Source organism: Cryptomeria japonica, chromosome 5 (genome assembly GCF_030272615.1).
Source record: "Cryptomeria japonica chromosome 5, Sugi_1.0, whole genome shotgun sequence".
Taxonomy (NCBI): Eukaryota; Viridiplantae; Streptophyta; class Pinopsida; order Cupressales; family Cupressaceae; genus Cryptomeria; species Cryptomeria japonica.
Window position 1 is genome coordinate 482,927,033 of NC_081409.1, and position 144,179 is coordinate 483,071,211.

The window sequence follows — 144,179 nt, forward strand, 5'->3', positions numbered from 1 at the left end:
TTATGCCTCAAAAGCCCAAGATTCAGAGCATCAAAATATGATTTTGGCGCACATCGTGCTCATAAAACCTCATTCGAAGCTTGTGCCTCAAAAGCCCAAGATTCAGAGCATCAAAATCAATGTTTTGAGCCTGTAGTGTCAAAACGTGATTTTGATGCACATCGTGCTCTTAGAAACTCATTTCAGAGCATGTGGCTCGAAAGCACCAGCTTCAAAACACCCAAATCAATGTTTAAAGGCACAACAAGGTTTCAAGAAACAAGTCCCAATTCTAATGCTGACAGCATCAAAACAAGATTTTGACAAACGTGGTGTTCTTAGAACCTCATTTCAGAGGTTGTGACTCAAAAGCCTCATTTTTGGAACATAAAAATTAGTGTTTGGAGTCACAACAAGGTTTCAAGACACAAGTCCCAATTCCAGAGTGAGGAGAGTCAAAATGCAATTTTGATGTACATCATGCTCTCAAAACCTCATTTCGGAGATTGTTCCTTGAAAGCCCTGATTTTGGCACATCCAAATGAATGTTTTAAGGCACAACAAGGTTTCAAGAAACAAGTCCCTATTTCAGAGCCAATTGCATCAAAATTCCATTTTGATGCACACCATTCTTTGAGAAGCTCATTTTAGAGCTTGTGCCTTGAAAGACTCAGTTTTGGAGCATCAAAATCAATGTTTGGAGGCACAACAAGGTTTCAAGATGCAAGTCCTGAATCTAGAGCCAGTAGCATCGAAATTCAAGTTTGATGCACATTGTGCCTTTGGAACCCTGTTTTAGAAATTGTGCCTCAAAAGCCCCAGTTTTGGAGCATGAAAATCAATTTTTGGAGTCACAACAAAGTTTCAAGATGCAAGTACCGATTATAGAGTCAATAGTGTCAAAATCTGATTTTGGCACACACCGTGCTTTCAAAACCTCATTCGAAGCTTGTTTCTCAAAAGCCCCAGATTCACAGCATCATAATCAATGTTTTGAGGCACAACAAGGTTTCAAGATGCAAGCACCGATACTAGAGCCAGTAGCATCAAAATTTAATTTTGATGCACATTGTGCTCTTAGAACCCTGTTTTAGAAATTGTGCCTCAAAAGCCCTAGTTTTGGAGCATCAAAATCGATGTTTGGAGGCACAACAAGGTTTCAAAATGCAAGTCTTGATTCTGGACCTGGTAGCATCAAAATTTGATTTTGACTTACATCATGCTCTTAGAACCTTGTTTTGGAACTTATGCGACAAAATCATCAGTTTCGAAGCATCAAAATTGGTGTTTGGAGGCACAACAAGCTTCCGAGACGCAAGTCCCTATTCTAGAGCCTGTAGTGTCAAAACGTGATTTTGATGCACATCGTGCTCTTAGAAACTTGTTTCGGAGCATGTGGCTCGAACGCACCAATTTCAAAACACCCAAATCAATGTTTAATGGCACAACAAGGTTTCAAGACACAAGTCCCAATTCTCAAGCTGATAGCATCAAAACACAATTTTGACAAACGTGGTGTTCTTAGAACCTTATTTAGAAGGTTGTGACTCAAAAGCTTCATTTTTTGAACATAAAAATTAGTGTTTGGAGTCACAACATGGTTTCAATACACAAGTCCCAATTCCAAAGTGTGTAGAGTTAAAATCTAATTTTGATGTACATCATGCTCTTCGAACCTCATTTTGGAGATTGTGCCTTGAATGCAAGTCCTGATTCTAGAGTCAATAGCATCAAAATCTGATATTGGTGCACATTGTGCTCTTAGAACCTTATTTCGAAGCTTGTGCTTCAAAAGCCTTTGTTTCGGATCATCAAAATCAGTGTTTTGAGGCACAACAAGGTTTCAGTAGCATCAAAATTCAAGTTTGATGAACATTGTGCCCTTAGAACCCTATTTTAGAATTTCTGCCTCAAAAGCCTCAATTTTGGAGCATCAAAATCGATATTTGGAGTCACAACAAAGTTTCAAGATGCAAGTCCTGATTATAGAGTCAATAGCGTCGAAATCTGATTTTGGCGCACATCGTGCTCTTAAAACCTCATTCGAATCTTGTGCCTCAAAAGCCCCAGATTCAAAGCATCAAAATCAATGTTTTGAGGCACAACAAGGTTTCAAGATGCAACCCCCGATTCCAGAGCCAGTAGCATCAAAATTTAATTTTGATGCACATTGTGCTCTTAGAACCTTGTTTTAGAAATTGTGCCTCAAAAGCCCCAATTTTGGAGCATCATAATCGATGTTTGGAGGCACAACAAGATTTCAATATGCAAGTCCTGATTGTGGAGCCGGTAGTATCAAAATTTGATTTTGACGCACATCATGCTCTTAGAACCTCATTTCGGACGTTGCGACTCAAAAGCCTCATTTTTGGAACATAAAATTTAGTTTGGAGCTTATGCCTCAAAATCATCGGTTTCGAAGCATCAAAATTTGTGTTTGGATGCACAACAAGCTTTCGAGACGCAAGTCCCTATTCCGGAGCCTATAGCGTCAAAACGTGATTTTGATGCACATCATGCTCTTAGAAACTCATTTCGAAACATGTGGCTAGAAAGTACCAATTTCAAAACACCCAAATCAATATTTAAACGCACAATAAGGTTACAAGACACATGACCCAATTCTCAAGCTGATATCATCAAAACATGATTTTGACAAACGTGGTGTTCTTAGAACATCATTTCGGAGGTTGTGACTCAAAAGCGTCATTTTTGGAATATAAAAATTAGTGTTTGGAGTCACAACAAGGTTTCAAGACACAAGTCCCAATTCTAGAGTGGGTAGAGTCAAAATGCAATTTTGATGTACATCATGCTCTTAGAATCTCATTTTGGAGATTGTGCATTGAAAGCCCTGATTTTGGCATATCAAAATCAATGTTTGGAGGCACAACAAGGCTTCAAGATGCAAGTCCTGATTCTAGAGTCAACAGCATCAAAATCTGATTTTGGTGCACATCGTGCTCTTAGAACCTCATTTCGAAGCTTGTGCCTCAAAAGCATAAGTTTCAGATCATCAAAATCGGTGTTTTGAGGCACAACAAGGTTTCAAGATGCAAGCCCCTATTCTAGAGCCAGTAGCATCAAAATTCAAGTTTTGGAGCATCAAAATCGATTTTTGGAGTCACAACAAAGTTTCAAGATGCAAGTCCCGAATATACAGTCAATAGCGTCAAAATCTGATTTTGGCGCACATCGTGCTCTTAAAACCTCATTCAAAGCTTGTGCCTCAAAAGCCCCAAATTCAGAGCATCAAAATTAATGTTTTGAGGCACAAGAAGGTTTCGACATGCAAGCCCGGATTCTAGAGCTCGTAGCATTAAAATTTAATTTTGATACACATTGTGGTCTTAGAACCCTGTTTTAGAAATTGTGCCTCAAAAGCCCTAATTTTGGAGCATCAAAATCGATGTTTGGAGGCACAACAAGGTTTCAAGATGCAAGTCCTGATTCTGGAGCTGGTAGCGTCAAAATTTGATTTGAGCTTATGTCTCAAAATCATCGGTTTCGAAGCGTCAAAATTGGTGTTTGGAGGCACAAAAAGCTTTCGAGATGCAAGTCCCTATTCCGGAGCTTGTAGTGTCAAAACATGATTTTGATGCACATCGTGCTCTTAGAAACTCATTTCGGAGCATGTGGCTCGAAAGTACCAGTTTCAAAACACCCAAATCAATGTTTAAGGCACAACAAGGTTTCAAGACACAAGTGCCAATTCTCAAGTTGATAGCATCAAAACACGATTTTGACAAACCTGGTGTTCTTAGAACCTTATTTTGGAGGTTGTCACTCAAAAGCCTCATTTTTGGAACATAAAAATAAGTGTTTGGAGTCACAACAAGGTTTCAAGACACAAGTCCCAATTCCAGAGTGGGTAGAGTCAAAATGCAATTTTGATGTACATCATGCTCTTAGAACCTCATTTCAGAGATTGTGCCTTCAAAGCCTTGATTTTGGAACATCAAAATCAATGTTTTGAGGCACAACAAGGTTTCAAGAAAAAGGTCCCTATTCGAAGCTCAAAAGCCTCATTTTTAGAACATAAAAAATTAGTGTTTGGAGTCACAACAAGTTTTCAAGACACAAGTCCCAATTCCAGAGTTGGTAGAGTCAAAATGCAATTTTGATGTACATGCTCTTCGAACCTCATTTCGTAGATTGTGCTTTCAAAGCCTTGATTTTGGCACATCAAAATCATTGTTTTGAGGCACCACAAGGTTTCAAGAAACAAGTCCCTATTCTGGAGCCAGTAGCGTCAAAATTCTATTTTGACGCACATCATTCTTTAAGAAGCTCATTTCAGAGCTTGTGCCTTGAAAGAATCAGTTTTGGAGCATCAAAATCAGTGTTTGGAGGCCCAACAAGGTTTCAAGATGCAAGTCCTGATTCTAGATTCAATACCATAAAAATCTGATTTTGGTGCACATCTTCCTCTTAGAACCTCATTTCGAAGCTTTTGCCTCAAAAGCCCTGGTTTTGGATCATCAAAATCAGTGTTTTGAGGCACAATAAGGTTTCAAGATGCAAGCCCCTATTCTAGAGCCAGTATCATCAAAATTCAAGTTTGATGCACAACAAGGTTTCAAGATGCAAGTCTTGCTTCTCGAGCCGGTAGCGTCAAAATTTGATTTTGACGCACATCGTGCTCTTAGAACCTTGTTTTGGATCTTATGCCTGAAAATCATCAGTTTCGAAGCATCAAAATTGGTGTTTGGAGGCAAAACGAGCTTTCGAGACGGAAGTCTCTATTTAAGAGCCTGTAGTGTCAAATTATGATTTTGATGCACATCGTGCTCTTAGAAACTTGTTTCGGAGCATGTGGCTCGAACGCACCAATTTCAAAACACCCAAATCAATGTTTAACGGCACAACAAGGTTTCAAGACACAAGTCCCAATTCTCAAGTCGATAGCATCAAAACACAATTTTGAAAAACGTGGTGTTCTTAGAACCTTATTTCAGAGGTTGTGACTCAAAAGCTTCATTTTTAGAACATAAAAATTAGTGTTTGGAGTCACAATATGGTTTCAATACACAAGTCCCAATTCCAGAGTGGGTAGAGTTAAAATCTAATTTTGATGTACATCATGCTCTTGTAACCTCATTTTGGAGATTGTGCCTTGAATGCCCCAATTTTCGCACATCAAAATCAATGTTTTGAGGCACAACAAGGTTTCAAGAAACAAGTTCCTTTTCCGGAGCCAGTAGCGTCAAAATTCCATTTTGACGCACAACATTCTTTTAGAAGCTCATTTCAGAGCTTTTTCTTTGAAAGACTCAGGTTTGGAGCATCAAAATCAATGTTTGGAGGCACAACAAGGTTTCAACATGCAAGTCCTGATTCTAGAGTCAATAGCATAAAAATCTAATTTTGGTACACATCGTCCTCTTAGAACGTCATTTCAAAGCTTGTGCCTCAAAAGCCCTAGTTTCGGATAATCAAAATCAGTGTTTTGAGGCACAACAAGGTTTCAATAGCTTCAAAATTCAAGTTTGATGCACATTGTGCCCTTTGAACCCTGTTTTAGAAATTGTGCCTCAAAAGCACCAGTTTTGGAGCATCAAAATAAATTTTCAGATTCACAACAAAGTCTCAAAATGCAAGTCCCGATTATAGAGTCAATAGCGTCAAAATTTGATTTTGGCGCACATCGTGCTCTTAAAACCTCATTCGAAGCTCAAAAGCCCCAGATTCAGAGCATCAAAATCAATGTTTTGAGGCACAACAAGGTTTCCAGATGCAAGCCCGGATTCTAGAGCCAGTAGCATCAAAATTTAATTTTGATGCACATTGTGCTCTTAGAACCCTGTTTCAGAAATTGTGCCTCAAAAGCCCCAATTTTTGAGCATCAAAATCGATGTTTGGAGGCACAACAAGGTTTCAAGATGCAAGTTCTGATTCTGGAGCCAGTAGCGTCAAAATTTGATTTTGAAGCACATCGTGCTCTTAGAACCTTGTTTTGGAGCTTATGCCTCAAAATCATTGGTTTCGAAGCATCAAAATTGGTTTTTGGAGGCACAACAAGCTTTTGAGACGCAAGTCCCTATTCTGAAGCCTGTAGTGTCAAAACGTGATTTTGATGCACATCATGTTCTTAGAAACTCATTTCGGAGCATGTGGCTCGAAAGCACCAGTTTCAAAAAAACCAAATCAATGTTTAAAGGCACAACAAGGTTTCAAGACACAAGTCTCAATTCTCGAGCTGATAGCGTCAAAACACGATTTTGACAAACGTGGTGTTCTTAGAACTTCATTTCATAGGTTGTGACTGAAAAGCCTCATTTTTGGAACATAAAAATTAGCGTTTGGAGTCACAACAAAGTTTCAAGATGCAAGTCCCGATGATTTTGAGGCATAAGCTCCAAACTAATTTTTATGTTCAAAAAATGAGGATTTTGAGTCACAACCTCCGAAATGAGGTTCTAAGAGCATGTCGCACGTCAAAATCAAATTTTGATGCTACCGGCTCAAGAATCAAGACTTGCATCTAGAAACCTTGTTGTGCCTCCAAACATCGATTTTGATGCTCCAAACTTGAGTCTTTCGAAGCACAAGCTCTGAAATGAGTTTCTCAAAGAATGATGTGCGAAAATCAGGGCTTTCAAGGCACAATCTCCGAAATGAGGGTCTAAGAGCATGATGTACATCAAAATTGGATTTTAACTCTACCCACTCTGGAATTGGGACTTGTGTCCTGAAACCATGTTGTGACTCCAAACACTAATTTTTATGTTCCAACGAGTTTCTAAGAGCACGATGTGCATCAAAATCACATTTTGACACTACAGGCTCTGGAATAGGGACTTGCGGCTCGAAAGCTTGTTGTCCGAAACTCTAATTTTGATGGTTTCAAACCGATGATTTTGAGGCATAAGCTCCAAACTAATTTTTATGTTAGAAAAATGAGGCTTTTGAGTCACAACCCTCCAAAATGAGGTTCTAAGAGCACGATGTGCGTCAAAATCAAATTTTGATACTACCGGCTCCAGAGTCAGGACTTGCATCTTGAAACCTTGTTGTGCCTCCAAACATCGATTTTGATGCTCAAAAATTGAGGCTTTTGAGGCACAATTATGCTTTTAGAACCCTGTTTCAGAAATTGTGCCTCAAAAGCCCCAATTTTGGATTATCAAAATCGATGTTTGGAGGCACAACAAGGTTTCAAGATGCAAGTCCTGATTCTAGAGCCGGTAGCATCAAAATTTGATTTTGACACACATCGTGTTCTTAGAACCTTGGTTTGGAGCTTATGCATCAAAATCATCGGTTTCGAAGCATGAAGCCTCAAAAGCCTTGGTTTCGGATCATGAAAATCAGTGTTTTGAGGCACAACAACGTTTCACTAGCATCAAAATTCAAGTCGAACCTCATTTTGGAGATTGTGCCTTGAATGCCCCGATTTTTGCACGTCAAAATCAATGTTTTGAGGCACAACAAGGTTTCAAGAAACAAGTCCCTATTCCAGAGCCAGTAGCGTCAAAATTCCATTTTGACGCACATCATTCTTTGAGAAGCTCATTTCAGAGGTTGTGCTTCGAAAGACTCAGGTTTGGAGCATCAAAATCAATGTTTGGAGGCACAACAAGGTTTCAAGATGCAAGTCCTGATTCTAGAGTCAATAGCATCAAAATCTAATTTTGGTGCACATCGTCCTCTTAGAACCTCATTTCGAAGCTTGTGCCTCAAAAGCCCTAGTTTCGGAGAAACAAAATAAGTGTTTTGAGGCACAACAAGAATTCAGTAGCATCAAAGTTCAAGTTTCATGCACATTATGCCCTTAGAACCCTGTTTTAGAAATTGTGCCTCAAAATCCCCAGTTTTGGAGCATCAAAATCAATTTTTGGAGTCACAACAAAGTTTCAAGATGCCAGTCCCGATTATAGAGTCAATAGCGTCAAAATCTGATTTTGGCGCACATCGTGCTCTTAAAACCTCATTCGAACCTTGTGCCTCAAAAGCCCCAGATTCAGAGCATCAAAATCAATGTTTTGAGGCACAACAAGGTTTCCAGATGCAAGCCCAGATTCTCGAGCCAGTAGCATCAAAATTTAATTTTGATACAAATTGTGCTCTTAGAACCCTGTTTCAGAAATTGTGCCTCAAAAGCCCCAATTTTGGAGCAACAAAATCAATGTTTGGAGGCACAACAAGGTTTCAAGATGCAAGTCCTGATTTTGGAGACGGTAGCGTCAAAATTTGATTTTGAAGCACACCGTGCTCTTAGAACCTTGTTTTGGAGCTTATGCCTCAAAATCATCGGTTTCGAATCATCAAAATCGGTGTTTGGAGGCACAACAAGCTTTCGAGATGCAAGTCCCTATTCCGAACCCTGTAGTGTCAAAACGTGATTTTGATGCACATCATGCTCTTAGAAACTCATTTTGAAACTTGTGCGTCAAAAACCCTGGTTTTGGATCATCAAAATCAGTGTTTTAAAAACTGTGCCTCAAAAGCCCCAGTTTTGGAGCATCAAAATCGATTTTTGAAGTCACAACAAAGTTTCAGGATGCAAGTCTTGATTATAGAGTCAATACTGTCAAAATATGATTTTGGCGCACATCATGCTCTTAAAAGCTCATTCGAAACTTGTGCCTCAAAAGCCCCAGATTCAAAGCATCAAAATCAATGTTTTGAGGCACAACAAGGATTCAAGATGCAAGCCCTGATTCTAGAGCCAGTAGCATAAAAATTTAATTTTGATGCCGATTGTGCTCTTAGAACCCTATTTCAGAAAATGTGCCTCAAAAGCCCCAATTTTGGAGCATCAAAATTGATGTTTGGAGGGACAACAAGGTTTCAAGATGCAAGTCCTGATTCTGGAGCCGGTAGCGTCTAAATTTGATTTTGATGCTCACTGTGCTCTTAGAACCTTGTTTTGGAGCTTATGCCTCAAAATCATCAGTTTCGAAGCATCAAAATTGGTGTTTGGAGGCACAACAAGCTTTAGAGACGCAAGCCCTTATTTTGGATCGTGTAGTGTCAAAACGTGATTTTGAAGCACATCGTGCTCCTAGAAACTCATTTCGGAGCATGTGGCTCGAAAGCACTAGTTTGAAAATACCCAAATCAATGTTTAAAGGCACAACAAGGTTTCAAGACAAAAGTCCCAATTCTCAAGCTGCTAGCATCAAAACACAATTTTGACAAACGTGGTGTTCTTAGAACCTCATTTCGGAGGTTGTGACTCAAAAGCCTCATTTTTGGACCATAAAAATTAGTGTTTGGAGTCACAACAAGGTTTCAAGACACAAGTCCCAATTTCAGAGTGCGTAGAGTCAAAATGCAATTTTGATGTACATCATGCTCTTAGAACCTCATTTCGGAGATTGTGCCTTGAAAGCCCTGATTTTGGCACATCAAAATCAATGTTTCGAGGCACAATAAGGTTTCAAGAAACAAGTCCCTATTCCAGAGCCAGTAGCGTCAAAATTCCATTTTGACGCACATCATTCTTAGAGAAGCTCATTTCAGAGCTTGTGCCTCGAAAGACTCAGGTTTGGAGCATCAAAATCAATGTTTGGAGGCACAACAAGGTTTTAAGATGCAAGTCTTGATTCTAGAGTCAATAGCATCAAAATCTTATTTTGGTGCATATTGTGCTCTTAAAACCTCATTTCGAGACGCAAGCCCCTATTTTGTATCCTATAGTGTCAAAACGTGATTTTGAAGCACATCGTGCTCTTAGAAACTCATTTCGGAGCATGTGGCTCGAAAGCACCAGTTTTAAAATACCCAAATCAATGTTTAAAGGCACAACAAGGTTTCAAGAAACAAGTCCCAATTCTCAAGCTACTAGCACCAAAACACATCATGCTCTTAGAACCTCATTTCGAAGATTGTACCTTGGAAGCCCTGATTTTGGCACATCAAAATCAATGTTTTGAGGCACGACAAGGTTTCAAGAAACAAGTCCCTATTCTGGAGCTAGTAGTGTCGAAATTCCATCATTTTTGAGAAGCTTATTTCAAAGCTTGTGCCTCAAAAGACTCGGTTTTGGAGAATCAAAATCAATATTTGGAGGCACAACAAGGTTTCAAGATGCAAGCCCTGATTCTAGAGTCAATAGCACCAAAATTTGATTTTGCTGCACATCGTGCTCTTAGAACCTCATTTCAAAGTTTGTGCCTCAAAAGCCCTGGTTTCGGATCATCAAAATCAGTGTTTTGAGGCACAACAAGGTTTCAAGATGCAAGCCCCTATTCTAGAGCCAGTAGCATCGAAATTCAAGTTTGATGCACATTGTGCCCTTAGAACGCTATTTTAGAAATTATGCCTGAAAAGCCCCAGTTTTGGAGCATGAAAATCAATTTTTGGAGTCAAAACAAAGTTTCAAGATGCAAGTCTCGATTATAGAGTCAATAGCGTCAAAATCTGATTTTGGCACACACCGTGCTCTCAAAACCTCATTCGAAGCTTGTGTCTCAAAAGCCCCAGATTCACAGCATCAGAATCAATGTTTTGAGGCACAACAAGGTTTCAAGATGCAAGCCCCGATTCTAGAGCCAGTAGCATCAAATATTAATTTTGATGCACATTGTGCTCTTAGAACCCTGTTTTAGAAATTGTGCCTCAAAAGCCCTAGTTTTGGAGCATCAAAATCAATGTTTGGAGGCACAACAAGGTTTCAAGATGCAAGTCTTGATTATGGAGCCGGTAGCATCAAAATTTGATTTTGACTTCCATCATGCTCTTAGAACCTTGTTTTGGAGCTTATGCATCAAAATTGGTGTTTGGAGGCACAACAAGCTTTCGAGACGCAAGTCCCTATTCCAGAGCCTGTAATGTCAAAACATGATTTTGATGCACATCGTGCTCTTAGAAACTCATTTCAGAGCATGTGCCTTGAAACCTCCAGTTTCAAAACACCCAAATCAATGTTTAAACTCTATAATCGGGACTTGCATCTTGAAACTTTGTTGTGACTCCAAAAATTGATTTTGATACTCCAAATCTGGGGCTTTTGAGGCACAATTTCTAAAACAGGGTTCTAAGGGCACAATGTGCATCAAACTTGAATTTTGATGCTATTGGCTCTAGAATAGGGGCTTGTATCTTGAAACCTTATTGTGCCTCAAAACACTGATTTTGATGATCCGAAACTAGGGCTTTTGAGGCACAAGCTTCGAAATGCGGTTCAAAACCGATGATTTTGAGGCATAAGCACCAAAACAAGGTTCTAAGAGAATGATGTGCATCAAAATTAAATTTTAATGCCACTGACTCTAGAGTCGGGGCTTGCATCTTGAAACATTGATTTTGATGCTCTGAATCTGGGGCTTTTGAGGCACAATTTCTAAAATAGGGTTCTAAGAGCACGATGTGCACCAAAATCAGATTTTGATGCTATTGAATCTAGAATCTTTGAAATGAACTTCTCAAAAAATAATGTGCTTCAAAATGAAATTTTGACGCTTCTAGCTTCGAAATAGGGACTTGTTTCTTGAAACCTTGTTGTGCCTCAAAACATTGATTTTGATGTACCAAAATCAGGGCTTTCAAGGCACAATATCAGAAATGAGGTTCTAAGAGCATGATGTACATCAAAATTGCATTTTGACTCTACCCATTCTAGAATTGTGACTTGTGTCTTGAAACCTTGTTGTGACTCCAAACACTAATTTTTATGTTCCAAAAATGATGCTTTTGAGTCACAACCTCCAAAATGAGGTTCTAAGAACACTATGTTTGTTAAAACCATGTATTGATGCTATCAGCTTGAGAATTGGGACATGTATCTTGAAACCTTGTCGTAACTTTAAACATTGATTTGGGTGTTTTGAAACTGGTACTTTCGAGCCACATGCTCCTAAATGAGTTTCTAAGAGCATGATGTACATCAAAATCACGTTTTGACACTACAGGCTCCGGAATACGGACATGCGTCTCGAAAGCTTGTTGTGCCTCCAAACACCAATTTTGATGCTTCGAAGCTGATGATTTTGAGGGATAAGCTCTAAACTAATTTTTATGTTCCAAAAATGAGGCTTTTGAGTCACAACCTCCGAAATGAGGTTCTAAGAGCATGATGTGCGTCAAAATCAAATTTTGATGCTACTTGTTCCAGAATCACGACTGGCATCTTGAAACCTTGCTGTGCCTCTAAACATCGATTTTGATGCTCCAAAATTGGAGCTTTTGAGGCACAATTTCTAAAACAGGGTTCTAAGAGCACAATGTGCATCAAAATTAAATTTTGATGCTACTGGCTCTAGAATCGGGGGTTGCATCTTGAAACCTTGTTGTGCCTCAAAAAATTGATTTTGATGCTCTGAATCTGGGGCTTTTGAGGCACAAGCTTCGAATAAGGTTTTAAGAGCACGATGTGTGCCAAAATCAGATTTGGATGCTATTGACTCTATAATTGGGACTTGTATCTTGAAACTTTGTTGTGATTACAAAAATCGATTTTGATGCTCCAAAACTTGGGCTTTTGAGGCACAATTTTTAAAATAGGGTTCTAAGGGCACAATGTGCATCAAACTTGAATTTTGATGCCACTAAAACCTTGTTGTGCCTCAAAACACTGATTTTGATGATCCAAAACCAGGGCTTTTGAGGCACAAGCTTCGAAATGAGGTTCTAAGAGAACGATGTGAACCAAAATCAGATTTTGATGCTATTGACTCTCGAATCACGACTTGCATCTTGAAACCTTGTTGTGCCTCCAAACATTGATTTTGATGCTCCAAAACTTAGTCTTTCGAGGCACAAGCTCTGAAATGAGCTTCTGAAAGAACTATGTGCATCAAAATGGCTCAAAACTTTGATTTTGATGTGCCAAAATCAGGGCTTTCAAAACGTAATCTCCGAAATGAGGTTCTAAGAGCAGGATGTACATCAAAATTGCATTTTGACTCTACCCACTCTGGAATTGGGACTTGTGTCTTGAAACCTTGTTGTGACTCCAAACACTTAATTTTATGTTCCAAAAATGAGGCTTTTGAGTGACAACCTCCGAAATGAGGTTCTAAGAACACCACGTTTGTCAAAATCATGTTTTGATGCTCAGCTTGAGAATTGGGAGTTGTGTCTTGAAACCGTGTTGTGCCTTTAAACATTGATTTGGGTGCTTTAAAACTGGTGCCTTCGAGCCACATGCTCCAAAACGAGTTTCTAAGAGCACGATGTACATCAAAATCATGTTTTGACACTACAGGCTCCGGAATAGGGACTTGCATCTCGAAAGCTTGTTGTGCCTCCAAACACCAATTTTGATGCTTTGAAACTGATGATTTTGAGGCATAAGCTCCAAAACAAGGTTCTAAGAGCATGATGTGTATCAAAATCAAATTTTGATGCTACCGGCTCTAGAATAAGGACTTGCATCTTGAAACCTTGTTGTGCCTCCAAACATCGATTTTGATGCTCAAAAATTGGGGCTTTTGAGGCACAATTTTTGAAACAGGGTTCTATGAGCACAATGTACATCAAAATTGCATTTTGACTCTACCCACTCTGGAATTGGGACTTGTGTCTAGAAACCTTGTTTTGACTCCAAAAACTTATTTTTATGTTCTGAAAATGAGGCTTTTGAGTCACAACCTCCGAAATAAGGTTCTCAGAACACCACGTTTGTCAAAGTCCTATTTTGATGCTATCAGCTTGAGAATTGGGACTTGTGTCTTGAAAACTTGGTGTGCCTTTAAACATTGATTTGGGTGTTTTGAAACTGGTACTTTCGAGCCACATGCTCCAAAATGAGTTTCTAAGAGCACGATGTGCATCAAAATCACGTTTTGACACTACAAGCTTTGGAATAGGGACATGTGTCTCGAAAGCTCGTTGTGCCTCCAAACACCAGAATTAGGACTTGCATCTTGAAACCTTGTTGTACCTCCAAACATCAATTTTGATGCTCCCAAATTGGGGCTTTTGAGGCACAATTTCTGAAACAGGGTTTTCTAAGAGCACAATGTACATCAAAATAAAATTTGATGCTATTGGCTCTAGAATTGGGGCTTGCATCTTGAAACCTTGTTTTGCCTCAAAACATTGATTTTGATACTCTGAATCTAGGGCTTTTGAGGCACAAGCTTTGAATGAGGTTTTAAGAGCACGATGTGCACCAAAATCAGATTTTGACACTATTGACTCCATAATCGGGACTTGCATCTTGAAACTTTTTTGTGACTCCAAAAATCGATTTTCATGGTCCAAAACTAAGGCTTTTGAGGCACAATTTCTAAAACAAGGTCCTAAGGGCACAATGTGTATCAAACTTGAATTTTGATGCTACTGAAACCTTGTTATGCCTCAAAACACTAATTTTGATAATCCGAAACCAAGGTTTTTGAGGCACATGCTTCGAAATGAGGTTCTAAGTAGACGATGTGCACCAAAATCAGATCTGGATGCTATTGACTCTAGAATCGGGACTTGCATCTTGAAACATTGTTGTGCCTGCAAACATTGATTTTGATGCTCCAAAACTGAGTCTTTCGAGGCACAACCTCTAAAATGACTTTCTCAAAGAATGATGTGCGTCAAAATAGAATTTTGACGCTATTGGCTCCAGAATAGGGACTTGTTTTTTGAAACCTTGTTGTGCTTGAAAATGTTGATTTTGACGTGCCAAAATCAGGGCTTTCAAGTCACAACCTCCTAAATGAGGTTCTAAGAACACCAGGTTTGTCAAAATTGTGTTTTGATGCTATCAGCTTGAGAATTGGGACTTGTGTCTTGAAACCTTGTTGTTCTTTTAAACATTGATTTGGGTGTTTTGAAAATGGTACTTTTAACCACATGCTCCGAAATGAGTTTCTAAGAGCATGATGTGCATCAAAATCATGCTTTGACATTACAGGCTCCGGAATAGGGACTTGCGTCTCGAAAGCTTGTTGTGCCTCCAAACACCAATTTTGACGCTACGAAACCGATGATTTTGAGGCATAAGCTCCAAACTAATTTTTATGTTCCAAAAATGAGGCTTTTGAGTCACAACCTGTGAAATGAAGTTCTAAGAGCAAGTCATGCGTCAAAATCAAATTTTGACGCTACCAGCTCCAGAATCAGGACTTGCAACTTGAAACCTTGTTGTGCTCCAAACATCGATTTTGATGCTCCAAAATTGGGGCTTTTGAGGCACAATTTCTTAAATAGGGTTCTAAGAGCACAACATGCATTAAAATTAAATTTTCATGCTACTGGCTCTAGAATCGGGGCTTGCATCTTGAAAATTTGTTGTGCCTCAAAATATTGATTTTTATTCTCTGAATCTGGGGCTTTTGAGGCACAATCTTCGAATGGGGTTTTAAGAGCACGATGTGCGCCAAAATCAGATTTTGACACTATTGACGATATAATCGGGACTTGCATCTTGAAACTTTGTTGTGACTCCAAAAATCGATTTTGATGCTCCAAAACTGGGGCTTTTGAGGAACAATGTGCATCAAACTTGAATTTTGATGCTACTGGCTCTAGAATAGGGGCTTGCATCTTGAAACCTTGTTGTGCCTCAAAACACTAATTTTGATGATCTAAAACCAGCGCTTTTGAGGCACAAGTTTTGAAATGAGGTTCTAAGAGCACGATGTGCACCAAAGTCAAATTTTGATGATATTGACTATAGAATCAGGACTTGCATCTTGAAACCTTGTTGTGCCTCCAAACATGGATTTTGATGCTCCAAAACTAAGTCTTTCGAGGCACAATCTTTGAAATTAGCTTCTCAAAGCATTATGTGTGTCTAAATGGAATTTTGATGCTACTGGCTCAAGAATAGGGACTTGTTTCTTAAAACCTTGTTGTGCAAAAATTAGGGCTTTCAAGGCACAATCTCTGAAATGAGATTCTAAGAGCATGATGTACATCAAAATTGCATTTTGACTCTACCCAATTTGGAATTGGGACTTGTGTCTTGAAACCTTGTTGTGACACCGAACACTAATTTTTATGTTCCAAAAATGAGGCTTTTGAGTCACAACCTCCGAAATGAAGTTTTAAGAACACCACGTTTGTCAAAATCATGTTTTGATGCTATCAGCTTGAGAATTGGGACTTGTGTCTTGAAAACTTGTTGTGCCTTTAAACATTGATTTGGGTGTTTCAAAACTGGTGCTTTCGAGCCACATGCTCTGAAACGAGTTTCTAAGAGCACGATGTGCATCAAAATCACATTTTGGCACTACAGGCTACGTAATAGGGACTTGCATCTCGAAAGCTTGTTGTGACTCCAAACACGAATTTTGATGCTTCGAAATCAATGATTTTGAGGCATAAGCTCCAAAACAAGGATCTAAGAGTACGATGTGCCTCAAAATCAAATTTTTACGCTACCGACTCTAGAATCAGGACTTGCATCTTGAAACCTTTTTGTGCCTTCCAAGATGCAAGTCCCGATTATAGAGTCAATAGCGTCAAAATCTGATTTTGGCACACACCATGCTCTCAAAACCTCATTCGAAGCTTGTGTCTCAAAAGCCCTAGATTCACAGCATCAGAATCAATGTTTTGAGGCACAACAAGGTTTCAAGATGCAAGCCCCGATTTTAGAGCCAGTAGCATCAAAATTTAATTTTTATGCACATTGTGCTCTTAAAACCCTGTTTTAGAAATTGTGCCTCAAAAGCCCCGATTCTGGAGCCAGTAGCGTCAAAATTTAATTTTGATGCACATTGTTCTCTTAGAACCCTTTTTTAGAAATTGTGCCTCAAAAGCCCTAATTTTGGACCATCAAAATCGATGTTTGGAGGCACAACAAGGTTTCAAGATGCAAGTCATGATTCTGGAGCTGGTAGCGTCAAAATTTGATTTGAGCTGATGTCTCAAAATCATCAGTTTTGAAGCGTCAAAATTGGTGTTTGGAGGCACTAAAAGCTTTCGAGACACAAGTCCCTATTCTGGAGCATGTAGTGTCAAAATGTGATTTTGATCCACATCGTGCTCTTAGAAACTCATTTCGGAGCATGTGGCTTGAAAGTACCAGTTTCAAAACACCTAAATCAATGTTGAAAGGCACAACAAGGTTTCAAGACAAGTCCCAATTCTCAAGTTGATAGCATCAAAACACGATTTTCACAAGCCTGGTGTTCTTAGAACCTCATTTTGGATGTTGTCACTCAAAAGCCTCATTTTTGGAACATAAAAATAAGTGTTTGGAGTCACAACAAGGTTTCAAGACACAAGTCCCAATTCCAGAGTGGGTAGAGTCAAAATGCAATTTTGATGTACATCATGCTCTTAGAACCTCATTTCAGAGATTGTGCCTTGAAAGCCTTGATTTTGGCACACCAAAATCAATGTTTTGAGGCACAACAAGGTTTCAAGAAAAAAGTCCCTATTTGAAGCTCAAAAGCCTCATTTTTAGAACATTAAAAATTAATGTTTTGAGTCACAACAAGGTTTCAAGACACAAGTCCCAATTCCAGAGTGGGTAGAGTCAAAATGCAACTTTGATGTACATCATGCTCTTCGAACCTCATTTCGCAGATTGTGCTTTCAAAGCCTTCATTTTGGCACATCAAAATCAATGTTTTTAGGCACCACAAGGTTTCAAGAAACAATTCACTATTCTGGAGCCAGTAGCGTCAAAATTCTATTTTGACGGACATCATTCTTTGAGAAGCTCATTTCAAAGCTTGTGCCTTGAAAGACTCAGTTTTGGAGCATCAAAATCAATGGTTGGAGGCACAACAAGGTTTCAAGATGCAAGTCCTGATTCTAGAGTCAATAGCATCAAAATCTTATTTTGGTGCACATCGTGCTCTTAGAACCTCATTTCGAAGCTTGTGCCTCAAAAGCCCTAGTATTGGATCATTAAAATCAGTGTTTTGAGGCACAATAAGGTTTCAAGATGCAAGGCCCTATTCTAGAGCCAGTATCATCAAAATTCAAGTTTGATGCACAACAAGGTTTCAAGATGCAAGTTTTGATTCTGGAGCCGGTAGCGTCAAAATTTGATTTTGAAGCACATCGTGCTCTTAGAACCTTGTTTTGGAGCTTATGCCTCAAAATCATCAGTTTCCAAGCATCAAAATTGGTGTTTGGAGGCACAACAAGCTTTTGAGACGCAAGTCCCTATTCCGAAGCCTGTAGTGTCAAAACATGATTTTGATGCACATCATGCTCTTAAAAACTCATTTCAGAGCATGTGGCTTGAAAGCACCAGTTTCAAAACACCCAAATCAATGTTTAAAGGCACAGCAAGGTTTCAAGACACAAGTCTCAATTCTCGAGCTGATAGCATCAAAACACGATTTTGACAAACGTGGTGTTCTTAGAACTTCATTTCGTAGGTTGTGACTGAAAAGCCTCATTTTTGGAACATAAAAATTAGCGTTTGGAGTCACAACAAGGTTTCAAGACACAAGTCCCAATTCCAAAATGGTAGAGTCAAAATGCAATTTTTATGTACATCATGCTTTAAGAACCTCATTTTGGAGATTGTGCCTTGAAAGCACTGATTTTGGCACATCAAGATCAATGTTTTGAGGCACAACAAGGTTTCAAGAAACAAGTCCCTATTCTGGAGCCAGTAGCGTCAAAATTCTATTTTCACGCATATCATTCTTTGAGAAGCTCATTTCAGAGCTTGTACCTCGAAAGACTCAGTTTTGGAGCATCAAAATCAATGTTTGGAGGCACAACAAGATTTCAAGATGCAAGTCCTGACTCTAGATTCAATAGCATCAAAATCTGATTTTGGTGCACATCGTGCTCTTAGAACCTCATTTTGAAGTTTGTGCCTCAAAAACCCTGGTTTTGGATCATCAAAATCAGTGTTTTGAGGCACAGCAAGGTTTCAAGATGCAAGCCCCTTTTCTAGTGCCAGTAGCATCAAAATTCAAGTTTGATGCACATTGTGCCCTTAGAGCCCTGTTTTAGAAACTGTGCCTCAAAAGCCCCAGTTTTGGAGCATCAAAATCGATTTTTGAAGTAACAACAAAGTTTCAGGATGCAAGTCCCAATTATAGAGTCAATAGCGTCAAAATATGATTTTGGCGCACATCATGCTCTTAAAACCTCATTCGCAACTTGTGCCTCAAAAGCCCCATATTCAAAGCATCAAAATCAATGTTTTGAGGCGCAACAAGGATTCAAGATGCAAGCTCCGATTCTAGAGCCAGTAGCATAAAAATTTAATTTTGATGCCGATTGTGCTCTTAGAACCCTATTTCAGAAATTGTGCCTCAAAAGCGTCAATTTTTGAGCATCAAAATCGATGTTTGGAGGCACAACAAGGTTTCAAGATGCAAGTCCTGATTCTGGAGCTGGTACCGTCAAAATTTGATTTTGATGCTCACCGTGCTCTTAGAAACTTGTTTTGGAGCTTATGCCTCAAAATCATGAGTTTCGAAGCATCAAAATTGGTGTTTGGAGGCACAACAAGATTTCGAGATGCAAGTCCCTACTCCAGAGAGCCTGTATTATAAAAATGTGATTTTGATGCACATCATGCTCTTAGAAACTTGTTTCAGAGCATGTGGCTCGAAAGCGCCAGTTTGAAAACACCCAAATCAATGTTTAAAGGTACAACAAGGTTTCAAGAAACAAGTCCCTTTTTCGGAGACAGTAGCGTGAAAATTCAATTTTGACGCACATCATTCTTTGAGAAGCTCATTTAAGAGCTTGTGCCTTGAAAGACTCAGTTTTGGAGCATCAAATACAATTTTTGAAGGCACAACAAGGTTTCAAGATGTAAGTCCTGATTCTAGAGTCAATAGCATCAAAATCTGATTTTGGTGCACATCATGCTCTTAGAACCTCATTTCAAAGCTTGTGCCTCAAAAGCCCTAGTTTCGGATCATCAAAATTAGTGTTTTGAGGCACAATAGGGTTTCAAGATGCAAGCCCCTATTCTAGAGCCAGTAGCATCAAAGTTCAAGTTTGATGCACATTGTGCCCTTAGAACTCTGTTTTAGAAACTGTGCCTCAAAAGCCCCAGTTTCGGAGCATCAAAATTGATTTTTGGAGTCACAAAAAAGTTTCAAGATGCAAGTCCCGATTATAGCATCAATAGCGTCAAAATCTGATTTTGGCGCACATCGTGCTCTCAAAACCTCATTCAAAGCTTGTGCCTCAAAAGCCCCAGATTCAAAGCATCAAAATCAATGTTTTGAGGCACAACAAGGTTTCAAGATGCAAGCCCCGATTCTAGAGCCAGTAGCATCAAAATTTAATTTTGATACACATTGTGCTCTTAGAACCCTGTTTTAGAAATTGTGACTCAAAAGCCCCATCTTTGGAGCATCAAAATCAATGTTTGGAGGCACAACAAGGTTTCAAGATGCAAGTCCTAATTTTGGAGCCGATAGCATCAAAATTTTATTTTGATGCACATCGTGCTCTTTTAACCTTGTTTTGGAGCTTATGTCTCAAAATCATCTGTTTCAAAGCATCAAAATTGGTGTTTTGAGGCACAACAAGCTTTCGAGACGCAAGTCCCTATTCTGGAACCTGTAGTGTTAAAACATGATTTTGAAGCACATCGTGCTCTTAGAAACTCATTTCGGAGCATGTGGCTCGAAAGCACCAGTTTGAAAATACCCAAATCAATGTTTAAAGGCACAACAAGGTTTCAAGACACAAGTCCCAATTCTCAAGCTGCTAGCATCAAAACACAATTTTGAACCTCATTTCGGAGGTTGTGACTCAAAAGCCTCATTTTTGGAACATAAAAATTCATGTTTGGAGTCACAACAAGGTTTCAAGACACAAGTCCCAATTTCAGAGTGCGTAGAGTCAAAATGCAATTTTGATGTACATCATGCTCTTAGAACCTCATTTCAGAGATTGTGCCTTGAAAGCCCTGATTTTGGCACATCATAATGAATACTTTGAGGCACAATAAGGTTTCAAGAAACAAGTCCCTATTCCAGAGCCAGTAGCGTCAAAATTTCATTTTGACGCACATCATTCTTTGAGAAGCTCATTTACGAGCTTGTGCCTCGAAAGACTCAGGTTTGGAGCATCAAAATCAATGTTTGGAGGCACAACAAGGTTTCAAGGTTTCAAGATGCAAGTCTTGATTCTAGAGTCAATAGCATCGAAATCTTATTTTGGTGCATATTGTGCTCTTAGAACCTCATTTCGAGACGCAAGCCCCTATTTTGGATCCTGTATTGTCAAAACGTGATTTTGAAGTACATCGTGGTCTTAGAAACTCATTTCGAGGCACCAGTTTCAAAATACCCAAATCAATGTTTAAAGGCACAACAAGGTTTCAAGACACAAGTCCCAATTCTCAAGCTGCTAGCACAAAAACACAATTTTGACAAACGTGGTGTTCTTAGAACCTCATTTTGGAGGTTGTGACTCAAAAGCCTCATTTTTGGAACATGAAAATTAGTGTTTGGAGTCACGACAAGGTTTCAAGACACAAGTCCCAATTCTAGAAGTGGGTAGAGTCAAAATGCAATTTTGATGTACATCTTGCTCTTAGAACCTCATTTCGAAGATTGTACCTTGGAAGCCCTGATTTTGGCACATCAAAATCAATGTTTTGAGGCACAACAAGGTTTCACGAAACAAGTCTTGATTCTAGAGTCAATAGCACCAAAATTTGATTTTGGTGCACATCGTGCTCTTAGAACCTCATTTCAAAGTTTGTGCCTCAAAAGCCCTGGTTTTGGATCATCAAAATCAGTGTTTTGAGGCACAACAAGGTTTCAAGATGCAAGCCCCTATTCTAGAGCCAGTAGCATCGAAATTCAAGTTTGATGCTCCAAAACTGAGTCTTTCGAGGTACAATTGAGTCTTTCTAGGCACAACCTCTGAAATGAGCTTCTCAAAGAATGATGTGCATCAAATGGAATTTTGACGCTACTGGCTTCTTAATAGGCACTTGTGGCTTCTTAATAGGGACTTGTGTCTTGACACTACAGGCTCCGGAATAGGGACTTGCGTCTCGAAAGCTTGCTGTGCCTCCAAACACCAATTTTGATGCTTCGAAATCTTGTTGTGCCTCAAAACATCGATTTTGATTCTCCAAAATTGGGGCTTTTGAGGCACAATTTCTAAAATGGGGTTCTAAGAGCAGAATGTGCATCAAAATTAAATTTTGATGCTATCGGCTCTAGAATCGGGGCTTGCATCTTTAAACCTTGTTCTGCCTCAAAAGATTTATTTTGATGCTCTGAATCTGGGGCTTTTGAGGCACAAGCTTCGAATGAGGTTTTAAGAGCACGATGTGCGCCAAAATTATATATACACGATATTGACTCTATAATCGAGACTTGCATCTTGAAACTTTCTTGTGACTTCAAAAATTAATTTTGATGCTCCAAAATTGAGGCTTTTGAGGCACAATTTCTAAAACAGGGTTCTAAGGGCACAATGTGCATCAAACTTGAATTTTGATGCTACTGGCTCTAGAATAGTGGCTTGCATCTTGAAACCTTATTGCACCTCAAAACACTGATTTTGATGTACCAAAATCAGGGCTTTCTAAGAACACTACATTTGTCAAAATTGTGTTCTGATGCTATCAGCTTTAGAATTGGGACTTGTGTCTTGAAACCTTGTTTGTACCTTTAAAAATTGATTTAGGTGTTTTCAAACTGGTGCTTTCGAGCCACATGCTCCGAAATGAGTTTTAAGAGCACGATGTGCATCAAAATCACGTTTTGACACTACAGGCTCCGGAATATGGACTTGCATCTTGAAAGCTTGTTGTCCCTCCAAACACCAATTTTGATGCTTCAAAACCTATGATTTTGAGGCATAAGCTCCAAAACAAGGTTCTAAGAGCACAGTTTGCATCAAAATCAAATTTTGACGCTACCCGGCTCCATAATCAAGACTTGCATCTTGAAACCTTGTTGTGCCTCCAAACATCAATTTTGATGCTCCAAAATTGGGGCTTTTGAGGCACAATTTCTGAAATAGGGTTCTAAGAGCACAATGTGCATCAAAATTAAATTTCTATGCTACTGGCTCTAGAATCGGGGCTTGCATCTTGAAACCTTGTTGTGCGTCAAAACATTGATTTTGATGTACCAAAATCAGGGCTTTCAAGGCACAATCTCCGAAATGAGGTTCTAAGAGCATGATGTACATCAAAATTGCATTTTGACTCTACCCACTTTGGAATTGGGAATTGTGTCTTGAAACCTTGTTGTGACTCCAAACACTAATTTGTATGTTCCAAAAATGAGGGTTCTGAGTCACAACCTCCTAAATGAGGTTCTAAGAGCATGATGTGCATCAAAATCATGTTTTGACATTACAGGCTCCAGAATAGGGACTTGCATCTCGAAAGCTTGTTGTGCCTCCGAACACCAATTTTGACACTTCAAAACCGATGATTTTGAGGCATAAGCTCCTAACTAATTTTTATGTTCAAAAAATGAGGATTTTGAGTCACAACCTCTGAAATGAAGTTCTAAGAGCATGTCGCGCGTCAAAATCAAATTTTGACGCTACCGGCTCCAAAATTAGGACTTGCATCTGGAAACCTTGTTGTGCCTCCAAAGATCAATTTTGATGCTCCAAAATTGGGGCTTCTGAGGCACAATTTCTGAAATAGGGTTCTAAGAGCACAATGTACAACAAAATTAAATTTTGATGCTACTGGCTCTAGAATAGGGGCTTGCATCTTCAGAATTTGTTGTGTCTCAAAATATTGATTTTGATGCTCTGAATCTTGTCCTTTTGAGGCACAAGCTTTGAATGAGGTTTTAAGAGTACGATGTGTGCCAAAATCATATTTTGATGATATTGACTCTATAATCATGACTTGCATCTTGAAACTTTGTTGTGACCCCAAAAATCAATTTTGACGCTTCAAAACTGGGGCTTTTGAGGCACAATTTATAAAACAAGGTTCTAAGGGCACAATGTGCATCAAACTTGAATTTTGATGCTACTGAAACCTTGTTGTGCCTCAAAACACTGATTTTGATGATCCCAAACCAAGGCTTTTGAGGCACAAGCTTCGAAATAAGGTTCTAAGAGCACGATGTGCACCAAAATCAGATTTTAATGTTATTAACTCTAGAATAAGGACTTGCATCTTGAAACCTTGTTATGCCTCCAAACATTGATTTTGATGCTCCAAAACTGAGTCTTTCAAGGCACAAGCTCTAAAATGAGCTTCTCAAAGAATGATGTGCATCAAAATTGAATTTTAACGCTACGGGTTTCGGAATAGGGACTTGTTTCTTGAAACCTTGTTGTGCGAAAATCAGGGCTTTCAAGGCACAATCTCCGAAATGAGGTTCTAAGAGCATGATGTACATCAAAATTGGATTTTAACTCGACCCACTCTGGAATTGGGACTTGTTGTGTGAAACTCTAATTTTGATGCTTTGAAACCGATGATTTTGAGGCATAAGCTCCAAACTAATTTTTATGTCCCAAAAATGAGGCTTTTGAGTCACAACCCTCCAAAATGAGGTTCTAAGACCACGATGTGCGTCAAAATCAAATTTTGATACTACTGGCTCCAGAGTCAGGACTTGCATCTTGAAACCTTGTTGTGCCTCCAAACATCGATTTTGATGCTCCAAAATTGGGGATTTTGAGGCACGATTTCTTAAACAGGGTTCTAAGAGCACAATGTGCATCAAAATTAAATTTTGATGCTACTGGCTCTAGAATCGGGGCTTGCATCTTGAAAATTTGTTGTGCCTCAAAATATTGATTTTGATGTTTTGAATCTGGGGCTTTTGAGGCACAAGCTTTGAATGAGGTTTTAAGAGCACGATGTGGGCCAAAATAAGATTTTGACGCTATTGACTCTATAATTGGGACTTGCATCTTGAAACTTTTTTGTGACTCCAAAAATCTATTTTGATGCTCCAAAACTGGGGCTTTTGAGGCACAATTTGATGCTTCGAAACCCTATTTTAAAAATTTTGCCTCAAAAGTCCCAATTCCAGAGATGATTTTGAGTAGCATTAAAATTCGAGTTTGATGCACATTGTTTCCTTAGAACCCTGTTTTAGAAATTGTGCCTCAAAAGCCATAGTTTTGGAGCATCAAAATCGATTTCTGGAGTCACAACAAAGTTTCAAGATGCAAGCCCGATTATAGAGTCAATAGCTTTAAAATCTGATTTTGGTGCACATCGTGCTCTTAAAATCTCTTTCGAAACTTGTGCCTTAAGAGCCCCAGATTCAGAGCATGAAAATCACTGTTTTGAGGTACAACAAGGTTTCAAGATCCAAGCCCCGATTCTAGAGCACGTAGTATCAAAATTTAATTTTGATGCACATTGTGCTTTTAGAACCCTGTTTCAGAAATTTTGCCGCAAAAGTCCCAATTTTGGAGCATCAAAATCGATGTTTGGAGACACAACAAGGTTTCAAGATGCAAGTCTTGATTCTAGAGCCAGTAGCGTCAAAATTTGATTTTGAAGCACGACGTGCTCTTAGAACCGCATTTCGAAGGTTGTGACTCAAAAGCCTCATTTTTGGAACATAAAAATTAGATTGGAGCTTATGCCTCAAAATCATCGGTTTCGAAGCGTCAAAATTGGTGTTTGGAGGCACAACAAGCTTTCGAGACACAAGTCCCTATTCTGGAGCCTGTAGTGTCGAAATTCAATTTTGACGCACCTCATTCTTTGAGAAGCACATTTCAGAGCTTGTGCCTCAAAAGACTCAGTTTTGGAGCATAAAAACCAATGTTTGAATGCACAAGGTTTCAAGATGCAAGTCCTAATTCTAGAGACAATAGCATCAAAATCTTATTTTGGTGCACATCGCACTCTTAGAACCTCATTTCGAAGCTTGTGCCTCAAAATCCCTGATTTCGGATCATCAAACTCAGTGTTTTGAGGCACAACAAGGTTTCAAGATGCAAGCCCATATTCTAGAGCCAGTAGCATCAAAATTCAAGTTTGATGCACATTGTGCCCTTAGAACCCTATTTTAGAAATTGTGCCTCAAAAGCCCCAATTTTGGAGCATCAAAATCGATGTTTGGAGGCACAACAAGGTTTCAAGATTCAAGTCCTGATTCTGGAGCCGGTAGCGTCAAAATTTTATTTTTACTTACATCATGCTCTTAGAACCTTGTTTTGGAGCTTATGCCTCAAAATCATCGGTTTCAAAGCATGAAAATTGGTGTTTGGAGGCACAATAAGCTTTCGAGACGCAAGTCCCTCTTCCGGAGCCTATAGTGTCAAAACGTGATTTTGATGCACATCGTGCTCTTAGAAACTCGCTTCGGAGCATGTGACTCGAAAGCACCAGTTTCAAAACACCCAAATCAATGTTTAAAGGCACAACAAGGTTTCAAGACACAAGTCCCAATTCTCGAGCTGATAGCATCAAAACATGATTTTGACAAACGTGGTGTTCTTAGAACCTCATTTCAGAGGTTGTGACTCAAAACCCTCATTTTTGGAACATAAAAATTAGTGTTTGGAGTCACAACAAGGTTTCAAGACACAAGTCCCAATTCCAGAGTGGGTAGAGACAAAATGAAATTTTGATGTACATCATGCTCTCAGAACCTCATTTCGGAGATTGTGTCTTCAAAGCCCTGTTTTGGCCAATGTTTTGAGGCACAAAAAGGTTTCAAGAAACAAGTCCCTATTTTGGAGCCAGTAGCATCAAAATTACATTTCGACGCACATCATTCTTTGAGAAGCTCATTTCAGAGCTTGTGCCTCAAAAGACTCAGTTTTGGAGCATCAAAATCATTTTTTGGAGGCACAACAAGGTTTCAAGATGCAAGTCCTGATTCTAGAGTCAATAGCATCAAAATCTGTTTTTGGTGCACATCATACTCTTAGAACCTTATTTCGAAGCTTATGCCTCTAAAGCCTTGGTTTCGGATCATCAAAATCAATGTTTTCAGGCACAACAAGGTTTCAAGATGCAAGCCCCTATTCTAGAGCCAGTAGCATCAAAATTTAAGTTTGATGCACATTGTGCCCTTAGAACCCTGTTTTAGAAATTGTGCCTCAAAAGCCCCAGTTTTGGAGAATCAAAATCGATTTTTGGAGTCACAACAAAGTTTCATGCTCTTAGAACCTTGTTTTGGAGCTTATGCCTCAAAATCATCGGTTTCAAAGCATCAAAATTGGTGTTTGGAGGCACAACAAGCTTTCGAGATGCAACTCCCTATTCCGGAGCCGGTAGTGTCAAAACGTGATTTTGATGCACATCGTGCTCTTAGAAACTCACTTCAAAGCATGTGACTTGAAAGCACAAGTTTTAAAACACCCAAATCAATGTTTAAAGGAACAACAAGGTTTCAAGACACAAGTCCCAATTGTCGAGCTGATAGCATCAAAACATGATTTTGACAAACGTGGTGTTCTTAGAATCTCATTTCGGATGTTGTGACTCAAAAGCCTCATTTTTGGAACATAAAAATTAGTGTTTGGAATCACAACAAGGTCTCAAGACACAAGTCCCAATTCCTGAGTGGGTAGAGACAAAATGGAATTTTGATGTACATCATACTCTCAGAACCTCATTTCGAACATTGTGTCTTGAACGCCCTGATTTTGGCACATCAAAATCAATGTTTTGAGGCACAACAAGGTTTCAAGAAACAAGTCCCTATTCCCAAGCCAGTAGCATCCAACTTACATTTTGACACACATCATTCTTTGAGAAGCTCATTTCAGAGCTTGTATCTCGAAAGACTCAGTTTTGGAGCATCAAAATCATTTTTTGGAGGCACAACAAGGTTTCAAGACGCAAGTCCTGATTCTAGAGTCAATAGCATCAAAATACTGTTTTTGGTGCACATTGTGCTCTTAGAACCTCATTTCGAAGCTTATGCCTCTAAAGCCCTCGTTTCGGATCATCAAAATTAATGTTTTGAGGCACAATAAGGTTTCAAGATGCAAGCCCCTATTCTAGAGCCAGTAGCATCAAAATTCAAGTTTGATGCACATTGTGCCCTTAGAACCCTGTTTTAGAAATTGTGCCTCAAAAGCGCTAGTTTTGGAGAATCAAAATCGATTTTTGGAGTCACAACAAAGTTTCAAGATGCAACTACCGATTATAGAGTCAAGCATGAAAATATGATTTTGGCGCACATCATGCTCTTAAAACCTTATTCAAAGCTTATGCCTCAAAAGCCCCAGATTTAGAGCATCAAAATCAATGTTTTGAGGCATAACAAGTTTTGAAGATTAAAGCCCCGATTCTAGAGCCGGTAGCATCAAAATTTAATTTTGATGCACATTGTGCTCTTAGAACCCTATTTCAGAAATTATGCCTCAAAAGCCCCAATTTTGGAGCATCAAAATCAATGTTTGGAGGCAAAACAAGGTTTCAAGATGAAAGTCCTGATTCTGGAGCCGGTAGCTTCAAAAATTGATTTTGACGTACATCGTGCTCTTAGAATCCTGTTTTGGAGCTTATGCCTCAAAATCATCGGTTTCAAAGCATCAAAATCTTTGTTTGGAGGCATAATAAGATTTCAAGATGCAAGTCCCTATTCTGGAGCTTGTAGTGTCAAAACGTGATTTTGATGCCCATCGTGCCCTTAGAAACTCGTTTCGGAGCATGTGGCTCGAAAGCACCAATTTGAAAACACCCAAATCAATGTTTAAAGGCACAACAAGGTTTCAAGACACAAGTCCCAATTGTCAAGCTGATAGCATCAAAATACCATTTTTAAAAACTTGGTGTTCTTAGAACCTCGTTTCGGAGATTATGACTCGAAAGCCTCATTTTTGGAACATAAAAATTAGTGTTTGGAGTCACAACAAGGTTTCAAAACATAAGTCCCAATTCCAGAGTGGGTAAAGTCAAAATGCAATTTTGATGTACATCATGCTGTTAGAACTTCATCTCGGAGATTGTGCATTGAAAGCCTTGATTTTGGCACATCAAAATCAATGTTTTGAGGCACAACAAGGTTTCAAGAAACATTTCCCTATTCCGGAGCCAGTAGTGTAGAAATTCTATTTTGATGCACATCATTCTTTGAGAAGCTCATTTCAGAGCTTGTGCCTCGAAAGACTCAGTTTTGGAGCATCAAAATCAATGTTTGGATGCACAACAAGGTTTCAAGATGCAAGTGCTAATTCTAGAGTCAATAGCATCAAAATCTGATTTTGGTGCACATCGTGCTCTTAGAACCTCATTTCAAAGCTTGTGCCTCAAAAGCCCTGGTTTCGAATCATCAAAATCAGTGTTTTGAGGCACAATAAGGTTTCAAGATTGAAGCCCCTATTCTAGAGCCAGTAGAATCAAAATTCAAATTTGATGCACATTTTGCCCTTAGATCCCTGTTTTAGAAATTTTACCTCAAAAGCCTCAATTTTGGAGCATCAAAATCGATTTTTGGAGAGTCACAACAAAGTTTCAAGATGCAAGCACTAATTATAGAGTCAATAGCATCAAAATTTGATTTTGGCAGACATCGTGCTCTTAAAACCTCATTCAAAGCTTGTGCCTCAAAAGCACCAGATTCAAAGCATCAAAATCAATGTTTTGAGGCACAACAAGGTTTCAAGATGCAAGCCCCGATTCTAGAACCCTATTTTAGAAATTGTGCCTCAAAAGCCCCAATTTTGGAGCATCAAAATCAATGTTTGGAGGCAAAACAAGGTTTCAAGATGAAAGTCCTGATTCTGGAGCCGGTAGCATCAAAATTTGATTTTGACGCACATCGTGCTCTTAGAACCCTATTTTGGAGCTTATGCCTCAAAATGATCGGTTTCAAATAATCAAAATTATTGTTTGGAGGGATAACAAGATTTCAAGACGTAAGTCGCTATTCTGGAGCTTGTAGTGTTAAATCGTGATTTTGATGCCCATCGTGCTCTTAGAAACTCATTTCGGAGCATGTGGCTCGAAAGCACCAGTTTGAAAACACCCAAATCAATGTTTAAAGGCACAACAAGGTTTCAAGACACAAGTCCCAATTCTCAAGCTGATAGCATCAAAACACCATTTCTAAAAACCTGGTGTTCTTAGAACACTTATTTCAGAGATTGTGACTCGAAAGCCTCATTTTTGGAACATAAAAATTAGTGTTTGGAGTCACAACAAGGTTTCAAAACATAAGTCCCAATTCCATAGTGGGTAAAGTCAAAATGCAATTTTGATGTACATCATGCTCTTAGAACTTCATCTCGGAGATTGTGCCTTGAAAGCCTTGATTTTGGCACATCAAAATCAATGTTTTGAGGCAAAACAAGGTTTCAAGAAATAATTCCCTATTCCAGAGCTAGTAGCGTAGAAATTCTATTTTGACGCACATCATTCTTTGAGAAGCTCATTTCAGAGCTTGTGCCTCGAAAGACTCAGTTTTGGAGCATCAAAATCTGATTTTGGTGCACATCGTGCTCTTAGAACCTCATTTCAAAGCTTGTGCCTCAAAAGCCCTGGTTTCGGATCATCAAAATGAGTGTTTTGAGGCACAATAAGGTTTCAAGATTGAAGCCCCTATTCTAGAGCCAGTAGAATCAAAATTCAAGTTTGATGCACATTGTGCCCTTAGATCCCTGTTTTAGAAATTTTACCTCAAAAGCCTTTGTTTTGGAGCATCAAAATCGATTTTTGGAGAGTCACAACAAAGTTTCAAGATGCAAGTCCTAATTATAGAGTCAATAGCATCAAAATCTGATTTTGGCAGACATCGTGCTCTTAAAACCTCATTCAAAGCTTGTGCCTCAAAAGCACCAGATTCAAAGCATCAAAATCAATGTTTTGAGGCACAACAGGGTTTCAAGATGCAAGCCTTGACTCTAGAACCCTGTTTCAGAAATTGTGTCTCAAAAGCCCCAATTTTGGAGCATCAAAATCAATGTTTGGAGGCAAAACAAGGTTTCAAGATGAAAGTCCTGATTCTGGAGCCGGTAGCATCAAAATTTGATTTTTACACACATCGTGCTCTTAGAACCCTGTTTTGGAGCTTATGCCTCAAAATCATCGGTTTCAAAGCATCAAAATTATTGTTTGGAGGCATAACAAGATTTCAAGATGCAAGTCCCTATTCTGGAGCTTGTAGTGTCAAAACCTGATTTTGATGCCCATCATGCTCTTAGAAACTCGTTTCGGAGCATGTGGCTCGAAAGCACCAGTTTGAAAACACCCAAATCAATGTTTAAAGGCACAACAAGGTTTCAAGACACAAGTCCCAATTCTCAAGCTGATAGCATCAAAACACCATTTTTAAAAACCTAGTGTTCTTAGAACCTCATTTCGGAGGTTGTGACTCGAAAGCCTCATTTTTGGAACATAAAAATTAGTGTTTGGAGTCACAACAAGGTTTCAAAACATAAGTCCCAATTCCATAGTGGGTAAAGACAAAATGCAATTTTGATGTACATCATACTCTTAGAACTTCATCTCGGAGATTGTGCCTTGAAAGCCTTGATTTTGGCACATCAAAATCAATGTTTTGAGGCACAACAAGGTTTCAAGAAACAATTCCCTATTCTGGAGCCAGTAGCGTAGAAATTCTATTTTGACGCACATCATTCTTTGAGAAGCTCATTTCAGAGCTTGTGCCTCGAAAGACTCAGTTTTGGAGCATCAAAATCAATGTTTGGATGCACAACAAGGTTTCAAGATGCAAGTCCTAATTCTAGAGTCAATAGCATCAAAATCTGATTTTGGTGCACATCGTGCTCTTAGAACCTCATTTCAAAGCTTGTGCCTCAAAAGCCTTGGTTTCGAATCATCAAAATCAGTGTTTTGAGGCACAATAAGGTTTAAAGATTGAAGCCCTTATACTAGAGCCAGTAGAATCAAGATTCAAGTTTGATGCACATTATGCCCTTTGATCCCTGTTTTAGAAATTTTGCCTAAAAAGCCTAAGTTTTGGAGCATCAAAATCGATTTTCGAAGAGTCACAACAAAGTTTCAAGATGCAAGTCCTGATTCTATTGCCGGTAGCGTCAAAATTTGATTTTGATGCACATCGTGCTCTTAGAACCTTGTTTCGAAGCTTATGCCTCAAAATCATCAGTTTCGAAGCATCAAAATTGGTGTTTGGAGGCACAACAAGCTTTCAAGACGCAAGTCTGTATTTCGGAGCCTGTAGTGTCAAAACGTGATTTTGATGCACACTGTGCTCTTAGAAACTTGTTTTGGAGCATGTGGCTCGAAAGCACCAGTTTCAAAACACCCAAATCAATGTTTAAAGGCACAACAAGGTTTCAAGACACAAGTGCCAATTCTCAAGTTGATAGCATCAAAACATGATTTACAACCTCATTACGAAGCTTGTGCCTCAAAAGTCCTGGTTTTGGATCATCAAAATCAGTGTTTTGAGGCACAACAAGGTTTCAAGATGCAAGCCCCTATTCTAGAGCCAGTAGCATCAAAATTCAAGTTTGATGCACATTGTGCCCTTAGAACCCTGTTTTAGAAATTGTACCTCAAAAGCCCTAGTTTTGGAGCATCCAAATCGATTTTTGGAATCACAAAAAAGTTTCAAGATGTTAGTCCCCATTATAGAGTCAATAGCGTCAAAATCTAATTTTGGTGCATATCGTGGTCTTAAAACCTCATTCGAAGCTTGTGCCTCAAAAGCCCTAGATTCAGAGCATCAAAATCAATGTTTTGAGGCACAACATGGTTTCAAGATGCAAGCCCCAATTCTAGAGCCAGTAGCATCAAAATTTAATTTTGATGTGTGCTCTTAGAACCCTGTTTCAGAAATTGTGCCTCAAAAGCCCAATTTTGGAGCATCAAAATCGATGTTTGGAGGCACAACAAGATTTCAAGATGCAAGTGCTGATTCTGGTGCCGGTAGCGTCAAAATTTGATTTTCACGCACATCTTTCCTTTAGAACCTTGTTTTGGAGTCTATGCATCAAAATCAGCGGTTTTGAAGCATCAAAATTGGTGTTTGGAGGCACCACAAGCTTTTGAGACGCAAGTCCCTATTCCAGAACCTGTAGTGTCAAAACATGATTTTGATGCACATCGTGCTCTTAGAAACTCGTTTCGGAGCATGTGGCTTGAAATCTCCCTTTTCAAAACACCCAAATCAATGTTTAAAGACACAACAAGGTTTGAAGACACAAGTCCCAACTCTCAAGGTGATAGCATCAAAACATGATTTTGACAAACATTGTGTTCCTAAAACCTCATTTCGGAGATTGTGACTCAAAAACCTTATTTTTCGAACATGAAAATTAGTGTTTGGACTCAGAACAAGGTTTCGAGACACAAGTCCGAATTGTAGAGTGGTCTTATTTCAGAGCTTGTGCCTCGAAAGACTCGGTTTTGGAAATTGTGCCTCAAAAGCCCCAATTTTTTAGCATCAAAATTTATTTTAGGAGTCACAACAAAGTTTCAAAATGCAAGTCCCGATTATAGAGTCAATAGTATCAAAATCTTATTTTGGCGCACATCATGCTCTTAAAACCTTATTCGAAGCTTGGGCCTCAAAACCACCAGATTCAGAGCATCAGAATGAATATTTTGAGGCACAACAAGGTTTCAAGATACAAGCCCCGATTCTAGAGCCAGTGGCATCAAAATTTAATTTTGATGCACATTGTGCTCTTAGAACCCTATTTTACAAATTGTGCCTCAAAAGCCCCAGTTTTGGAGCATCAAAATCGATGTTTGGAGGCACAACAAGGTTTCAAGATGCAAGGCCTGATTTTGGAGCTGGTAGCGTCAAAATTTGATTTTGACGCACATCATGCTCTTAGAACCTTGTTTTGGAGCTTATGCCTGAAAATCATCAGTTTCCGAGCATCAAAATCAAATTTTGACTCTACTGGCTCCAGAATTAGGACTTGCAGCTTGAAACCTTGTTGTGTCTCCAAACATCGATTTTAATGCTCACAAATTGGGGCTTTTGAGGCACAATTTCTGAAACAGGGTTCTAACAGCACAATGTGCATCAAAATTAAATTTTGATGCTACTGGCTCTAGAATCGGGGCTTGCATCTTGAAACCTTGTTGTGCCTCAAAACACTGATTTTGATGCTCTGAATCTGGGGCTTTTGAGGCACAATTTCTAAAATAGGGTTCTAAGGGCACAATGTGCATCGAACTTGAATGAGGTTTTAAGAGCACGATGCACGTCAAAATTAGATTTTGACGCTATTGACTCTATAATCAGGACTTGCATCTTGAAACTTTGTTGTGACTCCAAAAATAGATTTTGATTCTCCAAAACTTGGGCTTTTGAGGCACAATTTCTAAAACCGGGTTATAAGGGCACAATGTGCATCAAACTTGAATTTTAATGGTATTCACTCTAGAATAGTGGCTTGTATCTTGAAACCTTATTGTGCCTCAAAACACTGATTTTGATGATCCGAAACTAGGGCTTTTGAGGCACAAGCTTCGAAATGCAGTTCGAAACCGATGGTTTTGAGGCATAAGCTCCAAAACAAGGTTCTAAGAGTATGATGTGCATCAAAATAAAAATTTGACCCTACCAGCTCCAGAATCAGGAATTGCATCTTGAAACCTTATTGTGCCTCCAAACATCGATTTTTATGCTCCAAAATTGGGGCTTTTGAGGCATAATTTCTGAAACAGGGTTCTAAGAGCACAATGTGCATCAAAATTAAATTTTAATGCCACTGACTCTAGAATCGGGGCTTGCATCTTGAAACTTTGTTGTGCCTTAAAACATTGATTTTGATGCTCTGAATCTGGGGCTTTTGAGGCACAATTTCTAAAATAGGGTTCTAAGGGTACAATGTGCATCGAACTTGAATTTTGATGCTACTAAAACCTTGTTGTGCCTCAAAACACTGATTTTGATGATCCAAAACCAAGGCTTTTGAGGCACAAGCTTCAAAATGAGGTTCTAAGAGCACGATCTGCAACAAAATCAGATTTTGATGCTATTGACTCTAGAATCAGGACTTGCATCTTGAAACCTTGTTGTGCCTCCAAACATTGATTTTGATGCTCCAAAACTGAGTCTTTTGAGGCACAAGCTCTGAAATGAACTTCTCAAAAAATGATGTGCTTCAAAATGAAATTTTGATGCTACTGGCTCCGAAATAGGGACTTGTTTCTTGAAGCTTTGTTGTGCCTCAAAACATTAATTTTGCTTTACCAAAATCAGGGCTTTCAAGGAACAATCTCTGAAATGAGGTTCTAAGAGTCTTTCGAGGCACAAGCTCTAAAACCTTGTTGTGTCTCAAAACATTGATTTTGATCTGCCAAAATCAAGGCTTTCAAGGCACAATCTCCGAAATGAGGTTCTTAGAGCATGATGTACATCAAAATTGCATTTTGACTCTACCCACTCTAGAATTGGGACTTGTGTCTTGAAACCTTGTTGTGACTCCAAACACTAATTTTTATGTTCCAAAAATGAGGCTTTTAAGTCACAACCTCCGAAATGAAGTTCTAAGAACACCACATTTATCAAAATCATGTTTTGATGCTATCAGCTCGAGAATTGAAACTTGTGTCTTGAAATGTTGTTGTGCCTTTAAACTTTGATTTAGGTGTTTTGAAACTAGTGCTTTCGAGCCACATGCTCCGAAATGAGTTTCTAAGAGCATGATGTGCATCAAAATCACGTTTTGACAATACAGGCTTCATAATAGGGACTTGCATCTCGAAAGCTTGTTGTGCCTCCAAACACCAATTTTGATGCTTCGAAACCAATGATTTTGAGGCATAAGCTCCAAAAGAAGGTTCTAAGAGCACAATGTGCGTCAAAATCAGATTTTGATGCTACCAGTTCCAGAATCAGGACTTGCATCGTGAAACCTTGTTGTGCCTCCAAACATTGATTTTGATGCTCCAAAATTGGGGCTTTTGAGGCACAATCTGTGAAACAGGTTTCTAAGAGCACAATGTGCATAAAAATTATATTTCTGTGCTACTGGCTCTAGAATCAGGGCTTGCATCTTGAAACCTTGTTGTGCCTCAAAACATTGATTTTGATGCTCTGAATCTGGGGCTTCTGAGGCACAAGCTTCGAATGAGGTTTTAAGAGCACGATGTGTGCCAAAATCAGATTTTGACACTATTGACTCTATAATCGGGACTTGCATCTTGAAACTTTGTTGTGACTCCAAAAATCGATTTGGATACTCCAAAACTGGGGCTTTTGAGCACAATTTCTAAAACAAGGTTCTAAGGGCACAATGTGCATCAAACTTGAATTTTTATGATACTGGCTCTAGAATAGGGGTTTGTATATTGAAACATTGTTGTGCCTCAAAACACTAATTTTGATGATCCGAAACCAGGGCTTTTGAGGCACAAGCTTCGAAATGAGGTTCTAAGAACACAATGTTTGTCAAAATTGTGTTTTGATGCTGTCAGCTTGAGAATTGGGACTTGTGTCTTGAAACCTTGTTGTGCCTCAAAAGCCCTGGTTTCGGATCATCAAAATCAGTGTTTTGAGGCACAACAAGGTTTTAGTAGCATGAAAATTCAAGTTTGATGCACATTGTGCCCTTAGAACCCTATTTTAAAAATTGTACCTCAAAACCCCCAATTTTGGAGCATCAAAATCGATTTTTGGAGTCATAACAAAGTTTCAAGATGCAAGTCTCGATTATAGACTCAATAACGTCAAAATCTAACTTTGGTGCACCTCGTGCTCTTAAAACCTCATTCGAAGCTTGTGCCTCAAAAGCCCCAGATTGAGAGCATCAAAATCACTGTTTTGAGGTACAACAATGTTTTAAGATACAACAAGCTTTCGAGACACAAGTGCCTATTCCGGAGCCTGTAGTGTCGAAATTCCACTTTAACACACATCATTCTTTGAGAAGCTCATTTCAGAGCTTGTGCCTTGAAAGACTCAGTTTTGGAGCATCAAAATCAATGTTTGAATGCACAACAAGGTTTCAAGATACAAGTCCTATTTCTAGAGTCAATAGTATCAAAATCTGATTTTGGTGCATATCGTGCTCTTAGAACCTCATTTCGAAGCTTGTGCCTCAAAAGCCCTGGTTTCGGATCATCAAAATCAGTGTTTTGAGGCACAACAAGGTTTCAAGATGCAAGCCCCTATTCTAGAGCCGGTAGAATCAAAATTCAAGTTTGATGCACATTGTGCCCTTAGAACCCTATTTTAGAAATTGTGCCTCAAAACCCCCAGTTTTGGAGCATCAAAATAGATTTTTGTAGTCACAACAAAGTTTCAAGATGCAAGTCCTGATTATAGACTCAATAGCGTGAAAATCTTATTTTGGCGCACATCGTGCTCTTAAAACCTCATTCGAAGCTTGTGCCTCAAAACCACCAGATTCAGAGCATCAAAATCAATATTTTGAGGCAGAACAAGGTTTCAAGATGCAAGCCCCAATTCTAGAGCCAGTAGCATCAAAATTTAATTTTGATGCACATTGTGCTCTTAGAACCCTGTTTCAGAAATTGAGCCTGAAAAGCCCCAATTTTGGAGCATCAAAATCGATGTTTGGAGGCACAACAAGGTCTGAAGATGAAAGTCCTGATTCTAGAGCCGGTAGCATCAAAATTTGATTTTGATGCACATCGTGCTCTTAGAACGTCATTTCTGAGGTTGTGACTCAAAATCCTCATTTTTGGAACATAAAAATTAGTTTGGAGCTTATGCCTCAAAATTGGTGTTTGGAGGCACAACGAGCTTTCGAGACACATGTCCCTATTCCAAAGCTTGTAGTGTCAAAACATGATTTTGATGCACATCGTGCTCTTAGAAACTCATTTCGGAGCATGTGGCTCGAAAGAAACAGTTTCAAAACACCCTAATCAATCTTTAAAGGCACAACAAGGTTTCAAGATACGTGTCCCAATTCTCAAGCTAATAGCATGAAAACATGATTTTGACAAACATGGTGTTCTTAGAACCTCATTTCGGAGGTTGTGACTCATAAGCATCATTTTTGGAACATAAAAATTAGTGTTTGGAGTCACAACAAGGTTTCAAGACACAAGTCCCAATTCCAAAGTGGGTAGAATCAAAATGCAATTTTGATGTACATCATACTCCTAGAACCTCATTTCCAAGATTGTGCCTTGAAAGCCCTAATTTTGGCACATCAAAATCAATGTTTTGAGGCAGAACAAGGTTTCAGGAAACAAGTCCCTATTCTGGAGCCAGTAGCATCAAAATTCCATTTTGAAGCACATCATTCTTTGAGAAGCTCATTTCAGAGCTTGTGCCTCGAAAGACTTAGTTTTGGAGCATCAAAATCAATGTTTGGAGGCACAACAAGGTTTCAAGATGCAAGTCCTAATTCTAGAGTCAATAGCATCAAAATCTGATTTGGGTGCACATCATGCTCTTAGAACCTCATTCCAAAGCTTGTGCCTCAAAAGACCTGGTTTCGGATCATCAAAATCACTGTTCTGAGGCACAAGAAGGTTTCAAGATGCAAGGCCCTATTCTAGAGCTAGTATCATCAAAATTCAAGTTTGATGCATAAACCCTGTTTTAGAAATTGTGCCTCAAAAGCCCCAGTTTTGGAGCATCAAAATCGATTTTTGGAGTCACAAGAAAGTTTCAAGATGCAAGTCCCGATTATAGACTCAATAGCATCAAAATCTGATTTTGGTGCACATTGTGCTCTTAAAACCTCATACGAAGCTTGTGCCTCAAAAGCCCTAGATTCAAAGCATCAAAATCAATGTTTTGAGGAACAACAAGGTTTCATGATGCAAGCCCCGGTTCTAGAGCAAGTAGCATCAAAATTTAATTTTGATGCACATTGTACTCTTAGAACCCTGTTACAGAAATTGTGCCTCAAAAGTCCCTATTTTGGAGCAACAAAATTGATGTTTGGAGGCACAACAAGGTTTCAAAATGCAATTCTTGATTTTGTAGGCGGTATTTTGACCTACATCGTGCTCTTAGAACCTTGTTTTGGAGCTTATTCCTTAAAATATTCGGTTTCGAAGCATCAAAATTGGTGTTTGGAGGCACAAGCAGCTTTCGAGACGCAAGTCCCTATTCTAGAGCCTGTAGTGTCAAAATGTGATTTTGATGTACATCATGCTCTTAGAAACTCATTTCGGAGCATGTGGCTCAAAAGCAAGTTTCAAAACACCCAAATCAATGTTTAAAGGCACAACAAGGTTTCAAGACTCAAGTCCCAATTCTCAAGCTAATAGCATCAAAACACGAGTTTGACAAACGTGGTGTTCTTAAAACCTCATTTCGGAGGTTGTGACTCAACAGCCTCATTTTTGGAACATAAAAATTATTGTTTGGAGTCGCAACAAGGTTTGAAGACACAAGTCCCTAATCCGGAGCCAGTAGCGTCAAAATTCCATTTTGACGCAAATCATTCTTTGAGAAGCTCATTTTAGAGCTTGTGCCTCGAAAGACTCAGTTTTGGAGCATCAAAATCAATGTCTGGAGGCACAACAAGGTTTGAAGATGCAAGTCCTCATTCCAAAGCTTGTGCCTCAAAAGCCCTGTTTTCAGATAATCAAAATCAGCGTTTGATGCACATTTTGGTCCCTATTTTAGAGCTAGTAGCATCAAAATTCAAGTTTGATGCACATTTTGCCCTTAGAACCCTGCTTCAGAAATTGTGCCTCAAAAGCCCTAATTTTGGAGCATCAAAATCGATGTTTGTAGGCACAACAAGGTTTCAAGATGCAAGTCCTGATTCTGGAGACGGTAGCGTCAAAATTTGATTTTGATGCACATCGTGCTCTTAGAACCTTATTTTGGAGCTTATGCCTCAAAATCATCGGTTTCGAAGCATCAAAATTGGTGTTTAGAGGCACAACAAGCTTTCGAGATGCAAGTCTCTATTCTGAAGCCTGTAGTGTCAAAACATGATTTTTATGCACATCATGCTCTTAGAAACTCATTTCAGAGCATGTGGCTCGAAAGCACTAGTTTCAAAACACCCAAATCAATGTTTAAAGGCACAACAAGGTTTCAAGACACAAATCTCAATTCTCAAGCTGATAGCATCAAAACACGATTTTGACAAACATGGTGTTCTTAGAACTTCATTTTGGAGTTTGTGACTCAAAAGACTCACTTTTGGAGCATAAAAATTAGTGTTTGGAGTGACAACAAGGTTTCAAGACACAAGTCCCAATTCTAGAGTTGGTAGAGTCAAAATCCAATTTTGATGTACATCATGCTCTTAGAACCTCATTTCAGAGATTGTGCCTTGAAAGCCTTGATTTTGGCACATCAAAATCAATGTTTTGAGGCACAACAAGGTTTCAAGAAAAAAGTCCCTATTCGAAGCTCAAAATCCTCATTTTTGGAACATCAAAAATTAGTGTTTGGAGTCGAAACAAGGTTTCAAGACACAAGTCCCAATACCAGAGTGGGTAGAGTCAAAATGCAATTTTGATGGACATCATGCTCTTCGAACCTCATTTCTGAGATTGTGCTTTGAAAGCCTTGATTTTGGCACATCAAAATCAAGGCTCTAGGGCACCACAAGGTTTCAAGAAACAAGTCCCTATTTCGGAGCTAGTAGTGTCAAAATTCTATTTTGACACACATCATTCTTTGAGAAGCTCATTCCAGAGCTTGTGCCTCGAAAGACTCAGTTTTGGAGCATCAAAATCAATGTTTGAAGGCACAACAAGTTTTCAAGATGCAAGTCCCGATTCTAGAGTCAATAGATTCAAAATCTGATTTTGGTGCACATCGTGCTCTTAGAACCTCATTTCGAAGTGCACCAAAAGAAGATTTTGATGCTATTGACTCTAGAATCAGGACTTGCATTTTGAAACCTTATTCTACCTCCAAACATTGATTTTGATTCTCCAAAACTGAGTCTTTCGAGGCACAAGCTCTAAAATGAGCTTCTCAAAAAATGATGTGCTTCAAAATGAAAGTTTGATGCTACTGGCTCCGGAATAGGGACTTGTTTCTTGAAACCATGTTGTGCCTCAAAACATTGATTTTGATGTACCAAAATCAGGGCTTTCAAGGCACAATCTCTGAAATGAGGTTCTAAGAGCATGATGTACATCAAAATTGCATTTTGACTCTACCCACTCTGGAATTGGGACTTGTGTCTTGAAACCTTGTTGTGACTCCAAACACTAATTTTTATGTTCCAAAAATGAGGCTTTTAAGTCACAACCTCCGAAATGAGGTTCTAAGAACACCATGTTTGTCAAAATAGTGTTTTGATGCTATCAGCTTGAGAATTGCGACTTATGTCTTGAAACCTTGTTGTGCCTTTAAACATTGATTTGGGTGTTTTGAAACTGATGCTTTCGAGCCACATGCTCCGAAATGACTTTCTAAGAGCACGATGTGCATCAAAATCACATTTTGACACTACAGGCTCCGGAATAGGGACTTGCACCTCGAAAGCTTGTTGTGCCTCCAAACATCAATTTTGATGCTCCAACATTCGAGGTTTTGAGGCACAATTTCTGAAATAGGGTTCTAAGAGCAAAAAGTGCATCAAAATTAAATTTTGATGCTACTGGCTCTAGAATCGGGGCTTGCATCTTGAAACCTTGTTGTACCTCAAAACATTGATTTTGATGCTCTGAATCTGGGGCTTTTGAGGCACAAGTTTTGAATGAGGTTTTAAGAGCACGATGTGTGCCAAAATAAGTTTTTGACTTTATTGACTCTATAATGGGGACTTGCATCTTGAAACTTTTTTGTGATTCCAAAAATCGATTTTGATGCTCCAAAACTGAGGCTTTTGAGGCACAATTTCTAAAACAGGGTTCTAAGGGCACAATGTGCATCAAACTTTAAATTTGATGCTACTGAAACCTTGTAGTGCCTCAAAACACTGATTTTGATGATCTGAAACTAGGACTTTAGAGGCACAAGCTTCGAAATGAGGTTCTAAGAGCATGATGTGCACCAAAATAAGATTTTGATGCTATTGACTCTAGAATCAGGTCTTGCATCTTGAAACCTTATTGTGCCTCCAAATATTGATTTTGATGCTTCAAATCTGAGTCTTTTGAGGCACAAACTCTGAAATGAGCTTCTCAAAAAATGATGTGCTTCAAAATGAAATTTTGACGCTACTGGCTCCGGAATAGGGACTTGTTTCTTGAAACCTTGTTGTGCCTCAAAACATTAATTTTGAGATATAAGCTCCAAACTCATTTTTATATTCCAAAAATGAGGCTTTTGGGTCAAAACCTCCGAAATGAGGTTGTAAGAGCACGATGTACATCAAAATCAAATTTTGATGCTACCGGCTCTAAAATCAGGACTTGCATTTTGAAACCTTGTTGTGCCTCCAAACATCGATTTTGATTCTCCAAAATTGGGGATTTTGAGGCACAATTTCTGAAACAGGGTTCTAAGAGCACAATGTGCACCAAACTTAAATTTTGATGCTACTGGCTCTAGAATCGGGGCTTGCATCTTGAAACCTTGTTGTGCCTCAAAACATTGATTTTGATGTTGTGAATCTGGAGCTTTTGAGGCACAAGCTTCGAATGAGGTTTTAAGAGCACCATGTGCGCCAAAATCACATTTTGATGCTATTGACTCTATATTCGGGACTTGCATGTTGAAACTTTGTTGTGACTCCAAAAATCAATTTTGATGCTCCAAAACCTGGGCTTGTGAGGCACAATTTCTAAAACAGGGTTCTAAGGGCACAATGTGCATCAAACTTGAATTTTGATGCTACTAAAACCTTGTTGTGCCTCAAAACAATGATTTTGATTATCCGAAACTAGGTCTTTTGAGGCCTAAGCTTCGATATGAGGTTCTAAGAGCATGATGTGCACGAAAATCAGATTTTGATGCTATTGACTCTAGAATCAGGACTTGCGTCTTGAAACCTTGTTGTGCCTCCAAACATTGATTTTGATACTCCAAAACAGAGTCTTTCTAGGCACGAGCTCTGAAATGAGCTTCTCAAAGAATGATGTGCGTCAAAATGGCTCCGAAATAGGGACTTGTTTCATGAAACCTTGTTTTGGCTCAAAACATTGATTTTGATGTGCCAAAATCAGGGCTTTCAAGGCACAATCTCCAAACTGAGGTTCTAAGAGCATGATGTACATCAAAATTGCATTTTGACTCTACCAACTCTGGAATTGGGAATTGTCTCTTGAAACCTTGTTGTGACTCCAAACGCTAATTTTTATGTTCCAAAAATGAGGCTTTTGAGTCACAACCTCTGAAATGAGGTTTTAACAACACCATGTTTGTCAAAATCGTGTTTTGATGCTATCAGTTTGAGAATTGGGACTTGTGTGTTGAAACCTTGTTGTGCCTTTAAACATTGATTTGGGTGTTTTGAAACTTGTTCTTTCGAGCCACATGCTCGGAAACAAATTTCTAAGAGCACATTGTTCACCAAAATCACGTTTTGACACTACAGGCTCTTGAATAGGGACATGCATCTTGAAAGCTTGTTGTGCCTCCAAACACCAATTCTGATGTTTCGAAACCGATGATTTCGAGGCATAAGCTCAAAACTAATTTTTATGTTCCAAAAATGAGGCTTTTGAGTCACAACCTCTGAAATGAGGTTCTAACAGAACGATGTTTGTCAAAATCAAATTTTAATGCTACCCGGTCTAGAATCAGGACTTGCATCTTGAAACCTTGTTGTGCCTCCAAACACCGATTTTGATGCTCCAAAATTGGGGCTTTTGAGGCACAATTTTTGAAATAGGGTTTTAAGAGCACAACGTAAATTAAAATTAAGTTTTTATGCTACTGGCTCTTGAAACGGGGCTTGCATCTTGAAACCTTGTTGTGCCTCAAAGCATTTATTTTGATGCTCTAAATCTAGGGTTTTCAGGCACAAGCTTCGATTGAGGTTTTAAGAGCACGATGTGTGCCAAAAGCATAGTTTGACGCTATTGACTCTGTAATTGGGACTTGCATCTTGAAACTCTGTTGTGACTCAAAAAATCATTTTCAGGCACAAGCTTCGATTGAGGTTTTAAGAGCACGATGTGCGCCAAAATTAGATTTTGAAGCTATTGACTCTATAATCGGGACTTGCATCTTGAAACTTTGTTGTGACTCCAAAAATTGATTTTGATGCACCAAAACTAGGGCTTTTGAGGCACAATTTCTAAAACAGGGTTCTAAGGAAACAATGTGCATCAAACTTGAATTAGGATGCTACTCAAAATCATCTCTGCAATTGGGACTTGTGTCTTGAAACCTTGTTGTGACTCCAAACACTAATTTTTAAGTTCCAAAAATGAGGCTTCTGAGTCACAACCTCCAAAATGAGGTTCTAAGAACACCACATTTGTCAAAATTGTGTTTTGATGCTAGCAGCTTGAGAATTGGGACTTGTGTCTTGAAACCTTGTTGTGCCTTTAAACATTGATTTGGGTGTTTTGAAACTGGTGCTTTCGAGCCACATGCTCTGAAATGAGTTTCTAAGAGCACAATGTGCATCAAAATCACATTTTGACACCACAGGCTTCGGAATATAGACTTGCATCTCGAAAGCTAGTTGTGCCTGCAAACACCAATTTTGATGCTTCGAAACCGAAGATTTTGAGGCATAAGCTGCAAAACAAGCTGCATCAAAATCACATTTTGACACCACAGGCTTTGGAATATAGACTTGCATCTTGAAACCTTGTTGTGCCTCCAAACATCGATTTTGATGCTCCAAAATTGGGGCTTTTGAGGCACAATTTATGAAATAGTGTTCTAAGAGCACAATGTACAGCAAACGTAAATTTTGATGCTACTAGCTCTAAAATCGGGGCTTGCATCTTGAAACCTTGTTGTGCCTCAAAACATTGATTTTGATGCTCTGAATCTGGGGCTTTTGAGGCACAAGCTTCGAATTAGGTTAGAGCACAATGTGCGCCAAAATTAGATTTTGACGCTATTGACTCTATAATGGGGACTTGCATCTTGAAACTTTGTTGTGACTCCAAAAATCGATTTTGATTCTCCAAAACTAGGGCTTTTGAGGCACAATTTCTAAAACCAGGTTCTAAGGGCACAATGTGCATCAAACTTGAATTTTGATGCTATTGGCTCTTGAATAGGGGCTTGTATCTTGAAACCTTATTGTGCCTCAAAACAATGATTTTGATGATCCGAAACCAGGGCTTTTGAGGCACAAGCTTCGAAATGCGGTTCGAAACTGATGATTTTGAGGCATAAGCTCCAAACTAATTTTTATGTTCCAAAAATGAGGCTTTTGAGTCACAACCTCCGAAATGAGGTTCTAAGAGCACGTCGTGCATCAAAATCAAATTTTGACGTTACCGGCTCCAAAATCAGGACTTGCATCTTGAAACCTTGTTGTGCCTCCAAACATCGATTTTGATGCTGCAAAATTGGGGCTTTTGAGGCACAATTTCTGAAACAGGGTTTTAAGAGCAGAATGTGCATCAAAATTAAATTTTAATGCCACTGACTCTAGAATCGGGGCTTGCATCTTGGAACCTTGTTGTGCCTTAAAACATTGATTTTGACACTCTGAATCTGGGGCTTTTGAGGCACAATTTCTAAAATAGGGTTCTAAGGGCACAATGTGCATCAAACTTGAATTTTGATGTTACTGAAACCTTGTTGTTCCTCAAAACACTGATTTTGATGATCCGAAACCAGGGCTTTTGAGGCAAAAGCTACAAAATGAGGTTAGAGCAATATGTGAACCAAAATCAGATTTTGATGCTATTGACTCTAGAATCAGGACTTGCATCTTGAAACCTTGTTGTGCCTCCAAACATTGATTTTGATGCTCCAAAACTGAGTCTTTCGAGGCATAAGCTCCGAAATGAACTTCTCAAAAAATGATGTGCTTCAAAATTAAATTTTGATGCTACTAGCTCCGGAATAAGGACTTGCTTCTTGAAACCTTGTTGTGCCTCAAAACATTGATTTTGATGTACCAAAATCAGGGCTTTCAAGGCACAATCTCCGAAATGAGGTTCTAAGAGCATGATGTACATCAAAATTGCATTTTGACTCTACCCACTTTGGAATTTGGATTTGTGTCTTGAAACCTTGTTGTGACTCTAAACACTAATTTTTATGTTCCAAAAATGACGCTTTTGAGTCGCAACCTCTGAAATGAGGTTCTAAGAACACCACGTTTGTCAAAATCATGTTTTGATGCTATCAGCTTGAGAATTGGAACATGTGTCTTGAAACCTTGTTGTGCCTTTAAACATTGATTTGGGTGTTTTTAAACTAGTACTTTCAAGCGACATGCTCCGAAATGAGTTTCTAAGAGCACGATGTGCATCAAAATCATCTTTTGACACTACAGGCTCTGGAATAGGGACTTGCATCTCGAAAGCTTGTTGTGCCTCCAAACATCAATTTTTATGCTCCAAAATTGGCGCATTTGAGGCACAATTTCTGAAACAGGGTTTTAAGAGCACAATGTGCATCAAAATTAAATTTTGATGCTACTGGCTCTCGAATCGGGGCTTACATCTTGAAACCTTGTTGTGCATGAAAACATTTATTTTGATGCTCTGAATTTGGGGCTTTTGAGGCACAAGCTTCGAATGAGGTTTTAAAAGCACGATGTGATTCAAAATTAGATTTTGACGCTATTGACTCTATAATTGGGACTTGCACCTTTAAACTTTGTTGTGACTCCAAAAATCAATTTTGATGCTCCAAAACTGGGGCTTTTGAGGCACAATTTCTAAATAGGGTTCTAAGGGCACAATGTGCATCAAACTTGAATTTTGATGCTCCAATACTGGGGCTTTTGAGGCACAATTTCTAAAATAGGGTTCTAAGGGCACAATGCGAATCAAACTTGAATTTTGATGCTACTTAAACCTTGTTTTGCCTTAAAACACTGATTTTGATGATCCGAAACCAGGGCTTTTGAGGCACAAGCTTTGAAATGAGGTTCTAAGAGTACGATGTGCAACAAAATCAGATTTTGATGCTATTGACTCTAGAATCAGGACTTGCATCTTGAAACCTTGTTGTGCCTCCAAACATTGATTTTGATGCTCCAAAACTGATTCTTTCGAGGCACAAACTCTGAAATGAGCTTCTCAAAAAATGATGTGCTTCAAAATGAATTTTTGACGCTACTGGCTCCGGAATAGGGACTTGTTTCTTGAAACCTTGTTGTGCCTCAAAACATTAATTTTGATTTACCAAAATCAGGGCTTTCAAGCCACAATCTCCGAAATAGGGACTTGCATCTTGAAAGCTTGTTGTGCCTCCAAAGACCAATTTTGATAATTCGAAACTGATGATTTTCAGCCATAAGCTCCAAAACAAGGTTCTAAGAGCACGATGTGCATCTTGAAATCAATGTTTGGAGGCACAACAAAGTTTCAAGATGCAAGTCCTGATTCTAGAGTCAATAGCATCAAAATCTGATTTTGGTGCACATCGTGCTCTTAGAACCTCATTTCGAAGCTTGTGCCTCAAAAGCCCTAGTTTTGGATCATCAAAATCAGTGTTTTGAGGCACAACAAGGTTTCAAGATGCAAAATCCTATTTTGATGCTACTGGCTCTAGAATTGGGGCTTGCCTATTGAAACCTTGTGGTGCCTCAAAACATTGATTTTGAATCTCTGAATCTAGGGCTTTTGAGGCACAAGCTTCGACTGAGGTTTTAAGAGCATGATGTGTGCCAAAATCATATTTTGATGCTATTGACTCTATAATCAGGACTTGCATCTTGAAACTTTGTTGTGACTCCAAAACTTGATTTTTATCCTCCAAAACTGGGGCTTTTGAGACACAATTTCTAAAACAGGGTTCTAAGGGCAGAATGTGCATCAAACTTGAATTTTAATGCTACTGGCTCTAGAATAGGGGCTTGCATCTTGAAACCTTGTTGTGCCTCAAAACATTGATTTTGATGATCCAAAACCTTGGCTTTTGAGGCACAAGCTTCAAAATAAGGTTCTAAGAGCACAATGTGCACCAAAATCAGATTTTGATGCTATTGACTCTAGAATCAGGACTTGCATCTTGAAACCTTGTTGTGCCTCCAAACATTGATTTTGATTCTCCAAAACTGAGTCTTTCGAGAAACAAGCTCTGAAATGAGCTTCTCAAAATGCAATTTTGACGCTATTGTCTCCGAAATAGGGACTTGTTTATTCAAACCTCGTTGTGCCTCAAATATTGATTTTGATATTCCAAAATCCGGGGTTTCAAGGCACAATACCCACTCTGGAATTGGGAGTTGTGTCTTGAAACCTTGTTGTGACTACAAACACTAATTTTTATGTTGCAAAAATGAGGCTTTTGAGTCACAACCTACGAAATGAGGTTCTAAGAACACCACATTTGTCAAAATCATGTTTTGATGCTATGAGCTTGAGAATTGAGACTTGTGTCTTGAAAACCTATTGTGCTTTTAAACATTGATTTGGGTGTTTTGAAACTGGTACTTTCGAGCCACATGCTCCGAAATGAGTTTCTAAGAGCACGATGTGCATCAAATTCATGTTTTGACACTACAGACTCCGGAATAGGGACTTGCATCTCGAAAGCTTGTTGTGCCTCCAAACACCAATTTTTATACTTTGAAACCGATGATTTTGAGGCATAAGCTCCAAAACTAGGTTCTAAGAGCACGGTGTGCGTCATTATCGAATTTTGATGCTAGTGGCTCGAGAATCAGGTTTTGCATCTTGAAACCTTGTTGTGCCTCCAAACATCGATTTTGATGCTCCAAAATTGGGGCTTTTGAGGAACAATTTCTGAAACTGGGTTCTAAGAGCACAATGTGCAACAAAATTAAATTTTAATGCTACTGGCTCTAGATTCGGGGATTGCATCTTGAAAACTTGTTGTGCCTCAAAACATTGATTTTGAAGCTCTGAATTTGGGACTTTTGAGGCACAAGCTTCGAATGAGATTTTAAGGGAACAATGTGTGCCAAAATCATATTTTGATGCTATTGACTCTATAATCGGAACTTGCATCTTGAAACTTTGTTGTGACTCCAAAAATTGATTTTGATGCTCCAAAACTGAGGCTTTTGAGGCACAATTTCTAAAACAGGGTTCTAAGGGCACAATGTGCATCAAACTTGAATTTTTATGCCACTAGCCTTTAGAATAGGGGCTTGCATCTTCAAACCTTGTTGTGCCTCAAAGCACTGATTTTGATGATCGAAAACCAGGGCTTTTGAGGCACAAGCTTCGAAATGAGGCTCCAAGAGCACGATGTGCACCAAAATCAGATTTTGAGGCTATTGACTCTATAATCAGGACTTGCATCTTGAAACCTTGTTGTGCCTCCAAACATTCATTTTGATGCTCCAAAACTGAGTCCTTCTAAGCACAAGCTCTGAAATGAGCTTCTCAAAGAATGATGTGCGTCAAAATTGAATTTTGACGCTACTGGCTCTGGAATAGGGACTTGTTTCTTCAAACCTTGTTATGTCTCAAAACATTGATTTTGATGTGCCAAAATCAGGGCTTTCAAGGCACAATCTCCGAAATGAGGTTCTAAGAGCATGATGTACATCAAAATTGCATTTTGACTCTACCCACTCTGGAATTGGGAATTGTGTCTTGAAACCTTGTTGTGACTCCAAACACTAATTTGTATGTTCCAAAAATGAGGCTTTTGAGTCACAACCTCCTAAATGAGGCTCTAAGAACACCAGATTTGTAAAAATCGTGTTTTGATGCTATCAGCTTGAGAATTGGGACTTGTGTCTTGAAACCTTGTTGTGACTCCAAACACTAATTTTTATGTTCCAAAAATGAGGCTTTTGAGTCACAACCTCCGAAATGAGGTTTTAAGAATACCACGTTTTTAAAAATCGTGTTTTGATGCTATCAGCTCGAGGATTGGGACTTGTGTCTTGAAACCTTGTTGTACCTTTAAACATTGATTTGGGTGTTTTGAAACTGGTGCTTTCGAGCCACATGCTCCGAAATGAGTTTCTAAGAGCACGATGTGCATCAAAATCATGTTTTGACACTACAGGCTCTAAAATAGCGATTTGCATCTCGAAATCTTGTTGTGTCTCCAAATACCAATTTTGATGCTTTGAAACCGATGATTTTGAGGCATAAGCTCCAAAATAAGGTTCTAAGAGCACGATGTGCGTCAAAATCAAATTTTGACGCTACCGTCTCCATAATCAGGACTTGCATTTTGAAACCTTGTTGTGCCTCCAAACATCGATTTTGATGCTCCAAAATTGGGGCTTTTGAGGCACAATTTCTGAAACAGTGTTCTAAGAGCACAATGTGCATCAAAATTAAATTTTGATGCTACTAGCTCTAGAATCGGGGCTTGCATCTTGAAACCATGTTGTGCCTCAAAACATTGATTTTGATGCTCTGAAACTGGGGCTTTTGAGGCACAAGCTTCGAATGAGGTTTTAAGAGCACGATATGCACCAAAATTAGATTTTGACGCTATTGACTCTATATTCGGGACTTGCATCTTGAAACTTTGTTGTGACTCCAAAAATCAATTTTGATGCTCCAAAACTTGGGCTTGTGAGGCACAATTTCTAAAACAGGGTTCTAAGGGCACAATGTGCATCAAACTTGAATTTTAATTCTACTGGCTCTAAATAGGGGCTTGCAACTTGAAACCTTGTTGTGCTTCAAAACTCTGATTTTGATGATCCAAAACAAGGGCTTTTGAGGCACAAGCTTCGAAATGAGATTCTAAGAGCACGATGTACATCAATAGGGACTTGTTTCTTGAAACCTTGTTGTGCCTGAAAACATTGATTTTGATATGCCAAAATTAGGGCTTTCAAGTCACAATCTCCGAAATGAGGTTCTAAGAGCATGATGTACATCAAAATTTCATGTTCCAAAAATGCAATGTTCCAAAAATGAGGCTATTTTAGAAATTGTGCCTCAAAAGCCCTAGTTTTGGAGCATCAAAATCAATTTTTGGAGTCACAACAAAGTTTTAAGATGCAAGTCCCGATTATAGAGTCAATAGCAGCAAAATCTAATTTTGGCGCACTTCGTGCTCTTAAAACCTCAATCGAAGCTTGTGCCTCAAAAGCCCTAGATTCAGAGCATCAAAATCAATGCTTTGAGGCACAACAAGGTTTCAAGATGCAAGCCCCGATTCTAGAGCTAGTAGCATAAAAATTTAATTTTGATGCACGTTGTGCTTTTAAAACCTTATTTTCATAAATTGTGCCTCAAAAGCCCCAATTTTGGAGCATCAAAATCGATGTTTGGAGGCACAAAAAGGTTTCAAGATGCAAGTCCTGATTCTGGGGCCGGTAGCATCAAAATTATATTTTGACACACATCATTCTCTTAGAACCTGGTTTTGGAGCTTATGCCTCAAAATCATCAGTTTCAAAGCATCAAAATTGGTGTTTAACTAGCATCAAAATTCAAGTTTGATGCACATTGTCCCCTTAGAAACCTATTTTAAAAATTGTACCTCAAAAGCCCCAGTTTGGAGCATCAAAATTGATTTTTGGTGTCACAACAAAGTTTCAAGATCTAAGTCCTGATTATACAGTCAATAGCGTCAAAATCTGATTTTGGCGCACATCGTGCTCTTAAAACCTCATTCGAAGCTTGTGCCTCAAAAGGGCCAGATTCAGAGCATCAAAATCAATGTTTTGAGGCACAACAAGGTTTCAAGATGCAAGCCCTGATTCTAGAGCCAGTAGCATCAAAATTTGATTTTGATGCACATTGTGCTCTTAGAAGCCTGTTTCAGAAATTGTGCCTCAAAAGCCCCAATTTTGGAGCATCAAAATCGATGTTTCGAGGCACAACAAGGTTTCAAGATGCAATTCCAAATTCTGGAGCCGGTAGCGTCAAAATTTGATTTTGACACACATCGTGCTCTTAGAACCTTGTTTTGGAGCTTATGCCTCAAAATCATCAGTTTCAAAGCATCAAAATTGGTGTTTGTAGGCACAACAAGCTTTCGAGACGCAAGTACCTATTCCGGATCCTGTAGTGTCAAAACGTGATTTTGATGCACATCGTGCTCTTAGAAACTCATTTCGGAACATGTGACTCGAAAGCACCAGTTTCAAAACACCCAAATCAATGTTTAAAGGTACAACAAGGTTTCAAGACACAAGTCCCAATTCTTGAGCTGATAGCAACAAAACACAATATTGACAAATGTGGTGTTCTTAGAACCTCATTTCGGAGGTTGTGACTCAAAAGCCTCATTTTTTCTAACATAAAAATTAGTGTTTGGAATCACAACAAGGTTTCAAGACACAGGGCCCAATTCTAGAATGGGTAGAGACAAAATGGAATTTAGATGTACATTATGCTCTAAGAACCTCATTTCGTAGATTGTGCCTTGAAAGTCCTGATTTTGGCACATCAAAATCAATGTTTTGAGGCACAACAAGGTTCCAAGAAACAAGTCCCTATTCCGGAGCCAATAGCGTCAAAATTCCATTTTGACACACATCATTCTTTGAGAAACTCATTTTAGAGATTGTGCCTCGAAAGACTCAATTTTGGAGCATCAAAATCAATGTTTGGAGGCACATTAAGATTTCAAGATGCAAGTGCTGATTATAGAATCAATAGCATCAAAATCTGATTTTGGCGCACATCGTGCTGTTAAAACCTCATTCGAAGCTTGTGCCTCAAAAGCCCCAGATTCAGAGCATCAAAATCAATGTTTTGAGTCACAACAAGGTTTCAAAATGCAAGCCCCGATTCTAGAGCCAGCAGTATGAAAATTTAATTTTGATGCACATTGTGCTCTTAGAACCCTGTTTCAAAAATTGAGCCTCAAAAGCCCCAATTTTGGAGCATCAAAATTGATGTTTGGAGGCACAACAATGTTTCAAGATGCAAGTCCTGATTCTGGAGCCGATAGCATCAAAATTTGATTTTGACGCACATTGTGCTCTTACAACATCATTTCGGAGGTTGTGATTCAAAAGCCTCATTTTTGGAACATAAAAATTAATTTGGAGCTTATGCCTCAAAATCATCGGTTTCAAAGCATCAAAATTGGTGTTTGGAGGCACAACAAGCTTTCGAGACGCATGTCCCTATTCCAAAACCTGTAGTGTCAAAACATGATTTTGATGCACATCGTGCTCTTAGAAACTCATTTTGGAACATAAAAATAAGTGTTTGGAGTCACAACAAGGTTTCAAGACACAAGTCCCAATTCCAAAGTGGGTAGAGTCAAAGTGCATTTTTGCTATACATCCTGCTCTTAGAACCTCATTTTCGAGATTGTACCTTGAAAGCCCTGATTTTGGCACATCAAAATCAATGTTTTGAGGCACAACAAGGTTTCAAGAAACAAGTCCCTATTCCGGAGCTAGTAGCTTCAAAATTCCATTTTGACGCACATCATTTTTTGAGAAGCTCATTTCAGAGCTTGTGCCTCAAAAGACTTAGTTTTCGAGCATCAAATTCAATGTTTGGAGGCACAACAAGGTTTCAAGATACAAGTCCTGATTCTATAGTCAATAGCATCAAAATCTGCTTTTGGAGCACATCGTGCTCTTAGAACCTCATTTCAAAGCTTGTGCCTCAGAAGCCCTGGTTTCGGATCGACAAAATCAGTGTTTTGAGGCACAAGAAGGATTCAAGATGCAAGCCCCTATTCTAGAGCCAGTGTCATCAAAATTCAAGTTTGATGCACATTGTACCCTTAGAACTCTGTTTTAGAAATTATGCCTCAAAAGCCCCAGTTTTGGAGCATCAAAATCAATTTTTGGAGTCACAACAAAGTTTCAAGATGCAAATCCTGATTATAGACTCAATAGCGTCAAAATCTGATTTTGGCCCACATCGTGCTCTTAAAACCTCATTCGAAGCTTGTGCCTCAAAAGGCCCAGATTTAGAGTATCAAAATCAATGTTTTGAGGCACAACAAGGTTTCAAGATGCAAGCCCCTATTCTAGAGCCAGTAGCATCAAAATTCAAGTTTGATGCACATTGTGCCCTTAGAACCCTATTTTAGAAATTGTGCGTCAAAAGCCCTAGTTTTGGAGCATCAAAATTGATTTTTGGAGTCACAACAAAGTTTCAAGATGCAAGTCCCGATTATAGAGTCAATTGTGTCAAAATTTGATTTTGGCACACAACGTGCTCTTAAAACCTCATACGAAGCTTGTGCCTCAAAAGCCCCAGTTTCAGAGCATCAAAATCAATGTTTTGAGGCACAACATGGTTTCAAGATGCAAGCCCCGATTCTAGAGCTAGTAGCATCAAAATTTAATTTTGATGCACATTGTGCTCTTAGAACCCTGTTTCAGAAATTGTCCCTCAAAAGCCCCAATTTTGGAGCATCAAAATCGATGTTTGGAGGCACAACAAGGTTTCAAAATGCAAGTCCTGATTTTGTAGCCGATAGCGTCAAATTTTGATTTTGATGCACATCGTGCTCTTAGAACCTTGTTTTGGAGTTTATGCCTTAAAATCATCGGTTTCGAAGCATCAAAATTGGTGTTTGGAGGCACAACATGCTTTCGAGACGCACATCATGCTCTTAGAAACTCATTTCGGAGCATGTGGCTCAAAAGCAGGTTTCAAAACACCCAAATCAATGTTTAAAGGCACAACAAGGTTTCAAGACTCAAGTCCCAATTCTCAAGCTGATAGCATCAAAAGATGATTTTGACAAACCTGGTGTTCCTAGAACCTCATTTCAGAGGTTGTGACTCAAAAGCCTCATTTTTCGAACATCAAAAATTAGTGTTTGGAGTCACAACAATGTTTCAAGACACAAGTCCCAATTCCAGAGTGGGTAGAGTCAAAATGCAATTTTGATGTACATTATACTCTTCGAACCTCATTTCGCAGATTGTGCTTTCAAAGCCTTGATTTTGGCACATCAAAATCAATGTTTTGAGGCACCACAAGGTTTCAAGAAACATGTCCCTATTCTGGGGCCAGTAGCGTCAAAATTCTATTTTGATGCACATCATTCTTTGAGAAGCTCATTTCAGAGGTTGTGCGTCGAAAGACTCAGTTTTGGAGAATCAAAATCAGTGTTTAGAGGCACAACAATGTTTGAAGATGCAAGTCCTGATTCTAGAGTCAATAGCATCAAAATCTGATTTTGGTGCACATCGTGCTCTTAGAACCTCATTTCGAAGCTTGTGCCTCAAAAGCCCTGGTTTTGGATCATCAAAATCAGTGTTTTGAGGCACAATAAGGTTTCAAGATGCAAGCCCCTATTCTAGAGCCAGTATCATCAAAATTCAAGTTTGATGCACAACAAAGTTTCAAGATGCAAGTCTTGATTCTGGAGCTGGTAGCGTCAAAATTTGATTTTGACGCACATCGTGTTCTTAGAACCTTGTTTTGGAGCTTATGCCTCAAAATCATCAGTTTTGAAGCATTAAAATTGGTGTTTGGAGGCACAACGAGCTTTCGAGACACAAGTCTCTATTTCGGAGCTTGTAGTGTCAAAACGTGATTTTCATGCACATCATGCTCTTAGAAACTTGTTTCGGAGCATGTGGCTCGAAAGCACCAATTTCAAACCACCCAAATCAATGTTTAATGACACAACAAGCTTTCAAGAAACAAGTCCCTATTCCGGAGCCCGTAGCATCAAAAATGCATTTTGACTCACATCATTCTTTGACAAGCTCATTTTAGAGCTTGTGCTTCGAAAGACTCCAGTTTGGAGCATCAAAATCAATGTTTGGAGGCACAACAAGGTTTCAAGATGCAAGTCCTGATTCTAGAGTCAATAGCATCAAAATCTAATTTTGGTGCACATCGTCCTCTTAGAATGTCATTTCGAAGCTTGTGCCTCAAAATCCCTAGTTTCAGATAATCAAAATCAGTGTTTTGAGGCACAACAAGGTTTCAGTAGCATCAAAATTCAAGTTTGATGCACATTGTGCCCTTAGAACCCTGTTTTAGAAATTGTGCCTCAAAAGCCCAAGTTTTGGAGCATCAAAATCAATTTTTGGAGTCACAAGAAAGTTTCAAGATGCAAGTCCTGATTATAGAGTCAATAGGATCAAAATCTGATTTTGGCGCACATCGTGTTCTCAAAACCTCATTCGAAGCTTGTGCCTCAAAAGCCCCAGATTCAAAGCATCAAAATCAATGTTTTGAGGCACAACAAGGTTTCCAGATGCAAGCTCGGATTCTAGAGCCAGTAGCATCAAAATTTAATTTTGATGCACATTGTGCTGTTAGAACCCTGTTTCAGAAATTGTGCCTCAAAAGCCCCAATTTTGGAGCATCAAAATCGATGTTTGGAGGCACAACAAGGTTTCAAGATGCAAGTCCTGATTCTGGAGCCGGTAGTGTCAAAACATGATTTTGATGCACATCATGCTCTTAGAAACTCATTTCGGAGCATGTGGCTCGAAAGCACCAGTTTCAAAACACCCAAATCAATGTTTAAAGGCACAACAAGGTTTCAAGACACAAGTCTCAATTCTAGAGCTGATAGCATCAAAACACGATATTGACAAACGTGGTGTTCTTAGAACTTCATTTCGTAGGTTGTGACTGAAAAGCCTCATTTTTGGAACATAAAAATTAGCGTTTGGAGTCACAACAAGGTTTCAAGACACAAGTCCCAATTCCAGAATGGGTAGAGTCAAAATGCAATTTTGATGTACATCATGCTTTAAGAACCTCATTTCGGAGATTGTGCCTTGAAAGCCCTGATTTTGGCACATCAAAATCAATGTTTTGAGGCACAACAAGGTTTCAAGAAACAAGTCCCTATTCTCGAGCCAGTAGCGTCAAAATTCTATTTTGATGCATATCATTCTTTGAGAAGCTCATTTTAGAGCTTGTGCCTCGAAAGACTCAGTTTTGGAGCATCAAAATCAATGTTTGAAGGCACAACAAGATTTCAAAATGCAAGTCCTGATTCTAGAGTCAATAACATCAAAATGTGATTTTGGTACACATCGTTCTCTTAGAACCTCATTTTGAAGCTTGTGCCTCCCTGGTTTTAGATCATCAAAATCAGTGTTTTGAGGCACAACAAGGTTTCAAGATGCAAGCCCCTATTCTAGAGCTAGTAGCATCAAAATTCAAGTTTGATGCACATTGTGCCCTTAAACCTCTGTTTTAGAAACTGTGCCTCAAAAGCCCCAGTTTTGGAGCATCAAAATTGAATTTTGGAGTCACAACAAAGTTTCAAGATGCAAATGCCGATTATAGAGTCAATAGCATCAAAATCTGATTTTGGCGCACATCGTGCTCTGAAAACCTCATTCGAAGCTTGTGCCTCAAAAGCCCCAGATTCAAAGCATCAAAATCAATGTTTTGAGGCACAACAAGGTTTCAAGATGCAAGCCCCGATTCTAGAGCCAGTAGCATCAAAATTTAATTTTGATACACATTGTTGTCTTAGAACCCTATTTTAGAAATTGTGCCTCAAAAGCCCCAATTTTGGAGCATCAAAATCGATGTTCGGAGGCACAATAAGGTTTCAAGATGCAAGTCCTAATTCTTGAGCTGATCGCGTCAAAATTTGATTTTGACGCACATCATGCTCTTAGAATCTTGTTTTGGAGCTTATGTCTCAAAGTCATCGGTTTCAAAGAATCAAAATTGATGTTTTGAGGCGCAACAAGCTTTCGAGCCGCAAGTCCCTATTCTGGATCCTGTAGTGTCAAAACGTGATTTTGAAGCACATCATTCTCTTAGAAACTCATTTCGGAGCATGTGGCTCAAAAGCACCAATTTGAAAATACCCAAATCAATTTTTAAAGGCACAACAAGGTTTCAAGACACAAGTCCCAATTCTCAAGCTGCTAGCACCAAATCACAATTTTGACAAACGTGGTGTTCTTACAACCTCATTTCGGAGGTTGTGAATCAAAAGCCTCATTTTTGGAACATGAAAATTAGTGTTTGGAGTCACGACAAGGTTTCAAGACACAAGTCCCAATTCTAGAAGTAGGTAGAGTCAAAATGCAATTTTAATGTACATCATGCTCTTAGAACCTCATTTCGAAGATTGTGCCTTGGAAGCCCTGATTTTGGCACATCAAAATCAATGTTTTGAGGCACAACAATGTTTCAAGAAACAATTCCCTATTCTGGAGCCTTGTTTTGGAGCTTACGCCTCAAAATCATCAGTTTAAAATCATGAAAATTGGGGTTTGGAGGCACAACAAGCTTTCGAGATGCAAGTCCCTATTACGGAGCCTGTAGTGTCAAAACGTGATTTAGATGCACATCGTGCTCTTAGAAACTCATTTCGGAGCATGTGGCTCGAAAGTTCCAGTTTCAAAACACCCAAATCCATATTTAAAGGCACAACAAGGTTTCAAGAAGCAAGTCCTGATTCTAGAGTCAATAGCATCAAAATCTGATTTTGGTGCACATCGTGCTCTTGGAACCTCATTTCGAAGCTTGTGCCTCAAAAGCCCTGGTTTCGGATCATAAAAATCAGTGTTTTGAGGCACAAGAAGGTTTCAAGATGCAAGCCCCTATTCTAGAGCCAGTATCATCAAAATTGAAGTTTGATGCACATTATACCTTTAGAACCCTGTTTTAGAAATTGCGCCTCAAAAGCCCCAGTTTTGGAGCCTCAAAATCGATTTTTGGAGTCACTACAAAGTTTCAAGATGCAAGTCTTGATGATAGACTCAATAGCGTCAAAATCTTATTTTGGCCCACATCGTGCTCTTAAAATCTCATTCGAAGCTTGTGCCTCAAAAGGCCCAGATTCAGAGTATCAAAATCAATGTTTTGAGGCACAACAAGGTTTCAAGATGCAAGCCCCGATTCTAGAGTCAGTAGCATCAAAATTTAATTTTGATGCACATTGTGCTCTTAGAACCCTATTTCAGAAATTGTGCCTCAAAAGCCCCAATTTTGGAGCATCAAAATCGATGTTTGGAGGCACAACAAGGTTTCAAGATGCAAGTCTTGATTCTGAAGCCGATAGCGTCAAAATTTGATTTTGACGCACATCGTGCTCTTAGAACCTTGTTTTGGAGCTTATGCCTCAAAATTGGTGTTTGGAGGCACAACAACCTCCGAAATGAAGTTCTAAGAACACCACATTTATCAAAATCATGTTTTGATGCTATCAGCTCGAGAATTGAGACTTGTGTCTTGAAACCTTGTTGTGGCTTTAAACATGATGTGCATCAAAATCATGTTTTGACACTACAGGCTTCGGAATAGGGACTTGCATCCTGAAAGCTTGTTATGCCTCCAAACATCAATTTTGATGCTTTGAAACCACTGATTTTGAGGCATAAGCTCCAAAACAAGGTTCTAATAGCATGTTGTGCGTCAAAATCAAATTTTGATGCTACCGGCTCTAGAATCAGGACTTGCATCTTGAAACCTTGTTGTGCCTACAAACATCAATTTTGATGCTCCAAAATTGGGGCTGTTGAGGCACAATTTCTGAAACAGGGTTCTAAGAGCACAATGTGCATCAAAATTAAATTTTGATACTACTGGCTCTAGAATTCGGGCTTGCATCTGGAAACCTTGTTGTGCCTCAAAACATTGATTTTGATGCTCTGAATTTGGGGCTTTTGAAGCACAAGCTTTGAATGAGGTTTTAAGACCACGATGTGCACCAAAATCAGATTTTGACGCTATTGACTCTATAATTGGGACTTGCATCTTGAAGCTTTGTTGTGACTTCAAAAATCAATTTTGATGCTCTAAAACATGGGCTTGTGAGGCACAACTTCTAAAATAGTTTCTAAGGGCACAATGTGCATCAAACTTGAATTTTGATGCTACTGGCTCTAGAGTAGAGGCTTGTATCTTGAAACCTTGTTGTGCCTCAAAACACTTATTTTGATGATCCGAAACATATGCTTTTGAGGCACAAGCTTCTAAATTAGGTTCTAAGAGCACGATGTGCACCAAAATCAGATTTTGATGCTATTGACTCTAGAATCAGGACTTGCATCTTGAAACCTTGTTGTGCCTCCAAACATTGATTTTGATACTCCAAAACTGAGTCTTTCTCAAAGAATGATATGCGTCAAAATGGAATTTTGACGCTACTGGCTCTAGAATAGGGACTTGTTTCTTGAAACCTTGTTGTGCCTCAAAACATTGATTTTGATGTGCCAAAATCAAGGCTTTCAAGGCACAAACTCTGGAATGATGTTCTTAGAGCATGATGTACATCAAAATTGCATTTTGACTCTACCAACTCTGGAATTGGGACTTGTGTCTTGAAACCTTGTTGTGACTCCAAATACTAAATTTTATGTTCCAAAAATGAGGCTTTTGAGTCACAAACTCCGAAATGAAGTTCTAAGAACACCACGTTTGTCAAAATCATGTTTTGATGCTATCAGCTCGAGAATTGAGACTTGTGTCTTGAAACCTTGTTGTGCCTTTAAACTTTGATTTGGGTGTTATGAAACTAGTGCTTTCGAGCCACATGCTCCGAAATGAGTTTCTAAGAGCATGATGTGCATCAAAATCACGTTTTGACACTATAGGCTTCAGAATAGGGACTTGCGTCTCGAAAGCTTGTTGTCACTCAAAAACCTCATTTTCGGAACATAAAAATAATTTTTTGGAGTCACAACAAGGTTTCAAGACACAAGTCCCAATTCTAGAGTGGATAGAGTCAAAATGCAATTTTGATGTACATCATGCCCTTCGAACCTCATTTCAGAGATTGTGCTTTCAAAGCCTTGATTTTGGCACATCAAAATCAATGTTTTGAGGCACCACAAGGTTTCAAGAAACAAGTCCCTATTTTGGAGCCAGTAGCGTCAAAATTCGATTTTGACGCACATCATTCTTTGAGAAGCTCATTTCAAAGCTTGTGCCTCAAAAGACTCAGTTTTGGAGCATCAAAATCAATGTTTGGATGCACAACAAGGTTTCAAGATGCAAGTCCTAATTCTAGAGTCAATAGCATCAAAATCTGATTTTGGTCCACATCGTGCTCTTAGAACCTCATTTCAAAGCTTGTGCCTCAAAAGCCCTGGTTTCAGATCATCAAAATCAGTGTTTTGAGGCACAACAAGGTTTCAAGATTGAAGCCCCTATTCTAGAGCCGGTAGAATCAAAATTCAAGTTTGATGCACATTGTGCCCTTAGAACCCTGTTTTAGATTTTGAAGCACATCATGCTCTTAGAACCTTGTTTTGGAGCTTAGGCCTCAAAAGCCCTGGTTTCGGATCATCCAAATCAGTGTTTTTAGGCACAACAAGGTTTCACTAGCATCAAAATTCAAGTTTGATGCACATTGTCCCCTTAGAACCCTATTTTAGAAATTGTGCCTCAAAAGCCCCAGTTTTGGAGCATCGAAATTAATTTTTGGAGTCACAACAAAGTTTCAAGATTGAAGTCCCAATTATAGAGTCAATAGCATCAAAATTTGATTTTGGCACACATCGTGCTCTTAAAACCTCATTCGAAGCTTGTGCCTCAAAAGGCCTAGATTCAGTTCATCAAAATCAATGTTTTGAGGCACAACAAAGTTTCAAGATGCAAGCCCCGATTCTAGAGCCAGTAACATCAAAACTTAATTTTGATGCACATTGTGCTCTTAGAACCCTGTTTTAGAAATTGAGCCTGGAAAGCTCGAATATTGGAGTATCAAAATCGATGTTTGGAGGCACAACAAGGTTTGAAGATGCAATTCCTGATTCTGGAGCCGGTAGCATCAAAATTTGATTTTGATGCACATCGTGCTCTTAGAACCACATTTCCGAGGTTGTGACTCAAAATCCTCATTTTTGGAACATAAAAATTAGTTCGAAGCTTATGCCTCAAAATCATTGATTTCGAAGCCTCAAAATTGGTGTTTGGAGGCACAACAAGCTTTCGACAGGCATGTCCCTATTCCGGAGCTTGTAGTGTCAAAACGTGATTTTGATGCACATCGTGCTCTTAGAAACTCATTTCGGAGCATGTGGCTCGAAAGTACCAATTTCAAAACACCCAAATCAATCTTTAAAGGCACAACAAGGTTTCAAGATACATGTCCTAATTCTCAAGCTGATAGCATGAAAACATGATTTTGACAAACATGGTGTTCTTAGAACCTCATTTCAGAGGTTGTGACTCATAAGCTTCATTTTTGGAACATAAAAATTAGTGTTTGGAGTCACAAGAAGGTTTCAAGACACAAGTCCCAATTCCAAAGTGGGTAGAGTCAAAATGCAATTTTGATGTACATCATACTCTTAGAACCTCATTTTCGAGATTGTGCCTTGAAAGCCTTGATTTTGGCACATCAAAATCAATGTTTTGAGGCACAACAAGTTTTCAGGAAACAAGTCCCTATTCCGGAGCCAGTAGTGTCAAAATTCCATTTTGACGCACATCATTCTTTGAGAAGCTCATTTCGAAGCTTGTGCCTCAAAAGCCCTGGTTTCGGATCGTGAAAATCAGTGTTTTGAGGCACAAGAAGGTTTCAAGATGCAAGCCCCTATTCTAGAGCCAATATCATCAAAATTCAAGTCTAATGCACATTGTACCCTTAAAACCCTGTTTTAGAAATTGTGCCTCAAAAGCCGCAGTTTTGGAGCATAAAAATCAATTTTTTGAGTCACAACAAAGTTTCAAGATGCATTTCCTGAATATAGACTCAATAGTGTCAAAATCTGATTTTGGAGCACATCGTGCTCTTAAAACCTCATACGAAGCTTGTGCCTCAAAAGCCCTAGATTCAAAGCATCAAAATCAATATTTTGAGGCACAACAAGGTTTGATGATGCAAGCCCCGATTCTAGAGCTAGTAGTATCAAAATTTAATTTTGATGCACATTGTACTTTTAGAACTCTGTTTCAGAAATTGTGCCTCAAAAGCCCCTATTTTGGAGCATCAAAATTGATGTTTGGAGGCACAACAAGGTTTCAAAATGCAAGTCCTGATTTTGTAGCCGGTATTTTGACGTACATCGTGCTCTTAGAACCTTGTTTTGGAGCTTATACCTTAAAATCATCGGTTTTGAAGCATCAAAATTGGTGTTTGGAGGCACAAGCATCTTTCGAGATGCAAGTCCCTATTCCAGAGCCTGTAGTGTCAAAATGTGATTTTGACGCACATCGTGCTCTTAGAAACTCATTTCGGAGCATGTGGCTCAAAAGAAGGTTTCAAAACACCCAAATCAATGTTTAAAGGCACAACAAGGTTTCAAGATTAAAGTCCCAATTCTCAAGCTGATAGCATCAAAAGACGATTTTGACAAACATGGTGTTCTTAGAACCTCATTTCGGAGGTTGTGACTCAAAAGCCTCATATTTGGAACATAAAAATTAGTGTTTGGAGTTACAACAAGGTTTCAAGACACAAGTCCCAATTCTAGAGTGGGTAGAGTCAAAATGCAATTTTGATGTACATCATGCTCTTAGAACTTCATTTCGGAGATTGTGCCTTGAAAGCCCTGATTTTGGCACATCAAAATCAATGTTTTGAGGCACAACAAGGTTTCAAGAAACAAGTCCCTTTTCCGGAGCCATTTTGATGCATATCGTGCTTTTAGAAACTCGTTTTGGAGCATGTGGCTCGAAAGCACCAGTTTCAAAACACCCAAATCAATGTTTAAAGGCAGAACAAGGTTTCAAGACACAAGTCCCAATTCTCAAGCTAATAGCATCAAAACACGATTTTGACAAACGCGGTGTTCTTAAAACCTCATTTCGGAGGTTGTGACTCAACAGCCACATTTTTGGAACATAAAAATTAGTGTTTGGAGTCACAACAAGGTTTCAAGACTCAAGTCCCTAATCCAGAGCCAGTAGCGTCAAAATTCCATTTTGACGCACATCATTCTTTGAGAAGCTCATTTTAGAGCTTGTGCCTTGAAAGACACAGTTTTGGAGCTTCAAAATCAATGTCTGGAGGCACAATAAGGTTTGAAGATGCAAGTCCTAATTCTAAAGTCAATAGTATCAAAATCTATTTTTGGTGCACATCGTACTCTTAGAATGTCATTTCGAAGCTTGTGCCTCAAAAGCCCTGGTTTCGAATCATCAAAATCAGTGTTTTGAGGCACAACAAGGTTTCAAGATACAAACCCCTATTTTAGAGCCAGTAGCATCAAAATACAAGTTTGATGCACATTGTGCCCTTAGAACCCTGTTTTAGAAATTGTGCCTCAAAAGCCCCAGTTTTCGAGCATCAAAATTGATTTTTGGAGTCACAACAAAGTTTCAAGATGCAAGTCCTAATTCTAGAGCCGGTATCGTCAAAATTTGATTTTGATGCACGACGTGCTCTTAGAACCTCATTCCAGAGCTAGCAGAGTCAAAATTTCATTTTGAAGCACATCATTTTTTGAGAAACTCATTTCAGAGCTTGTGCCTTGAAAGACTCAGTTTTGGAGCATCAAAATCAATATTTGGAGGCAAAATAAGGTTTCAAGTTGCAAGTCCTAATTCTAGAGTCAATAGCATCAAAATCTGATTTTGGTGCACATCATGCTCTTAGAACCTCATTTCGAAGCTTGTGCCTCAAAAGCCCTGGTTTCGGATCATCAAAATCAGTGTTTTGAGGCACAACAAAATTCAAGTTTGATGCACATTATGCCCTTAGAACCCTGTTTTAGAAATTGTGCCTCAAAAGCCCCAGTTTTGGAGCATCAAAATCAATTTTTGGAGTCACAACAAAGTTTCAAGATGCAAGTCCCGATTATAGAGTCTATAGCGTCAAAATCTGATTTTGGCACACATCGTGCTCTCAAAACCTCATTCGAAGCTTGTGCCTGAAAAGCCCCTGATTCAGAGCATCAAAATCAATGTTTTGAGGCACAACAAGGTTTCCAGATGCAAGCCCGGATTCTAGAGCCAGTAGAATCAAAATTTAATTTTGATGCACATTGTGCTCTTAGAACCCTGTTTCAGAAATTGTGCCTCAAAAGCCCCAATTTTGGAGCATCAAAATCGATGTTTGAAGGCACAACAAGGTTTCAAGATAAAAGTCCTGATTCTGGAGCCGGTAGCGTCAAAATTTGATTTTGAAGCACACCGTGCTCTTAGAACCTTGATTTGGACCTTATGCGTCAAAATCATCAGTTTTGAAGCATCAAAATTGGTGTTTGGAGGCACAACAAGCTTTCGATACGCAAGTCCCTATTCTAAAGCCTGTACTGTCAAAACGTGATTTTTATGCACATCATGCTCTTAGAAACTCATTTCGAAGCATGTGGCTTGAAAGCATTAGTTTCAAAACACCCAAATCAATGTTTAAAGGCACAACAAGGTTTCAAGAGACAAGTCTCAATTTCGAGCTGATAGCATCAAAACACGATTTTGACAAACATGGTGTTCTTAGAACTTCATTTCGGAGTTTGTGACTCAAAAGCCTCACTTTTGGAACATAAAAATTAGTGTTTGGAGACACAACAAAGTTTCAAGACACAAGTCCCAATTCCAAAGTTGGTAGAGTCAAAATACAATTTTGATCTACATCATGCTCTAAGAACCTAATTTCGGAGATTGTGCCTTGAAAGCCCTGATTTTGGCACATCAAAATCAATGTTTTGAGGCAAAACAAGGTTTCAAGAAACAAGTCCCTATTCTGGAGCTAGTAGCGTCAAAATTCCATTTTGACGTATATCATTCTTTGAGAAGCTCATTTCAGAGCCTGTGCCTCGAAAGACTCAGTTTTGGAGCATCAAAATCAATGTTTGGAGGCACAACAAGGTTTCGAGATGCTAGTCCTGATTCTAGACTCAATAGAATGAAAATCTAATTTTGGTGCACATCGTGCTCTTAGAAACTCATTTCGAAGCTTGTGCCTCAAAAGCATAAGTTTTCGATCATCAAAATCAGTGTTTTGAGGCAAAACAAGGTTTCAAGATACAAGCCCCTATTCTAGAGCCAGTAGCATCAAAATTCAAGTTTGATGCACATTGTGCCCTTAGAAACCTATTTTAGAAATTGTGCCTCACCAGCCCATGTTTTGGAACATCAAAATCGATTTTTGGAGTGACAACAAAGTTTCAAGATGCAAGTCCCGATTATAGAGTCAATAGCGTCAAAATCTGATTTTGGTGCACATCGTGCTCTTAAAATCTCATTCGAAGCTTGTGCCTCAAAAGCTCTAGATTCAGAGCACCAAAATCAATGTTTTGAGGCACAACAAGGTTTCCAGATGCAAGCCCGGATTCTAGAGCCAGTAGCATCAAAATTTAATTTTGATGCACATTGTGCTCTTAGAACCCTGTTTCAGAAATTGTGCCTCAAAAGCCCCAATTTTGAAGCATCAAAATCGATGTTTGGAGGCACAACAAGGTTTCAAGATGTAAGTCCCTATTCTAGAGCCTGTAATGTGAAAACATGATTTTGATGCACATCGTGCTCTTAGAAACTCATTTCAGAGCATGTGGCTTTAAAGTAACAGTTTCAAAATACCCAAATCAATGTTTAAAGGAACAACAAGGTTTCAAGACACAAGTCCCAATTCTCAAGCCAATAGCATCAAAACACGATTTTGACAAACGTGGTGTTCTTAGAACCTCATTTCAGAGGTTGTCACTCAAAAGCCTCATTTTTGGAACATAAAAATAAGAGTTTGGAGTCACAACAAGGTTTCAAAACACAAGTCCCAATTCCAGAGTGGGTAGAGTTAAAATGCAATTTTGATGTACATCATGCTCTTAGAACCTCATTTCGGAGATTGTGCCTTGAAAGCCCTGATTTTGGCACATCAAAATCAATGTTTTGAGGCACAACAAGGTTTGAAGAATCAAGACCCTATTCCAGAGCCAGTTGCGTCAAAATTCCATTTTGATGAACATCATTCTTTGAGAAGCTCATTTCAGAGCTTGTGCCTCGAAAGACTCAGTTTTGGAGCATTAAAATCAATGTTATGAGGCAAAACAAGGTTTCAAGATGCAAGTCTGTATTCTAGAGTCAATAGCATCAAAATTTGATTTTGGTGCACATCGTGCTCTTAGAACCTCATTTCAAAGCTTGTGCCTCAAAAGCCTTGGTTTGGGATCATCAAAATCAGTGTTTTGAGACACAACAAGGTTTCAATAGCATCAAAATGCAAGTTTGATGCACATTGTGCCCTTAGAACCTTATTTTATAAATTGTGCCTCAAAAGCCCCAGTTTTGGAGCATCAAAATCAATTTTTGGAGTCACAACAAAGTTTCAAGATGCAAGTCCCGATTATAGAGACAATAGCGTCAAAATCTTATTTTGGCGCACATTGTGCTCTTAAAACCTCATTCAAAACTTGTGCCTCGAAAGCCTCAGATTCAGAGCCTCAAAATCAATGTTTTGAGGCACAAGAAGGTTTCAAGATGCAAGCCCCGAATTAGAGCCAGTAGCATCAAAATTTAATTTTCATGCACATTGTACTCTTAGAACCCTGGTTCAGAAATTGTGCCTCAAAAGCCCCTATTTTAGAGCATCAAAATTGATGTTTGGAGGCACAATAAGGTTTCAAAGATACAAGTCCTGATTCTGGAGCCGGTAGTATCAAAATTTGATTTTGATGCACATCATGCTCATAGAACCTTGTTTTGGAGCTTATGCCTCAAAATCATCAGTTTCGAAGCATCGAAATTGGTGTTTGGAGGCACAACAAGCTTTCGAGATGCAAGTCCCTATTCCGAAGTGTATGGTGTCAAAACGTGATTTTGATGCACATCGTGCTCTTACAAACTCATTTCGGAGCATGTGGCTTGAAAGCACCAGTTTCAAAACACCCAAATCAATGTTTAAAGGCACAACAAGGTTTCAAGACACAAGTCCCAATTCTCAAGCTGATAGCATCAAAACATGATTTTGACAAACGTGGTGTTCTTAGAACCTCATTTCGGAGGTTGTGACTCAAAAGCCTCATTTTTGGAACATAAAAATAAGTGTTTGGAGTCACAAATAGGTTTTAAGACACAAGTCCCAATTCTAGAGTGGGGAGAGTCAAAATACAATTTTGATGTACATCATGCTCTTACAACCTCATTTCAGAGATTGTGCCTTGAAAGCCTTGATTTTGGCACATCAAAATCAATGTTTTGAGGCACAACAAGGTTTCAAAAAAGTCTGTATTCGAAGCTCAAAAGCCTCATTTTTGGAACATCAAAAATTAGTGTTTGGAGTCACAACAAGGTTTCAAGACACAAGTCCCAATTCCAGAGTGGGTAGAGTCAAAATGCAATTTTGATGTACATCATGCTCTTCGAACCTCATTTTGGAGATTGTGCTTTCGAAGCCTTGATTTTGACACATCAAAATCAATGTTTTGGGGCACCACAAGGTTTCGAGAATAAAGTCCCTATTTCGGAGCTAGTAGTGTCAAAATTCTATTTTGATGCACATCATTCTTTGAGAAGCTCATTTCAGAGCTTGTGCCTTGAAAGATTCAGTTTTGGAGCATCAAAATCAATGTTTTGCCTCTATTATTGACTCTAGAATCAGGACTTGCATTTTGAAACCTTGTTGTGCCTCCAAACATTGATTTTGATTCTCCAAAACTGAGTCTTTCGACGCACAAGCTCTAAAATGAGCTTCTCAAAAAATGATGTGCTTCAAAATGAAAGTTTGATGCTACCAGCTGCGGAATAGGGACTTGTTTCTTGAAACCATCTGGTGCCTCAAAACATTGATTTTGATGTACCAAAATCAGGGCTTTCAAGGCACAATCTCTAAAATGAGGTTGTAAGAGCATGATGTACATCAAAATTGCATTTTGACTCTACCCACTCTGGAATTGGGACTTGTGTCTTGCAACCTTGTTGTGACTCCAAACACTAATTTTAATGTTCCAAAAATGAGGCTTTTAAGTCACAACCTCCGAAATGAGGTTCTAAACACCATGTTTGTCAAAATAGTGTTTTGATGCTATCAGCTTGAGAATTGGGACTTGTGTCTTGAAAGCTTGTTGTGCCTTTAAACATTGATTTTTGTGTTTTCAAACTGGTGCTTTCGAGCCACATGCTCGGAAATGAGTTTCTAAGAGCACGATGTGCATCAAAATCACGTTTTGACACTACAGGCTCTAGAATAGGGACTTGTGCCTCGAAAGCTTGTTGTGCCTCCAAACACCAATTTTGATGCTTCGAAACCAATGATTTTGACGCTATTGACTCTATAATCGAGACTTGCATCATGAAAATTTTTTGAGATTCCAAAAATCGATTTTGATGCTCCAAAACTGAGGCTTTTAAGGCACAATTTCTAAAACAGGGTTCTAAGGGCACAATGTGCATCAAACTTTAAATTTGATGCTACTGAAACCTTGTTGTGCCTAAAAATACTGATTTTGATGATCCGAAACCAAAACTTTAGAGGTACAAGCTTTGAAATGAGGTTCTAAGAGCACGATGTGCACCAAAATCAGATTTTGATGCTATTGACTCTAGAATCAGGACTTGCATCTTGAAACCTTTTTGTACCTCCAAACATTGATTTTGATGCTCCAAAACTGAGTCTTTCGAGGCATAAGCTCTGAAATGAGTTTCTCAAAAAATGATGTGCTTCAAAATGAAATTTTGACGCTGCTGGCTCCAGAATAGGGACTTGTTTCTTGAAACCTTGTTGTGCCTCAAAACATTAATTTTGATTTACCAAAATGAGGGCTTTCAAGGCACAATCTCTGAAATGAGGTTCTAAGAGCATGATGTACATCAAAATTGCATTTTGACTCTATCCACTTTGGAATTTAGACTTGTGTCTTGAAACCTTGTTGTGACTCCAAACACTAATTTTTATGTTCCAAAAATGAGGCTTTTGAGTGATAACCTCCGGAATGAGGCTATAGGAACACCACGTTTGTCAAAATAGTGTTTTGATGCTATCAGCTTGAGTTTCTAAGAGCTTGATGTGCACGAAAATCAGATTCTGATGTTATTGACTATAGAATCAGGACTTGCATCTTGAAACCTTGTTGTGCCTCCAAACATTGATTTTGATGCTCCAAAACTGAGTCTTTCGAGGCACAAGCTCTTAAATGAGCTGCTCAAAGAATGATGTGTGTCAAAATGAAATTTTGATGCTATTGGCTCCAAAATAGGGTCTTGAATCTTGAAACCTTGTTGTGACTCACAACATTGATTTTGATGTGCTTTTCAGGGCTTTCAAGGCTTAATCTCTGAAATGAGGTTCTCAGAGCATGATGTACATCAAAATTGCATTTTGACTCTACCCACTCTGGAATTGGGACTTGTTTCTTGAAACCTTGTTGTGACTCCTAAAACTAATTTTTATGTTCCAAAAATTAGGCTTTTGAGTCACAACCTCCGAAATGAGGTTCTAAGAGCACCACGTTTTTCAAAATCATGTTTTGATGCTATCAGCTTGAGAATTGGGACTTCTGTCTTGAAACCTTGTTATGCCTTTAAACATTGATTTAGGTGTTTTGAAACTGGCTCCGGAATAGGTGCATCTCGAAAGCTTGTTGTGTATCCAAACGCCAATTTTGATGCTTTGAAACCGATAATTTTGAGGCATAAGCTCCAAACTAATTTTTATGTTCCAAAAATGAGGCTTTTGAGTCACAACCTTCGAAATGAGGTTCTAAGAGCACGATGTGCATCAAAATCAAATTTTGATGCTACCGGCTCTAAAATCAGGACTTGCATTTTGAAACCTTGTTGTGCCTCCAAACATCGATTTTGATTCTCCAAAATTGGGGCTTTTGAGTTACAATTTCTGAAACAGGGTTCTAAGAGCGCAATGTGCATCAAACATAAACTTTGATGCTACTGGCTGAAGAATCAGGGCTTGCATCTTGAAACCTTGTTGTGCCTCAAAACATTGATTTTGATGCTCTGAATCTATGCCATTTGAGGCACAAGCTTTGAATGAGGTTTTAAGAGCACGATGTGCGCCAAAATCAGATTTTGATGCTATTGACTCTATAATCGGGACTTGCATCTTGAAACTTTGTTGTGACTCCAAAAATCAATTTTGATGCTCCAAAACTGGGGATTTTGAGGCACAATTTCTAAAATAGGGTTCTAAGGGCACAATGTGCATCAAACTTAAATTTTGATGCTACTGAAACCTTGTTGTGCCTCAAAACATTGATTTTGATGATCCAAAACCAGGGCTTTCGAGGCACAAGCTTCGAAATGAGGTTTTAAGAGCACGATGTGCACGAAAATCAGATTTTGATGCTATTGACTCTAGAATCAGGACTTGCATCTTGAAACCTTGTTGTGCCTCCAAACATTGATTTTGATACTCCAAAACTGAGTCTTTCTAGGCACAAAAGCCGTAGTTTCGGATCATCAAAATCAATGTTTTGAGGAACCCTTTTTAAAAATTGTGCCTCAAAAGTCCCAATTCCAAAGATGATTTTGAGTAGCATCAAAATTCAAGTTTGATGCACATTGTTTCCTTAGAACCCTGTTTTAGAAATTGTGCCTCAAAAGCCCTAGTTTTGGAGCATCAAAATCAATTTTTGGAGTCACAACAAAGTTTCAAGATGCAAGTCCCGATTATAGAGTCAATAGCTTTAAAATCTGATTTTGGCGCACATCGTGCTCTTAAAACCTTATTCGAAAATTGTGCCTCAAAAGCCCCAGATTCAGAGCATCAAAATCACTGTTTTGAGGTACAACAAGGTTTCAAGATGCAAGCCCCGATTCTAGAGCGCGTGGTATCAAAATTTAATTATGATGCACATTGTGCTGCAAAAGCCCCAATTTTGGAGCATCAAAATTAATGTTTGGAGGCACAACAAGGTTTCGAGATGCAAGTCTTGATTCTGGAGCCGGTAGTGTCAAAATTATATTTTGACGTACATCATTCTTTGAGAAGCACATTTCAGAGTTTGGAGGCACATAAAAATTAGTTTGGAGCTTATGCCTCAAAATCATTGGTTTCGAAGCGTCAAAATTGGTGTTTGGAGGCACAACAATCTTTCGAGACACAAGTCCCTATTCTGGAGCTTGTAGTGTCGAAATTCCATTTTGACGCACATCATTCTTTGAGAAGCACATTTCAGAGCTTGTGCCTCGAAAGACTCAGTTTTGGAGCATCAAAATCAATGTTTGAATGCACAACATGGTTTAAAGATGCAAGTCCTAATTCTAGAGTCAATAGCATCAAAATCTAATTTTGGTGCACATCATGCTCTTAGAACCTCATTTCGAAGCTTGTGCCTCAAAAGCCCTAATTTTGGATCATCAAAATCAGTGTTTTGAGGCACAACAAGATTTCAAGATGCAAGCCCATATTCAAGAGCCAGTAGAATCAAAATTCAAGTTTGATGCACATTGTGCCCTTAGAACCCTATTTTAGAAATTGTGGCTCAAAAGCCCTAGTTTTGGAGCATCAAAATCGATTTTTGGAGTCACAACAAAGTTTCGAGATCCAACTCTCGATTATAGAGTCAATAGCGTCAAAATCTGATTTTGGTGGACATCGTTCTTTTAAAACCTCATTCGAAGCTTGTACCTCAAAAGCACTAGATTCAGAGCATTAAACTCAATGTTTTAAGGCACAACAAGTTTTCAAGATGCAAGCCACAATTCTAGATCCACTAGCATCAAAATTTAATTTTGATGCACATTGTGCTCTTAGAACCTTGTTTCAGAAATTGTGCCTCAAAAGCCCCAATTTTGGAGCATCAAAATCGATGTTTGGAGGCACAACAAGGTTTCAAGATGTATGTCCTGATTCTGGAGCTGGTAGCGTCAAAATTTGATTTTAACGCACATAATGCTCTTAGAACCTTGTTTTGGAGCTTATGCCTCAAAATCATCTGTTTCAAAGCATCAATATTGGTGTTTGGAGGCACAACAAGCTTTCGAGATGCAACTCCCTATTCCGGAGCTTGTAGTGTCAAAACGTGATTTTGATGCACATCGTGCTCTTAGAAACTCGCTTCGGAGCATGTGACTCGGAAGCACTAGTTTCAAAACACCCAAATCAATGTTTAAAGGCACAACAAGGTTTCAAGACACAAGTCCCAATTCTCGAGCTAATAGCATCAAAACATGATTTTGACAAACGTGGTGTTCTTAGAACCTCATTCCGGACGTTGTGACTCAAAAGCCTCATTTTTGGAACATAAAAATTACTGTTTCGAGTCACAACAAGGTTTCAAAACACAAGTCCCAATTCTAGAGTGGGTAGAGACAAAATGGAATTTTGATGTACATCATGCTCTCAGAACCTCATTTTGGAGATTGCGTCTTGAAAGCCCTGATTTTAGGCAATGTTTTGAGGCACAACAAGGTTTCAAGAAACAGGTCCCTATTCCGGAGCCAATAGCGTCAAAATTACATTTTGACACACATCATTCTTTGAGAAGCTCATTTAAGAGCTTGTGCCTTGAAAGACTCAGTTTTGGAGCATCAAAATCATTTTTTGGAGGCACAACAAGGTTTCAAGATGCAAGTCCTGATTCTAGAGTTAATAGCATCAAAATCTGTTTTTGGTGCACATCGTGCTCTTAGAACTTGATTTCGAAGCTTATGCCTCTAAAGCCCTGGTTTTGGATCATCAAAATCAATGTTTTGATGCACAACAAGGTTTCAAGATGCAAGCCCCTATTCTAGAGCCAGTAGCATCAAAATTCAAGTTTGATGGACATTGTGCCCTTAGAACCCTTTTTTAGAAATTGTGCGTCAAAAGCCCCAGTTTTGGAGCATCAAAATCAATTTTTGGAGTCACAACAAAGTTTCATGCTCTTAGAACTTTGTTTTGGAGCTTATGTCTCAAAATCATCTGTTTCAAAGCATCAAAATTGGTGTTTGGAGGCACAACAAGCTTTTGAGATGCAACTCCCTATTCCGGAGCCTGTAGAGTCAAAACATGATTTTGATGCACATCGTGCTCTTAGAAACTCGCTTCGGAGCATGTGACTCCAAAGCACTAGTTTCAAAACACCCGAATCAATGTTTAAAGGCACAACAAGGTTTCAAGACACAAGTCCCAATTCTCGAGCTGATAGCATCAAAACATGATTTTGACAAACGTGGCGTTCTTAGAACCTCATTTCGGACGTTGTGACTCAAAATCCTCATTTTTGGAACATAAAAATTAGTGTTTCGAGTCACAACAAGGTCTCAAGACACAAGTCCCAATTGCTGAGTGGGTAGAGACAAAATGGAATTTTGATGTACATCATGCTCTCAGAACCTCATTTCGGACATTGTGTCTTGAAGGCTCTTAGAACCCTTTTTTAGAAATTGTGCTTCAAAAGCCCCAATTTTGGAGCATCAAAATCGATTTTTGGAGTCACAACAAAGTTTCAAGATGCAACTCCCGATTATAGAGTCAAACATGAAAATATGATTTTGGCGCACATCGTGCTTTTAAAACATCATTCAAAGCTTGTGTCTCAAAAGCCCCAAATTCAGAGCATCAAAATCAATGTTTTGAGGCACAAAAAGTTTTGAAGATGAAAGCCCCTATTCTAGAGCTGGTAGCATCAAAATTTAATTTTGATGGACATTGTGCTCTTAGAACCCTGTTTAAGAAATTGTGCCTCAAAAGCCCCAATTTTGGAGCATCAAAATCAATGTTTGGAGGCAAAACAAGGTTTCAAGATGAAAGTCCTGATTCTGGAGCCGATAGCATCAAAATTTAATTTTGACGCACATCGTGCTCTTAGAACCTTGTTTTGGAGCTTATGCCTCAAAATCATCGGTTTCGAAGCATCTAAATTGGTGTTTGGAGGCAAAACAAGATTTCGAGATGCAAGTCCCTATTCTGGAGCTTGTAGTGTCAAAACGTGATTTTGATGCCCATCGTGCTCTTAGAAACTCATTTCGGAGCATGTGGCTCGAAAGCACCAGTTTCAAAACACCCAAATCAATGTTAAAAGACACAACAAGGTTTCAAGACACAAGTCCCAATTCTCAAGCTGATAGCATCAAAACACCATTTTTAAAAACCTGGTGGTCTTAGAACCTCATTTCGAAGGTTGTGACTCAAAAGCCTCATATTTGGAACATAAAAATTAGTGTTTGGAGTCACAACAAGGTTTCAAGACACAAGTCCCAATTCCAGACTGGGTAAAGTCAAAATACAATTTTGATGTACATCATGCTCTTAGAACTTCATTTCGGAGATTGTGCCTTGAAAGCCCTGATTTTGGCACATCAAAATCATTGTTTTGAGGCACAACAAGGTTTCAAGAAACAATTCCCTATTCTGGAGCCACTAGCGTAGAAATTCTATTTTGGCGCACATCATTCTTTGAGAAGCTCATTTCAGAGCTTGTGCCTCGAAAGACTCAGTTTTGGAGTATCAAAATCAATGTTTGGATACACAACATGGTTTCAAAATGCAAGTCCTGATTCTGGACTGGGTAGCGTCAAAATTTGATTTTGACGCACATCATGCTCTTAGAACCTTGTTTTGGAGCTTATGTCTGAAAATCATCAGTTTCAAAGCATCAAAATTGGTGTTTGGAGACACAACAAGCTTTCGAGACGCAAATACCTATTCCAGAGCCTGTAGTGTCAAAACGTGATTTTGATGCACATCGTGCTCTTAGAAACTCATTTCAGAGCATGTGGCTCGAAAGCTCCATATTCAAAACACCCAAATCAATGTTTAAAGGAACAACAAATTTTCAAGACACAAGTCCCAATTCTAGTGTGGGTAGAGTCGAAATGCAATTTTTGATGTACATCATGCTCTTAGAACCTCATTTCAAAGATTGTGCCTTGAAAGCCCTGATTTTGGCACATCAAAATCAATGTTTTGAGGCACAACAAGGTTTCAAGAAACAAGTCCCTATTCTGGAGCCAGTAGCGTGAAAATTCCATTTTGATGCATATCATTCTTTGAGAAGGTCATTTCAGTGCTTGTGCATCGAAAGACTCAGTTTTGGAGCATCAAAATCAATGTTTGGAGGCACAACAAGGTTTCAAGATGCAAGTCCTCATTCTAAGAGCATGATGTACATCAAAATTGCATTTTGACTCTACCCACTCTGGAATTGGGAATTGTGTCTTGAAACCTTGTTGTGACTCCAAACACTAATTTTTATGTTCCAAAAATGAGGCTTTTGAGTCAACCTCTGAAATGAGGTTCTAACAACACCATGTTTGTCAAAATTGTGTTTTGATGCTATCAGTTTGAGAATTGGGACTTGTGTCTTGAAACCTTGTTGTGCCTTTAAACATTGATTTGGGTGTTTTGGAACTTGTGCTTTCGAGCCACATGCTCCGAAATGAATTTCTAAGAGCACGATGTTCATCAGAATCACGTTTTGACACTATAGGCTCCGGAATAGGGACTTGCGTCTCGAATGCTTGTTGTGCCTCCAAACACCAATTCTGATGCTTCGAAACCTATGATTTTAAGGCATAAGCTCCAAACTAATTTTTATGTTCCAAAAATGAGTCTTTTGAGTCAGATCCTCCGAAATGAGGTTCTAAGAGAACGATGTGCGTCAAAATCAAATTTTAATGCTACCAGCTCCAGATCAGGACTTGCATCTTGAAACCTTGTTGTGCTTCCAAACATCGATTTTGATGCTTCAAAATTGGGGCTTTTGAGGCACAATTTCTGAAACAGGGTTCTAAGAGCACAATGTGCATCAAAATTTAATTTTGATGCTACTGGCTCTAGAATCCGGGCTTGCATCTGGAAACCTTGTTGTGCCTCAAAACATTGATTTTGATGCTCTGAAATTGGGGCTTTTGAGGCACAAGCTTCGAATGACCTTTTAAGAGCACGATGTGCACCAAAATCAGATTTTGACGCTATTGACTCTATCATCGGGACTTGCATCTTGAAACTTTGTTGTGACTCGAGAAATCGATTTTGATTTTCCAAAATTAGGGCTTTTGAGGCACAATTTCTAAAACAGGGTTCTAAGGAAACAATGTGCATCAAACTTGAATTTTTATGCTACTCAAAATCATCTCTGGAATTGGGACTTGTGTCTTGAAACCTTGTTGTGACTCCGAACACTAATTTTTATGTTCCAAAAATGAGGCTTTTGAGTCACAACCTCTGAAATGAGGTTCTAAGAACACCACATTTGTCAAAATTGTGTTTTGATGCTAGCAGCTTCAGAATTGGGACTTGTGTCTTGAAATCATGTTGTGCCTTTAAATAATGATTTGGGTGTTTTGAAACTTGTGCTTTTGAGCCACATGCTCCAAAATGAGTTTCTAAGAGCATGATGTGCTTCAAAATAACGTTTTGACACTACAGGATCCAGAATAGGGACTTGCGTCTCGAAAGCTTGTTGTACCTCGAAACACCAATTTTGATGCTTCGAAACCGATGATTTTGAGGCATAAGCTAAAAAACAAAGTTCTAAGAGCATGATGTGCGTCAAAATCAAATTTTGATTCTACCGGCTCCAGAATTAGGACTTGCAGCTTGAAACCTTGTTGTGTCTCCAAACATCGATTTTAATGCTCACAAATTGGGGCTTTTGAGGCATAATTTCTGAAACAGGGTTCTAACAATAAAATGTGCCTCAAAATTAAATTTTGATGCTACTGGCTCTAGAATCGGGGCTTGCATCTTGAAACCTTGTTGTGCCTCAAAACATTGATTTTGATGCTCTCGATCTGGGGCTTTTGAGGCACAAGCTTCGAATGAGGTTTTAAGAGCACGATGTGCGCCAAAATCAAATTTTGATGCTATTGACTCTATAATCAGGACTTGCATCTTGAAACTTTTTTGTGACTCCAAAAACCGATTTTGATTCTCAAAAAATGATGTACTTCAAAATGAAATTTTGACGCTACTGGCTCCGGAATAGGGACTTGTTTCTTGAAACCTTGTTGTGCTTGAAAACATTGATTTTGATGTACCGAAATTAGGGCTTTCAAGGCACAATCTCCGAAATGAGGTTCTAAGAGCATGATGTACATCAAAATTGCATTTTGACTCTGGAATTGGGACTTGTGTCTTGAAAGCTTGTTGTGACTCCAAACACTAATTTTTATGTTCCAAAAATGACACTTTTGAGTCACAACCTCCGAAATGAGGTTCTAAGAACACCACGTTTGTCAAAATCGTGTTTTGATGCTATCAGCTTGAGAACTGGGACATGTGTCTTGAAACCTTGTTGTGCCTTTAAACATTGATTTGGGTGTTTTGAAACTGGTACTTTCAAGCAACATGCTACGAAATGAGTTTGTAAGAGCACGATGTGCATCAAAATCGTGTTTTGACAATACAGGCTCCGGAATAGGGACTTGCATCTCGAAAGCTTGTTGTGCCTCCAAACATCAATTTTTATGCTCCAAAATTGGCGCTTTTGAGTTACAATTTCTGAAACAGGGTTCTAAGAGCACAATGTGCATCAAAATTAAATTTTGATGCTACTGGCTCTAGAATCAGGGCTTGCATCTTGAAACCTTGTTGTGCCTCAAAACATTGATTTTGATGCACAAGCTTCGAGTGAGGTTTTAAGAGCACGATGTGCGCCAAAATCGGGACTTGCATCTTGAAACTTTGTTGTGACTCCAAAAATTGATTTTGATGCACAAGGTTCTAAGGGCACAATGTTCTAAGGGCACAATGTGCATCAAACTTGAATTTTGATACTACTGAAACCTTGTTGTACCTCAAAACACTGATTTTGATGATCCCAAACCAAGGCTTTTGAGGCACAAGCTTCGAAATGAGGTAGTAAGAGCACGATGTGCACCAAAATCAAATTTTGATGCTATTGACTCTAGAATCAAGACTTGCATCTTGAAACCTTGTTTTGCCTCCAAACATTGATTTTGATGCTCCAAAACTGAGTCTTTCAAAATACGGACTTGTTTCTTGAAACCTTGTTGTGCCTCAAAACATTGATTTTGATGTGCCAAAATCAGGGCTTTCAAGGCACAATCTCCGAAATGAGGTTCTAAGAGCATGATGTACATCAAAATTACATTTTGACTCTACCCACTCTAGAATTGGGACTTGTGTCTTGAAACCTTGTTGTGACTCCAAATAATAATTTTTATGTTCCAAAAATGAGGCTTTTGAGTGACAACCTCCGAAATGAGGTTATAAGAACACCATGTTTGTCAAAATAGTGTTTTGATGCTATCAGCTTGAGAATTGGGACTTGTGTCTTGAAAGCTTGTTGTGCCTTTAAACATTGATTTGGGTGTTTTCAAACTGGTGCTTTCGAGCCACATGCTCCGAAATGAGTTTCTAAGAGCTTGATGTGCACGAAAATCAGATTTTGATGCTATTGACTCTAGAATTGGGACTTGCATCTTGAAACCTTGTTGTGCCTCCAAACATTGATTTTGATGCTCCAAAACTGAGTCTTTCGAGGCACAAGCTCTGAAATGAGCTTCTTAAAGAATGATGTGTGTCAAAATGAAATTTTTATGCTATTGGCTCCAGAAGAGGGTCTTCAATCTCAAAACCTTGTTGTGACTCAAAACATTGATTTTGATGTGCTTTTCAGGGCTTTCAAGGCTTAATCTCCGAAATGAGGTTCTAAGAGCATGATGTACATCAAAATTGCATTTTGACTCTACCCACTCTGGAATTGGGACTTGTGTCTTGAAACCTTGTTGTGACTCCTAAAACTAATTTTTATGTTCCAAAAATGATGCTTTTGAGTCACAACCTCCAAAATGAGGTTCTAAGAACACCATGTTTTTCAAAATCGTGTATTGATGCTATCAACTTGAGAATTGGGACTTCTGTCTTGAAACCTTTTAATGCCTTTAAACATTGATTTAGGTGTTTTGAAACTAGCTCCGGAATAGGTGTGTCTCAAAAGCTTGTTGTGCATCCAGACACCAATTTTGAGGCATAAGCTCCCAACAAATTTTTATTTTCCAAAAATGAGGCTTTTGAGTCACAACCTTCGAAATGAGGTTCTAAGAGCACGATGTGTGTCAAAATCAAATTTTCATGCTACCGGCTCTAAAATCGGGACTTGCATTTTGAAACCTTGTTGTGCCTCAAAACATCGATTTTGATTCTCCAAAATTGGAGCTTTTGAGGCACAATTTCTGAAACAGGATTCTAAGAGCACAATGTGCATCAAACTTAAATTTTGATGCTACTGGCTCTAGAATCGGGGCTTGCATCTTGAAACCTTGTTGTGCCTCAAAACATTGATTTTGATGCTCCAAATCTAGGCCTTTTGAGGCACAAGCTTTGAATGAGGTTTTAAAAGCACGATGTGCGCCAAAATCAGATTTTGATGCTATTGACTCTATAATCGAGACTTGCACCTTGAAACTTTGTTGTGACTCCAAAAATCAATTTTGATGCTCTAAAACTGGGGATTTTGAGGCACAATTTCTAAAATAGGGTTCTTAGGGCACAATGTGCATCAAACTTGAATTTTGATGCTACTGAAACCTTGTTGTGCCTCAAAACACTGATTTTGATGATCCGAAACCAGGGCTTTTGAGGCACAAGCTTCGATATGAGGTTCTAAGAGCACGATGTGCACCAAAATCAGATTTTGATGCTATTGACTCTAGAATCAGGAATTGCATCTTGAAACCTTGTTGTGCCTCCAAACATTGATTTTGATACTCCAAAACTGAGTCTTTCTAGGCACAAGCTCTGAAATGAGCTTCTCAAAGAATGATGTGCGTCAAAATGGCTCTGGAATAGGGACTTGTTTCTTGAAACCTTGTTTTGGCTCAAAACAATTATTTTGATGTGCCAAAATCAAGGCTTTCAAGGCACAATCTCCAAAATGAGGTTCTAAGAGCATGATGTACATCAAAATTGCATTTTGACTCTACCCACTTTGGAATTGGGAATTGTGTCTTGAAACCTTGTTGTGACTCCGAACACTAATTTTTATGTTCCAAAAATGAGGTTTTTGAGTCACAACCTCCGAAATGAGGTTCTAAGAACACCATGTTTGTCAAAATTGTGTTTTGATGCTATCAGTTTGAGAATTGGGACTTGTGTGTTGAAACCTTGTTGTGCCTTTAAACATCGATTTGGGTGTTTTGAAACTTGTGCTTTCGAGCCACATGCTCTGAAATGAATTTCTAAGAGCATGTTGTTAATCAAAATCACGTTTTGAAACTACAGGCTCCGTAATAGGGACTTACATCTCGAAAGCTTGTTGTGCCTCCAAACACCAATTCTGATGCTTCGAAACCGATGATTTTGACGCATAAGCTCCAAACTAATTTTTATGTTCCAAAAATGAGGCTTTTAAGTCACAACCTCCGAAATGAGGTTCTAACAGAACAATGTGCGTCAAAATCAAATTTTAATGCTACAGGCTCCAGAATCAGGACTTGCATCTTGAAACCTTGTTGTGCCTCAAAACATCGATTTTGATGCTCCAAATTGGGGCTTTTGAGGCACAATTTCTGAAATAGGGTTTTAAAAGCACAATGTAAATGAAAATTAAATTTTTATGCTACTGGCTCTAGAAACGGGGCTTGCATCTTGAAACCTTGTTGTGCCTCAAAGCATTGATTTTTGATGCTCTGAATCTGGGGCTTTTCAGGCACAAGCTTCGATTGAGGTTTTAAGAGCACGATGTGCGCCAAAATCATATTTGGACGCTATTGACTCTGTAATCGGGACTTGCATCTTGAAACTTTGTTGTGACTCCAAAAATCATTTTCAGGCACAAGCTTCGATTGAGGTTTTAAGAGCACGATGTGCGCCAAAATCAGATTTTGATGCTATTGACTCTATAATCGGGACTTGCATCTTGAAACTTTTTTGTGACTCCAAAAATTGATTTTGATGCACCAAAAGTAGGGCTTTTGAGGCACAATTTCTATAACAAGGTTCTAAGGAAACAATGTGCATCAAACATGAATTTTGATGCTACTCAAAATCATCTCTGGAATTGGGACTTGTGTCTTGAAACCTTGTTGTGACTCCAAACACTAATTTTTATGTTCCAAAAATGAGCCTTTTGAGTCACAACCTCCGAAATGAGGTTCTAAGAACACCATGTTTGTCAAAATTGTGTTTTGATGCTAGCAGCTTGAGAATTGGGACTTGTGTCTTGAAACCTTGTTGTGCCTTTAAACATTGATTTGGGTGTTTTGAAACTGGTTCTTTCGAGCCACGTGCATCTTGAAACCTTGTTGTGCCTCCAAACATCGATTTTGATGCTCCAAAATTGGGGCTTTTGAGACACAATTTCTAAAACAGGGTTCTAAGAGCACAATGTGCATCAAAATTAAATTTTAATGCCACTGACTCTAGAATCGGGGCTTGCATCTTGAAACCTTGTTGTGCCTTAAAACATTGATTTTGACGCTCTGAATTTGGGGCTTTTGAGGAACAATTTCTAAAATAGGGTTCTAAGGGCACAATGTGCATCAAACTTGAATTTTGATGTTACTGAAACCTTGTTGTTCCTCAAAAGACTAATTTTGATGATCCGAAACCAGGGCTTTTGAGGCATAAGCTTTGAATTGAGGTTTAGAGCAATATGTGCACCAAAATCAAATTTTGATGCTATTGACTCTAGAATCAGGACTTGCATCTTGAAACCTTGTTGTGCCTCCAAACATTGATTTTGATTCTTCAAAACTGAGTCTTTCGAGGCACAAGCTCTGAAATGAACTTCTCAAAAAATGATGTGCTTCAAAATTAAATTTTGACGCTACAGGCTCCGGAATAGGGACTTGTTTCTTGAAACCTTGTTGTGCCTCAAAACATTGATTTTGATGTACCAAAATCAGGGCTTTGAGAAGCTCATTTCAGAGCTTGTGCATCGAAAGACTCAGTTTTGGAGCATCAAAATCAATGTTTGGAGGCACAACAAGGTTTCAAAATGCAAGTCCTCATTCTAGAGTCAATAGCATCAAAATTTGATTTTCGTGCACATCGTGCACTTAAAACCTCATTACGAAGCTTGTGCCTCAAAAGCCCTGATTTGGGAGCATCAAAATTGATTTTTGGAGTCACAACAAGGTTTCAAGATGCAATCGCCGATTCTAGAGCCAGTAGGATCAAATTTTAATTTTGATGCACATTGTCCTCTTAGAACCCTGTTTCAGAAATTGTGCCTCCAAAGTCCCAATTTTGGAGCATCAAAATCGATGTTTGGATGCGCAACAAGGTTTCAAGATGCAAGTCCTTATTCTGTAGCCAGTAGCATAAAAATCATGTTTTGACACTACAGGCTCCGGAATAGGGACTTGCATAAAAATCATGTTGAAAGCTCCGGAATAGGGACTCCTTTTAGAGCATGTGGCTCAAAAGCTCCAGTTTCAAAACACCCAAATCAATGTTTAGAGGACAACAAGGTTTCTAGACACAAGTCCCAATTCTCAAGCTGATAGCATCAAAACATGATTTTGACAAACATGGTGTTCTTAGAACCTCATTTCGGAGGTTGTGACTCAAAAGCCTCATTTTTGGAACATAAAATTAGTGTTTGGAGTCACAACAAGGTTTCAGACACAAGTCCCAATTCTAGAGTGGGTCCGAGTCACAATGCAATTTTGATGTACATCATGCTCTTAGAACCTCATTTCGGAGATTGTGCCTTGAAAGCCCTCATTTTGGCACATCAAAATCAATGTTTTGAGGCACAACAAGGTTACAAGAAACAAGTCCCTATTCCGGAACAAGTTGCATCAAAATTGCATTTTGACACACATCATTCTTTGAGAAGCTCATTTCAGAGCTTGTGCCTAGAAAGACTCAGTTTTGGAGTATCAAAATCAATGTTTGGAGGCAAAACAAGGTTTCAAGATGTAAGTCCTGATTCTAGAGTCAATAGCATCAAAATCTGATTTTGGTGCACATCGTGCTCTTAGAACCTCATTTCGAAGCTTGTGCCTCAAAAGCCTTGGTTTGGGATCATCAAAATCAGTGTTCTGAGGCACAACAAGGTTTCAGTAGCATCAAAATTCAAGTTTGATGCACATTTGCCCTCAGAACGTTGTTTTAGAAATTATGCCTCAAAAGCCCCAGTTTTGGATCATCAAAATCGATTTTTGGAGGCACAACAAAGTTTCAAGATGCAAGTCCCGATTATAAAGTCAATAGTGTCAAAATATGATTTTGGCGCACATCATGCTCTTAAAACCTCATTTGAAGCTTGTGCCTCAAAAGCCCAAGATTCAGAGCATCAAAATCAATGTTTTGAGCCTGTAGTGTCAAAATGTGATTTTGATGCACATCGTTCTCTTAGATACTCATTTAGGAGCATGTGGCTCGAAAGTACTAGCTTCAAAACACCAAAATCAATGTTTAAAGTTACGACAAGGTTTCAAGATACATGTCCCAATTCTCAAGCTGATAGCATCAAAACACGATTTTAACAAACATGGTGTTCTTAGAACCTCATTTCGGAGGTTGTGACTCAAAAGCGTCATTTTTGGAACATAAAAATTAGTGTTTGGAGACACAACAAGGTTTCAAGACACAAGTCACAATTCCAGAGTGGGTAGAGTCAAAATGCAATTTTGATGTACATCATGCTCTTAGAACCTCATTTCGGAGATTGTGCCTTGAAAGCCCTGATTTTGGTACATCAAAATGAATGTTTTGAGGCACAACAATGTTTCAAGAAACAAGTCCCTATTCCGAAGCCAGAGTAGCGTCAAAATTTCATTTTGAAGCACATCATTTTTTGAGAAGTTCATTTCAAAGCTTGTGCCTCGAAAGACTCAGTTTTGGAGCATCAAAATCAATGTTTGGAGGCACAACAAGGTTTCACGATGCAAGTCCTGATTCTAGAGTCAATAGCATCAAAATCTGATTTTGGTGCACATTGTGCTCTTAGAACCTCATTTTGAAGCTTGTGCCTCAAAAGCCCTAGTTTCGGATCATCAAAATCAGTGTTTTAAGGCACAATGAGGTTTCAGTAGCATTAAAATTCAAGTTTGATGCACATTGTGCCCTTAGAATCCTGTTTTAGAAATTGTGCCTCAAAAGCCCCAATTTTGGAGCATCAAAATCGATTTTTCGAGTCAAAACAAAGTTTCAAGATGGAAGTCGCGATTATAGAGTCAACAGTGTCAAAATCTGATTTTGGCACACATCATGCTCTTAAAACCTCATTCGAGGCATGTGCCTTAAAAGTCCTAGATTCAGAGCATCAAAATCAATGTTTTGAGGCACAACAAGGTTTCAAGATGCAAGCCCGACTCTAGAGCCAGTAGCATCAAAATGTAATTTTGATGCACATTGTGCTCTTAGAACCCTGTTTCAGAAATTGTGCCTCAAAAGCCCCAATTTTGGAGCATCAAAATCGATGTTTGGAGGCAGAACAAGGTTTCACGATGCAAGTCCTGATTCTATAGTCAATAGCATCAATATCTTATTTTGGTGCACATCGTGCTCTTAGAACCTCATTTCAAAGCTTGTGCCTCAAAAACAGTCATTTCTGATCATGAAAATCAGTGTTTTGAGGCACAATAAAGTTTCAAGATGCAAACCCCTAGAGTCAATAGCTTCAAAATCTAATTTTGGCGCACATCTACTCTTAAAACCTCATTCGAAGCTTGTGCCTCAAAAGCCCCAGATTCAGAACATCAAAATCAAAATTTTGATGCACATTGTGCTCTTAGAACCTTGTTTCAGAAATTGTGCCTCAAAAGCTCCAATTTTGGAGCATCAAAATCGATGTTTGGAGGCACAACAAGGTTTCAAGATGAAAGTCCTGATTCTGAAGTCGGTAGTGTCAAAATTTGATTTTGACGCACATCATGCTCTTAGAACCTCATTTCGGAGGTTGTGACTCAAAAGCCTCATTTTTGGAGCATAAAAATTAGTTTGGAGCTTATGCCTGAAAATAATCGGTTTCAAAGCATCAAAATTAGTGTTTCGCACAACAAGCTTTTGAGACGCAAGTCCCTATTCCGGAGCATGTAGTGTTAAAATGTGATTTTGATGCACATCGTGCTCTTAGAAACTCGTTTCAGAGCATGTGGCTCGAAAGCTCCAGTTTCAAAACACGCAAATCAATGTTTAAAGGCACAACAAGGTTTCAAGACACAAGTCGCAATTCTCAAGTTGATAGCATCAAAACACGATTTTGACAAACATGGTGTTCTTAGAACCTCATTTTTGAGGTTGTGACTCAAAAGCCTCATTTTTCGAACATAAAAATTAGTGTTTGGGGTCACAACATGGTTTCAAGACACAAGTCCCAATTCCAGAGTGGGTAGAGCTGAAATCCAATTTTGATGTACATCAACCTCATTTCGGAGATTGTGCCTTGAAAGCCCTGATTTTTGCACATCAAAATCAATGTTTTGAGGCACAACAAGGTTTCAAGAAACAAGTCCCTATTCCAGAGCCAGTAGAGTCAAAATTCCATTTTGACGCACATCATTCTTTGAGAAGCTCATTTAAAAGCTTGTGCCACGAAAGGCTCAGTATTGGAGCATCAAAATCAATATTTGGAGGCACAACAAGGTTTCAAGATGCAAGTCCTGATTCTAGAGTCAATAGCATCAAAATCTGATTTTGGTGCACATCGTGCTCTTAGAACATCATTTCGAAGCTTGTGCCTCAAAAGCCCTAGTTTCGGATCATCAAAATTAGTGTTTTGAGGCACAACAAGGTTTCACTAGCACCAAAATTAAAGTTTGATGCACATTGTGCCCTTAGAACCCTGTTTTAGAAATTTTCCCTCAAAAGCCCCAGTTTTGGAGCATCAAAATCAATTTTTGGAGTCACAATAAAGTTTCAAGATGCAAGTCCTAATTATAGAGTCAATAGCATCAAAATCTGATTTTGGTGCACATCGTGCTTTTAAAACCTCATTCAAAGCTTGTGCCTCAAAAGGCCCAGATTCAAAGCATCAAAATCAATGTTTTGAGGCACAACAAGGGTTCAAGATGCAAGCCCCGATTCTAGAGCCAGTAGCATCAAAATTTAATTTTGATGCACATTGTGCTCTTAGAACCCTATTTCAAAAATTGTGCCTCAAAAGCCCCAACTTTGGAGCATCAGAATCAATGTTTGGAGGCACAACAAGGTTTCAAGATGCAAGTCCTGATTCTGGAGCCGGTAGCGTCAAAATTTGTTTTTGACGCACATTGTGTTCTTAGAACCTTGTTTTGGAGCTGATGCCTTAAAATCATCGGTTTTGAAGCATCAAAATTGGTGTTTGGAGGCACAACAAGCTTTCGAGATGCACATCGTGCTCTTAGAACCTTGTTTTAGAGCTTATGCCTCAAAATCATCAGTTTCGAAGCATCAAAATTGGTGTTTGGAGGCACAACAAGCTTTCGAGACGCAAGTCCCTATTCCGGAGCCTGTAGTGTATAAACGTGATTTTGATGCACATCATGCTCCTAGAAACTCATTTCGAATGCAATTTTGATGTACATCATGCTCTTAGAACCTCATTTCGGAGATTGTGCCTTGAAAGCCCTGATTTTGCACATCAAAATCAAAGTTTTGAGGCACAACAAGGTTTCAAGAAACAAGTCCCTATTCCGGAGTCAGTTGAGTCAAAATTTCATATTGACGAACATCATTCTTTGAGAAGCTGATTTCAGAGCTTGTGCCTCGAAAGACTCAGTTTGGGATCAGCAAAATCACTATTTTGAGGCATCAGTTTGGGATTCTAGTGCCAGTAGCATCAAAATTTAATTTTGATGCACATTGTGCTCTTTAGAACCCTGTTTTAGAAATTGTGCCTCAAAAGCCCCAGTTTTGGAGCATCAAAATCAATGTTTGGAGGCACAACTAGGTTTCAAGATGCACGTCCCTATTTCGGAGCCTGTAGTGTCAAAAAATGATATTGATGCACAATGTGCTCTTAGAAACTCATATCAGAGGGTGTGGCTCAAAAGTTCTAGTTTCAAAACACCCAAATCAATGTTTTAAGGCACACCAAGGTTTCAAGTTACAAGTCCAAATTCTCAAGCTGATAGCATCAAAACACGATTTTGATAAACATGGTGTTCTTAGAACCTCATTTAAGAGGTTGTGACTCAAAATCCTCATTTTTGGAACATAAAAATTAGTGTTTTGTGTCACAACAAGGTTTCAAGACACAAGTCCCAATTCCAGAGTGGGTAGAGTCGAAATGCAATTTTGATTTACATCATGCTCTTAAAACCTCATTTCAGAGATTGTGCCTTGAAAGCCCTGGTTTTGGCAAATCAAAATAAATGTTTTGAGGCACAACAAGGATTCAAGAAACAAGTCCCTATTCTGGAGCCAGTAATGTCAAAATTCCATCATTCTTTGAGAAGCTCATTTCAGAGCTTATGCCTCAAAAGACTCAGTTTTGGAGCATCAAAATCAATGTTTGGAGGCACAACAAGGTTTCAAGATGCAAGTCCTGATTCTAGAGTCAATAGCATCAAAATCTGATTTTGGTGCACATCGTGCTCTTAGAACCTCATTTCGAAGCTTGTGCCTCAAAAGCCCCAGATTCAGAGCATAGTGCTCTTAGAACCTTGTTTTGGAGCTTTTGCCTCAAAATCATCGATTTGAAAGCATCAAAATTGGTGTTTGTAGGCACAACAAGCTTTCGAGACGCAAGTCCCTATTTCGGATCCTGTAGTGTCAAAACGTGATTTTGATGCACATCGTGCTCTTAGAAACTCGTTTCAGAGCATGTGAATCGAAAGCACCAGTTTCAAAACACCCAAATCAATGTCTAAAGGCACAACAAGGTTTCAAGACACAAGTCCCAATTCTTGAGTTGATAGCATCAAAACACGATATTGACAAATGTGGTGTTCTTAGAACCTCATTTTGGAGGTTGTGACTCAAAAGCCTCATTTTTCGAACATAAAAATTAGTGTTTGGAGTCACAACAAGGTTTCAAGACACAGGGCCCAATTCGAGAGTGGGTAGAGACAAAATGGAATTTTGATGTACATTATGCTATCAGAACCTCATTTCGGAGATTGTGCCTTGAAAGTCCTGATTTTGGCACATCAAAATCAATGTTTTGAGGCAAAACAAGGTTTCAAGAAACAAGTCCCTATTCCGGAGCCAGTAGCATCAAAATTTCATTTTGACGCACATCATTCTTTGAGAAACTGATTTTGGAGGCACATCAAAATCAATGCTTGGAGGCACAACAAGGTTTAAAGAAGCAAGTCCTGATTCTAGAGTCAATAGCATCAAAATCGGATTTTGGTGCATATCGTCCTCTTAGAACCTCATTTTGAAGCTTGTGCCTCAAAAGCCCTTGTTTCGGATCATCAAAATTAGTGTTTTGAGGCACAACAAGGTTTCAGTAGCATCAAAATTCAAGTTTGATGCACATTGTGCCCTTAGAACCCTATTTTAGAAATTGTCCCTCAAAAGCCTCAGTTTTGGAGCATCAAAATCGACTTTTGGAGTCACAACAAAGTTTCAAGATGCAAGTCCCAATTATAGAGTCAATAGCATCAAAATCTGATTTTGGCGCACATCGTGCTCTTAAAACCTCATTCGAAGCTTGTGCCTCAAAAGCCCCAGATTCAGAGCATCAAAATGAATGTTTTGAGGCACAACAAGGTTTCAAGATGCAAGCCCCGATTCTAGAGCCAGTAGCATTAAAATTTAATTTTGATGCACATTGTGCTCTTAGAACCCTGTTTCAGAAATTGAGCCTGAAAAGCCCCAATTTGGAGCATCAAAATTGATGTTTGGAGGCACAACAAGGTTTCAAGATGCAAGTCCTGATTCTGGAGCCGGTAGCATCAAAATTTGATTTTGATGCACATCGTGCTCTTACAACCTCATTTCGGAGGTTGTGACTCAAAAGCCTCATTTTTGGAACATAAAAATTAGTTTGGAGCTTATGCCTCAAAATCATCGGTTTCAAAGCATCAAAATTGGTGTTTGGAGGCACAAGAAGCTTTCAAGATGCATGTCCCTATTCCAGAACTTGTAGTGTCAAAACATGATTTTGATGCACATCGTGCTCTTAGAAACTCATTTCGGAACATAAAAATAAGTGTTTGGAGTCACAACAAGGTTTCAAGACACAAGTCCCAATTCCAAAGTGGGTAGAGTCAAAATGCAATTTTGATATACATCCTGCTCTTAGAACCTCATTTCCGAGATTGTACCTTGAAAGCACTGATTTTGGCACATCAAAATCAATGTTTGGAGGCAAAACAAGGTTTCAAGATGCAAGTCTTGATTCTAGAGTCAATAGCATCAAAATTTGATTTTGGTGCACATCGTGCTCTTAGAACCTCATTTCGAAGCTTGTGCCTCAAAAGCCTTGGTTTGGGATCATCAAAATCAGTGTTTTGAGGCACAACAAGGTTTCATTAGCATCAAAATTAAAGAAGTTTGATGCACATTGTGCCCTTAGAACCTTGTTTTATAAATTGTGCCTCAAAAGCCCTAGTTTTGGAGCATCAAAATCAATTTTTGGAGTCACAACAAAGTTTCAAGATGCAAGTCCCGATTATAAAGTCAATAGTGTCAAAATCTGATTTTGGCGCACATCGTTCTCTTAAAACCTCATTCAAAACTTGTGCCTCGAAAGCCTTAGATTCAGAGCATCAAAATCAATGTTTTGACGCACAAGAAGGTTTCAAGATGCAATTTTGATGTACATCATGCTCTTAGAACCTCATTTCGGAGATTGTGATAGCGTCAAAATCTGATTTTCACGCACATCATGCTCTTAAAACCTCATTCGAAGCTTTCGGCTCAAAAGCCCCAGATTCAGAGTATCAAAATGAATGTTTTGAGGTACAACAAGGTTTCAAGATGCAAGCCCCGATTCTAGAGCCAGTAGCATCAAAATTTAATTTTGATGCACATTGTGCTCTTAGAACCCTATTTCAGCAATTGTGCCTCAAAAGCCCCAATTTTGGAGCATCAAAATCGATGTTTGGAGGCACAATAAGGTTTCAAGATGCAAGTCTTGATTCTGAAGCCGGGTAGCGTCAAAATTTGATTTTAACGCATATCGTGCTCTTAGAGCCTCTTTTTGGAGCTTCTGCCTAAAACTTATCGGTTTTGAAGAATCAAAATTGATGTTTGGAGGCACAACAAGCTTTCGAGACGCAAGGCTCTATTCCGGACCCTGTAGTGTCAAAACATAATTTTGATCCACATCGTGCTCTTAGAAACTCATTTCGGAGCATGTTGCTCAAAAGCACCAATTTCAAAACACCAAAATCAATGTTTAAAGGCACAAAAAGGTTTTAAGACACAAATCCCAATTCTCAAGCTGATACCATCAAAACAGGATTTTGACAAATGTGGTGTTCATAGAAACTCATTCCAGAGTGGGTAGAGTCAGAATGCAATTTTGATGTACATCATGCTCTTAGAATCCCATTTCGGAGATTGTGCCTTAAAAGCCTTGATCTTGGCACATCAAAATCAATGTTTTGAGGAACAATAAGGTTTCAAGAAACAAGTCCCTATTCCAGAGCCAATTGCGTCAAAATTCCATTTTGACGAACATCGTTCTTTGAGAAGCTCATTTCAGAGCTTGTGCCTCAAAAGACTCAGTTTTGGAGCATCAAAATCAATGTTTGGAGGCAAAACACTATTTTTTATGTTCCAAAAATGAGGCTTTTGAGTCACAACCTCTGAAATGAGGTTCTAAGAACACCACGCTTGTCAAAATTGTGTTTTGATGCTATCAGCTCGAGAATTGGGACTTGTGTCTTGAAACCTTGTTGTGCCTTTAAACATTGATTTGGGTGTTTTGAAACTGGTGCTTTCGAGCCACATGCTCCGAAATGAGTTTCTAAGAGCACGATGTGCATCAAAATCATGTTTTGGCACTACAGGCTCCAGAATAGGGACTTGCGTCTCGAAAGCTTGTTGTGCCTCTAAACACCAATTTTGATGCTTCGAAACCGATGATTTTGAGGCATAAGCTCCGAAACAAGTTTGAATTTTGATGCTACTAAAACCTTGTTGTGCCTCAAAACACTAATTTTGACGATCTGAAACCAGGGCTTTTGAGGCATAAGCTTTGAAATGAGGTTCTAAGAGCACGATGTGCACCAAAATAAGATTTTGATGCTATTGACACTAGAATCAGGACTTGCATCTTGTAACCTTGTTGTGTCTCCAAACATATTTGTGCCTCAAAAGCCTTAGTTTTGGAGTCACAACAAAGTTTCAAGATGCAAGTCCCGATTATAGATTGAATAGCGTCAAAATAAGATGTTGGCGCACATCATGCTCTTAAAACCTCATTCGAAGCTTGTGCCTCAAAAGCCCCAGATTCAGAGCATGAAAATCAATGTTTTGAGGCACAACAAGGTTTCAAGATGTAAGCCCCGATTCTAGACTCAATAGCATCAAAATTTGATTTTGGTGCACATCGTGCTCTTAGAACCTCATTTTGAAGCTTGTGTCTCAAAAGCCCTGGTTTTGGATCATCAAAATCAATGTTTTGAGGCACAACAAGGTTTCAGTAGCATCAAAATTCAAGTTTGATGCACATTGTGCCCTTCGAACCCTCTTTTAGAAATATTACCTCAAAAGCCCCAGTTTTGGAGCATCAAAATCGATTTTTGGAGTCACAACAAAGATTCAAGATGCAAGTGCCGATTGTAGAGTCAATAGCATCAAAATATGATTTTGGCACACATCATGCTCCTAAAACGTCATTCGAAACTTGTACCTCAAAAGCCCCAGATTCAAAGAATCAAAATCAATGTTTTGAGGCACAACAAGGATTTAAGATGCAAGCCCCGATTCTAGAGCCAGTAGCATAAAAATTTAATTTTGATGCAGATTGTGCTCTTAGAACCCTATTTCAGAAATTGTGCCTCAAAAGCCCCAATTTTGGAGCATCAAAATCGATGTTTGGAGGCACAACAAGGTTTCAAGATGCAAGTCCTGATTTTGGAGCCGATAGCATCAAAATTTGATTTTGATACTCACCGTGCTCTTAGAACCTTGTTTTGGAGCTTATGCCTCAAAATCATCAGTTTCGAAGCATCAAAATTTGTGTTTGGAGGCACAACAAGATTTCGAGACGCAAGTCCCTATTTTGGAGCTTGTAGTGTCAAAATGTGATTTTGATGCACATCGTGCTCTTAGAAACTCATTTCGGAGCATGTGACTCGAAAGCACCAGTTTCAAAATACCCAAATCAATGTTTAAAGGCACAACAAGGTTTCTAGACACAAGTCCCAAATCTCAAGCTGCTAGCACCAAAACACAATTTTGACAAACGTGGTGTTCTTAGAACCTCATTACGGAGGTTGTGACTCAAAAGCCTCATTTTTGGAACATGAAAATTAGTGTTTGGAGTCACGACAAGGTTTCAAGACACAAGTCCCAATTCTAGAAGTGGGTAGAGTCAAAATGCAATTTTGATGTACATCATTCTCTTAGAACCTCATTTCGAAGACTGTACCTTGGAAGCCCTGATTTTGGCACATCAAAATCAATGTTTTGAGGCACAACAAGGTTTCAAGAAACAAGTCCCTATACTAGAGCCAGTAGTGTCAAAATTTCATCATTCTTTAGGAAACTAATTTCAGAGCTTGTGCCTTGAAAGACTCAGTTTTGGAGCATCAAAATCAATGTTTGGAGGCACAACAAGGTTTCAAGATGCAAGTCCTGATTCTAGAGTCAATAGCACAAAAATTTGATTTTGGTGCACATCGTGCTCTTAGAACCTCATTTCGAAGTTTGTGCCTCAAAAGCCCTGGTTTCGGATCATCAAAATCAGTGTTTTGAGGCACAACAAGGTTTCAAGATGCAAGCCCCTATTCTAGAGCGAGTAGGATCGAAATTCAAGGTTGATGCACATTGTGCCCTTAGAACCCTGTTTTAGAAATTGTGCCTCAAAAGCCCCAATTTTGGAGCATGAAAATCGATTTTTGGAGTCACAACAAAGTTTCAAGATGCAAGTCCTGATTATAGAGTCAATAGCGTCAACATCTGAGTTTGGCACACACCGTGCTCTCAAAACCTCATTCGAAGCTTGTGTCTCAAAAGCATCAAAATCTGATTTTGGCGCACATCGTGCTCTTAAAACCTCATTCGAAGCTTGTGCCTCAAAACCCCCAGATTCAGAGCATCAGAATCAATGTTTTGAGGCACAACAAGGTTTCAAGATGCAAGCCCCGATTCTAGAGCCAGTAGCATCAAAATTTAATTTTGATGCACATTGTGCTCTTAGAACCCTGTTTTAGAAATTGTGCCTCAAAAGCCCTAATTTTGGAGCATCAAAATCGATGTTTGGAGGCACAACAAGGTTTCAAGATGCAAGTCCTGATTCTGGAGCTAGTAGCGCCAAAATTTGATTTGAGCTTATGTCTCAAAATCATCGGTTTCGAAGCGTCAAAACTGGTGTTTGGAGGCACAAAAAGCTTTCGAGACGCAAGTCCCTATTCCGGAGCCTGTAGTGTCAAAACGTGATTTTGATGCACATTGTGCTCTTAGAAACTCACTTCGGAGCATGTGGCTCGAAAGTACCAGTTTCAAAACACCCAAATCAATGTTTAAAGGCACAACAATGTTTCAAGACACAAGTCCCAATTCTCAAGTTGATAGCATCAAAACACGATTTTGACAAACGTGGTGTTCTTAGAACCTCATTTCGGAGGTTGTCACTCAAAAGCCTCATTTTTTGGAATATAAAAATAAGTGTTTGGCGTCACAACAAGGTTTCAAGACACAAGTCCCAATTCCAGAGTGGGTACAGTCAAAATGCAATTTTAATGTACATCATGCTCTTAGAACCTGATTTCAGAGATTGTGCCTTGAAAGCCATGATTTTGGCACATCAAAATCAATGTTTTGAGGCACAACAAGGTTTGAAGAAAAAAATTCCCTATTCGAAGCTCAAAAGCCTGATTTTTAGAACATTAAAAATTAGTGTTTGGAGTCACAACATGGATTCAAGATAGAAGTCCCAATTCCAGAGTGGGTAGAGTCAAAATGCAATTTTGATGTACATCATGCTCTTCGAACCTCATTTCGCAGATTGTGCTTTCAAAGCCTTGATTTTGGCACATCAAAATCAATGTTTTGAGAGACCACAAGGTTTCAAGAAACAAGTCCCTATTCTGGAGCCAGTAGCTTCAAAATTCTATTTTGACGCACATCATTCTTTGAGAAGCTCATTTCAGAGCTTGTGCCTCGAAAGACTCAGTTTTGGAGCATCAAAATCAGTGTTTGGAGGCACAACAAGGTTTCAAGATGCAAGTCCTGATTCTAGAGTCAATAGCATCAAAATCTGATTTTAGGGCACATCATTGTCTTAGAACCTTATTTCAAATCTTGTGCCTCAAAAGCCCTGGTTTTGGATCATCAAAATCAGTGTTTTGAGGCACAATAAGGTTTCAAGATGCAAGCCCCTATTCTAGAGCCAGTATCATCAAAATTCAAGTTTGATGCACAACAAGGTTACAAGATGCAAGTCTTGATTCTGGAGCCGGTAGCGTCAAAATTTGATTTTGACACACATCGTGCTCTTAGAGCCTTGTTTTGGAGCTTATGCCTCAAAATCATCAGTTTTGAAGCATCAAAATTGGTGTTTGGAGGCACAACAAGCTTTCGAGACACAAGTCTCTATTTCGGAGCCAGTGGTGTCAAAAGGTGATTTTGATGCACATCGTGCTCTTAGAAACTTGTTTCGGAGCATGTGGCTCGAAAGCACCAATTTCAAAACACCCAAATCAATGTTTAACGGCACAACAAGGTTTCAAGACACAAGTCCCAATTCTCAAGCTGATAGCATCAAAACACAATTTTGACAAACGTGGTGTTCTTAGAACCTTATTTTGGAGGTTGTGACTCAGAAGCTTCATTTTTGGAACATAAAAATTAGTGTTTGGAGTCACAACATGGTTTCTAGACACAAGTCCCAATTCCAGAGTGGGTAGAGTTAAAATCTAATTTTGAGGTACATCATGCTCTTCGAACCTCATTTTGGAGATTGTGCCTTTAATGCCTCGGTTTTCGCACATCAAAATCAATGTTTTGAGGCACAACAAGGTTTCAAGAAACAAGTCCCTATTCTGGAGCCAGTAGCGTCAAAATTCCATTTTGACGCACATCATTCTTTGAGAAGCTCATTTCAGAGCTTGTGCTTCGAAAGACTCAGGTTTGGAGCATCAAAATCAATGTTTGGAGGCACAACAAGGTTTCAAGATGCAAGTCCTGATTCTAGAGTCAATAGCATCAAAATCTAATTTTGGTGCACATCGTCCTCTTAGAACCTCATTTTGAAGCTTGTGCCTCAAAAGCCCTAGTTTCGGATAATCAAAATCAGTGTTTTGAGGCACAACAAGGTTTCAGTAGCAACAAAATTCAAGTTTGATGCACATTGTGCCCTTTGAACCCTGTTTTAGATATTGTGCCTCAAAAGCCCCAGTTTTGGAGCATCAAAATCAATTTTTGGAGTCACAACAAAGTTTCAATATGCAAGTCCCGATTATAGAGTCAATAGCGTCAAAATCTGATTTTGGCGCACATCATGCTCTTACAACCTCATTCGAAGCTCAAAAGCCCCAGATTCAGAGCATCAAAACCAATGTTTTGAGGCACAACAAGGTTTCAAGATGCAAGTCCTGATTCTGGAGCCGGTAGCGTCAAAATTTGATTTTGAAGCACATCGTGCTCTTAGAACCTTGTTTTGGAGCTTATGCCTCAAAATTATCGGTTTCAAAGCATCAAAATTGGTGTTTGGAGGCACAACAAGCTTTCGAGACGCAAGTCCCTATTCCGAAGCCTGTAGTGTCAAAATGTGATTTTGATGCACATCATGCTCTTAGACTCTCATTTCAGAGCATGTGGCTCGAAAGCACCAGTTTCAAAACACCCAAATCAATGTTTAAAGGCACAACAAGGTTTCAAGACACAAGTCTCAATTCTCGAGCTGATAGCATCAAAACATGATTTTGACAAACGTGGTGTTCTTAGAACTTCATTTCGTAGGTTGTGACTGAAAAGCCTCAATTTTGGAACATAAAAATTATTGTTTGGAGTCGCAACAAGGTTTCAAGACACAAGTCCCAATTCCAGAATGGGTAGAGTCAAAATGCAATTTTGATGTACATCATGCTTTAAGAACCTCATTTCGGAGATTGTCCCTTGAAAGCCTTGATTTTGGCACATCAAAATCAATGTTTTGAGGCACAACTAGGTTTCAAGAAACAAGTCTCTATTCTAGAGCCAGTAGCGTCAATATTCTATTTTGACGCATATCATTCTTTGAGAAGCTCATTTCAGAGCTTGTGGCTCGAAAGACTCAGTTTTGGAGCATCAAAATCAATGTTTGGAGGCACAACAAGATTTCAAGATGCAAGTCCTGATTCTAGAGTCAATAGCATCAAAATCTGATTTTGGTGCACATCGTGCTCTTAGAACCTCATTTTGAAGCTTGTGCCTCAAAAGCCCTGGTTTCGGATCATCAAAATTAGTGTTTTGAGGCACAACAAGGTTTCAAGATGCAAGCCCCTTTTCTAGAGCCAGTAGCATCAAACTTCAAGTTTGATGCACATTGTGCCCTTAGAACCTTGTTTTAGAAACTGTGCCTCAAAAGCCCCAGTTTTGGAGCATCAAAATCGATTTTTGAAGTCACAACAAAGTTTCAAGATGCAAGTCCCGATTATAGAGTCAATAGCATCAAAATACGATTTTGGCGCACATCATGCTCTTAAAACCTCATTCGAAACTTGTGCCTCAAAAGCCCCATATTCAAAGCATCAAAATCAATGTTTTGAGGCACAACAAGGATTCAAGATGCAAGCCGCGATCCTAGAGCTTGTAGCATAAAAATTTAATTTTGATGTAGATTGTGCTCTTAGAACCCTATTTCAGAAATTGTGCCTCAAAAGCCCCAATTTTGGAGCATCAAAATCGATGTTTGGAGGCACAACAAGGTTTCAAGATGCAAGTCCTGATTTTGGAGCCGGTAGCATCAAAATTTGATTTTGATGCTCATCGTGCTCTTAGAACCTTGTTTTGGAGCTTATGCCTCAATATCATCAATTTCGAAGCATCAAAATCGGTGTTTGGAGGCACAACAAGCTTTCGAGATGCAAGTCCCTACTCCAGAGCCTGTATTATAAAAATGTGATTTTGATGCACATCATGCTCTTAGAAACTCGTTTCAGAGCATGTTGCTCGAAAGCTCCAGTTTGAAAACACCCAAATCAATGTTTAAAGGCACAACAAGGTTTCAAGTAACAAGTCCTTCTCTAGAGCCAGTAGCGTCAAAATTCCATTTTGACACACATTATTCTTTGAGAAGCTCATTTTAGAGCTTGTGCCTTGAAAGACTCAGTTTTGGAGCATCAAAATCAATGTTTGATGGCACAACAAGGTTTCAAGATGCAAGTCCTGATTCTAGAGTGAACAACATCAAAATCTGATTTTGGTGCACATCGTGCTCTTAGAACCTCATTTGGAAGCTTTTGCCTCAAAAGCCCTAGTTTCGGATCATCAAAATCAGTGTTTTGAGGCACAACAAGGTTTCAAGATGCAAGCCCCTATTCTAGAGCTAGTAGCATCAAAATTCAAGTCTGATGCACCTTGTGCCCTTAGAACCCTGTTTTAGAAACTGTGCCTCAAAAGCCCTAGTTTTCGAGCATCAAAATTGATTTTTGGAGTCACAACAAAGTTTCAAGATGGAAATCCCGATTATAGAGTCAATAGCGTCAAAATCTGATTTTGGCGCACATGATGCTCTCAAAACCTCATTCAAAGCATCAAAATCAATGTTTTGAGGCAAAACAAGGTTTCAAGATGCAAGCCCCGATTCTAGAGCCAGTAGCATCAAAATTTAATTTTGATGCACATTGTGCTCTTAGAACCTTGTTTTAGAAATTTTGCCTCAAAAGCCCAAATTTTGGAGCATCAAAATCGATGTTTGGAGGAACAACAAGGTTTCAAGATGCAAGCCCTAATTCTGGAGCCGATAGCATCAAAATTTGATTTTGACTCACATTGTGCTCTTAGAACCTTGTTTTGGAGCTTATGTCTCAAAATCATCAGTTTCGAAGCATCAAAATTGGTGTTTTGAGGCACAACAAGCTTTTGAGACGCAAGTGCCTATTTTGGATCCTGTAGTGTCAAAACGTGATTTTGAAGCACATCGTGCTCTTAGAAACTCATTTCGGAGCATGTGGCTCGAAAGCACCAGTTTCAAAATACCCAAATCAATGTTTAAAGGCACAACAAGGTTTCAAGACACAAGTCCCAATTCTCAAGCTGCTAGCATCAAAACACAATTTTGACAAATGTGGTGTTCTTAGAACCTCATTACGGAGGTTGTGACTCAAAAGCCTCATTTTTGGAACATAAAAATTAGTGTTTGGAGTCACAACAAGGTTTCAAGACACAAGTCCCAATTTCAGAGTGCGTAGAGTCAAAATGCAATTTTGTTGTACATCATGCTCTTAGAACCTCATTTCAGAGATTGTGCCTTGAAAGCCCTAATTTTGACACATCAAAATCAATGTTTTGAGGCACAACAAGGTTTCAAGAAATAAGTCCCTATTCTAAAGCCAGTAGTATCAAAATTCCATCATTCTTTGAGAAGCTCATTTCAGAGCTTTTGCCTCGAAAGACTCAAGTTTGGAGGATCAAAATCAATGTTTGGAGGCACAACAAGGTTTCAAGATGCAAGTCCTAATTCTAGAGTCAATAGCACAAAAATTTAATTTTGGTGCACATCATGCTCTTAGAACCTCATTTCAAAGTTTGTGCCTCAAAAGCCCTGATTTCGGATCATCAAAATCAGTGTTTTGAGGCACAACAAGGTTTCAAGATGCAAGCTCTTAGATGCAAGCCCCTATTCTAGAGCGAGTAGGATCGAAATTCAAGTTTGATGCATATTGTGCCCTTAGAACCCTGTTTTAGAAATTGTGCCTCAAAAGCCCCAATTTTGGAGCATGAAAATCGATTTTTGGAGTCACAACAAAGTTTCAAGATGCAAGTCCCGATTATAGAGTCAATAGCGTCAAAATCTGATTTTGGCACACACCGTGCTCTCAAAACCTCATTCGAAGCTTGTGTCTCAAAAGCCCCAGATTCAAAGCATCAGAATCAATGTTTTGAGGCACAACAAGGTTTCAATATGCAAGCCCTGATTCTAGAGCCAGTAGCATCAAAATTTAATTTTGATGTACATTGTGCTCTTAGAACCCTGTTTTAGAAATTGTGCCTCAAAAGCCCTAGTTTTGGAGCATCGATGTTTGAAGGCACAACAAGGTTTCAAGATGCAAGTCTTGATTCTGGAGCCGGGTAGCATCAAAATTTCAACATGCAAGTCCTGATTATAGAGTCAATAGCGTCAAAATCTGATTTTGGCGCACGTCGTGCTCTTAAAACCTCATTCGAAGCTTGTGCCTCAAAAGCCTCAGATTCAGAGCATCAAAATCAATGTTTTCAGGCACAACAGGGTTTCAAGATGCAAGCCCCGATTCTAGAGCCAGTAGCATCAAAATTTAATTTTGATGCACATTGTGCTCTTAGAACTAGGACCTGTATCTTGACGCTACCGACTCCAGAATTAGGACCTGTATCTTGAAACCTTGTTGTGCCTCCAAACATCGATTTTGATGCTCCAAAATTGGGGCTTTTGAGGCACAATTTCTTAAATAGGGTTCTAAGAGCACAATGTGCATCAAAATTAAATTTTGATGCTATTGGCTCTAGAATCGAGGCTTGCATTTTGAAACCTTGTTAAGCCTCAAAATATTGATTTTGATGCTCTAAATCTGGGGCTTTTGAGGTAGAAGCTTCGAATGAGGTTTTAAGAGCACGATGTGCGCCAAAATCAGATTTTGACGCTATTGACTCTATAATCAGGACTTCCATGTTGAAACTTTGTTCTGACACCAAAAAATGATTTTGATGCTCCAAAACTGGGGCTTTTCATGCACAATTTCTGAAACAGGGTTCTAAGGATACAATGTGCATCAAACTTGAATTTTGATGCTACCGGCTCTAGAATAGGGGCTTGCATCTTGAAACCATCTTGTGCCTCAAAACACCGATTTTGACGATCCGAAACCAGGGCTTTTGATGCACAAGCTTCGAAATGAGGTTCTAAGAGCACGATGTGCACCAAAATTAGATTTTGATTCTATCCTTGTTGTGCCTCCAAACATTGATTTTGATGCTCCAAAACTGAGTCTTTCGAGGCACAAGCTCTGAAATGAGGTTCTCAAAGAATGATGTGCGTCAAAATAGAATTTTGACGATAATGGCTCAAAAATAGGTTCAAAACACCCAAATCAAAGTTTAAAGGCACAACAAGGTTTCGAGACACAAGTCCTAATTCTCAAAATCAATGTTTGGAGGCACAACAAAGTTTCAAGATGCAAGTCCTAATTCTAGAGTCAATAGCATCAAAATCTGATTTTGGTGCACAACATGCTCTTAGAACCTCATTTCGAAGCTTGTGCCTCAAAAGCCCTGGTTTTGGATCATCAAAATCAGTGTTTTGAGGCACAACAAGGTTTCAAGATGCAAGCCCCTATTTTGATGGTACTGGCTCTAGAATTGGGGCCTTCCTCTTGAAACCTTGTGATGCCTCAAAACATTGATTTTGAGGCACAAGCTTCGATTGAGGTTTTAAGAGCATGATGTGTACCAAAATTAGATTTTGACGCTATTGACTCTATAATCGGGACTTGCATCTTGAAACTTTGTTGTGACTCCAAAAGTCAATTTTGATCCTCCAAAACTGGGGCTTTTGAGGCGCATCAAACTTGAATTTTAATGCTACTGGCTCTAGAATAAGGGCTTGCATATTGAAACCTTGTTGTGCATCAAAACACTGATTTTGATGATCCAAAACCAGGGCTTTTGAGGCACAAGCTTCAAAATAAGGTTCTAAGAGTACAATGTGCACCACAATCAGATTTTGATGCTATTGACTATAGAATCAGGATTTGCATCTTGAAACCTTGTTGTGCCTCCAAACATTGATTTTGATGCTCCAAAACTGACTCTTTTGAGGCGCAAGCTCTAAAATGAGCTTCTCAAAGAATGATGTGTGTCAAAATGGATTTTTGACGCTACTGCCTCCAAAATAGGGACTTGTTTCTTGAAACCTTGTTGTGCCAAAATCAGGGCTTTCAAGGCACAATCTCTGAAATGAGGTTTTAAGAGCATGATGTACATCAAAATTGCATTTCGACTCTACCCACTCTGGAGTTGCGACTTGTGTCTTGAAACCTTGTTGGGACTCCAAACACTAATTTTTATGTTCCAAAAATGAGGCTTTTGAGTCACAACCTCCGAAATGAGGTTCTAAGAACACCACATTTGTCAAAATCATGTTTTGGTGCTATGAGCTTCAGAATTGGGACTTGTGTCTTGAAAACCTATTATGCTTTTAAACATTGATTTGGGTGTTTTGAAACTGGTACTTTCGAGCCACATGCTCCAAAATGAGTTTCTAAGAGCACGATGTGCATCAAAATCATGTTTTGACACTACAGACTCCAGAATAGGGACTAGCATCTCGAAAGCTTGTTGTGCCTCCAAACACCAATTTTTATACTTTGAAACCGATGATTTTGAGGCATAAGCTCCAAAACAAGGTTCTAAAAGCACGGTGTGCATCATTATCGAATTTTGACGCTACTGGCTCGAGATTCAGGTTTTGCATCTTGAAACCTTGTTGTGCCTCCAAACATCGATTTTGATGCTCCAAAATTGGGGCTTTTGAGGAACAATTTCTGAAACTGGGTTCTAAGAGCACAATGTGCAACAAAATTAAATTTTAATGCTACTAGCTCTAGATTCGTGGATTGCATCTTGAAACCTTGTTATGCCTCAAAACATTGATTTTGATGCTCTGAATTTGGGGCTTTTTAAGCACAAGCTTCGAATGAGATTTTAAGAGCATGATGTGTGCCAAAATCATATTTTGATGCTATTGACTCTATAATCGGGACTTGCATCTTGAAACTTTGTTGTGGCTCCAAAAATTGATTTTGATGCTCCAAAACTGGGGCTTTTGAGGCACAATTTCTAAAACAGGGTTCTAAGGGCACAATGTGCATCAAACTTGAATTTTGATGCTACTGGCTCTAGAATAGGGGCTTACGTCTTCAAACCTTGTTGTCCCTCAAAGCACTGATTTTGATGATCGGAAACTAGGGCTTTTGAGCCACAAGCTTCGAAATGAGGCTCCAAGAGCACGATGTGTACCAAAATCAGATTTTGAGGCTATTGACTCTAGAATCAGGACTTGCATCTTGAAACCTTGTTGTGCCTCCAAACATTCATTTTGATGCTCCAAAACTGAGTCCTTCTAAGCACAAGCTCTAAAATGAGCTTCTCAAAGAATGATGTGCGTCAAAATGGAATTTTGACTCTACTGGCTCTGGAATAGGGACTTGTTTCTTGAAACCTTGTTGTGCCTCAAAACATTGATTTTGATGTGCCAAAATCAGGGCTTTCAAGGCACAATCTCCGAAATGAGGTTCTAAGAGCATGATGTACATCAAAATTGCATTTTGACTCTACCCACTCTGGAATTGGGAATTGTGTCTTGAAACCTTGTTGTGACTCCAAACACTAATTTGTATGTTCCAAAAATGAGGCTTTTGAGTCACAACCTCCTAAATGAGGTTCTAAGAACACCAGGTTTGTCAAAATTGTCTTTTGATGCTATCAGCTTGAGAATTGGGACTTGTGTCTTGAAACCTTGTTGTGACTCCAAACACTAATTTTTATGTTCCAAAAATGAGGCTTTTGAGTCACAACCTCCGAAATGAGGTTTTAAGAATACCACGTTTTTCAAAATCGTGTTTTGATGCTATTAGCTCGAGAATTGGGACTTGTGTCTTGAAACCTTGTTGTGCCTTTAAACATTGATTTGGGTGTTTTGAAACTGGTGCTTTCGAGCCACACGCTCCGAAACGAGTTTCTAAGAGCACGATGTGCATCAAAATCACGTTTTGACACTACAGGCTCTGAAATAGGGATTTGCATCTCGAAAGCTTGTTGTGTCTCCAAACACCAATTTTGATGCTTTGAAACCGATGATTTTGAGGCATAAGCTCCAAAATAAGGTTCTAAGAGCACGATGTGCGTCAAAATCAAATTTTGACGCTACCGGCTCCAGAATCAGGACTTGCATCTTGAAACCATGTTGTGCCTCCAATCATCAATTTTGATCCACCAAAATTGGGGCTTTTGAGGCACAATTTTTGAAACAGGGTTCTAAGAGCACAATATGCATCAAAATTAAATTTTGATGCTACTAGCTCTAGAATCGAGGCTTGCATCTTGAAACCTTGTTGTTCCTCAAAACATTGATTTTGATGCTCTGAATCTGGGGATTTGAGGCACAAGCTTCGAATGAGGTTTTAAGAGCATGATGTGCGCCAAAACCAGATTTTGATGCTATTGACTCTATAATCATGACTTGCATCTTGAAACTTTGTTGTGACTGCAAAAATCAATTTTGATGCTCCAAAACTAGGGCTTTTGATGCACAATTTCTAAAACAGGGTTCTAAGGGCACAATGTGCATCAAACTTTAATTTTGATGCTACTAGCTCTAGAATAGGGGCTTGCATCTTGAAACCTTGTGCTTCAAAACTTTGATTTTGATGATCCGAAACCAGGGCTTTTGAGGCACAAGCTTCGAAATGAAATTCTAAGAGCATGATGTGCACCAAAATCAGATTTTGATATTATCGACTCAAGAATAAAGACTTGCATCTTGAAACCTTCTTGTGCCTCCAAACATTGATTTTGATGCTCCAAAACTAAGTCTTTCGAGGCACAAGCTCTTAAATGAGCTTCTCAAAGAATGATGTACGTCAAATGGAATTTTGACGCTACTGGCTTCAGAATAGGGACTTGTTTCTTGAAACCTTGTTGTGCCTGAAAACATTGATTTTGATGTGCCAAAATTAGGGCTTTCAAGTCACAATCTCCGAAATGACGTTCTAAGAGCATGATGTACATCAAAATTTCATTTTGACTCTACCCACTCTGGAATTGGGACTTGTGTCTTGAAACCTTGTTGTGACTCCAAACACTAATTGCTATTTTCCAAAAATGAGGCTTTTGAGTCACAACCTCCTAAATGAGGTTCTAAGAGCACCACGTTTGTCAAAATCGTGTTTTGATGCTATCAGCTTGAGAATTGGGACTTGTGTCTTGAAACCTTGTCGTGGCTTTAAACATTGATTTGGGTGTTTTGAAACTGGTGCATTCGAGCCACATGTTCCGAAATGAGTTTCTAAGAGCACGATGTGCATCAAAATCATATTTTGACACTATAGGCTCCTGAATAGGGACTTGCATCTCGAAAGCTTGTTGTGCCTCCAAACACCAATTTTGATGCCTCGAAACTGATGATTTTGAGGCATTAGCTCCAAAACAAGGTTCTAAGAGAACTATGTGCGTCAAAATCAGATTTTGACGCAACCGGCTCCAAAATTAGGACTTGCATCTTGAAATCTTGTTGTGCCTCGAAACATCGATTTTCATTCTCCAAAATTGGGGCTTTTGAGGCACAATTTCTAAAATGGGGTTCTAAGAGCAGAATGTGCATCAAAATTAAATTATGATGCTACTGGCTCTAGAATCGGGGCTTGCATCTTTAAACCCTATTCTGCCTCAAAACATTGATTTTGATGCTCTGAATCTGAGGCTTTTGAGGCACAAGCTTCAAATGAGGTTGTAAAAGCACGATGTGCGCCAAAATTATATATTCACGCTATGACTCTATAATCGGGACTTGCATATTGAAACTTTGTTGTGACTCCGAAAATTGATTTTGATGCTCCAAAACTGGGCTTTTGAGGCATAATTTCTAAAACAGGGTTCTAAGGGCACAATGTGCATCAAACTTGAATTTTGATACTACTGGCTCTAGAATAGGGGCTTGCATTTTGAAATCATGTTTTGACACTATAGGCTCTAGAATAGGGACTTGCGTCTCGAAAGCTTGTTGTGCGTCCAAACACCAATTTTGATGCTTCGAAATCGATGATTTTGAGGCATAAGCTCCGAAACAAGGTTCTAAGAGCACGATGTGCGTCAAAATAAAATTTTGACGCTACCGGCTCCAGAATAAGGACTTGCATCTTGAAACCTTGTTGTTCCTCCAAACATCGATTTTGATGCTCCAAAATTGGGGCTTTTGAGGCAAAATTTCTGAAACAGGATTCTAACAGCACAATATGCATCAAAATTAAATTTTGATGTTACTGGCTCCAGAATCGGGGCTTGCATCTTGAAACCTTGTTGTGACTCTATAATCGGGACTTGCATCTTGAAACTTTGTTGTGACTTCAAAAATCGATTTTGATGCTCCAAAACTGAGGCTTTTGAGGCACAATTTCTAAAATAGGGTTCTAAGGGCACAATGTGCATCAAACTTGAATTTTGATGCTACTGGCTCTAGAATAGGGGCTTGCATCTTGAAACCTTCTTGTGCCTCAAAACACTGATTTTGATGATCCAAAACCAGGGATTTTGAGGCACACAAGCTTCGAAATGAGGTTCTAGGAGCACGATGTGCACCAAAATCATATTTTGATGCTATTGACTCTAGAATCAGGACTTGCAACTTGAAACCTTGCTGTGCCTCCAAATATTGATTTTGATGCTCCAAAATTGAGCTTTTCGAGGCACAAGCTCTGAAATGAGCTTCTCAAAGAATGATGTACGTTAAAATGGAATTTTGACGCTACTGGCTCTGGAATAGGGACTTGTTTCTTGAAACCTTGTTGTGTTTCAAAACATTGATTTTGATGTGTCAAAATTAGGGCTTTCAAGGCACAATCTCCGAAATGAGGTTCTAAGAGCATGATGTACATCAAAATTGCATTTTGACTCTACCCACTTTGGAATTGGGAATTGTGTCTTGAAACCTTGTTGTGACTCCAAACACTAATTTTTATGTTCCAAAAATGAGGCTTTTGAGTCACAACCTCCGAAATGAGGTTCTAACAACACCATGTTTGTCAAAATCGTGTTTTGATGCTATCAGTTTGAGAATTGGGACTTGTGTCTTGAAACCTTGTTGTGCCTTTAAACATTGATTTGGGTGTTTTCGAACTAGTGCTTTCGAGCCACATGCTCCGAAATGAGTTTCTAAGAGCACGATGTGCATCAAAATCACATTTTTACAATACAGGCTCCGAAATAAGGACTTGCGTCTTTAAAGCTTGTTGTGCTACCGGCTCGAGAATCAGGACTTGCATCTTGAAACCTTATTGTGCCTCCAAACATCGATTTTGATGCTCCAAAATTGGGGCTTTTGAGGCACAATTTCTGAAATAGTGTTCTAAGAGCACAACGTGCATCAAAATTAAATTTTGATGCTACTGGCTCTAGAATCAGGGCTTGCATCTTGTAACCTTGTTGTGCCTCAAAACATTGATTTTGATGCTCTGAATCTGGGGCTTTTGAGGTACAAGCTTCGAATGATGTTTTAAGAGCACGATGTGCGCCAAAATCAGATTTTGACAGTATTGACTCTATAATCGGATCTTGCATCTTGAAACTTTGTTTTGACTCCAAAAATTGATTTTGATGCTCCAAAACTGAGGCTTTTCAGGCACAATTTCTAAAATAAGGTTCTAAGGGCACAATGTGCATCAAACGTGAATTTTGATGATCCAAAACCAGGGCTTTTGAGGCACAAGCTTCGAAATGAGGTTCTAAGAGCACGATGTGCACAAAAATAAGATTTTGATGCTATTGACTCTAGAATAAGGACTTGCATCTTGAAACATTGTTGCGCCTGCAAACATTGATTTTGATGCTCCAAAACTGTGAGTCTTTCGAGGCACAAGCTCTGAAATGAGCTTCTCAAAGAATGATGGAACTGGCTCCGGAATAGGGATTTTTTTCTTGAAACCTTGTTGTGCCTCAAAACATTGATTTTGATGTGCCAAACTCAAGGCTTTCAAGGCACAATGTCTGAAATGAAGTTTTAAGAGCATGATGTACATCAAAATTGCATTTTGACTCTACCCACTCTGGAATTGGGACTTGTGCCTTGAAACCTTGTTGTGACAGCAAACACTAATTTTTATGTTCCAATAATGAGGCTTTTGAGTCACAACCTCAAAAATGAGGTTCTAAGAACACCACGTTTGTCAAAATCATGTTTTGATGCTTTCAGCTTGAGAATTGGGACTTGTGTCTTGAAACCTTGTTGTACCTTTAAACATTGATTTGCGTGTTTTTAAATTGGTGCTTTCAAGCCACATGCTCCAAAATGAGTTTCTAAGAGCACGATGTGCATCAAAATCACGTTTTGACACTACAGGCTACGGAATAGGGACTTTCATCTCGAAAGGTTGTTGTGCAAAACACCAATTTTGATGCTTTGAAACCGATGATTTTGAGGCATAAGCTCCAAACTAATTTTTATGTTCCAAAAATGAGGCATTCGAGTCACAACCTCCGAAATGAGGTTCTAAGAGCACGATGTGCGTCAAAATCAAATTTTGATGCTACCGGCTCCAGAGTCAGGACTTGCATCTTGAAACCTTGTTGTACCTCCAAACATCGATTTTGATGCTCCAAAATTGGGGCTTTCGAGGCACAATTTCTTAAACAGGGTTCTAAGAGAATAAGGTGCATCAAAATTAAATTTTGATGCTACTGGCTCTAGAATCGGGGCTTGCATCTTGAAAATTTGTTGTGCCTCAAAATATTGATTTTGATGCTTTGAATCTGGGGCTTTTGAGGCACAAGCTTCGAATGAGGTTTTAAGAGCATGATGTGCGCCAAAATCAGATTTTGAGTCACAATGTGCATCAAACTTGAATTTTGATGCTACTGGTTCTAGAATAGGGGCTTGCATCTTGAAACCTTGTTGTGCCTCAAAACACTGATTTTGATGATCCAAAACTAGGGCTTTTGAGGCACAAGCTTCAAAATGAGGTTTTAAGAGCACGATGTGCACCAAAATCAAATTTTGATGCTATTGACTCTAGAATCAGGACTTGCATCTTGAAACCTTGTTGTGCCTTCAAGCATTGATTTTGATGCTCCAAAGCTGAGTCTTTCGAGGCACAAGCTCTGAAATGAGCTTCTCAAAGAATGATGTGCGTCAAAATGGAATTTTGATGCTACTGCCTCCAAAATAGGGACTTGTTTCTTGAAACCTTGTTGTGCAAAAATAAGGGTTTTCAAGGCACAATCTCTGAAATGAGGTTTTAAGAGCATGATGTACATCAAAATTGCAATTCGACTCTACCCACTCTGGAATTGGGACTTGTGTCTTGAAACCTTGTTGGGACTCCAAACATAATTTTTATGTTCCAAAAATGAGGCTTTTGAGTCACAACCTCCGAAATGAGGTTCTCGGAACACCACATTTGTCAAAATCGTGTTTTGATGCTATTAGCTTGAGAATTGGGACTTGTGTCTTGAAACCTTGTTGTGCCTTTAAACATTGATTTGGGTGTTTTGAAACTGGTGCTTTCGAGCCACATGCTCTGAAACAAGTTTCTAAGAGCACGATGTGCATCAAAATCACATTTTGACACTACAGGCTACGTAATAGGGACTTGTATCTCGAAAGCTTGTTCTGCCTCGAAAGACTCAGTTTTGGAGCATCAAAATCAATGCTTGAAGGCACAACAAGTTTTCAAGATGCAAGTTTTGATTCTAGAGTCAATAGCATCAAAATCTGATTTCGGTGCGCATCGTGCTCTTAAAACCTCATTTTCAAGCTTGTGCCTCAAAAGCCCTGGTTTCGGATCATCAAAATCAGTGTTTTGAGGCACAACAAGGTTTCAAAATGCAAGCCCCTAATCTAGAGCCAGTAGCATCAAAATTCAAGTTTGATGCACATTGTGCCCTTAGAACCTTGTTTTAGAAACTGTGCCTCAAAATCCCCAGTTTTGGAGCATCAAAATCTATTTTTGGAGTCACAACAAAGTTTCAAGATGCATGTCTCGATTATAGAGTCAATAGCATCAAAATTTGATTTTGGCACACATCGTGCTCTGTAAACCTCATTCGAAGCTTGTGCAGGAAAAGCCATAGATTCAGAGCATCAAAATCAATGTTTGGAGGCAAAACAAGGTTTAAAGATGCAAGCCCCGATTCTAGAGCCAGTAGCATCAAAATTTAATTCTGATGCACATTCCCCATTCTTTAGTGTCAAAACATGATTTTGATGCACATCGTGCTCTTAGAAACTCATTTCAGAGCATGTGGATCGAAAGCTCCAGTTTCAAAACACCCAAATCAATGTTTAAAAGCACAACAAGGTTTCAAGACACAAGTCCCAATTCTCAAGCTGATAGCATCAAAACATAATTTTGACAAACATGGTGTTCTTAGAACCTCATTTCGGAGGTTGCCACTCAAAAGCCTCATTTTTGGAACATAAAAATTAGTGTTTGGAGTCACAAAAAGGTTTCAAGACACAAGTCCCAATTCCAGAGTGGGTAGAGTCAAAATGCAATTTTGATGTATATCATGCTCTTAGAACCTCATTTCAGATATTGTGCTTTGAAAGCCCTAATTTTGGCACATCAAAATCAATGTTTTGAGGCACAACAAGGTTTCGAGAAACAAGTCCCTATTCTGGAGCCAGTAGCATCAAAATTCCATTTTGACACACATCATTCTTTGACAAGATCATTTCAGAGCTTGTACCTCGAAAGACTCAGTTTTGGAGCATCAAAATCAATGTTTGGAGGCACAAACGGGTTTCAAGATGCAAGTCCTGATTCTATAGTCAGTAGCATCAAAATCTAATTATGTTGCACATCGTGCTCTTAGAACCTCATTTTGAAGCTTGTGCCTCAAAAGCTCTGGTTTCATATCATCAAAATTATTGTTCTGAGGCACAACAAGGTTTCAAGATGCAAGCCCCTATTCTAGAGCCAGTAGCATCAAAATTCAAGTTTGATGCACATTGTGCTCTTAGAACCCTGTTTCAGAAATTGTGCCTCAAAAGCCATAGTTTTGGAGAATCAAAACCAATTTCTGGAGTCACAACAAAATTTAAAGATGCAAGTCCCGATTATAGAGTGAATAGCATCAAAATCTTATTTCAGCGCACATCGTGCTCTTAAAACCTCATTCGAAGCATGTGCCTCAAAAACCCTAGATTCAGAGCATCAAAATCGATGTTTGGAGGCACAACAAGGTTTCAAGATGCAAGTCCTGATTCTGGAGCCGGTAGCGTCAGAATTTGATTTTGACGCACACCGTGCTCTTAGAACCTTGTTTTGGAGCTTATGCCTCAAAATCATCGGTTTCGAAGCATCAAAATTGGTGTTTGGAGGCACAACAAGCTTTCGAGACGCAAGTCCCTATTCCGAAGCTTGTAGTGTCAAAACGTGATTTTGATGCACATCGTGCTCTTGAAAACTCATTTCAGGGCATGTGGCTTGAAAGCACCAGTTTCAAAACACCTAAATCAATGTTTAAAGGCACAACAAGGTTTCAAGACACAAGTCCCAATTCTCAAGCTGCTAGAATCAAAACACAATTTTGACAAATGTGGTGTTCTTAGAACGTCATTTTGGATGTTGTGACTCAAAAGCCTCATTTTTGGAATATAAAATTTAGTGTTTGAAGTCACAAAAAGGTTTCAAGACACAAGTCCCAATTCCCAGAGTGGGTAGAATCAAAATATAATTTTGATGTACATCATGCTCTTGGATCCTCATTTCGGAGATTGTGCCTTGAAAGCCATGATTTTGGCACATCAAAATCAATGTTTTGAGGCACAACAAGGTTTCAAGAAACAACTCCCCATTCTGCAGACATTTTGAGGCACATCATTTTTTAAGAAGCTCATTTCAGAGCTTGTGCCTCGAAAAGCTCAGTTTTGGAGCATCAAAATCAATGTTTGGAGGCACAACAAGGTTTCAAGATGCAAGTCCTGATTTTAGAGTCAATATCATCAAAATCTGATTTTGGTACACATCGTGCTCTTAGAACCTCATTTCAAAGCTTGTGCCTCAAAAGCCCTAGTTTTGGATCATCAAAATCAGTGTTTTAAGGCACAAAAAGGTTTCAGTAGCATCAAAATTCAAGTTTGATGCACATTGTGCCCTTAGAACCCTATTTTAAAAATTGTGCCTCAAAAGCCCCAGTTTTGGAGCATCAAAATTGATTTTTGGAGTCACATCAAAGTTTCAAGATGCAAGTCCCGATTATAGAGTCAATAGCTTTAAAATCTGATTTTGGCGCACATCGTGCTCTTAAAACCTAATTCGAAGCTTGTGCCTCAAAAGCCCCAGATTCAGAGCATCAAAATCACTGTTTTGAAGTACAACAAGGTTTCGAGATGCAAGCCCCCATTCTAGAGCGTGTAGTATCAAAAGTTAATTATGAGGCACAACAAGGTTTCAAGATGCAAGCCCCAATTCTAGAGCCAGTAGCATCAAAATTTAATTTTGATGCACATTGTGCTCTTAGAACTTTGTTTAAGAAATTATGCCTCAAAAGCCCCAATTTTGGAGCATCAAAATTGATGTTTGGAGGCACAACAAGGTTTCAAGATGCAAGTCCTGATTCTGGAGCTGGTAGCGTCAAAATTTGATTTTGACGCACATCATGCTCTTAGAACCTTGTTTTGGAGCTTATGCCTCAAAATCATCGGTTTCAAAGCATCAAAATAGGTGTTTGGAGGCACAACAAGCTTTCGAGACGCAAGTCCCTATTCTGTAGCCTGTAGTGTCAAAACTTGATTTTGATGCACATCATGCTCTCAGAACCTCATTTTGGAGATTGTGTCTTGAAAGCCCTGATTTTGGCCAATGTTTTGAGGCACAACAAGGTTTCAAGAAACAAGTCCCTATTCCGGAGCTAGTAGCATCAAAATTACATTTTGATGCACATCATCCTTTGAGAAGCTCATTTCAGAGCTTGTGCCTTGAAAGACTCAGTTTTGGAGCATCAAAATCATTTTTTGGAGGCACAACAAGGTTTCAAGATGCAAGTCCTGATTCTAGAGTCAATAGCATCAAAATCTGTTTTTGGTGCACATCGTGCTCTTAGAATCTCATTTCGAAGCTTATGCCTCTAAAGCCTTGGTTTCAGATTATCAAAATCAATGTTTTGAGGCACAACAAGGTTTCAAGATGCAAGCCCCTATTCTAGAGCCAGTAGCATCAAAATTCAAGTTTGATGCACATTGTGCCCTTAGAACCCTGTTTTAGAAATTGTGCTTCAAAAACCCCATTTTTGGAGCATCAAAATCGATTTTTGGAGTCACAGCAAAGTTTCAAGATGCAACTTCCGATTATAGAGTCAAACATGAAAATATGATTTTGGCACACATCGTGCTCTTAAAACCTCATTCAAAGCTTGTGCCTCAAAAGCCCCAGATTCAGAGCATCAAATTCAATGTTTTGAGGCACAACAAGTTTTGAAGATGAAAGCCCTGATTCTAGAGCTCGTAGCATCAAAATTTAATTTTGATGTTCATTGTGCTCTTAGAACCCTGTTTAAGAAATTGTGCCTCAAAAGCCCCAATTTTGGAGCATCAAAATCAATGTTTGGTGGCAAAACAAGGTTTCAAGATGAAAGTCCTGATTCTGGAGCCGGTAACATCAAAATTTGATTTTGATGCACATCGTGCTCTTAGAACCTTGTTTTGGAGCTTATGCCTCAAAGTCATCGGTTTCAAAGCATCAAATTTGGTGTTTGGAGGCACAACAAGATTTCGAGACGCAAGTCCGTATTCTGGAGCTTGTAGTGTCAAAATGTGATTTAGATGCACATCGTGTTGTTAGAAACTCATTTCGGAGCATGTGGCTCGAAAGCACCAGTTTCAAAACACCCAAATCAATGTTTGGCACAACAAGGTTTCAAGACACAAGTCCCAATTCTCAAGCTGATAGCATCAAAACACAATGTTGACAAACGTGGTGTTCTTAGAACCTCATTTCGGAGGTTGTGACTCAAAAGCCTTGTTTTTGGAACCTAAAAATTAGTGTTTGGGGTCACAACAAGGTTTCAAGACACAAGTCCCAATTCCAAAGTGGGTAGAGTCAAAATGCAATTTTGATGTACATCATGCTCTTAGAACTTCATCTCGGAGATTGTGCATTGAAAGCCCTGACTTTGGCACATCAAAATCAACGTTTTGAGGCACAACAAGGTTTGAAGAAGCAGTTCCCTATCCCAGAGCCAGTAGCGTAGAAATTCCGTTTTGACGGACAACATTCTTTGAGAAGCTCATTTCAGAGCTTGTGCCTCGAAAGATTCAGTTTTGGAGCATCAAAATCAATGTTTGGATGCACAACAAGGTTTCAAGATGCATGTCCTAATTCTTAGAGTCAATAGCATCAAAATCTTATTTTGGTGCACATTGTGCTCTTAGTGTTGGAATATGAACACTCCAATGAGACATTGTGTGTGATTGAAGGTTTTGTCATTGATGGCAACCTTGCAATCCTATGGCACTGGCAAGACATTATACCGGCAAAGCATTACTCAGGCAACCTTGCAATCCTATGGAACCGACAAGACATTATACTGGCAAAACATTACACAAACAAAATAATGCTCTGGCATCAACAAAATCAATCTACACCGGCACCGGCACAGAAGATGTACAGCATAGAAGATGTACACCGTCACAGAAGGAAATATGTATACCGGCACAGAGGCCGGTAGGATTTTTGATATGTAATATTTTGTTTATCATTATAAGCCAACTTGGCAAATTGTAAAATGACTCTTGTATATAAAAGAGATCATTGTAGGCATTTGTATGATATGGATAGAAAGTAATAAATAAATTATAAGGTAGACCTAATGTGCGAATTGTAGGTCAAGGGTATATGTAAAAAACAGAGCAAGAACCGGTACTGAATCTGGCATTGAAGATGCTATTGAAAAGCAGTACAAGATATTGGCTTTATGTAAATCCTCATTGTAAGTCAGTGTGACTTCTTATTGAGCAATGAGCTCTAGGCAGCTGGCCTTCCTGCATGTGCAGGCCCCTATTATATGTAATATTCTCTTATTGGCCAGTAAGTGAATATTGTGGGTCACAAATCCCACTGAGGTTTTTCTCACACCGGTTTCCTCGTTAAACATCTTGTGTTATGGTGTTCTTTTCATGTGGATGCTTTTGATTCTGTTATTTGCATTAATTTTTGCATACCGGTATACTGTTACTTTATATTTTGCATGTTCAGTTTTAAGAAAATTTCATTATCGGTCAGATATTGATTCATCCCCCCTCTCAGTATCTGTGGGAACCCTAACAATTGGTATCAGAGCTTGGTCCTCTATTTTGAGAAGCCTGATAGCTTGAGGAAGATCTTGACACCGGTAAAGATGAAAAATTTGATGAAGCAACTTGAAGGAGCTCTTACTGACTACGATGCAGAGAAGTTGAAAAATATCAAATTAGAAGATGATTTAAAAGCAGCTCAGGACATTATTCAAGCACTTCAAGAAAATCTTACTATTACAAGAAACAAGAGAAGAGAACTTTGTGAAAAATTGCAAAATGAAAATGATGAAAGGGAATCACTAAATGATATGATAAGCAAATTGAAACAAGAGATCATGACAACAAAAAATAAAATGCAAGATATGACTATGAGATTCTGCAAAGAGATTGAGGACAGAAAGAAGAATGAAGAAGAATTGACCAGAAGACTAAGTGATGCAGCAAATGAGAACACAAGTCTTAGCTATGAAAATGACATGTTAAAGACAGATCTGATGCATACTCAAAATGACTCGAATGAACTAATGAGACAAAAAGAGATCTTGGAAAGGGAATTGGAAACTGCAAATCAATACAAAGAAAAATTCAAGAAAAGCTCAGATGAACTTGGTACCTTATTGAAGAATAAAAAACCCAAAGGTGACAACTCTGGAGTTGGATTTGAAGTTGGAGAAAGCTCCGGTACTGCAAATACCCAGGATCAAAGCAAACCGGTAAGACCCTCTAATACTTACAAATTCAATAGAAAATGCTTTAACTGTAATAAATATGGTCATAGGGCAAATGAATGTAGATCTAGGAATTATCAGAACATCAATCCTCCCACCGGTCAATGCACCAAATGCAACCAAATTGGTCATAACTCTGAAAATTGCAGAATGAATGTAAGATGTTATGTTTGTGGAAGATTTGGTCATTTATCAAATAAATGCAAACACAAACCGACATAGGTTATGGGAAAGCTATTCATAAAAATAATGTAACTTTTTATGCATGTAACAAGATTGGTCATATTGCTAAATTCTGTAGAATTAAAGGTACACCTGTAGATAACAGAAGTACTAGCTTGAAAGGTAAAGAAAAGGTTGAAGAGGTTAAACAAGAATTTTCAAAACAATGGATTAGAAAAGGTGATCTAAATATTGGGGTTACTCCTCCACTGGTAGAACCAACAAATGCTTCACCGGTAGAACCAACAAATGCTTCACCGACAGGACAGAGCAATGCTCCACCGACAGGATGTTCTTCATCAAATTGAAGAAAATTATCTTGAGGGTTTGGCAATTTAATGACACGTGCTATTATTCCCTTAGTTAGAGAAAAGAAGTTGAAAATCCTTCATTACCAGCAAATAAAGTTGAGTTAATACATTACTGACAAACAATTAATGTGGTAGGTAGCATAAAAGACTTTATAAAATAAGGTTTTTGGCTCCATTTCATTTCACCATGAATTCAAACTTTCAGAGAGTGCGAAGATTTCCGAGCTAAGGCATTTTGAGCAAAGAGGCAAAGCACTTCAGCAATCAATCCATCCAAAGGCAGAAAAAGGTATTTATCATCATGGCATCCTCCTCTGCACCTAAATTCATAGCAAACCCTATAGTAGTCGAGGTTATAAAACAACCTAGGCCCATGTGTGAGCTAGTTCCCGAGAGAGCTAAGAAAGATGACAACACAGGTGCTTTTTCCCAAATTCCAAAGGGTGTTGTTTATGCAGAAGACCCTAAAATGTATATTCATTGCAACATAGAGGAATTAGGTGATGAAGAAAACAAAAACATGTATAAATCTATTATATGTGACAATGCCGGAAATGTGAAACCTGAACATAAAATTGTTGAAACCCTAGGATTCACTGAAATCCTCTGCATTCTTGAATTTCCCAAGGAAGTGGTTAGGATAGTTCTTAGCAGGGTACATGGCTCTTTCTTTTGGCTTGACTCAGTGCATAAAATTACAAAGGTAGCTGTGAAAGCAGTAACAGGGTTACCTTCCACTGGTACCAGACCCGACAAAACCAAGAAGGTCTCCAATTAATTATATGACCGATACAAATGTGAGATTCATTAGCATGATTCTAGGTTACAAAGCAACTCATGCAAATAGGCTTAACTCTATTTCCAGTTTATGCATAAAAAGTGCTTATGACAAAAATTGATATCTGTGAATGGTTAAAAGATGAGTTAATTGACAATTTGGCAAAAATCAAGAAGGATAAGAAAGGAACCTTTAGATTTGGAAATTTGCTTGTATGCTTAATGTTACATATAACCAAATAGGCTCCCGGTATAGGCTATAAGGATTTTGGATTCGACATAACGGTAAGAAAATAATTGTCTGACTTATTCAACAGCATGGGTGAAAACAGAGAAAAGAATATCAATGAGTATTTTCAAGCACTAAAGGTCAAAATGAATAAGAGGATCAGACCATCACAGGAAATTGTCAACAAATACAAGGACGATATATGCTTTGTAATAAAAAAGGGATGAGATCTCGATGGAAGTAGTCATCCCAAGAACAATCTGGGTTACAAAGATGGGGTATGAAACAGATGACCACATAGTGGAAACTTATGCCAAAGCACTTCTGGAAGCCCCCATTGAACCAAAGGAAGAAGTATTTGGTAGTGCTGAGACCATCGAAAGTCAAATTCAATCTAAAGAGAGAGTAAAGAAAGTTGAGGCAGTTGTGAGGAAAGGAACCAGGCAAGCAAAAGCCATAAAAGATGATGTATTAAAGAAAACTGGCATAACGGAAGAAGAGTTGGCAGCCAAACTGCCTAAAACTCATCTATCACCAGTAGATACCTCCTCAGAAGGAGATATGCCAACAACTTTCAAAAGAGTTGTTAGGAAAAGAGACCCTCACCGGTATCCACTCCTTCACCTAGAAGGACAAGACAGAAGCAACAAGCTGTAAGGTCTCCAGTCAAGAAAGCCACACCTAAGAAAAAGCTGACCCCCAAAAAGAAGAAGAAGACAAACACTGACTTGGCCCGTTTTGACATATTACTGAATGAGATCACAGAGGAAGGTAAATTGAAAAACATAGGGAAAATCTATGACACCCTATCAGATGATGAGAAAGGACAAGTCGAGGAAAGTGTTATATGACACATGGACATGTATAAAAAGTTTTTGATGCAAGTCCTAAATGAAATTCCTGATGAATTATATAAAAGACTTGAAGCCAGAAGGCAAGGAGTAGTTGAGTTGGATAAGAATATTAAAATAGAAAAATTACTTGCAGTATAGCCGGTCAACTCACCTAAGGAAATTGATGATTTGATAGCTCAGGCCAACCAGACAGTTTTTTCCACTGCACACCGGCAAATATCACTAATGGCAGGTAGAGTTACTGAAGTTTCAGAGGAAACCGAAAATGGTTGGGACATATTCTTGGTTGAAAAAGAAAAACAAGAAGAATATAGGAATCCCAAGCCCATTTTGGTATATCAAAAGGATAAAGGGAAAGGTAAAGTTGGTGAACCACCAAGTATCAAGATTAGAGACAACTTACCCCCACCTCCTTTAAATACTCCACCGATAAAAACAACAACTGCAGAAGATCAACCGGTAGCTGAGAGCATGGACACAAAGGATAATAATCCTAATCCTGAAGTCCTATATACTATGAATGTTGATACTTATAAAATAAACATAGTGGTAGATAAGGATACCATAGATAAATCAGAAAACAAAGAGCAACCGACAATAGAAAATAAAGAGCAACTGGCAGCAGATTCAGAGAAAAAGGTGGAATCTGGAACACAAACAGAGCTAAAGGCTCTAGAACAGATGCCACAGGTAAGAAATGATGCAGGAAAAATTGTGCTTAAAAAGATGGAGACACAAACAAACCTACCAGAGGTCAATACCAGCATGGTCACCTCCACCGACACTCAATTTATTGGGTCACCATCAAATGTAATAGAGGTATTGCTCGAATCTATCAAGAAAATAACTGATTATAGCTCACAAGCCTATAAAGCGATAGATGATTCAATTCCAGTTTTGAAATCAATAGCTCCCAATTGTAATATAGCCAACAAAGATTCTTTAGGCCAGTTGGATACACTTTGTAAATATATTTCTAAAAATTTTGAGCAAACAAGGGTAGAAACTGTAAAGGAAAGTGTAGAAAAAGAGAAACAAAAATTCTTTGAGGAAGGAATAAAGAAGTGTAACAGGGAATTTGACACACTTCTACCGGAACTGTGCAATTTATTGAAAGAGTACAAAACTCTATACAAAGATACCTGTAAGATAAACTTTTTGACCACAGATGTAGACAAAAAGATGAGCAAGGTACAGGAAGAGATCAATAAACTTGCTGATAATTTTGTTAACTCACCTGATACATTATTAGTTTTTGAGGAAAAGATAACAAATTTTGAGGATGAATTGCTCAAATTAGAAAGAGAAAATAATAAACAAGGCAAAAATTTTGAGTTCTAAACTAAGTCCAAGATTGGACTATTTAGCATCTCTGTGTAAGGAAATCTTAGAGGCACTAACACAGGGTAGCAAAACACCAGCAGAGCACTTGCAACATCTCACCAGTACAGTATACAGAACTGAGATAGCAATAAAGGAGAGCAAGAAGTTTATGGATGGCATAAACTTAATTTTGGGAGATATTCTTTAGATAATAACTACCCAACTACAAGGTTGAGGTTATGAATTGGTACAACTACAAAATCTACTAACCTTTGTCATTGATGCCAAAGGGGGAGTAGTAGATGAGAAAATTCAAAACACAGGGATCACATGCTCAGGGGGAGCTCTTACATTCTTGGTAACATTTTTTTTGGTCTAAACATTTTTCAGATATCTTTTTGAAATTTCTCATGAGTGTTGCCATCAATGTCAAAAGGGGAGATTTTTGGCATATGGACACTCCAATGAGACATTGTGTGTGATTGAAGGTTTTGTCATTGATGGCAACCTTGCAATCCTATGGCACCGGCAAGACATTATATCGGCAAAGCATTACTCAAACAAAACAATGCTCTGACATCAACAAAATTAATCTACACCGGAACCAACACAGAAGGAAATATGTATACCAGCACAGAGGCCGACAAGATTTTTGATATGTAATAAGCCAACTTGGCAAATTGTAAAATGACTCTTGTATATAAAAGAGATCATTGTAGGCATTTTGTATGATATGGATAGAAAGTAATAAATAAATTATAAGGTAGACCTAATGTGCGAATTGTAGGTCAAGGGTATATGTAAAGAACAAAGCAAGAACCGGTAATGAATTTGGCATTGAAGATGCTATTGTAAAGCAGTACAAGATATTGGATTTATGTAAATCCTCATTGTAAGTTAGTGTGACTTCTTATTGAGCAGTGAGCTCTAGGCAGTTGGCCTTCCTGCATGTGCAGGCCCCTATTGTATGTAATATTCTCTTATTGGCCAGTAAGTGAATATTGTGGGTCACAAATCCCACCGAGGTTTTTCCCACACCGGGTTTCCTAGTTAAACATCTAAACATCGATTTTGATCCTCCAAAATTGGGCTTTTGAGGCACAATTTCTGAAACAGGGTTCTAAGAGCACAATGTGCATCATAATTAAATTTTGATGCTATTGGCTCTAGAATCGGAGCTTGCATCTTGAAACCATGTTGTGCCTCAAAACATTGATTTTGATGCTCTGAATCTGGGGCTTTTAAGGCACAAGCTTAGAATGAGGTTTAAAGAGCACGATATGCACCAAAATTAGATTTTGACGCTATTGACTCTATAATGGGGACTTGCATCTTGAAACTTTGTTGTGACTCCAAAAATCGATTTGGATGCTCCAAAACTGGGGCTTTTGAGGCACAATTTCTAAAACAGGGTTCTAAGGGCACAATGTGCATCAAACTTGAATTTTGATGCTACTGGCTCTAGAATAATCTTGAAACCTTATTGTGCCTGAAAACATTGATTTTGATGATCCGAAACTAGGGCTTTAGAGGCATAAGCTATGAAATGAGGTTCTAAGAGCATAATGTGCACCAAAAATAGATTTTGATGCTATTGACTCTAGAATCAGGACTTGCATCTTGAAACCTTGTTGTGCCTCCAAAAAATGATTTTGATGCTCCAAAACTGAGTTTTTCAAGGCACAAGATCTGAAATGAGCTTCTCAAAGAATGATGTGCGTCAAAATGTAATTTTGATGCTACTGGCTCCAGAATAGGGACTTGTTTCTTGAAACCTTGTTGTGCCTCAAAACATTTACCAAAATCAAGGCTTTCAAGACACAATCTCCGAAATGAGTTTCTGAGAGCATGATGTACATCAAAATTCCATTTTGTCTCTACACACTTTGGAATTGGGAATTGTGTCTTGAAACCTTGTTGTGACTCCAAACACTAATTTTTATGTTCCAAAAATGAGGCTTTTGAGTCACAACCTCCGAAATGAGGTTCTAAGAACACCACGTTTGTCAAAATCATGTTTTGATGCTATCAACTCGAGAATTGGGACTTGTGTCTTGAAACCTTGTTGTGCCTTTAAACATTGATTTGGGTGTTTTGAAACTAGTGCTTTCGAGTCACATGCTCCGAAGCGAGTTTCCAAGAGCACGTGTGCATCAAAATCACGTTTTGACACTACAGGCTTCGGAAGCTTGTTGTGCCTCCAAACACCAATTTTGATGCTTTGAAACCGATGATTTTGAGGCACAAGATCCAAAACAAGGTTCTAAGAGCATGTGCGTCAAAATCAAATTTTGATGCTACCAGCTCCAGAATCAGGACTTGAATCTTGAAACCTTGTTGTGCCTCCAAACATTGATTTTGATGCTACAAAATTGGGGCTTTTGAGGCACAATTTCTGAAAACAGGGTTCTAAGAGCACAATGTGCATCAAAATTAAATTTTGATGCTACTGGCTCTAGAATTGGGGCTTGCATCTTGAAACCTTGTTGTGCCTCAAAACATTGATTTTGACGCTCTGAATCTAGTGCTTTTGAGGCACAAGCTTCGAATGAGGTTTTAAGAGCACGATGTGTGCCAAAATCAGATTTTGATGCTATTGACTCTATAATCGGGACTTGGATCTTGAAACGTTATTGTGACTCCAAAAATAGATTTTGATGCTCCAAAATTGGGGCTTTTGAGGCACAAGCTTTGAAATGAGGTTCTCAAAGAATGATGTGCGTCAAAATGGAATTTCGACACTACAGGCTCCAGAATAGGTACTTGCGTCTCGAAAGCTTGTTGTGCCTCCAAACACCAATTTTGACGCTTCGAAACCGATGATTTTGAGGCATAAGCTCCAAACTAATTTTTATGTTCCAAAAATGAGTCTTTTGAGTCCCAACCTCCGAAATGAGGTTCTAAGAGCACGTCGTGTGTCAAAATCAAATTTTGACTCTACCGACTCCAAAATCAGGACTTGCATCTTGAAACCTTGTTGTGCCTCCAAACATCAATTTTGATGCTCCAAAATTGGGGCTTTTGAGGCACAATTTCTGAAACAGGGCTCTAAGAGCACAATGTGCATCAAAATTAAATTTTGATACTACGCGCTCTAGAATCGAGGCTTGCATCTTGAAACCTTGTTGTACTTCAAAACAGTGATTTTGATGCTCTGAATCTGGGGCTTTTGAGCCCCAAGCTTCGAATGAGGTTTTAAGAGCACGATGTGCGCCAAAATCAAATTTTAAAGCTATTGACTCTATAATCGGAACTTGCATCTTGAAACTTTGTTGTGACTCCAAGAATTGATTTTGATGCTCCAAAACTGGGGCTTTTGAGGCACAATTTTTCAAATAGGGTTCTAAAGGCACAATGTGCATCAAACTTGAATTTTGATGCTACTGAAACCTTGTAGTACCTTAAAACACTGATTTTGATGATCCAAAACCAGGGCTTTTGAGGCACAAGCTTCGAAATGAGGTTCTAAGAGCACGATGTGCACCAAAATCAGATTTTGATGCTATTGACTCTAGAATCAGGACTTGCATCTTGAAACCTTGTGGTGCCTCCAAACATTGATTTTGATGTTCCAAAACTGAGCCTTTCGAGGCACAAGCTCTAAAATGAGCTTCTCAAAAAATGATGTGCGTCAAAATGTCTCCGGAATGGGGACTTGTTTCTTGAAACCTTGTTGTGCCTCAAAACATTGATTTTTATGTGCCAAAATTATGGCTTTCAAGGCACAATCTCCGAAATGAGGATCCAAGAGCATGATGTACATCAAAATTGTATTTTGACTCTACCCACTCCGAGAATTGGGACTTGTGTCTTGAAACCTTTTTGTGACACCAAACACTAAATTTTATGTTCCAAAGATAAGGCTTTTGAGTCACAACGTCCGAAATGACGTTCTAAGAACACCACGTTTGTCAAAATCATGTTTTGATTCTAGCAGCTTGAGAATTGGGACTTGCGTCTTGAAACCTTGTTGTACCTTTAAACATTGATTTAGGTGTTTTAAAACTGGTGCTTTCAAGCCACATACCCTGAAACGAGTTTCTAAGAGCACGAAGTCCATCAAAATCACGTTTTGACACTACAAGCTTCGGAATAGGGACTTGCGTCTAGAAAGCTTGTTGTGCCTCCAAACACCAATTTTTGATGCTTCGAAACTGATGATTTTGAGGCATAAGCTCCAAAACAAGGTTCTTAGAGCACGGTGTGCATCAAAATCAAATTCTGACGCTACCCGCTCCAGAATCAGGACTTGCATCTTGAAACCTTGTTGTGCCTCCAAACATCGATTTTGATGCTGCAAAATTGGGGCTTTTGAGGCACAATTTCTAAAACAGGGATCTAAGAGCACAATGTGCATCAAAATTTAATTTTGATGCTATTGGCTCTAGAATCGGGGCTTGCATCTTGAAACCTTGTTGTGCCTCAAAACATTAATTTTGATGCTCTGAATCTAGGGTTTTTGAGGCACATGCTTTGAATGAGGTTTTAAGAGCATGATGTGCGCTGAAATAAGATTTTGATGCTATTGACTCTATAATCAGGACTTGCATCTTTAACCTTTGTTGTGACTCCAAAAATCGGTTTTGATGCTCCAAAAGTATGGCTTTTGAGGCACAATTTCTTAAACAGGGTTCTAAGAGCACAATGTGCATCAAACTTGATATTTGATGCTACTTGCTCTAGAATAGGGGCTTGCATCTTGAAACCTTGTTGTGCCTCAGAACACTGATTTTGATAATCTGAAACTAGAGCTTTTGAGGCACAAGCTTCGAAATGAGGTTCTAAGAGCACGATGTGCACCATAATTAGATTTTGATGCTATTGACTCTAGAATCAGGATTTGCATCTTGAAACCTTGTTGTGCCTCCAAAAATTGATTTTGATGCTTCAAAACTGAGTCTTTCGAGGTACAAGCTCTGAAATTAGCTTGTCAAAGAATGATGTGCGTCAAAATGGAATTTTGATGCTACTGGCTCCGGAATAGGGACTTGTTTCTTGAAACGTTGTTGTGCCTCAAAACATTGATTTTGATGTGCCAAAATTAGGGCTTTCAAAGCACAATATCTGAAATGAGGTTCTAAGGGCATGATGTACATCAAAATTGCATTTTGCCTCTACCCACTCTGGAATTGGGACTTGTGTCTTGAAACCTTTTTGTGACTCCAAACACTAATTTTTATGTTCCAAAAATGAGGCTTTTGAGTGGCAACTTCCGAAATGGGGTTCTAAGAACACCATGTTTGTCAAAATTGTTTTGATGCTATCAGCTTGAGAATTGGGACTTGTGTCTTGAAACCTTGTTGTGCCTTTAAACATTGATTTGGGTGTTTTGAAACTGGAGCTTTCGATCCACATGCTCCGAAATGAGTTTCTAAGAGCACGATGTGCATCAAAATCACGTTTTGACACTACAGGCTCCGGAATAGGGAATATGCATCAGAATTAAATTTTGATGCTACTGGCTCTAGAATCGGGGCTTGCATCTTTAAACCTTGTTGTGCCTCAAAACATTGATTTTGATGCTCTGAATCTGCGGCTTTTCATGCACAAGCTTCGAATGAGGTTTTAAGAGCACGATGTGCGCCAAAATCAGATTTTAAGGTTATTGACTCTATAATAGGGACTTGCATCTTGATATTTTGCTGTGACTCCAAAAATTGATTTTGATCATCCAAAACTGGGGCTTTTGAGGCATAATTTCTAAAACAGGGTTCTAAGGGCACAATGTGCATCAAACTTGAATTTTGATGCTACTGAAACCTTGTTTTATTTTGATGATCCGAAACCAGGGGTTTACAGGCACAAGCTTCGAAATGAGGTTCTAAGTGCACGATGTGCACCAAAATAAGATTTTGATGCTATTGACTCTAAAATCAGGACTTGCATCTTGAAACCTTCTTGTGCCTCCAAACATTGATTTTGATGCTCCAAAACTGAGTCTTTCGAGGCACAAGCTCTAAAATGAGCTTCTCAAAGAATGATGTGCCTCAAAATGGAATTTTGGCGCTACTGACTCCGGAATAGGGACTTGTTTCTTGAAACCTTGTTGTGCCTCAAAACATTGATTTTGATGTGCCAAAATCATGGCTTTCAAGGCACAATCTCCGAAATGAGGTTCTAAGAGAATGATGTACATCAAAATTGCATTTTGACTCTACCCACTCTGGAATTGGGACTTGTGTCTTACAAACTTTTTGTGACTCCAAACACTAAATTTTATGTTCCAAAAATGAGGCTTTTGAGTCACAACATCCGAATTGACATTCTAAGAACACTACGTTAGTCAAAATCGTCTTTTGATGCTAGCAGCTTGAGAATTGGGACTTGTGTCCAGAAACCTTGTTGTGCCTTTAAACATTGATTTGGGTGTTTTGAAACTGGTTCTTTCGAGTCACATGCTCCGAAACGAATTTCTAAGAGCACGATGTGCATCAAAATCATGTTTTGACACTACAGGCTCTGAAATAGGGACTTGTGTCTCAAAAGCTTGTTGTGCCTCCAAACACCAATTTTGATGCTTCGAAACCGATGATTTTGAGGCATAAGCTCCAAAACAAGGTTCTAAGAGCATGATGTGCATCAAAATTAAATTTTGACACTACCGGCTCTAGAATAAGGATTTGCATCTTGAAACCTTGTTGTGCCTCCAAACATCGATTTTGATGCTCCAAAATTGGGGCTTTTGAGGCACAATTTCTGAAACAGGGTTCTAAGAGCACAATGTGCATCAAAATTAAATGCTACTGGCTCTACAATCTGGGCTTGCATCTTCAAACCTCGTTGTGCCTTAAAACATTGATTTTGATGCTCTGAATCTGGGGCTTTTGAGGCACAAGCTTCGAATGAGGTTATAGGAGCACGATGTGTGCCAAAATCATATTTTGACGCTATTGACTCTACAATCAGGACTTGCATTTTGAAACCTTGTTGTGCCTCAAAACATTTATTTTGATGCTCCATAACTGAGTCTTTCGAGGCAAAAGCTCTGAAATGAGCTTCTCAAAGAATGATGTACGTCAAAATGGAATTTTAAGGTTACTGGCTCCAGAATAGGGACTTGTTTCTTGAAACCTTGTTGTGCCTCAAAACATTGATTTTGATGTGCCAAAATCATGGCTTTCAAGGCACAATCTCTGAAATAAGGTTCTAGGAGCATGATGTACATCAAAATTGCATTTTGACTCTACCCTCTATAGAATTGGGACTTGTTTTTTGAAACCTTGTTGTGACTCCAAACACTAAATTTTATGTTCAAAAAATGCGGCTTTTGAGTCACAACCTCCAAAATGAGGTTCTAAGAACACCATGTTTGTCAAAATAGTGTTTTGATAATATCAGCTTGAGAATTGGGACTTGTGTCTTGAAACCTTGTTGTGCCTTTAAACATTGATTTGGGTGTTTTCAAACTGGTGCTTTCGAGCAAGATGCTCCGAAACGAGTTTCAAAGAGCACGATGTGCATCAAAATCACATTTTGACACTACAAGCTCTGGAATAGGGACTTGCATCTCGAAAGCTTGTTGTGCCTCCAAACACCAATTTTGATGCTTTGAAACCGATGATTTTCAGGCAGAAGCTCCAAAACAAGGTCCTAAGAGCACGGTGTGCATCAAAATCAAATTTTGACGCTATCGGCTCGAGAATCAGGACTTGCATCTTGAAACCTTGTTGTGCCTCCAAACATCGATTTTGATGCTCCAAAATTGGGGCTTTTGAGGCACAATTTCTTAAACAGGGTTCTAAGAGTACAACGTGAATCAAAATTAAATTCTGATGCTATTGGCTCTAGAATGGGGGCTTGCTTCTTGAAACCTTGTTGTTCCTCAAAACATTGACTTTGATACTCTGAATCTGGGGCTTTTGAGGCACAAGCTTCGAATGAGGTTTTAAGAGCACGATGTGCGCCAAAATCATATTTTGATGCTATTGACTTTATAATCGGGACTTGCATCTTGAAAATTTGCTGTGACTCCAAAAATCGATTTTGATGCTCCAAAACTGGGGCTTTTGAGGCAAAATTTTTAAAACAGGGTTCTAGGGGCACAATGTGTATGAAACTTGAATTTTAATGCTACTGGCTCTAGAATAGGGGCTTGTATCTTGAAACCTTGTTGTGCCTCAAAACACTGATTTTGATGATCCAAAACCAGGGCTTGTGAGGCACAAGCTTCGAAATGAGGTTCGAAACCAATTATTTTGAGGCATAAGCTCCAAAACAAAGTTCTAAGAGCATGATGTGCGTCAAAATAAAATTTTGATGCTATCGGCTCCAAAATCAGGACTTGCATCTTGAAACCTTGTTGTGCCTCCAAACATCGATTTTGATGCTCCAAAATTGGGGCTTTTGAGGCACAATTTTTGAAACAGGGTTCGAAGCGCACAATGTGCATCAAACTTGAATTTTGATGCTACTGGCTCTAGAATAGGGGTTTGCATCTTGAAACCTTGTTGTGCCTCAAAACACTGATTTTGATCATCCGAAACCAGGGATTTTGAGGCACAAGCTTTGAAATGAGGTTCTAAGAGCACGATGTGCACCAAAATCAGATTTTGATGCTATTGACTCTAAAATTAGGACTTGCATCTTGAAACCTTGTTGTGCATCCAAACATTGATTTTGATGCTCCAAAACTGAGTCTTTCGAGGCACAAGCTCTGAAATGAGCTTCTCAAAGAATGATGTGCGTCAAAATGCAATTTTTATGCAACTGGCTCTGGAATAGGTATTTTTTTCTTGAAACCTTGTTGTGCCTCAAAACATTGATTTTGATGTGCCAAAATCAGGGCTTTCAAGGCACAATCTCCGAAATGAGGTTCTAAGAGCATGATGTACGTCAAAATTACATTTTGACTCTACCCACTCTGGAATTGGGACTTTTGTCTTGAAACCTTGTTGTGACTCCCAACACTAATTTTTATGTTACAAAAATGAGCCTTTTGAGTCACAACCTCTGAAATGAGGTTCTAAGAACACCACATTTGTCAAAATCATGTTTTGAGACTAGCAGCTTGAGAATTGGGACTTGTGTCTTAAAACCTTGTTGTGCCTTTAAACATTGATTTGGGTGTTTTTGAACTGGTGCTTTCGAGCCACATGCTCCGAAATGAGTTTCTAAGAGCACGATGTGCATCAAAATCACATTTTTACAATACAGGCTTCGGAATAGGGACTTGCGTCTTGAAAGCTTGTTGTGCCTCCAAACACCAATTTTGATGCTTCGAAACCAATGATTTTCAGGCATAAGCTCCAAAACAAGGTCCTAAGAGCACGGTGTGCATCAAAATCAAATTTTGATGCTATCGGCTTGAGAATCAGGACTTGCATCTTGAAACCTTTTTGTGCCTCCAAACATCGATTTTGATGCTCCAAAATTGGGGCTTTTGAGGCACAATTTCTGAAACAGTGTTCTACGAGCACAACGTGCATCAAAATTAAATTTTTATGCTACTGGCTCTGGTATCGGGGGTTGCATCTTGAAACCTTGTTGTGCCTCAAAACATTGATTTTGACGCTCTGAATCTAGGGCTTTTGAGGCACAAGCTTCGAATGAGGGTTTTAAGAGCACGATGTGCGCCAAAATCAGATTTTGAGGCTATTGACTCTATAATCGGGACTTGCATCTTGAAACTTTGTTGTGACTCCAAATATCGATTTTGATGCTCAAAAATTGAGGCTTTTGAGGCACAATTTCTAAAATAGGGTTCTATGGGCACAATGTGCATCAAACTTGAATTTTGATGCTACTGAAACCTTGTTGTTCCTCAAAACACTAATTTTGATAATCTAAAACCATGGATTTTGAGGCATAAGCTTCGAAATGAGGTTCTAAGAGCATGATGTGCGCCAAAATCAGATTTTGACGCTATTGACTTTATAATCGGGACTTGCATCTTGAAACTTTGTTGTGACTCCAAATATTGATTTTGATGCTCAAAAATTGAGGCTTTTGAGGCACAATTTCTAAAATAGGGTTCTATGGGCACAATGTGCATCAAACTTGAATTTTGATGCTACTGAAACCTTGTTGTGCCTCAAAACACTAATTTTCATGATCTGAAACCACGACTTTTGAGGCACAAGCTTTGAAATGAGGTTCTAAGAGCACGATGTGCACCAAAATTAGATTTTGATGCTATTGACTCTAGAATCAGGACTTGCATCTTGAAACCTTGTTGTGCCTCCAAACATTGATATTGATGCTCCAAAACTGAGTCTTTCCAGGCACAAGCTCTAAAATGAGCTTCTCATAAAATGATGTCCTTCAAAATGAAAGTTTAACGCTACTGGCTCCGGAATAGGGACTTGTTTCTTGAAACCTTGTTGTGCCTCAAAACATTGATTTTGATGTACCAAAATCAAGGCTTTCAAGGCACAATCTCCGAAATGAGGTTCTAAGAGCATGATGTACATCAAAATTGCATTTTGACTCTACCCACTCTGGAATTGGGACTTGTGTCTTGAAACCTTGTGACTCCAAACACTAATTTTTAGGTTCCAAAAATGAGGCTTTTGAGTCACAACCTTCGAAATGGGGTTCTAAGAACACCATGTTTGTCAAAATAGCGTTTTGATGCTATCAACTTAAGAATTGGGACTTGTGTCTTGAAAGTTTGTTGTGCCTTTAAACATTGATTTTTGTGTTTTCAAAAAAGTGCTTTCGAGCCACATGCTCCGAAATTAGTTTCTAAGAGCACGATGTACATCAAAATCACGTTTTGACACTACAAGCTCCGGAATAGGGACTTGCATCTTGAAAGCTTGTTGTGCCTCCAAACACCAATTTTGATGCTTCGAAACCGATGATTTTCAGCCATAAGCTCCAAAACAAGGTTCTAAGAGCATGATATGCATGTCGAAAGCTTGTTGTGCCTCCAAACACCAAATTTGATGCTTTGAAAATGATGATATTCAGGCATAAGCTCCAAAACAATGTTCTAAGACCACGATGTGCGTCAAAATCAAATTTTTATGCTACTATCTCCAGAATCAGGACTTGCATCTTGAAACCTTGTTGTATCTTCAAACATCAATTTTGATGCTCCAAAATTGTGGCTTTTGAGGCACAATTTCTAAAATAGGGTTCTAAGGGTACAATGTGCATCAAACATGAATTTTGATGATACTGGCTCTAGAATAGGGGCTTGAATCTTGAAACCTTCTTATGCCTCAAAAAACTGATTTTGATGATCCGAAACTAGGGCTTTTGAGGCACAACCTTCGAAATGAGGTTCCAAGAGCACGATGTGCACCAAAATCTGATTTTGATGCTATTGACTCTAGAATAAGGACTTGCATTTTGATGCTATTGATTTGGGTGTTTTGAAACTGGAACTTTTGAGCCACATGCTCCGAAATGAGTTTCGAAGAGCACAATGTGCATCAAAATCACATTTTGACACTACAGGCTCCAGAATAGGGACTTGCATCTCGAAAGCTTGTTGTGCCTTCAAACACCAATTTTCATGATTTGAAACTGATGATTTTGAGGCATAAGCACCAAAACAAGGTTCTAAGAGCATGATGTGCGTCAAAATCAAAATTTGACGCTACCGGGTCCCAGAATCACGACTTGCATTTTGAAACCTTGTTGTGCCTCCAACAATGTGCACTAAAATCACGTTTTGACACTACAAGCTCCGGAATAGGGACTTGCATCTCGAAAGCTTGTTGTGCCTCCAAACACCAATTTTGATGCTTCGAAATCGATGATTTTGAGGCATAAGCTCCAAAACAATGTTATAAGAGCACGATGTGCGTCAAAATCAAATTTTGACGCTACCGGCTCCAAAATCAGGACTTGCATCTTGAAACCTTGTTGTGCCTCCAAACATCGATTTTGATGCTCCAAAACTGGGGCTTTTGAGGCACAATATCTAAAATAGGGTTCTAAGAGCACAATGTGAATCAAAATTAAATTTTGATGCTAATGGCTCTAGAATTGAGGCTTGCATCTTGAAACCTTGTTGTGCCTCAAAACATTGATTCTGATGCTCTGAATCTGGGGGTTTTGAGGCACAAGCTTCCAATGATGTTTTAAGAGCATGGTGTGCACCAAAATCAGATTTTGACGCTATTGACTCTATAATCTGGACTTGCATCTTGAAACCTTGTTGTGCCTCCAAACAATGATTTTGATGCTCCAAAACTGAGTCTTTCGAGGCCCAAGCTCTGAAATAAGATTCTCAAAGAATGATGTGTGTCAAAATGGAATTTTGACACTACTGGCTCCGGAATAGGGAATTGTTTCTTGAAACCTTGTTGTGCCAAAATCAGGGCTTTTGAGTCACAACCTCCGAAATGAGGTTCTAAGAACACAATGTTTGTCAAAATCGTGTTTTGATGCTATCAGCTTGAGAATTGGGACTTGTGTCTTGAATCCTTGTTGTGCCTTTAAACATTGATTTGGGTGTTTTGAAACTGGAGGTTTCAAGCCACATGCTCTGAAACGAGTTTCTAAGAGCACGATGTGCATCAAAATCACGTTTTGACACTACAGGCTCTGGAATAGGGACTTGCATCTCGAAAGCTTGTTGTGCCTCAGAACACCAATTTTGATGCTTCGAAACTGATGATTTTGATGCATAAGCTCCGAAACAAGGTTCTAAGACATGATGTAAGTCAAAATAAAATTTTGATGCTACCGGCTCCAGAATCAAGACTTGCATTTTGAATCCTTGTTGTGCCTGCAAACATCCATTTTGATGCTCCAAAACTAAAACAGGGTTCTAAGAGCACAATGTGCATCAAAATTAAATTTTGATGCTACTGGCTCTAGAATCGGGGCTTGCATCCTAAAACCTTGTTTTGCCTCAAAACATTGATTCTGATGCTGTGAATTTGGGGCTTTTGAGACACAAGCTTCGAATGAGGTTTTGAGAGCATGCTGTGTGCCAAAATCAAATTTTGATGCTATTGACTCTATAATCGGGACTTGCATCTTGAAAATTTGTTGTGACTCCAAAAATCGATTTTCATGCTCCAAAACTAGGGCTTTTGAGGCACAATGTGCATCAACCTTGAATTTCGATGCTACTGGCTCTAGAATAGGGGTTTGCATCTTGAAACCTTGTTGTGCCTCAAAACACTGATTTTAATGATCCGAAACCAGGGCTTTTGAGGCACAAACTTCGAAATAAGGTTCTAAGAGCACGATGTGCACCAAAATCAAATTTTGGTGCTATTGACTCTAGAATCAGGACTTGCATCTTGAAACCTTGTTGTGCCTCCAAACATTGATTTTGATTCTCCAAAACTAAGACTTTTGAGGCACAAGCTCTGAAATAAGCTTCTCAAAGAGTGATGGAATTTTGACACTACTGGCTCCAGAATAGGGACTTGTTTCTCGAAACCTTGTTATGCCTCAAAACATTGATTTTGATGTGCCAAAATCAGGGCTTCCAAGGTACAATCTTCGAAATGAGGTTCTAAGAGCATGTACATTAATATTGCATTTTGACTCTACCCACTTCTAGAATTCGGACTTGTGTCTTGAAACCTTGTCGTGACTCCAAACACTAATTTTCATGTTCCAAAAATGAGGCTTTTGAGTCACAACCTCCGAAATGAGGTTCTAAGAACACCACATTTGTCAAAATTTTGTTTGGGTGCTAGCAGCTTGAGAATTGGGACTTGTGTCTTGAAACCTTGTTGTGCCTTTAAACATTGATTTGGGTATTTTGAAACTGGTGCTTTCGAGCCACATGCTCCGAAATGAGTTTCTAAGAACACGATGTGCTTCAAAATCACGTTTTGACACTACAGGATCCAGAATAGGGGCTTGCGTCTCGAAATGAGGTTCTAAGAGCACAATATGCACCAAAAGCAGATTTCGATGCTATTGACTCTAGAATCAGGACTTGCATCTCGAAACCTTGTTGTGCCTCCAAACATTGATTTTGATGTTCCAAACCTAAGTCTTTCGAGGCACAAGCTCTGAAATGAGCTTCTCAAAGAATGATGGAATTTTGACACTACTGGCTCCAGAATAGGGACTTGTTTCTTGAAACCATATTGTGCCTCAAAACATTGATTTTGATGTGCCAAAATCAGGGCTTTCAAGGCACAATCTCCGAAATGAGGTTCTAAGAGCATGATGTACATCAAAATTGCATTTTGACTCTACGCACTCTGAAATTGGGACTTGTGTCTTGAAACCTTGTTGTGACTCCAAACACTAATTTTTATGTTCCAAAAATGAGGCTTTTGAGTCACAACCTCTAAAATGAGGTTCTAAGAACACCACGTTTGTCAAAATTGTGTTTTGATGCTAGCAGCTTGAGAATTGGGACTTGTGTCTTGAAACCTTGTTGTGCCTTTAAACATTGATTTGGGTGTTTTCAAACTGGTGCTTTCGAGCCACATGCTCCGAAATGAGTTTCTAAGGCACAACAAGGTTTCAAGATGCAAATCCTGATTCTAGAGTCAATAGCATCCAAATCTGATTTTGGTGCACATAGTCCTCTTAGAACCTCATTTCGAAGCATGTGCCTCAAAAGCCTTGGTTTCGGATTATCAAAATCAGTGTTTTCAGGCACAACAAGGTTTCAATAGCATCAAAATTCAAATTTGATGTACATTTTACCCTTAGAACCTTGTTTTAGAAATTGTGCCTCAAAAACCATAGTTTTGGAGCATGAAAATCGATTGTTGGAGTCACAACAAAGTTTCAAGATGCAAGTCCCGATTATGGAGTCAATAGTGTCAAAATCTGATTTTGGCGCACATCGTGCTCTTAAAACCTCATTCGAAGGTTGTGCCTCAAAAGCCCCAGATTCAGAGCATCAAAATCAATGTTTTGAGGCACAACAAGGTTTCAAGATGCAAGCCCCGATTCTAGAGCCAATAGCATCAAAATTTACTTTTGATGTACATTGTGCTCTTAGAACCCTGTTTCAGAAATTGTGCCTCAAAAGGCCCAATTTTGGAGCATCAAAATTGATGTTTGGAGGCACAACAAGGTTTCAAGATGCAAGTCCTAATTTTGGTGTTTGGAGGCACAATAAGATTTTGAGACGCAAGTCCCTATTCCGGAGCCTGTAGTGTCAAAACGTGATTTTGATGGACATCGTGCTCTTAGAAACTTGTTTCAGAGCATGTGGCTTGAAAGCACCAGTTTCAAAACACCCAAATCAATGTTTAAAGGCACACAAAGGTTTCAAGACACAAGTCCCAATTCTCAAGCTGATAGCATCAAAACATGACTTTGACAAACGTGGTGTTCTTAGAACCTTATTTCGGAGGTTGTGACTCAAAAGCCTCATTTTCGGAACATAAAAATAAATTTTTGGAGTCAAAACAAGGTTTCAAGACACAAGTCCGAATTCCAGAGTGGGTAGAGTCAAAATGCAATTTTGATGTACATTGTGCTCATAGAACCCTTTTTCAAAAATTGTGCCTAAAAAGCCCCAATTTTTGAGCATCAAAATCGATGTTTGGAGGCACAACAAGGTTTCAAGATGCAAGTCCTTATTCTGTAGCCGGTAGCGTCAAAATTTGATTTTGAGGCACATCGTGCTCTAAGAACCTTGTTTTGGAGCTTATGCCTCAAAATCATTGGTTTCGAAGCATCAAAATTGGTGTTTGGTGGCACAACAAGCTTTCAAGATACGAGTCCCTATTCCGGAGCCTATAGTGTCAAAACGTGATTTTGATGCACGTCGTGCTCTTAGAAAATCGTTTTGGAGCGTGTGGCTCGAAAGAACTAGTTTTAAAACACCCAAATCAATGTTTAAAGGCACAACAAGGTTCCAAGACACAAGTCCCAATTCTCAAGCTGATAGCATCAAAACATGATTTTGACAAATGTGGTGTTCTTAGAACCTCATTTCGGAGGTTGTCACTCAAAAGCCTCCTTTTTGGAACATAAAAATAAGTGTTTGGAGTCACAACAAGGTTTCAAGACACAAGTTCCAATTCCAGAGTGGGTAGAGTCAAAATGCAATTTTGATGTACATCCTGGTCTTAGAACCTCATTTCGAAGATTGTGTTTTGAAAGCCCTGATTCGAGAGTCAATAGCATCAAAATCTGATTTTGGTTCACATTGTGCTCTTAGAACCTCATTCGAAGCTTGTGCCTCAAAAGCCCTAGATTTAGAGCATCAAAATCAATGTTTTGAGGCACAACAAGGTTTCAAGATGCAAGCCCCGATTCTAGAGCTAGTAGCATCAAAATTTAATTTTGATGCACATTGTGCTCTTAGAACCCTGTTTCAGAAATTGTGCCTCAAAAGCCCCAATTTTGGAGCATCAAAATCGATGTTTAGAGGCACAACAAGGTTTCAAGATGCGAGTCCTGATTCTGGAGCCGGTAGCGTCAAAATTTGATTTTGACACACATCATGCTCTTAGAACCTCATTTCGGAGGTTGTGCCTCAAAAGCCTCATTCTCAAGCTGCTAGCACCAAAACACAATTTTGACAAACATGGTGTTCTTAGAACCTCATTTCGGAGGTTGTGACTCAAAAGCGTCATTTTTGAAACATAAAAATTAGTGTTTGGAGTCACAACAAGGTTTCAAGACACAAGTCACAATTCCAGAGTGGGTAGAGTCAAAATGCAATTTTGATGTACATCATGCTCTTAGAACCTCACTCCAAAGATTGTGCCTTGAAAGCCCTGATTTTAGTACATCAAAATCAATGTTTTGAAGCACAACAAGGTTTCAAGAAACAATTCCCTATTCCGAAGCCAGTAGTGTCAAAATTTCATTTTGAAGCACATCAGGGTTCTAAGAGCACACTGTGCATCAAAATTAAATTTTTATGCTACTGGCTCTAGAATTGGGGCTTGCATCTTGAATCCTTGTTCTAAGGGCACAGTTTCTAAAACAAGGTTCTAAGGGCACAATGTGCATCAAACTTGAATTTTGATGCTACTGGCTCTAGAATAGGGGCTTGCATCTTGAAACCTTGTTGTGCCTCAAAACACTGATTTTGATGATCCAAAACTAGGGCTTTTGAGGCACAAGCTTCAAAATGAGGTTTTAAGAGCACGATGTGCACCAAAATCAAATTTTGATGCTATTGACTCTAGAATCAGGACTTGCATCTTGAAACCTTGTTGTGCCTTCAAGCATTGATTTTGATGCTCCAAAGCTGAGTCTTTCGAGGCACAACAAGCTTTCGAGATGCAAGTCCCTATTACGTAGCCTGTAGTGTCAAAATGTGATTTTGATGCACATCGTGCTCTTAGAAACTTGTTTCAGAGCATGTGGCTCGAAAGCACTAGTTTCAAAACACCCAAATCAATGTTTAAAGGCACAACAAGGTTTCAAGACACAAGTCCCAATTCTCAAGCTGATAGCATCAAAACATGATTTAGAACCTCATTTCGGAGGTTGTGACTCAAAAGCCTCATTTTTGGAACATAAAAATTAGTGTTTGGAGTCCCAACAAGGTTTCAAGACACAACTCCCAATTCCAAAGTGGGTAGAGTCGAAATGCAATTTTGATGTACATCATGCTCTTAAAACCTCATTTCAGAGATTGTGCCTTGAAAGCCCTGATTTTGGCACAACAAGGTTTCAAGAAACAAGTCCCTATTTTGGAGCCAGTAGCGTAAAAATCAATGTTTGGAGGCACAACAAGGTTTCAAGATGCAAGTCCTGATTCTATAGTCAATATCATCAAAATTTTATTTTGGTGCACATCGTGCTCTTAGAACCTCATTTCGAAACTTGTGCCTCAAAAGCCCTGGTTTCAGATCATCAAAATTAGTGTTTTGAGGCACAACAAGGTTTCAAGATGCAAGCCCCTATTCTAGAGCCAGTAGCATCAAAATTCAAGTTTGATGCATATTGTGCCTCAAAAGCCCCAGATTCAGAACATCAAAATCAATATTTTGTGGCACAACAAATTTTCAAGATGCAAGCCCCGATTCTAGAGCCAGTAGCATCAAAATTTAATTTTGATTCACATTGTGCTCTTACAACCCTGTTTAAGAAGTTGTGCCTCAAAAGCCCCAGATTCAGAGCATCAAAATCAATATTTTGAGGCACAACAAATTTTCAAGATGCAAGCCCCGATTCTAGAGCCAGCAGCATCAAAATTTAATTTTGATGCACCTTGTGCTCTTACAACCCTGTTTAAGAAGTTGTGCCTCAAAAGCCCCAATTTTGGAGCATCAAAATCAATGTTTGGAGGCACAACAAGGTTTCAAGATGCAAGTCCTGACTCTGGAGCTGGTAGCATCAAAATTTGATTTTGACACACATTGTGCTCTTAGAACCTCATTTCGGAGGTTGTGACTCAAAAGCCTCATTTTTTTAACATAAAAATTAGTTTGGAGCTTATGCCTCAAAATCATCGGTTTCAAAGCATCAAAATCGGTGTTTCGCACAACAAGCTTTCGAAACGCAAGTCCCTATTCTGGAGCCTGTAGTGTCAAAATGTGATTTCGATGGACATCGTGCTCTTAGAAACTTGTTTTGGAGCATGTGGCTAGAAAGCACCAGTTTCAAATCACCCAAATCAATGTTTAAAGGCACACCAAGGTTTAAATACACAAGTCCCAATTCTCAAGCTGATAGCATCAAAACACGATTTTAACAAAAGTGGTTTTCTTAGAACCTTATTTCGGAGGTCGTGACTCAAAAGCCTCATTTTCGAAATATAAAAATAAGTTTTTGGAGTCAAAACAAGGTTTCAAGTCACAAGTCCCAATTCTAGAGTGGGTAGAGTCAAAATGCAATTTTGATGTACATTGTGCTCTTAGAACCCTGTTTCAGAAATTGTGCCTCAAAAGCTCCAATTTTTTAGCATCAAAATCAATGTTTGGAGGGACAATAAGGTTTCAAGATGCAAGTCGAGATTCTGGAGCCGATAGTGTCAAAGTTTGATTTTGACGCACATTGTGCTCTTAGAACCTTGTTTTGGAGCTTATGTCTCAAAATCATCGGTTTCGAAGCATCAAAATTGGTGTTTGGAGGCACAACAAGCTTTCGAGATGCAAGTCCCTATTCTAGAGCCTGTAGTGTCAAAACATGATTTTGATGCACATCGTGCTCTTAGAAACTCATTTCAGAGCATGTTGCTCAAAAGCACCAGTTTCAAAACACCCAAATCAATGTTTAAAGGCACAACAAGGTTTCAAGACACAAGTCCCAATTCTCCAGCTGATAGCATCAAAACATGATTTTGACAAACGTGGTGTTCTTAGAAACTCATTTCGGAGGTTGCCACTCAAAAGCCTCATTTTTGGAACATAAAAATAAGTGTTTGGAGTCACAACAAGGTTTCAAGACACAAGTCCCAATTCCAATTGAAAGCCCTAATTTTGGCACATCAAAATCAATGTTTTGAGGCGCAACAAGGTTTAAAGAAAAAAGTCCCTATTCCGGAGCCAATTGCATCAAAATTCCATTTTGACGCACATCATTCTTTCAGAAGCTCATTTCAGAGCTTGTGCCTCGAAAGACTTAGTTTTGGAGCTTGTGAATCAAAAGCGTCATTTTTGGAACATAAAAATTAGTGTTTCGAGTCACAACAAGGTTTCAAGACACAAGTCCCATTTCCAGAGTGGGTTGAGTCAAAATGCAATTTTGATGTACATCATGCTCTTAGAATCTCATTTTTGAGATTGTGCCTTGAAAGCCCTGATTTTGGTACATCAAAATCAATGTTTTGAGGCACAACAAGGTTTCAAGAAACAAGTCCCTATTCCGGACCTAGTAGCGTCAAAATTTCGTTTTGACGCATATCATTCTTTGAGAAGCTCATTTCAGAGCTTGTGCCTCGAAAGACTCAGTTTTGGAGCACCAAAATCAATGTTTGGAGGCACAACAAGGTTTGAAGATGCAAGTCCTGATTCTAGAGTCAATAGCATCAAAATCTGATTTTGGTGCACATCATGCTCTTAGAACCTCATTTTGAAGCTTGTGCCTCAAAAGATCTGGTTTCACATCATCAAAATCAGTGTTTTGAGGCACAATAAGGTTTTAGTAGCATCAAAATTCAAGTTTGATGCACATTGTGCCCTTACAACCCAGTTTTAGAAATATTGCATCAAAAGCCTCTGTTTTGGAGCATCAAAATTGATTTTTGGAGTCACAACAAAGTTTCAAGATGCAAGTCCCTATTATAGATTCAATAGCGGCAAAAACTGATTTTGGCACATATCGTGCTCTTAAAACCTCATTCGAAGCTTCTGCATCAAAAGCCCCAGATTCAGAGCATCAAAATCAATGTTTTCAGGCACAACAAGGTTTCAAGATGCAAGCCTCGATTCTAGAGCCAGTAGAATCAAAATCTAATTTTGATGTACAACGTGCTCTTAGAACCCTGTTTCATAAATTGTGCCTAAAAAGCCCCAATTTTTGAGCATCAAAATTGAGGGTTGGAGGCACAACAAGGTTTCAAGATGCAAGTCCTGATTCTAGAGTTGGTAGCATCAAAATTTGATTTTGACGCACATCGTGCTCTTAGAACCTTGTTTTGGAGCTTATGCCTCAAAATCATCGGTTTCGAAGCATCAAAATTGGTGTTTGGAGGCACAACAAGTTTCAAGACGCAAGACCCAATTCCGGAGCCTCTAGTGTCAAAACATGATTTTGATGCACATCGTTCTCTTAGAAACTCATTTCATGTGGCTCGAAATCACCAATTTCAAAACACCCAAATCAATGTTTTAAGGCACAACAAGGTTTCAAGACACAAGTCCCAATTCTCAAGCTGAAAGCATCAAAACATGATTTTGACAAACGTGGTGTTCTTAGAACCTCATTTCGGAGGTTGTGACTCAAAATCCTCAATGTTCGAAATGAGGTTCTAAGAGCAAGATGTGCACCAAAATCAAATTTTGATGCTATTGACTCTAGAATAGGGACTTGCATCTTGAAACTTTGTTGTGCTTCCAAAAATTGATCTTGAGAATTGGGACTTGTGTCTCGAAACCTATTTTGGAGCCAATAGCATCAAAATTCCATTTTGACGGACATTTCTTTGAGAACCTCATTTCAGAGCTTTTGCCTCGAAAGACCCAGTTTTGGAGCATCAAAATCAATGTTTGGAGGCACAACAACGTTTCAAGATGCAAGTCCTGATTCTAGAGTCAATAGCATCAGAATCTGATTTTGGTGCACATCATGCTCTTAGAACCTCATTTCGAAGTTTGTGCATCAAAAGCCCTAGTTTCGGATCGTCAAAATCAATGTTTTGAGGCACAAGATGTTTTCAATATGCAAGCCCCTATTCTAGAACCAGTAGCATCAAAATTCAAGTTTGACGCACATTGTACCCTTAGAACCCTGTTTTAGAAATTGTGCCTCAAAAGCCCCAGTTTTGGAGCATCAAAATCAATTTTTGGTGTCAGAACAAAGTTTCAAGATGCAAGTCCTGATTATAGAGTCAATTGCGTCAAAATCTGATTTTGGCGCACATTGTGCTCTTAAAACCTCATTCGAAGCTTCTGCCTCAAAAGGCCCAGATTCAGAGCACCAAAATCAATATTTTGAGGCTCAACAAGGTTTCAAAATGCAAGCCCCGATTCTAGAGCCATTAGCATCAAAATTTAATTTTGATGCACATTGTGTTCTTAGAACCCTATTTCAGAAATTGTCCCTCAAAAGGTCCAATTTTGGAGCATCAAAATCAAAATTTGGAGACACAACAAGGTTTCAAGATGCAAGTCTTGATTCTGGAGCCGGTAGCATCAAAATTTGATTTTGACGCACATCGTGCTCCTAGAACCTTTTTTTGGAGCTTATGCCTGAAAATCATCGGTTTCGAAGCATCAAAATTGGTGTTTGGAGGCACAACAAGCTTGAAACCTTGTCGTGACTCCAAACACTAATTTTTATGTTCCAAAAATGAGGCTTTTGAGTCACAACCTCCGAAATGAGGTTCTAAGAACACCACGTTTGTCAAAATTGTGTTTTGGTGCTAGCAGCTTGAGAATTGGGACTTGTGTCTTGAAACCTTGTTGTGCCTTTAAACATTGATTTGGGTATTTTGAAACTGGTGCTTTTGAGCCACATGCTCTGAAATGAGTTTCTAAGAGCACGATGTGCTTCAAAATTACGTTTTGACACTACATGATCCAGAATAGGGGCTTGCGTCTCGAAATGAGGTTCTAAGAGCACAATATGCACCAAAATCAGATTTCGATGCTATTGACTCTAGAATTAGGACTTGCATCTTGAAACCTTGTTGTGGCTCCAAACATTGATTTTGATGCTCCAAACCTGAGTCTTTCGAGGCACAAGCTCTGAAATGAGCTTCTCAAAGAATGATGTGCGTCAAAATGAAATTTTGACGCTACTGGTTCTGGAATAGGGACTTGTTTCTTGAAACATTATTGTGCCTCAAAACATTGATTTTGATGTGCCAAAATCAGGGCTTCCAAGGTAAACTCTTCGAAATGAGGATCTAAGCTTGAGAATTGGGACTTGTGTCTTGCAACCTTGTTGTGCCATTAAACATTGATTTGGGTGTTTTGAAATTGGTGCTTTCTAGCCACATGCTCCGAAACAAGTTTCTAAGAGCACGATGTGCATCAAAATCACGTTTTGACACTACAGGCTCTGAAATAGAGACTTGCGTCTCGAAAGCTCGTTGTGCCTCCAAACACCAATTTTGACCGTCAAAATCAAATTTTGACGCTACCGGTTCCAGAATCAAGACTTGCATCTTGAAACCTTGTTGTGCATCAAACTTGAATTCTGGCTCCAGAATAGGGACTTGTTTCTTGAAACCTTATTGTGCCTCAAAACACTGATTTTGATGTGCCAAAACTAGGGCTTTTGAGGCACAAGATTCGAAATGAGGTTCGAAGTGCATGATGTACATCAAAATTGCATTTTGACTCTACCCACTCTGGAATTGGGACATGTGTCTTGAAACCTTGTTGTGACTCCAAACACTAATTTTGATGCTTCCAAACCGATGATTTTGAGGCATAAGCTCCAAAACAAGGTTCTAAGAGCATGATGTGGCATCAAAATCAAAATTTGAAACTACCAGCTCCAAAATCAGGACTTGCATCTTGAAACCTTGTTGTGCATCCAAACATCGATTTTGATGCTCCAAAATTAGGGCTTTTGAGGCACAATTTCTAAAACAGGGCTCTAAGAGCACAATGTGCATCAAAATTAAATTTTGATGCTACTGGCTCCAGAATCCGGGCTTGCATCTAGAAACCTTGTTGTGCCTCAAAACATTGATTTTGATGCTCTGAATCTGGGGCTTTTGAGGCACAAGCATCGAATGAGGTTTTAAGAACACGATGTGCGCCAAAATCAGATTTTGACGCTATTGACTCTATATTCGGGACTTGCATCTTGAAACTTTGTTGTGACTCCAAAAATCGATTTTGATAATCCAAAACTTGGGCTTGTGAGGCACAATTTCTAAAATAGGTTTCTAAGGGCACAATGTGCATCAAACTTGAATTTTGATGCTACTGGCTCTAGAATAGGGGCTTCATCTTGAAAGCTTGTTGTGCCTCAAAACACTGATTTTGATGATCCAAAACTTATGCTTTTGAGGCACAAGCTTCGAAATGAGGTTCTAAGAGCACGGTGTGCACCAAAATCAGATATTGATGCTATTGACTCTAGAACCAGGACTTGCATCTTGAAACCTTGTTGTTCCTCCAAACATTGATTTTGATGCTCCAAAACAGAGTCTTTCGAGGCACAAGCTCTGAAATGAGCTTCTCAAAGAATGATATTCTTCAAAATGGAATTTTGACGCTACTGGTTCCAGAATAGGGACTTCTTGCTTGCAACCTTGTTGTGCCTCAAAACATTGATTTTGATGTGCCAAAATCAGGGCTTTTAATGCACAATCTCCAAAATGAGATTCTAAGAGCATGATGTACATCAGAATTGCATTTTGACTCTACCCACTCTAGAATTGGGACTTGTGTCTTGAAACCTTGTTGTGACTCCAAACACTAATTTTTATGTTCCAAAAATGATGCTTTTGAGTCACAACCTCCAAAATGAGGTTCTAAGAACACCATGTTTGTCAAAATCATGTTTTGATGCTATCAGCTTGAGAATTGGGACATGTGTCTTGTAACCTTGTTGTACCTTTAAACATTGATTTGGGTGTTTTGAAACTGGTACTTTCTAGCCACATGCTTCAAAATGAGTTTCTAAGAGCACGATGTGCATCAAAATCACGTTTAGACACTATAGGCTCCGAAATAGGGACTTGCGTCTCGAAAGCTTGTTGTGCATCCAAACACAAATTTTGATGCTTCGAGACCGATGATTTTGAGGCATAAGCTCCAAACTAAATTTTATGTTCCAAAAATGAGGCTTTTGAATCGCAACCTCCGAAATGAGGTTCTAAGAGCACGATGTGCGTCAAAATCAAATTTTGATACTACCAGCTCTACAATCAGGACTTGCATCTTCAAACCTTGTTGTGCCTCCAAACATCGATTTTGATGCTCCAAAATTGGGGCTTTTGAGGCACAATTTCTAAAACATGGTTCTAACAGCACAATGTGCATCAAAATTAAATTTTGATGCTACTGGCTCTGGAATCGGGGGTTGCATCTTGAAACCTTGTTGTGCCTCAAAACATTGATTTTGATGCTCTGAATCACAAGATTCAAATGAGGTTTTAAGAGCACGATGTGCGCCAAAATCAGATTTTGACGCTATTGACTCTATAATCGGGACTTGCATCTTGAAACTTTGTTGTGACTCCAAATATCGATTTTTATGCTCCAAAATTGAGGCTTTTGAGGCACAATTTCTAAAATAGGGTTCTAAGGGCACAATGTTCATCAAACTTGAATTTTGATGCTACCGAAACCTTGTTGTGCCTCAAAACACTAATTTTGATGATCCAAAACCAAGGCTTTTGAAGCACAAGCTTCGAAATAAGGTTCTAAGAGCACGATGTGCACCAAAATCAGATTTTGATGCTATTGACTCAAAAATCAGGACTTGCATCTTGAAACCTTGTTGTGCTTGTAAACATTGATATTGATGCTCCAAAACTGAGTCTTTCAAGGCACAAGCTCTTAAATGAGCTTCTCAAAAAATCTTGTGCTTCAAAATAAAAGTTTGATGCTACTGGCTGCGGAATAGGGACTTGTTTCTTGAAACCTAGTTGTGCCTCAAAACATTGATTTTGATGTACCAAAATCAAGGCTTTCAAGGCACAATCTCCGAAATGAGGTTCTAAGAGCATGATGTACATCAAAATTGCATTTTGACACTACCCACTCTAGAATTGGGACTTGTGTCTTGAAACCTTGTTGTGACTCCAAACACTAATTTTTATGTTCCAAAAATGAGCCTTTCGAGTCACAACCTCCGAAATGAGGTTCTAAGAACACCATGTTTGTCAAAATAGTGTTTTGATGCTATCAACTTA